Here is a 140,021-nt window from a genome sequence, read left to right on the forward strand (position 1 = left end):
AAGCAGTTGTACCTCCACTTGACAGATGAAAATGTGGGCTCAAAGCACTGCAGTGACCTGCTGCAGGTCCCATGGAGGGCACATGAATTTGACCCCATGACTCCTACAACTCAGGGTAGGACCCCTGGCCTCCTCCAGACCCATCAATGGTCCCAGTCCAGGGCTCTGAGAAGGAGAAAGGGAACTGACATTCGGGGACCCCTAGCCACTTGCTTGGCTGTTCCCGTGTTGTCATTTCATTCACTCCAGTCTTGCTCAGAGAGGTGAGGCAGCTTGCCTAGGTCACAGTCAGGGGGTAGCTGAGCCAGGATTTGAACCCAGGTCTCTCAAGCTCTGGAGCTCATACCTTTAGGGACAGTGTTGAGGGGTGAGGGGTCAGTCCGGGGCTGACTGGCCATTAGTCCCCAAGAGAAAGGCACAAAGGTGATGAGACATGAGTAGAAATGAGGAAGGTGGCTTGAGATGGTTCCCATGTGGCATCACACCCAAAGCCGAGATGACACAGTCTCATATGAGCCCTGGGGGCTGAGCCGGACTTCCTGTTCTCACCCGAGTCTGGCTCCCTGTCTCGGGGCCCCCTCCCCTGGACGGAGCCACTGCGTTGAGGGAAAACATGACTAAGTGGGCCCGCTTGAGCAACCTCCCTGCTGGCTGGTCACAAGTGTTTGAAATTCCACTGTTCCTCTGACCTCTGTCCCCTGGAGTCTCCCCTTCTAGACCAGAAGCCCCGGCTCCAGGGGAGGTATCTGGAGCCACCTCGCAGACTGAGGGAGTCTGACTGGAGTGAGGGTCTCAGACTGATGGAAGTCCTGTATGCCCATCTGGAACAGGGATGGGAGCAGTGAGAAAGGACAGGGGCCCAGAGGGAGTGTGGAGGGTGGACCCCTGGGAAGGCTGCAATGGGCTCTTCACCACAGCCTCATTTCACTCTCCCCAACAGCCCCTGGGGTAGGCTTTACTCCCATATTTCTAAGGAGAAAACTGAGACTCTGAGAGGCAGATACCTGGTAAAACAGGACTCAAATCTCATCTTTGGAATTCAAGTCCAGGGCTCTTGTTACCATTTGTGGCTCCCTCTGGATCAGCTGGGAGGAGCCAGAGAGGCAGGGATGGAGAGGCCATGTCCCTTTGGTTCCTCTGGATGAGAAGGACCAGGGAAATGCTCACCCTGTGCTTCAGGAGACGGGGCTGAAGGAAGACCGGGGAGGGGCGGGGAGGTGCCCCTCACCTGGGGCCTCACGTGTCTCCACAGGTGTTCAGGAAGCAAACAGCTCCCCTGACCTGGAGTCTCGTCTTGGCCACAGCTGCAGGCTCCCAAGTCTGGCCCTTAGAGTCACAGAGGCTCGGTCCTTCTGGGCCTTCACTGCTGTCTTTCCTGCATGTCTTGCCTGCCGAGACTCCTTGCTGGGCTTGGTTCCTGGGGCCTCAAGATACTGTGCGTGGCTCTCTCTGGGTCGCTCGCTTACTCCCTGAGAGAGGATCTGCTTCGTTCAGTGAATCTGACTCCTGGAGAGCAGTTTCCAGCCAGACCACTTCATGGGCCCCTGGCCAGCTGATTGAGGGCCAGGCCCACCTCTGGTCCAGTTAGGGGCAGGGCAGTTGGGCCACTCGTTTCAGAGTATAGTGACCTAAGGAACCCTTAGAAAGGACTGTGGGTGAGCCAGGCGTCTAGAGCATGAACTAATCCCTTGAGTCCAGACCCTGATTTCAACCGCTTCTATGAAGTTGGGGACAGTGCCTTGTCATCTGTTTGCTCTTAGTGCCCCACGCAGGGCTGGCAGGGCTGAGTTGTGACGACTGTACTGAGGCACAAGTGAGTGAAGTCAACTAAGGAGCCTTGGGGCTCTGGCCAAGGCTGTGGCTGTGCAGTGGGGCCTGCAATTCCTGTGCCCTTGTCCAGGGCACTCAGGATCACCATCACCTCCAACCTCCCTGGACTTGGGTCTCCCTCCCATGGGTCTGCTTCTCTGTGTTCTGGAGATGCCTGGAACACCCGGTGGCCACCCCTGCCGCTCCAGACTCAGGGCTGTAAGCCACAGCCTCTCTGCCTGTAGGTCTGACTCTGTGTCCCTGACCCTGGAGCTCACAGCCTTTCTCCCTTGCCCCCTCGCTGCCTGGGTGTCCTTCTGTTTCCGACCTCCATGTGTGGCCCTGCCCGACCCTGGCCTGGCCTGAGGGGAGGGGTGGAGGGGCTGGGAGGGTGTGCACAGTGCAGCTTTGTTCAGGGGATCGGGTTGGGACCGATGCCTGCTCTTCTGTTCCAGCGCCTGGCCTGAGTCTTGGCAAGCCAGAGGGGGAGCTGCCTCTCTGCAGCAGCAGCGTCTCAACATCCGTGCCACTGGCAGAACGGGCCCAGAGCCACCATGGAAGCTGATCAAGAAGGCCCTTAGCTGGGCTCTCCTTCCAGGCTATTATTGATCCCTTTGCCTCTGGCTCCTCCATCTCACGACCTGGGCCCTGGGCCAGGACAAAGCCAAGGATGTGGCTGAAATGGGTATACCAGAGACTGGGTAGACGCAACAGTGGTCTCAGGGCTGCAGTTTGCAGTGTCTCATCCAGGAAACGAAGGTTTACCAACAAGTCTCCATTAGGGAGATAAAGAATCAGTGAGTGGTTGGGGCTCAGTGAAGGGATGGGGCTCAGTGGTGGGGATGGGGGGTCTCAGTGAAGGGATGAGGGTCTCAGTGAGGGGGATGGGGCTCAGTGTGGGGGATGGGGGATGGGGCTCAGTGAGGGGGATGGGGCTCAGTGCGGGGGATGGGGGTCTCAGTGAAGGGCCTGGGGGCTCAGTGAGGGGATGGGGGCTCAGTGAGGGGGATGAGGCTCAGTGGGGAGGACAGGGCTCAGTGAGTGAGATGGGGGCTCAGGCAGGCAACACCAAACAGTCCTCAGCAAAAAACTGGGAGGCCTTAGGGGCTAGGGAGCCAGGGCTGAGAGCAAGGCCCTGGAAACCAGTGAGAGGGAGATCTGGCCTTGGACCATGGGGGACAAGAGAGCCTTCCCAGGTTTTCTCATTTCCTGGGAGCTTCCTCCCACCTCTGGGGTCCTTAGGCTGGAGGCAGCTTCCAGAAAGACATTTGGAACCCTGGGATGGCCCTATTCAGGGATCTCAGGGAGACCACCCCACTGGCCCCTCAGGTTATAGCCCTTGGCAAGCCTTCAGGACTGGGAGGGGGAGAAAGAGATGGGCAATGGGACCACACCTCAGATTCTTGAGATTTATCCACCTCAGTGAACTCCCACCCTCCGTCCCCCTCCTCAGCACCCTCCTCATCACTGAGTCCTTTCTCTTTTACAGAGGACCTCCCCCTTGTTGGAGCCCATCCCCATCCCTAGAGAGTCCCTAGCTTTCTCTGAGTCTCTGTCCCCTTACTGAGCTCAGGTCCGCCTCACAGAGCCCTCATGCCATGCTGGAATGGGAGCTGGTAAATCTTTCAGTTGAGTCCTTCAGGCACTGTCCTTTCTCACCTGCAGAGAGGGCTATCTGGACCCTGAACCCATCCACTCAGGTTGGGTTGAAGCCCTATTGCCCAAAGAACTGCAGGGCTGCTAAGGAGAGAGGATGTGCTCATTTGCATGGGATCATTTAATATTCAAATGTCCAAGCTTGGACTGGTGAGGAATGACTGCTAGAAGGCATGCTATTTGCATATTTCCTTTTTAGTGAGGAAAACACCCAAACCCTCCTCCCTCCCCAGCTCCCCTGTTTGGAACCTGACTGGGGGAGAGCCTTAATTGGACTCTGCAGAGAAGGTACAACTATAGAGAATGTTAAGTAGGAGCTAGTTAGGGTACTAGACCCCAGAAGTATCCTGAGGACAGGCCTTGGGTGGGAGAAGAAGCAAGGATTCCCTCCCCATTCCCCAGAGGAAGCCAGGATCTAGAACAGAGAGTAGAATGAAAAGGAGGAAAGGTTCTTAGAATGTTAAAAACTGAAGTGGTTCTTAGGGATTTCTTAGACTCTACACAGTGGCTACACAGGGTACATATACTACCACTGCTCCATTCTGCGTCCCCTGCATCCACGGCAGACATGATTAATTGATCACGGCACTGTGAACCCAGAGCCATTTGAGGCAGCAGTGAGCGTATGAAATTAAATCTATTTGTCTTCCCTGATTACTTCAACCCTTTTCTTTCCAGATAGGGAAGCTGAGGCCCAGAGAGGATGCAGAAAATGCAGATTTATCCACCCATCCTCCCTGGAAGCACATGGGTCATTCTCTTGGAGGGCGAGGGAGGGCAACTCCACTCTGTGTAAGAAAATCACAAAAAGGTGTTTCTGGGTGGAATTACAGGTGATTTTGATTTACAACTTTGTACTTTTCTGCATTTCCCAGATTCTCTTTGAGCATGAATTCAGTTTGTAATCAGATATCTCCCAATAATACTAAGTATCTCTCTTTTTTTTTCTTTTAAACACTATGTGGTACCTGCTTTAGGCATTATCTAAATCAACCCTGAAAACCACTCTGGTAGGGAGGTGTTACTATTGCTATTCCTGTTTTAAAGAGGAAGAAACCGAGACTCAGGGAAGTCTAGAAATTTGCCCAAGGTCACACAGCAAGTGGCACATCTGTGACTCTAGCCACATTAAATGCAATTGAATCAATCAAAAGTTAATGTCAGGGATGGTCCAGGTCTATGGGAGAATGCTGATTGGCTTGCTTTTCTGTATAATCTACACGGGCTGCCCCATTCAGGAGGAGGGAAGTGACTTGCCCAATGTCACTCTCAAACTCAGTGTTTGTCCACTGTTGTGTGGACAAACAGCCTGGGCCCCAGAGAAGGCGGCTGAGCAGCCTGAGGAGAGAGTAGAGGCCTGGCATGATCCCCCGCTCCTCCCCAGGACTTGGACATCTCTCGCTGCTCAAGACAATGGGAACACTGTGCCCTGGCAGAGTGCAGGATGGTAGGACACCGCCTGCCAAGGTCCCTGCTATTCCTCTCAGCATGGCACGGTGAGGAGAGGATGGAAGATGCTGAGGAATGAGATAGGGGTGCCTCAGAGCTGAGCCAACAACAGCAAGGGCAGAGCAGGGAGTGGGGAGGAAGGAGGGTCTGCCTTCCACTGGGGCTTGGGGAAGGGGCCATTTTGGCAGGACCATGGGCCTAGTGCCTCCCCTGACCCAGCTTTTGCAGGTGTCACCCACTGGTATGCCTGAGCCCCTCAGTCCCCTTGTCCACTGTCTCCAAACACCATCCCTTCCTGTGTGCCCAGAGCATGGGATGACACCAACGGACCAGCCCTCCGATCCGTGTGACCTTGTCCAAGTCACTTCGTCTCTCTGAGTTTCCTCACCTGTGAAATGGGGGTGACAGGTCCTACTTTTCAGGTCAGACCCTACTTTTTAAAGGCAAGTATAGAAGCAAAGGACCCCAGCTGGAGTGGGTGAAGCAGCTCAGCAAATGCTGGCTGTTAATGTGACAAGGGCTCTCCTCTCCCAGCCTGCCCCACTCAGCTGGCCAAGTGAGGACTGGCCAGGAGAGCTTGTCGGGGAGGAGCCCTCTTCCTTCCTGCCCCTTTCAGCTGGGTATCAAGATCTGAGACCAGATGTGTGGCCGAGTGACTCAGCCCTTTCCTGCCTGGAAGCTCCTCCCTGCCTGCCTCACCAGGCTGGGCCAGGGAGGGTGAGACAGCAGATTGGAGGTGGGGATGGCTGGTCCCGAACAACCTCAGGGGAGCGGTGAGGACAGGGTGGGGGAGGGAGAGGAAAGGATGAATGAGGCTAGTGTAGCTTGGCCTGCAAGATGGGGATGGGATGGAGGAGAGGGTTTGATTGCGGGGCTGTCAAGGAAGAGCCTGAGGGTGTCCTTGAGGCTAGTTGCTGACTCAACCTACAGTGCTCATATGCTCACCGCCCCCACCTGCTTGCATCCCTTCCCCAATATTTCCAGGCCAGCCCCAACCTGTTTGCCCCGCCCTCCTAGGCCTGCATACCGACGGGATGCTCCCTTCCTTCCCTGTTCTCTCCTTCTGTTTCTAGCCAACCGCCTCCACTTTCTCACCTCCCACTCAGGCAGGTCCTATTACGGACTCCCGGAAGCACGTGGAAGCAGCTCTCTGGAAGGTTGCCTCTTAGTTGCTAAATCCCTTGCCCAACCTTGATCTCTCAGGGACAGTAGGCACTGTTGACCTGGCCCTTCTTGGAACTCTTTTCTTGGCCTCAAACACCACCCTGCTGGTTTCCCTTCTATCTCTTGAATGGTTCCCTCTCTGATCTCAGCTTCCTACTCTCTCCCTTAAAGGTATGTGTTCTATATACTGAATCCTCCATAGTCTCCATATGGAGGCAGGATTAAGTGCGTGGACTTTGGCATCGTGTGGATCTGGGCTCAAATCCTGCCTCTGCCTTTTATTAGCAATGTAACTCCAGAAAATTACTTCTCTGAGCCTCAACTTCCTCCTCCATCAAATGAGTTGATATTACCTATCTCCTGGGGATCAAATGGGATAAGGCACATAAAGCTTTCAGCACTAAGGGACTTCCCTGGTGGTCCAGTGGTTAGGACTCCAAGCTTCCACTGCAGGGGGCATGGGCTCCTCCCTGGTCTGGGAGCTAAGATCCCAATGCTGCAGGGCGTGGCCAAAAAAAACCCCCACCTTTCAGCACTGGGTCTGGCACTAGTCAGTATTCAGTTACTGCCAGTTACTGTTAATATCTTTTCTTCCTGGTCAATTTTCCTCCCCACCCCACCCCAACTCCTACCTAGTACATATGTCCAGCTGAATGTCCTAGCAGCACTTCAGACTCCAAATGGCCAAAAGCAAAATCCCATCCCTTCTTTTTCCTCCCTAAATGCTAGCTTCTCTTCTTTTTTTTTTTTTTTTTTGGATAAAAATAATAACAAATGTTTATTAATAGCTTCTCTTCTTGATGCCCCTATTTTTTTTTCTTTTTAAGTAATTAATTTATTTGGTTGCGCCGGGTCTTATTTGCGGCACGTAGGATCTTCTTTACTACATGTGGGATCTTTCATTGCGGCATGTGGGCTCTTAGTTGCAGCATGTGGGATCTAGTTCCCTGACCAGGGGTCGAACCGGGCCCTCTGCTTTGGGAGTGTGGAGTCTTAACCACTAGACCACCAGGGAAGTCCCAATGTCCCTATTTCTGTTAGAGTCCCACCATCCTCCACTGGGCCAAGCCCTTGGGATGTCATTCATTCATTCAATGAAAAGCTATGTGTAGGGAAGACAGACTTGAAAAATCATTGTCTTTGCCTTTAAGGAGCTCATAGTCTGAGGAGGGAGACAAGCAATTTAATCCAATAAGATCTATTAGAGGTTTGTATGGAGAAATCCATACAAACAAACCCTTACAATCCAGGAAGCCTTCCTAGAGGAGGGAGCATTTGAGTTGGCACTCGCAGGCTGAGTAGGAGCTTGAAAGGTGAATGAGTCAGGGAGAGCTGAGGAACCAGCCACGGGCAAAGGTGCAGCAGTGTGAGGTACGAGAGAGCAGAGAACGGCCAGGCCCTTAGAGCTGGAGGCTCGTGGTTGGGTTTATTTATTTAAATTAAATTAATTAATTAAGTTAAAAATTTTTTTAAATTTATTTATTTTTGGCTGTGTTGGGTCTTTGTTGCTGTGCGTGGGCTTTCTCTAGTTACAGCGAGCAGGGGCTACTCTTTGTTGGGGTGCGTGGGCTTCTCATTGCATGGCTTCTCTTGTTGCAGGCATGGGCTCTAGGCGTGTGGGCTTCAGGAGCTGTGGCATGTGGGCTCAGTGGTTGTGGCTCGCGGGCTCTAGAGCGCAGGCTCGGTAGTTGTGGCACATGGGCTTAGTTGCTCCGTGGCATGTGGGATCTTCCTGGATCAGGGCTCGAACCCATGTCCCCTGCATTGGCAGGTAGATGCTTAACCACCTGAGCCACCAGGGAAGTCCCTAAATTAATTATTTTATTTTGGGCCGCACCATGTGGCTTGTGGGATTTTAGTTCCCTCACCAGGGATTGAACCCAGGCCCTCAGCAGTGAAAGCGCAGAGTCCTAACCACTGGACCACCAGGGAATTGCCCACGGTTCAGTTTAGAGAGCTCACTTGGGGCAGCAGGGAGGACTGCTGGGAGGAGGCAGAAGCGGAGGCAGCAAGGAGACACAGGAGGAGGGTTAGGGTCTGAAAGTTTACCCCTGCTTTGCTCTGCATGCTCTGTGCAAACTTGGGAAAGTCACTCGACCTCACGGAGCCTCCATCCCTCATCTGTCAAATGGAGATAATAATAGGCACCCGAGGATGTTGGGGAGGGCTGGATGAGCTAATGGAAGGGAAAGTGCTGGACAAATGCAAGCTGTTGGTGTAAAATATCCGCCAGGGCAGGCTGTGTTCCAGCCACGCCCCACCTCAAAAATGGCCTCCTTCAGTCTTTTCTGAGTCAGCCCACATCCTCCCTGGCTCTGAGGTGGAGGATAGGATTCAGGGGAACAGATGCGCACACAGCTGACTCTGGATCTTGGCTCACTGGCTGTGTGACCTCAAACCAGTGTCTTTCCTACTCTGAGCCTCATTTCTCCAGCTGCAAAAATAGGGTTGAGAACCTAACTGCAGGGCTGTTGGGAGGATTCCATGGCACCTGGTAGGTGATCATTAACTGTATAGTTTCCTGTCCCCTGTTCTCTGGTCCCCTTGTCCAGGGCCTGGCACCAAGCTGAGCAAAGTGGGAAACAGTAAATATTTAATAACAGATTGGCTGAGAGCTCCTGATGGGAGGGACATGTGGAGGAGCCAGAGGACACCTGCTCCCCTAGCAGGGTCTGCACAGATGTCCCTGAGACCTAGGGGCAGACACATCCCAATCTTGAGGGAACTCTTGCCTTCAGTGACTTCCTGGGGAATCCCATCTAGCAGGGGTCCTCCCAGGGTACCCCAGTGTCTCCTCTCCTATCCTCTCTTATTCTGTCGCAGCAAAATGGATGGGGACCTCATTCAACAACCGTTCACTGAGCCCCTCCCCACTGTCCAAGCCTGTGCCAGCACCAGAGGTTCAGAGACAAAGGAGGCCAGGAAGAGTCAAGGAAACCTGCTCTCCAGGGCTTCTAGCTGGGAGGGCAATGGAAACATGTTTGCTATAATGTGGTTGTATGTGATGTGGCCAAGGACTGACTTTGGAGAAAATCAGACCTTAAAGAAGGGACTCAACCTCTCTGGGCCTCCATTTAACCATCTGTAGAATGTGGACAATACTTCTTATCTCTTTAGGGCTGTTGTAAAGATTAAGGGAGGCAATTATATAATACACTTAGGGCAAGCCCTGGAAGCTGGTCAGTCCAGCAGCAGAGATGCTTTGACAGTGATGATTGTAAGTCATGGTGGGTGTCTGCTGAGCACACTGTGGGGCAGGGGGGAATCTGCACGGGGGAGTCAGGGAAGGCTCAACAAGAGGAGCATTTGGGCTGGTCCTGAAGGACAAGTACTTTGCCAAATGCAAAAATGGGGAGAGGGGGCTTCCCTGGTGGCGCAGTGGTTGAGAGTCCGCCTGCCGATGCAGGGGACACGGGTTCGTGCCCTGGTCCGGGAAGATCCCACATGCCGCGGAGTGGCTAGGCCCGTGAGCCATGGCCGCCGGGCCTGTGCGTCCGGAGCCTGTGCTCCGCAATAGGAGAAGCCACAACAGTGAGAGGCCCGCGTACTGCAAAAAAAAAATTTAAAAAATGGGGAGAGGGAGGTCAGGCTGGAGAGTGAAGGGCCCTAGGTGTCCAAGAGGCTGGGATTTACACTGGAGTCAACAGGAAGGGATTTAAGCTGCCAGAGGGACAAGATCCAGATATAGCATCAGGAAAGGTCCCTCTGGGGTGTGTGGAGAAGGGACTGAGAGGTTAGGAGACTGGGGGAAGCTGGGCTTGGAGCTGTGCCTGCATCACTTAGTCACCTGCCTGGTGCTCACCTGGGGTCAATGATTCAAAGGTTCCTATCCCAGGAAGACATCTGCCCCTTAACAGGAATTTATAAGGGCGATGCCTTTAGCTAGAGGAACCACTCGCGGGACCCAGAGCAATCAGACAGAAAGCCTGTTGGGCCAGCCCTGAGGTGCAGCCCCTCCCCCTGCCCTGGGCCTCCCCTTTGTGAATTTGTGTCTCTGTGGTTGTCTGTGGGCTGAGGCAGCAGAAAGAGTACTTTGGAGGGAGCCAGAGCTAAATCCAAATCCTGATTCTGCTAACTGGCTCTATGACCTTGGTCACATTTCTTCACCGCTCTGAGTTGGTTTTGTGGGAAATGTTCAGACTTGTAGTACTTTTAAATGCTTGTATGTAAATGCGTAGAAAAAATATATGCATACTGCCCGCTAACAGTGGTGAGGTGGAGGTGGGGAACATGTGTGAAGAGGCACTTTCACATTTTACCCTATTTATTTCTGCATTGTTTGGGCCTTTTTTTTTTTTTTTTTTTTTTTTGCGGTGCGCGGGCCTCTCACTGTTGTGGCCCCTCCCATTGCGTAGCACAGGCTCCGGACGCGCAGGCTCAGCGGCCATGGCTCACGGGCCCAGCCGCTCCGTGGCATGTGGGATCTTCCCGGACCGGGGCACGAACCCGAGTCCCCTGAATCGGCAGGCGGACTCTCAACAACTGCGCCACCAAGGAAGCCCGTTTGGGCCTTTTATAGACACATATATTCTACGTTATTGCATTTGTAAAAAGAGGGGATAACAATGTCAACTTCACAGATTGTTGGAAGGATTTTAAGAAGATCCTACAGATATAACTCCTTTCACGCTGCCTATGCAGAATTGACCCTCACCAAGTATTAGTTCCCTTCGCTTCCGCTTGCCTGAATCTGTGTTGGGTTTTGTGCATCAGTGCTGCTATTTGTAACTTTGTTTATATTTATGTGACAAGGCCTTCTGTATATCTCTCTCTGATTTATGGGCCAGTGGGTATCTGTGTGTGTTGTTTTTGTATCAGTGGATGACAGTATGAGTGTCTGTGCATCTGGGAATGTGAGCATTTGTGGATGTATGTGTGTGTGTCAGCATGTCTGTGTATCATTGGGTATGTTTCTGTACCTGTGTGTGTTTACATGTGTTTAGATATCAGGCTGTCTCAGTGTACCTGGGCGTTTATGGGTACTCAGAGGTGTCAGTGTGTATCTGGGTTTGTGTCTTGGTGTGTGTCCATGTATCTGAGTATGCCAGGGTAAACTGGTGTGCATGTGGGTCTGTCAACCTGTGTTTGTGTCCCGGCATGTTTGTGTAGGCCCTGTGTGGATGGTGGGCGTGGAGGGTCTTGCTGAGAATCCACACCCAGCTGTTTCCTTCCGATCATGGGCCCCACACATCTTGACCCATCTCCCAGCTTCCAGAAGGCCCTGAGTGTGGGCACTTCCCTCCTGGCCCTGCCCTTGGGCACAGGGCCAGCCTTGCTGCCCAGGACTGGTGGAGTGGGTGTCTGCAAACACCTGGAGGCCCCACCCAGCAGCTCCCTACAGGAAACCTTATCAGCTGGCAGACCAGGCTGGTCATGCCCCTGTTTCGGGGGTGAGAACTGAGAACTGACCGCCCTCCTTGGAGAGCAGTGAGCCCTGTGGATCTGGGGGTCAGGAAATCCTGGCTCTCTCAGCCTAGGTCAGTGTCCATCTGGCCAGCTTTTGTGCTTGTCAGATGCAGCCAGACAGTTGGGAAACAAAGCACATCTCCATGGCAACTCGCCTCTGCCTTTGAACTTGGGCAGTTCAGTGGTTTTGTGGCTCCTTCTTCAGGTCTGGCACTGGGATGGGGGTGGGCGGTGAGGATGAGTAATGAAGTTTCCATATTTGCTCGATGCATCACCCCACATACCCCAACCCACTCCAGTACCTCCACTCACACTCTCCTTTTCTAGGTGAAATCAGATATTCAGATGGGGTAACTGGTGCCCAGAGAGGGCAAGTGTCTTACCCAAGGACACCAAGTTAGTGGCAGGACCGAGATGAGAAACTTGTTAGGCTAACTTTTAACAAGCCATTAGGCTGGGCTGGCTGGATAACTCATTTCTGTGCAGACCTCAGATAAAGCTTCTCCTGACATTTCTACCAAGATGTTAAAACTCTTACCATTTGCCCTTGCTTGTCTATGAAGTGTAGTATTTTCTAATTACTGACTAAAAGAAACTGCTGCAGAAATAAACGGAACGCTGGCTCTCTGTTAAAACAATAACCACACCTGTAACTCAGGATTTCAAATTTTTAGTCCATCAAAATGTTGGCATTGTTCCTGCTGATTTATTTTGTGTTAAGTAAAGGTTATACATTTTGATTTATAAAAATAAATTCATATGTATATTGGGCTTCCCTGGTGGCGCAGTGGTTAAGAGTCCGCCTGCCGATGCAGGGGACACGGGTTCGTGCCCCGGTCCGGAAAGATCCCACATGTCGCGGAGCGGCTGGGCCCGTGAGCCATGGCCGCTGAGCCTGCGCGTCCGGAGCCTGTGCTCCGCAACGGGAGAGGCCACAACAGTGAGAGGCCCGCGTACCGTAAAAATAAATAAATAAATAAATAAATAAATTCATATGTATAAAGCATTGCTTTTATATGTTTTATCTGTCAGATAAAATTCAGGGGGCTTTTGTTTGCCGGGAAAAATAAAAGTTCCACTGCTAAAAGAAAAAGGTTGAAACCCACTTTTCTACACTGTGTACAGCTCAGAGAGTGACAGTCTGATCACAGAATAGCTGGTCAGCCTGGAAGCCTGGAGCACAGAGCTGGTGCTCAGGAGATAGTGGCTGAAAGAATGCAAGGAATCAGAATTCATTCCACAATGGAGACTGGGCAGTGGCAACAGCAACCTCTCCTTTCTCTCTGTCTCCCCCTCCTCTCTCTCTTTCCTTCCCTCCCTCAGCCTCCTAGGAGCTGGCAGCAACTCAGAGCTGAGAGCCCACAAGACTCCATCTCCATTCCACACACATCACTAACACCTTGGGCATTATTTCACCTCTCAACCCAGCAGGGAAAATGGGTGGAATTAGGCTTGGAGCCTGATTCTAAGAGATGCTGGGAGGATCAAAGAAGACCTCAGCAGGGAGGTTGTTTGAAATGCTGACAGGCTGCCACAGATGCCAGGAGCCACAGTGTCGGGGGCACAGGAGTGTCCACTGTGGGGATGAGACCTGCAGGGTCTCCCCCGTCCCCAGGTTAGGGAGGAAAGAGGTAGAGGGCATCAGACACAAGGAGCCCCTTTCTATCTTCTCCCACTGAAAAGGATCAAAGTGTAGATTCTTAGTTCATTCTGAAACAGGAACCCCTTTGAGAATCTGTTAAAGCTGTGGACCCTTTCCCCAGAAAAGATGCATACAGGTGCATTTGAAGTTAAGCAGAACATTTCTGGAGGTTCCTGGAGGCCCAGCTGTGGCCCCAGGATAAATACTTTGCTTTGTCTTAACTGCCCACCCTTGAAAGCAGCAGGGATGGAGCAGGGGCACAAAGCAAGTGATCAATTAGAAAACACGCCCCCCCCCCCCACACGAACACAAATCAGTTTTAAATTTCACCTCTGCCCAGAGGTAGCTGTGTGCCTGTTGGCAAGTCACTCCACCTCTATTTACGCTTTCTTATCCATGGAATACGAGGACTATTAATCTCTCAACATCCTCGGCTTTTCAGAACTGCTCTGCCCTCCAACTGGTCTAAGAACTGAGGGAAGCCACACGCGCTCCCACCCGCAGCTGCGTGATTTACAGACTCTTTCCCTTCCTGGTGTTCCCTGTAAAATGAGGGAGGCTCAGCCATACCTTGGCCTGGCTGCTTAGTCTGAAGTCTGTAGGTGGAGGCCAGGCCCAGTACAGGACAAAGCTGGAGCCTATGGGAGGCAGGTCTCCCAAGGGTGGGGGGTCAGGAAGTGTAGGATGGATGTGAGGGCAACATGGGGTGGTCCTGGGTTTTCCAAAAACAGAGGGAGCAGGGAATTCCCTGGAGTTCCAGTGGTTAGGACTCTGCACTTCTAAGATCCTGAAAGCTGTGTGGCACAGCCAGAAAAAGGAAAAAAGAAAAACAAAAACAGAGGGAGCAAAGCTGGATGGCCTCAGGGGCTGTAGCCCCAAGCTTGGTTATTGCTGGTTCCTCCCTGGGGACAGGCTGGCAGCTTCCTTCCTGGTCAGGTGACAGCCTGGCTCCAGGATGGACTTTGGGCCCTGCCGACAGGGGCTGCTGGGAAGTCAGTTTCCTTAGCTGCCCAGAGGACCAGCAAAGAAATGTAGCTAAGCTGAGCAGTCATAAATCCAGAGAGCAGTATTGCAGGCTAGCCCTTCCCAGCTAGCCCCGAGGGGCGCAGAAGCAGGCCTGTCCATTAGGCCAGGGAACAAGCAGGAAAGCTGGGCTGCTGGGCTGAGGGGTGGCTGGAGATGGGAGGTGAAAATGTCTGGGTGTTAGAGTTAGGAGCAGTGAGGGGAACACAGACCTGACCTCTCCCCACTCCCCTTTCCTCTCCTCTTCTCCTAATCAGGGGACCCAATCTGTGAGTTGAGTCCTCGGGGTTGTGTTTCTAGGGAAGCTTTCGCTGAGGAATTATATGAGCCACTGGCAGGGCCAACTTCATGGGCATAGTGCACACGGCCCTGCTCTCGGAAAGGCCCCATGTTTGGTTGAATGCTGTGCCGTTGCCTTCTTGAAATTTTTAATAAAGTTTGAATAAAGGCCCTGCATTTTCATTTTGCACTGGGCTCTGAAAACTGTGTAACCAGTCTGGCCACCAGGAAGAAAGGAGGTGCTGAAAGGGTTGGTGGGGGGCAAGACTGCCCAACATTCCTCTCGTGATCGCCACTTCCAAAAGCCAGAGTATGTTTGCTTTCTTCTTTCCTTCCTACCAATGCATCCAGACTATCCAACAGGCCAAGTCCCTGTGCATCGCTCTCTCTCCAAGTCTCAGCCCTGCCTATAACACTCTTCCTCTGATACTCACCAATGGAAGGAGAGGTAGGGTCCTTAGGGATAGTGCTAGGCTGGGCAGAAACCAAATGAATGGTGGTTAGATGGGAAACTGAGGCCCAGCAAGGACAGTGATCTGCCCCAGGTCCCCCAGGTGGTAGGAGGGAGGTGTCAGTGATGGCCCAAGTTTACCACAGCTGAGCCCCTGGGGGCACTCGGGGGCTAAGGCAGGTTAAGAGAGGTCACACTGCACACTAATCCTTCTATAATATAGTGAGTGTTGTCTATACTACAGCAGGGCTGACTAGGCTGGGTGAGGACCAGGAGAAAGCTATTTGACCAGGGTCAGGTTGGGTGATGAAGACAAATTCTAACTGGTGGGGTAATCATGATGCCCTTCTGGGGACCCAGAGAGGGAGTCTAAGAGCCCTGAACCCACAGCTGGACCCTAGGGCAATTTCTAGCTCCTGGGGACCAGGCAGAGACAAGACCTAGATTGTCGATCTTAGCTCCTCTGCTGCTGACCACCTCTGTGCTCTTGGGCAATCACTGTCCTCTTCTGGCCTCAGTTTCCCTTCTGTACTATGGGGGTATCACTCCCTGCCCTGCTTCCCTCAGAGCTTGTTGTGGGATCAGATGATATGAAAGTGCTTGATCAGCTATAATAAACAGCCAGAGGCCTGGAGGAAACAAGCACAGCATTTTCATGATTCTTAAAGGCTTCCTTTCCCTACCAGCTTCCTCAGTCACACTTGTCACCTGCAGAGGATCTCAAAGCACCTTATAAAGCTGTGAGTTTAATCCAAGATCAGCTCTAATCAGTGTTGAGCATCTCAGTGGAAGATTCAGACCCAGGCAGGAGTGCTCTGGGGACTCCCAGCCTGGCCCAAGGGTAAACTGAGGCACGGCTCTCCTCATCCCAGTCACCTAAGGATGAAGCAGGAACCCAGGAGGCATGGGTCCCAGCTCCACACCGAGGACTGATGGAGGCTGGGGGAAGGTGGGGTGAGGAAGGGGAAAGGAGCGAAGGGATGACTCCCAGTCGCCAGATGGGAGAGGAAGACCCACTGTCGGTCACAGGTCTCAGGTGGGTCTGACGTCTGTCTCTAGAGCAAAACCTCCAGTACTGCCAGGGTCCTGGAAAACATTCTCAGAATTCCCTTATTGCAGAAGAAGAATTCCAGAATACCCCCATCTCGTCCCGGACCAAACTCAGGGCACCAGGTTCTCTTGGGGTCCAACCCCAACATCTCTCTCCCCCATTTCCCTGCGCACCCCAACCCCTGGCTCCGTACTTCTCTGTTCGAACCCAGCTCTGCTCAGTGCCCCGGCAGGGACGGAACCTCGGTACCGCCCCCTCCCGGACCCGCCCCGCCCCGCCCCGCGACCCCGCCCTCTCGGCCCCAACCCGCAGGCGCGGCTTGGGGGCGCGGGACCACCCTCCCTCGGCACCGGACCTCTCCCTACCCGAGTCCCCGACCTCCCGGACCCGGGCCGGAGGGCCGGAGGAGGCGGGGAGGGGCCAAAGGCAGCACCGCCCCCGCCCCGCGGCCGCTCCCTCCCGGCTCCGTCCCTCCCGGCCGGCCTCCGCGCCCCGCCCGCCGCCCCGCGGCCCCTCCCGCGCCGCTCCCGCCGCCCGCCCCGCTCCTCGCTCGCTCTGCCTCCGCCGCCCAAACTTTTCTGCGGGTGCGTCTCCGCGCGGCGGCCGCCTGCCCGCCCGCCCCCGGCCCATGGGCGCCCCGCCGCAGGGGGCCTGACCCTCGCGCCGGGTCCCCCGGCCGAGCCATGGCGGCCCGCGCGCCCCCCGCCGCACCTGCGGCCGAAGAGCCGGGGGGCCCGGGCGGCCCCCCGCGCAGGAAGAAGTCTCGCTCCGGCGTGTCCGGCCTCCGCCGCGCCTTCAGCTGGCTGCGGGGCAAGCGGCGCAAGAAGGCGGCAGGGACCGAGGGCGCCGAACCGGCCGCCCCCCGGGCCAAGAAGGCGGACGACAAGGCCAGGAGGGCCAAGGGTAAAGGCCGAGGTAAGGCGGCCGGGCACCTGGGCAGGCGCCGGGCGGCGCCGAGGTTGCGGCCTGGGTGGCTCCTCTGGGGGTCCGCGGCGTGTCGGAGGTGGTGACTCCCTAGGCGCCGTTGCTTGGGGAGCGAAGAGCCCGGGGCTCAGTCCGAGTACCCCTAGTCTGGCCCGCCCCGCTCCCAGAATTTCCCAGACTTAGCCCTGCCCCGCTCGAGATGGAGAGGACCTCCCGAAGGGGGCAGGAATCCCCTGGCTTAAGCAGGAAGTGCTGGCCGCCCGGCTCTTGGGACGGTGAGGCGGTGCCCCCTTCCCCCAGTCTCACTCAGGTTCTGCCCTCTGCTGCTGAGTCAGGGGGTCAGAGTCTTGACTCTGGCCTGGGGCCAATGGGAGAGGCACGTGGCCTTGCATCTCTGGTGGGGGGGGTCCCTCTGGGTCTGGAAAGCCAACTGCACTCAAAAGGTGTTTCAGCCGTCGAGGTGGATCTGGGTTCCCAGCCCCACAGAAGACCCAGCACGGAGCATAACATGCTTTAGGTTCTTAGCAGTGTTAGCTTTTCCTACCTGGCCCCCCTCACCACTCACCTGGGCCAAACCGCAAACATCCACCTCCTGGGGTGGTGAGCTCAGGATCTGAGCCAACTGCCCCACCCACCACTCCTTCCCCCCGCCGTGGTAGAAACGGTCCTGTGTTGGAAGTGTGCTTGCAGATGGGGGAAACAGGCCCAGGTTAATGGAGAGGCTGTACCTGGGGCAGCGGTGGTTACCTGAAGTACTACAGCTAATTCCCTGCCTCTAGGCTCCCTCTGGCCTGATGGATGGGCAGCCTGAGGGGAGGGGTGGCTGATCTGGCCCATCCCTACTGGAATCACTTTTCTTTTGGCCGCTTGCTTTGTTCTTCCCTCATCTTCCTCTCTGTTTCTGTCTCCTGATTGAGGTGGAGGGCATGAGTCTCTGCAAGAGGGTGGGGCTCCCATGGGGCCAGCCGTCCTAGGAAGTCTACCTTTCCTGCGCTCCTGCTGCAGTGCTAGAGGTGAGGAAATGGCGGTGTGTGCAGGCCCATCCCATTCCGCCTGTGTTTACCCGCCCAGTGTCCTTTAACCACCTCCTCTGGAGGATAATTAGATGGAACACTTTAGGGGTCAGGAAGAGGGTGAAAGGCCTCTTGTGTGATTGCATCCGGCCTGATCTTCCTTTTGGATATGGGCCCTACTCCCCTGCAGCCCAGCCACAAACAGAAGTTGGGTGCTGGGGCTGAGATGACTGGGCCAGGCCCCATGGGAAGGTTTGCATGAGGGGTGTTTCCAAGGGCTCTGCAGTCCCCACAATACATGAAGTCTGTCCCAGGGCTGCCCCACTGGGATTCAATCTGAAGTCATCCCTACCACACTCAAGGGGGCATGGGTCAGAATTGCAGCAGGATGGATTGTGGTCAGACTGTCAGGATTAGAGATAGAAGGCTAGTGGCGTACCCCAGGGCAGTGGACACTTTTCCTCTGGGAGATCAGCCTGGGGGCAGGGGCTGGAAAAGCTGACTCTGTAGGTCCCTGCTCTGACAGTCTGGGTTAAGGGTCATTGGGTCAGTGGCAGGCCTCCCCCTGCCTTGTGTTTGGTATTGGGTAGCACTGGGCTTTCTGGGCAGCAGGTCGACCTGATTTGGGACCACGTGCACGGGCAACACCTCCCTGCCCCTGGCTGTTGTTTCCCCAGGTCTGGGGGTGGCCGCAGGTATGTCTGGAGGAAGTCCTGCTTCGTTTTGCTCCAACCTCCTATTATTCCAATTGTTTCCTTGTCACCTGCCTGGCCAAGCTTCTTTTCTGTTTATTAAGAGAAATAAATCCAATCTCTCTAATCTCCACTGGCACCGCTGGTCAGGAAGGGAAAGCCCAAAGAAGGCTTAACTCTTTCTGGGGAAAATGTTTAGAATGAAGATTGGGGGAGATGGGGAGGAGGCACACACAGAAAATTCCTGGGAGGTCAGGGGCCTTTGCTAGGGAGGTTGTTATCTCCCTGTTCCCAGTTGCTGAACCAAAGACCCATAGATGCAGGTCTTGGCTTCTTTTTTTTTTTTTTTGCGGTACGCGGGCCTCTCACTGTTGTGGCCTCTCCCGTTGCGGAGCACAGGTCCCGGACGCGCAGGCTCAGTGGCCTTGGCTCACGGGCCTAGCCGCTCCGCGGCATGTGGGATCTTCCCGGACCGGGGCACGAACCCGTGTCCCCTGCATCGGCAGGCGGACTCTCAACCACTGCGCCACCAGGGAAGCCCCAAAGGTCTTGGCTTCTTTCATCTGAGTCCCCTACTATAAAAGGGAAAAATGAGCTTGGGATAGATTTTGAGCCTCTGTTTTCCAGAACCCCCGTGCTCCCCGCACTGCCCTGCATAGACTTAGAAAGGAAAGAGAGGAAGTCTGACATTTATTTATTATTCTGAATGTGCCAGAACCCGCCCCGCCCCGCATCCATTACCTCTATTATCATTTACAACCATTTGCAGATGGAAAAACTGAGGCTCAGGGACAGTGAGCGATTGATTTGCCCACCTGGGATTTGAATTCAAATCATCTGACTCCAAAACTGGTCCTGCTTTCATGATTCTCCCAAGGACATAGACCAGGGGGTAAGGCTTAAAGATCTTCTCATCCAACCCATTGTACAGATGGGAAGAGGCCCAGAGAAAAGTGAGGGAACTTGATAGAGTAGGAGGAGTATCAGAGTCAGGCAAATGAATGAGAGTTCACATCCTGGCCCAGCAGTTAGCAAGCCCTGTGACACTGGGCAAGCAACCTCTCTGTGGCCTCACTGTTTCCATTACTGTCTCTTGAAGAGAGGGGACCTTCTCACTGGGGTAACCTTCCGGCTGGACATATCCTTGATGGGTCTGTGAGCTTTCCAAGGTTCTTACAAAAGAGGATGTGAAAATTATTTGAAAGTGAAGTCACCATAGAAATGTGAGGGGTCGCTGTTATTGTGTTTGTGAGTTTATTCACCGGAGTTGTAAGGACCCAGTCTGGAAGGAATGGGCTTTGAAGCTGACAGGACAACTCCGTCCTGGGCCCTGGTCTGCCCCTCTCGGGCCATGTGACACCGGCAGGTTATTAACCCCTCCAAGCCTCAGTTCTGCTATCTGTAAAATAGAGAGAACAAATCCTGGCTTGACAGGGGTGTTTCAAGGATCAAATTAGAAAACAGACATGCAAGTGCATTGTGAATTGTGGAGCATGGTCCAGATGTCAGCAGGTTGCTGCTGTTGTGATGCTGAGGACTTGAGCATTAGCTAAGTTTATCCTGATTCATGTTTGGAAAACAACTCATTGGTTACACCTCAGATACTCGTGATGATGATGATTATTGAGGGAGGATCCACAGAAGGTGGAGTCTTACCTTTGTCCAGTGGAGGACTCAGGCACAGAAAAAGTAACAGACAAACAAACAAACAAACAAGCAGGAATCCATATTTTTCAGAAATATCATGTGGACTCTAGACAAGTGTGTGGGGAGGAAGTGTTTCTGGGACGGATGCCAGAACTGGAGCCTGGCAGATAATCGGGGGAGGCTTCCTGGAGGAGGTGAGCAGAGTGTGGAAGGAGGGCAGGGTGCTGGCTAATTTGAAGGGGAACATGAAGGCTGCTATGTGCCAGACCCTGGCCAGGCATGTTCATGAATGTTTTCCCTTGTTGTCCTCAACACCCTGGGAGGTGGTCAGTTACAAACATTTATAGGTGAGAAAATAGGCCCAGAGGGTGAAAGTAAGTTGGTCAAGGTCATTCAGCTTCATTCATTTGAAAAAAACATATTCCTTACTATATAGTGTCAGGTATTGGTCAGTGTAATGCAAATATTTGGGACAAGACAGGCAAGGTTCTTACTTGCATGGACATGATGAACATAGCGTAGCACTGACAGAGCCACTCAGTCTGTCTCCAGAGGCCATACTCTCCAAACAAGATAATATGAGGTTGGATGTGTTTCTGACTCGAGGAGAGTAACTGCTGTAGAGGGCACCCTGTGAGTGCAGCTGACAGATAGCCTTTGGTGAACCGGCCCCCAGGACAGCGGAACACTAGAGCACAGAGTCCTGGGGAGTATAGTCATGGGGGAGGTGGACAACGAGTTCATCCCTCCTGCCCAAGGAAGCTGCTTCCACCCACTTCCTCCCCCAAGTCAGCCACAGGACTGGAGGTGGCCATCCATGGGTTCTCCAGATCAAAGTTAGGATCAACTTTGGGGAAAGGCGTATACAGCCCTCCCGAAGGTTTCTCTCAGGCAGTGGGCAGTGGCTGGGGGGTGGGCGCTGGGGATGGCTCCGATACTGATAGAATTTAGGAGCTACCCTGCCAGGCTCAGCAGATTTAACCCCACGCACGTTGGCCACTCACTCAGGGAGAGCTGTGCTGGGCTTGGGGTTATGGAGAGAATCCTGCGTTTGAGTTCTGCTTTGCCAAGTCCTGCCTCATTCTTGGCAAGACACTGTCTGTCTTAATAAAGATGGGGTTTAATGACCTCTGACCATTAGTGGCCCTTTCTCATTCTAGAATTCTGTGAGTTTGAGAATGGTCTGGAGGAGCAAGCTGGAAGGGGGAACTGGGGGTGGGAGCTATGTTCAGGGAAGGAGAGCCTACCTTTGGCCAGTCAGATGGACACGACATCGGGACCCAGTGGTCTGGATGTCATAGGAAGGTGGGTGAGGAGGCAGGGTGAATAATGCCAACTCTCCCTGCTGAGGAAGGGGGCTGTGTAGCTCTAAAGGAAAGTGAGGACCCAAAGGCACTTTGGTTAGTGGTCACTTTGCCTCTCTGAGGTCCAGGTGGTATCTGTTTGCCTTTCAATAAACACTCCATGTATTTCCACATTCTGTGCCATTGCATGTGCTGTTCCCCACCTAGTATGTGTTTCCCTTCCCTTTTCTATCCAGTACTTCTATTCAGCCTCAAGGCTTAGTCCAGTGTCATCATCTCTGTGATACTCCTGGGGAAATTATTGCCCCCAGACTCTAGAGCAGGGTGCTCAAGAGATTTGGAGTTGAACAACATATGGTTTTCTTTCTTTTTTTAATATTTATTTATTCGTTTATTTATTTGGCTGTGTCGGGTCTTAGCTGTGGCATGCAGTATCTTTTGTTGCAATGTGCGGGCTTCTGTAGTTGGCGCACGGGCTCTAGAGCACACGGGCTCAGTAGTTGCGGTGCGTGGGCTTAGTTGCCCTGCGGCCTGTGGGATTTTAGTTCCACGACCAGGGATTGAATCCTTGTCCCTTGCATTGGAAGGGGGACTCTTTTTTTTTTTTTTTTTTGGCTGCACTGGGTCTTCGTTGCTGTGCTCAGGCTTTCTCTAGTTGCAGCGAGCAGGGGCTACTCTGTTGTGGCGTGCGGGCTTCTCATTGCAGTGGCTTATCTTGTCACAGAGCACGGTCTCTAGGCGTGCGGGCTTCAGTAGTTGTGGCTTGTGGGCTCTAGAGCGCAGGCTCAGTAGTTGTGGCACACAGGCTTAGTTGCTCCGCGGCACGTGGGATCTTCCCGGACCAGGGCTCGAACCCGTGTCTCCTGCATTGGCAGGCAGATTCTTAACCACTGCACCACCAGGGAAGCCCGGAAGGTGGATTCTTAACCACTGGACCACCAGGGAAGTCCCAGGATATGCTTTTCTGGTCACCTTCTTCTTGGGGAGGGGCATCTCAGTGTCCTTAGCCTGGGGCCTTGACTGATGTGATATGGGCAGGGCTACCTCTGCTGTGGGATACATCAGTGGGGGAGTGGTTTCCATAAAGGAGTCTGGGTCCACCTTCTCCAAGCCCCTCTGAAGTGATGAGCATTGTCTGCCTTGGGTCCAGATGGGAGAGGGGGTCTCACTAATTTATTTCACAAATACTTATTAAGTATTTAATATTAGGTAATAAGTACCTACTATGTGCCAGACTCTGTCCTGAGGATGAATGAAAGACAAGGTCCCAGTCCTCGTGAACCTCACAGTTTGAGGCGGGTAGTAGACATTGAACAAGTAATTAAGGGTCAAGAAGTGTGACTAAGGAGGGAACAGAGTGATCCCAGGGGGAGATCAAAGACGGCTTCCCCAAGAGGTGACACGAGCTAAAATGGAAGAATGAGGGGAAGCTGGAGTTGAGGGATTTGCAGAGCTGGAACCAGGCAAGGCTCCTGCTGAGGGTGGGAACCAGCTGGCTGTCAGGTTCTGTGGGCACAGGCATCACCATACCTCACTGTTCTGAACATCCTGAGGGCAGGCCCTGGGCTGACTGTCTTTTCCCTCTGCCCTGCCCAGCACGGGGCCTGGCACTAAGTGGCTTTGGGTGATAGGTGGGTAATCTGATATGGGCCCCCAGAGCATGGGTATCTCCAGATCCTGGGCGCTCAGAGCTGATAGCCTGAGATGTCACAGGGAGCCCTCATGGTACCATACAGATGGGCAACTGAGGCCCAGAGGAGGAAGTGACTTGCTCAAGGTCATACAGCCAACCAGTGTTGGAGGTGGAACAGGAGCCCACACCTGCCAGGCTGACCTCAGCTTCCCCACTCCTTTGTTCTGACTTCAAATGGAAAATCCCATCCCAGAAAGGGGCCTCGACCAGGGGTGGGATGAGAGGAGCAGGAAGCCGAGGCCAAGAAGGCCTCATCCATCCCCTCCCTTACCTCTGACACCTTCAGGGGCCGGGTCCAGCTGCCTTTCCCCCTCCCTCCTCACGGAGGCCCTGGCTCCCCACCGGTGGCACAGGGCCCAGATTCTCCTGGAAATCCCCTTCAGGCTGGGGGGCCCTCCCCCCACCACTCTCCCTTTCCTGCCCCTGAAGCAGGGCTGCCAGCGAGGTCTGCTGCTCTGAGGTGGCTATACCCTGTGGCCAGAAAAATCTCTAATCTGTTGTCTGCAGAGGGCAGGGGGAGTGCCTCCCCTCCCCGACCCGCCCCTCGGAAATTCCCCTCTCCCCAAACCCTGAAAGCTGTCTCAGCTGCTCTTGGCCTGTCACATGCTGAAGAAAACTAATGAGAGGAGGCATTGTATATTGTTTAGGCCGCAGTGAATGTGGCGGGGTGGGGAGAGCAGGTATACGCACCTCTGCCTCCCATCTGGAGAACCCATGGACGGCCACCTCCAGTCCTGTGGCTGACTTGGGGGAGGAAGTGGGTGGAAGCAGCTTCCTTGGGCAGGAGGGATGAACTCGTTGTCCACCTCCCCCATGACTATACTCCCCAGGACTCTGTGCTCTAGTGTTCCACTGTCCTGGGGGCCGGTTCACCAAAGGCTGTCAGCTGCACTCACAGGGTGCTCTGTGCTGGCATGGAGGGGAGATGGAGACAGCTCAGCCTGCCAAGGGTTTAAACCCTGAATCTTCTGGCAAAGTGCATGCTTCCCAGGAGGCTGCTGGTGGGGTCTGTTCCAAGTAGGACCTCCTGCCTGCTTTAGGATACCCCCTCCTCCAAGCCCCTAGCCAGCCGAGGCCTTTAATACTATCCTCCAGGAGGGTCACGAGACACTCAAGCCCTGCCTTGTGGTTCCAGGAGTTCTGGTCCATACACCTACCATACCACCTACTTCTTCCCACCAGTCCTACCCCAGGCTCTCCCAGGCTCTCCCATGCACTTGACTCGTTGGTAATACTCTTCCTCCTGGATCTGGGAGCAAGCATAGCCTTTGTAGTGAAAGAAGGTAAGACTGGGAGAGTGCCTTGGACTCTCCTGCCTGTGCCTCTTCACCTCCATTAGCACTCAAGGTGCCATCATCACCACCTCTGCCAGTTTCTGTTCAACACGTAGGGATACCTACTGTGTGCCAGACACTGTGCTGAACCTGGGGCTACTAGGAGGAGTGAGAGGATCAGTGTCCTTGAGGAACTTGTTTTCTGGTTGGAAAGGGAGATACCAAAGCAAACTGTTGCCTTGAGACAAGTGCTGGGTTGGTGTTACACAGGGTGCCGGGGAGCCCTGAGGTGTGATCAGTATTGTATCAGCGGACAGCATTAATGCCTGCGGGATCCCCAAGAACTGGGCTGGGGGAGGAGGGGGTTCAAGGAAGACATGGAGGAGGACACTGTCTAGCAGGGCCTTGAGGACAGGCAGAGGTGGAAGAGGAAGGAGCATGTGTGAGGCCTGTAGGTGTGCACTGGGGAGCAGCAAGCAGTTGTGTGTGGCTGGAGCTCTGAGAATGAGAGGGGTGTGGTCAGAGATGAGGCTGAACTGGTGAGTGGGGGCAGCTCCTGCAAGGTCTCCTGTGAAGGCCAAGGTACCTGCTACACTCCAGACATCCTTCTAAGCTCTTTGCATGCCTGTCCTCACTGAATGCATGCCAAGGGATTTGGACTTTACCCTTGAGTGTTCTCTCTGTCCCCCCATACCACCTTTCCCCTTTATGGGCCTCAGTTTCCCCACCTGTAAATTAAGGGAATTGGGCCAGCAGACCTCTGGGGTCTCATCCAGCTCTGCCACTAGGACCCTCTTCTCTATGCAAGGCAGGGAGCCTGCTGCACACAGCGTGGCATACAGTGTATGCTCAACAAGTATCTTCTGGGTGGATGAATAAAATACCAGCCCCTCAGGGACTGCACTGTTGTCAACCTCAGTCTCAGCAAGAGATGGGCCTCAGGGAGGGCGTGGTTCAGCTTTAACTCTCCCATTTTGCAGGGAGGGAACAGGGTGTCTTGGAGCCACTGGGCATAAGAGGCAGCATGGTGTAGTGGAGGGGCTTGCCCCGGTGGCAGAAAGGATGAACCTTAAGGGGATTAGAACTGAGGGCCGTGGACTTCCAGCCCCGTGCTCTTTCTCTGTCTATACCATGATGCCCCTGGTTGGAGAGATGGCAGAGTGATCGTAAAGGAGAGTCCTTGCCCAGTATGTGGGGTCCTGGGCAGGTCCCTGGACATAGGGCACTTGTGAGAACTAAAGATGTGGGGGCCTTGGGCAACCTGGAAGTCTTTCAGAAGAGGTGAACCTCGGCCTGGGCTTTGAAAAACAAAGACTTATTTAATGGGAGATGAGAGAGAGTTAGGGTTAGATGTACACAGACATGTGCTTCCATGAATGTTTACCTATATGCTCCATTACTTACACATACCCCGACCCCCAAAGGTAGATAGATATGGGTATATCAGCAGACAATTGCACAGTCATATTTATACAGAAAAGCACATGCAATTACAGTCTTATATACAAACATTTTCACTTACATGCACTTACATGCACTCAAGCAGACTATTACACACTCAAATACACAAAAAGCAGTGATATTCAGCCAGCTTGAGGGAGTCACAATTATATAGGCAAATACACAAAAGTACACATCCAAACCTATGTAAACAGACTCAGTTATATGGATACAGGCATGCAGTCACATACAGGTGATGACACAGAGAGGAACCCACATGTTCAGGGTCACAGATGCACAACTACACAGCCACATTCAAGAACGCAAATACAAATGCCCAATTACATGCCCTCCTTCAAGGTCATGGAGAGGCACAGATAAAGTGGTGGGGTAGGTAGCCTGGAGCAGTGGGTATTGGACTCAGTCTGGGTTTGAGTACTGGCTCTGTAGCTAATCACTTGACTTCATGGAACCTCAATTTTCCCATCTGTAAAATGGAGATGATAAAAGTACCTACCTTACAGAATTGTTTTGTGCATGAAATGAAGTAATGCATGAAAGCAGTTATCACAGTGCCAGGCACATAGGAAGCGCTATATAAAAGGGTTCTATTGTTATTTTGAACACCATTACTACAGAAATAAAGTCAGATAGATGTATTTGTACAAACAAGCAGAGACAGGAGATACACAGACACGTGACACTCACGGGTTGGTGGTTGGTGGGCCCTAGCAGCAGCAAGGCTCCAGACCCAGCCTGTCTGGAGCCTGGGCCCCTAGTTCTCTTGGTTCAACTTCAGTCCTCAGAGGCAACCCCTGGCCTGGGAGAGCGAGCGATCCGTCGGCCCCACCTGGACAGGCCCGGCCTTTCCCAGAGCACTGGGCGGGGCGGCTCAGCAGGTCTCCCAGGTCCTCAGAGGGGTGGAGCCTACGGGAATGTGCGCCCGCCCCCCTGCCGGCCCCTCCCTCACCCCGGCCATTGGCCGCAGAGCCCGGGGGCGTGGCCGAGCTGGGGCTGGGGGCGCCTGCGGTGGCCGCCCGCGCTTCTCTTTGCCTCCCTCCTGTGGCTGCGGGCCCGGCTGCCGGGCTGGTAGGGCTGCGCTAGGGTTCCCGCGCCGGCTCCCGCGCCCACCATGGGCAACTCACACCACAAGAGGAAGGCCCCAAGCGGCCCCCGGGCCCGCAGCTTCTGGCGGTTCGGGCGGGCGGCGAAGCGGCCGGCAGGTAGGGGCTGGGGGTGGGGGCGGGGCAGGCGGGGAGGAGGGTCTTCCTGCCGCAGCCGCCGCCGCCGCTGCTGCCCCCTCCTGGGGCTTGTTGGGTGTGAGTTTGGGGGGCCGGGAATCCCCCGCACAGACCCCACCCCTCACATGCAGACAGAGACACATGTACGCACGAATACCCGCGGGCGGGCACATGTACATGTTCACAATTCACAGTCACATACACAACACCCACTCAGATGTACGGACATGCATACACAAAATCACATACACATTCACACCCACACGATCGCTGTGGGAGGCACAGATCCTAAGATACAGGTACACATATACCTATGTATACGGTTTACCCAGCCACACGAACACCACCACAGTCGCAGATTCAGACACATTCATGTAGGTACAGTTGCCCAACGTCTTAGGCACACGTATGTACACACAGGTACAAAACTGCACAACCAGCCAGACCCTAAAGCACTTATACATACACACACACACACACACACACACACGCACGCACATTTGTTCCCCAGGCTTTAGCCCGCACAGGCTGAAAGTTTGCAGGCGGGAGGGGAGACAAAGGTGGAGGGGAGAAGCAGGAAACCAGGGGCTGGAGACTCGAGCCGCCTCCATCTGGCTTGATCGGGAGTCGGACTGGTTCTCTGGGCTCCCTCCCCACCCCCATCCGCACCGCCGCTGCCTCTCTCTGTCCCCCTTCTCCCCCCACCCGCGGTCCCCATGGTCGCTGCCGCATCTCCCCCTTTCAGTGCAGCCACCGAGCTGGAACGCAGCCCTTCCCGGCGTGCTGCGGGATCTGTCCGCGGGTCACATTCCATCCTCCAAGTCGGGGGGAGGGGGCAGAATTGGGAAGGCCTCCAAACCCAAGGCTGGGAGCCAGGATTCCTGGTTCCCCCAAGTGGGTGTGGCGGTTCAGGGTATCCCTGGGTCCCAAGAGGTGTTGGAGGAGGGGCTGTCTAGAGTGCCTACTTCCTCCGCCTGGTGAATCCAGACATGGGGTAGGGGGCAGGGTGGTGATCCACCCCCCACCCCGCAAGATAAGGGGTCTCCAACAGAGTCGGGTATCTGCTGGTTTTGGGGAATGAGAAAATCCCTGAGAAGGTGGCTTGGGGGGCCTCCCTCCTGTGGTGGGAGAATCCACCCATGACTTCCCAGGATGGCCTACATTCCTAGAGGTTCTGAATTGAGCCTGATGATCTCATCCCTCCATGCAGGGGGCAATAGAAAGGGCCTAGGCTGGGATTTAGGGTGTCTGGGTTCTCAGTGTGGCTCTGTTATGGGCTCTGTGACCTTGAGCAGATTGCTTTCACTTCTCTGGACCTCCCTGGCTCCTAGAGGGGGGCCTGTCTGTGAAATTAGGGCAGCTTAGCTTAGGTGACTTCTTGGGACCCTTACAGTTCTGGCTGGCTATTTCGTCGTGAAAGAGACTGAGAGAGAAGGTGGGCTTGTCCAAGGTCATTGCCGGCAGTGGTTTGAAGAAAAATCATGATTATTAGGAAAAGGATTAATTAAATTCTGGTAGGCTCTCTGAGGTTCCTCAGAAGCTGGGTTGATGAGAGACTCCCGGACCTTCCAGTAGTCTCCCTGTCCCAGTAATCCTGAAATGTAGGCTGTGCCCACCTGTCTCCCCTCTTGGAATCGGCACCAAGGGGGTGGGGCTGGGGCTGGGGAATCTTCATCTGCCCTCGAATGGCCACTCTAATCTGATGGTTTCCTGAGAACCAACTGTGGATCCAGACTTGTGACCATTTGTGGTGGGGGAGAGAGAGATTAAGAGGGCTGTGTTTACAATCTTCTGCCCGCCAGCCCTTATGGAAGAGGCCTGGGGCTTCTAGCATCTCTTGTGCTCTTCCAGTTCCTGCTGCAACTCAAGGGTGAACCAGGCTTTAAAGGTGTTCCTAAAAACCCAGAAAGCAATGTCAAGGCAACATAGAAGAAAGCGTGGGGGAATATTCTAGGCTATATGTTAAAAGGCTTTTGGGTTGCGGTCAGTTTTAGAAAACTGGGGAGCTGGTATTAAAGAAGTAACTGTAGGGTTGGAATTAGTCCTGAATTGTTGATTAGACAAGAGAACCTGGCCAGGGATGCATTTCAGCTCTGGGGTATGGTCGTGAGCAAAGGCATGGGGTTGAGACTGAGTGTGGAGGCTGGAAAGCAAAGTAGTTGAGGTTTCTTCCTTGTGCCTGGGAGGAGAAAAAGTGAATGTAAACTTCAATCTCTTTGTTTTTACTTGTGCTGAGGATTCTAAGGCTTCCCTGGCTTCAGCCTCTGCTGACACAGGTCCAGGTATGGGACTGGGGCTTGAGTACTTACTCCTTTGATTAGTCTGTGAAAGGATGGGGGAAAGAACGCAAGGCAAGCAGAGAGGGCTGGAGTCTACAGGCCAAAGGGAGCCAGTGAAGGTGTTTGAGCAAGTGAGGAGCCTATGAAAGTGGTATGTTAGGAAGATGGCAGGTGCAGGCAGGACAGGTTGGGGGGTGGGGTGGTGAGAGTGGAAGCTCATAGAACAGTCTGGAGGCTGTTGCAGTAATCCAGGGGAGAGGCTGATGAAGTGAGGGCTGGGGACAGGTTGAGGGCTGTGGGAGTGGAGAGGAGTGGCAGCTGCAGAGACACTGCGGAGGAGGTGGCAGAAGTGATAGGAAGGACCTGGGATTAATCAGATGTTGAGAGTATGGGCCAGAGAGTGCTGTGAAGGCTCTATGCGTGAGGCTGCTTGGCTGGGGGTGGCAGCAGAGTTAAATGCTATGCTAAACCCTTTACCTTGATTAATTCATTTGTCCTCCAACGGTCTTACGAGCTGTAAGCTATTCTTCCCATTTTACAGATGAGAAAGCTGGAGCTCAGAGAAGTTAAGTCACTTGTCCAAGGCTACTCAGCAAGGAGGTTGCTGAACAGGGATTCAGACCCAAGCCTGTCAGATTCCAAAGCCTGTGCTCTTAATTATTTTAGGTGTAGATGGATATCCTCTTATGAGGGGCCTGCATGTCCTCCGGGTGGAGAAAGCCTGAGGCCCTGGGGGATTTGGACTCCGTGTGGTGCACAGGTGGAGGAAGCACTGTGGAGGAAGGGCAGGGGTTGAAGACTAAGCATTGAAGCCGCCAAGAGCTCAGAGAGGGAGCTGGTGGGCAGTGGAAGGGGAAACAGTTTCAAGGAAGGGTTGGTCCCATGTTACAAATGCCCTTGGACCACAGAGAAGGGTGAGGGTGAATAGGGAGAGGCCTTCTCACTGCTGCAGAGACATTGTAACCTGCTGGGATTGTTTGGCCTTGGTTCTCAGGAATCCAACTCAACCCTCCCAGCCCCAGGCCATCTGGGCACTTGGTCCTGGGAGGTATGGAGGATTGTTGGAGGATGTGAATTGGGAGCTCAAGGAGCACCCCCAGCACTCTGTCCTCTTCCTGTTCCCTTGCATTATACTGTCAGGCTTACACACATGGCCCTCCCCCTGATAGGGTTTATTGTTCCCACTTTGCAGATGAGATTGAGGGAAGGGACTAAGTCATTGGTGGAGTCAGACTCCGCCCTGCCTCTGGACCTAGAGCACCAGTGGCCGCAGCTGGGAGAAGACCTGCTCCTGTTACCTCCCTTGCCCCCTTTCTTCCTGTTTCCTCTCCTTTATGGGGGTGGGGAGACTTGTGACCAACTGTATGTCTAGACTTGCTTGTGGGAGCCCTGGGCTTCCAGATAAGGGGCTGGCCCAGCCCTCTCTGGTCTGAGGGATCTGAGATAAGCTGAACCCCCTTGCTGCCCCAGGTCCTGACCCAAAGTGAGGGACCACTCCCCTCCTTCTAGCGGCAGAGTCATACATGCCAAGGGCTCCTTAGAGATCATCTCCCCAACCGTCCTACCTCATAGATGAAGAAACTGAGACCCAGAAGAAGGCAGTGCCTGATTCAGGATCATGCTTCAACTGAGGGGCAGTGAGAGCTCGGGCCTAGGACCTCTGACTCCCAGGGTAGTGGGATATCTGGTGTGGGCTCCGAATTCCCTTTCCTCCCAAACGGGGCGGTTAGGGTTGCCAGATAGGGCTAGGTCACTGAGGAGCTGATAGGAAGCTGATGTTAAGCGTCCCTTATCAGACCTTATCTTAATAATGGTTCTCAACTCCACTTGAGATTTGAAGAGAGCTCCAGAAGTGGATGGGAGAGGAGGCCTCTAGGGTCATGGGAAGAACAGCAGCCAGTATGAGCTGGGCTCACATTCTGATTCTGCCATTATTAGCTTTGTGACCTTGGGCAAGTCACTAACCCTAGGGGAGTGCCTCTGTATGGTGAGGGGGATTTAGTGAGACCGTGTGTGTCTCAGTCAGTTGGCACTCAGTAAATGCTGGCTTATCATCGTTGAAAGTGAAAAGGCCCCCACGCCGCCCGGATAGGCAGAGGCTCCCTCTGATGACAACACTGTGTTTACACTTGGTTGCGTGGCTTTAACTTTCCCAGGCACTCTGTGCGGTGGGTATTAGTCCCACTTTACAGATGACACTGCAGCCCTGAGAGGCTGATTCATTTGTCCAAAGCCTGGAATCCAGACCTTCCGACTCCCAGCCTTTTTCTCTCCTGGCTTCATGGTGGCTGCCTCTCCGGCATCTATGAAATGAGGATAATCATGCCTTGAAGGAACAAAGGAAAGGGCTTTAGAACGTCAGGATCGCACCCTGGCCGAAAGAGATTATTATGTTACTGTCGGCAGCAGATACTGACCGGGAAACTCATTACGACATTTACTAATATTATGGTAGCTGATTCCTCCCTGTGTTACTGCCCGTTCCCCCAGGCGCCTGTAGGATGGGATCCTCCCCTTCCTGTCCCAGGCGCTCCCTACTCCCCAGTGTTTACCTTAGAACCGGCCTGTCAGCTCTGCCCTGGCTAGGCTGGGGCTTTGCACTGAGAAGAGGAAGGAGGGAGATTCCCCTCTTGCAGAAGTGGGGTGCAGAGCTCCCCCACTTTGGGCAGTGACTGAGGCTATGGCCCCCTCCCTCCCACGCCGACCCCTTAACTTCCTGAGAATTAGGGTCACTAAGGCGTTTGCAGTGAGACCCAGGTTCTGGGCTTGGCCACTTCCTGGTTGGGTGACCTTGAGCAAGTCACTGTCCCTCCAGCCTTGTGCTCATTTGTAAGAAGGGAACTCACACCTCCCTTTCAGGTTTCTCATTCGCTTTCTTCGCGACAGTAGCAGAGGAAAGTGTTTTGAGAACTGTAAAGCGCCTGCGCCTGAGAGTTATATTCACTTTTGTCTTGCCTCTCAGAGAATAAAATCTACTTATGCTCTGGATTCTGCTCCTATGGGAAGGCCCGGGTCCCCTCTGGGCCTTGGTTTGCCCACCAGTACAAGAGTGAGGGGCTGAGACTTAGGGGCCTCCAAACACCCTGAATCCTGGCTCCAGAGCAAGGCCACCTGGGCAGCTGTGCCCTCCCCCTTCATTCCTCTCCCCTGAGTCAGGCCGGCCTGGCTACGGGGCGCGCCGCAGCCCCCGCCCCTTGCTCTGGAATGGGGCAGGTTGAGGCCTCACCCCGTGGAGGATGTTGCCAAGACAGTGCGTACGCATGCGCACAGGTGCACGTGCCCTTGGGGGGCGGGGGCAGGGGCTCCCTTTCCTATTCCTCTCTGTTTCCAGGCTCAGGGGGGCCCCAGAGCAGTGGGTACATGCATCTGCCCTTGTGTACACGCAGCCACCCAGCAGGGCCCTGCGTGAATCTGCACAGTGGCGCTCGGGTGTGGGGGAGCGTGTGGACTAGGGAGGCGTGGGTGTGCTTTGTGGACATGGTGGTGAGAGCGCCAGCCAGTGGGGGATGGCCCCAGTGAGGCTTTTTGGAGGTGCGGTCTGCACACTTCTGCTGGTGGTCTGTATCTCAGCTCCCTCCGGAACTTGCAGGTGTGCTTCCTGGTGTGCTCTGCGTGGCCTGGAGCAAGGTATCTTCTCAGATCCGGGAAGCCTCCTCCCCTGGGCAGGTAGGGGAGGCAGAGGCTGCGTGGTGAGCCTCAGTCCCAGACTGCACCTCTGGACTGTGCTGGGGCTGAAGGTCCTGGAACACGGACTCCAAGTGTGGCCTTGGGCAAGGAAGGTCCTTCTGCTCTCTGGGCCTCAGTTTCCTTGTGAGGTGCATGCTCTCCATCCGAGACTCGGGTTGCTGAGCCTCTCCCCAAACAAGCTACAGGTGTGTAGACCTGCGCCTGGGGTGGCTCAGAGGGACCTCAGGCTCTGGCCAAGGCGCGGATGGGGGGCGGGGGGACGGGGGGACGGGTGTTGCTGGGGGAACCAGATGCTATCAAGTGTGAGAGCCTTGGATCCTGCTGGGGAATTTGCAGCTGTGACCCTGACTGCAAGCTATGGGCCTGGGACCTTGATGAGCTGATGTTCCCCCCCCCCCCCCACCCCCCCGCCGCCCCGACTTAGCAGAGCTCAGCCTTTAGTTTCCCTGGTTGGGAGAAGCTGAGCATGCCTTTGTCCTGCATGGTTGAAGGCTCCAGTTTTGGAACCAGCCAGAGCTTGGGAAGTCACCTGGCTCTGTGAGCCTCACAGGTCAGTTACCAGGAGAGTATCTCTGAGTACCTGCTTCGAAGGACTGTTGTCAGATCTGTGAGGGTAGAGACTGCCTTCCACCAGCGCCTGGCATGGTGCCTGGCATGAATTAATCACCCTACAAATGTCGGTCTACTGCTCTTTTCTGTTTGAGTGGGACTGATAAGAGGGATGGATGGGTCTGGCCTAAGAGGGAGGGAAGAGGGGATGATGTGGTCAAGAAACCTCAAATTTGGGGGGGTGGTAGGGTCATCCAAACCTTCTTCAGAGGGAGATCAGGTTTGTAGCTGGCACAGTGGGCAGAACGTGGCTTTTGGATTCAAGTGGTCTTGAGTGTGAATGCTGTCCCGCCATTTACCAGCTTTATAATGCTTGCCCTCTCTGGTGTCCATTTCCTCATCTGTAAAATGGAGATAAAAGTGCCTACTTCTTGGGAATTCCCAGGCGGTCCAGTGGTTAGGACTCGGTACTGTCGCTGCGGGGGCGTGGGTTCAACCCCTGGTTGGGGAACTAAGATTCTGCAAGCCGCACAGCACAGCCAAGAAAAAAAATGTGCCTACTTCTTAAGAGTGTTGTCTAGATTTCAATGATCTGAGGATATATACTATCTAGCCCCACAGAATTTTGTTCTCTAGAGAGCGAAGGCTCAGCTATCTGCATGAGTGGTCCCTGAGAAGTGGCACAGCAGATGGGGAAGGACCAGTAGGAGGATCTTGCAGCATGGGAGCCATTGTGAATTCTTAGATCCCTAGGGACTCAGAGAGAGAGAGAGAGAGAGAGAGAGAGAGAGAGAGAGAGAGAGAGAGAGAGAGAGAAAGGTGCTGTGAGAGAGGGGTGTCCTCAGGTGAGTCTGGGGGACAGCACTTTATAGTTCACAGACCTTCTCTTCCACAGTCTCAGCTACTCTTTTTTTTTTTTTTCTGGCTGCAGCGCGTGGCATGGCATGCAGGCTCTTAGTTCCCCGACAAGAGATGGAACCCATGCCCCCTGCAGTGGAAGCACGGAGTCTTAACCACGGGACCACCAGGGAAGTCCCTCAACTACTCTTTTTGGAGTTGCCAGGGGGAATCTCTTTTAACACCGTCAGTACTCAGCTGGACCTTTAGTACTGACCTCTTGGGGTTCTTTGAATAAAATCCTGACTCTGCCAAGGCCTCTGGGGCCCTACCTGACCTGGCTCCTGCCTTTTCTCATCTCCTGCCATTCTCTCCCTTGCTCATCATATTCCAGCCACACTGGCCTCCTGTCTGTTCTGAGAAAACCACCCCACCACTCCTGCCTCAAGACCTTTATGCTTGCTGTTGCCTCTTTCTTTTCTTTCTTTTTCTTTTTTTTTTAATATTTATTTACTTATTTGGCTGTGCCAGGTCTTAGTTGTGGCATGTGAGATCTAGTTCCCTTACCAGGGATCAAACCCGGGCCCCCTGCATTGGGAGTGTGGAGTCTTAGCCACTGGACCACCAGGGAAGTCCCTGCTGTTGCCTTTTTCTAGAAGGTTCTATGCCCAGCACTTGCCCTGGTTGGCTCCTTCTTTAGGTCTCAGTTCCAATAGCCTTTCCTTGATGCCCCCTAAAGTCACCCACTTCCTGTCACGTCTCCTCAGCCCTCACTATCTAAAATTATTTTGCCAGTTTACCTCATTCGTGTATTCATCGAATATTTATTTATAAAATTTATTTTATTTATTTATTTATTGGCTGTGTCAGGTCTTCGTTGCTGCGCGTGGGCTTCGTCGCGGTGCATGGGCTTATTGCGGTGGCTTCTTTTGTTGCGGAGCAGGGGCTCAGTAGCTGTGGCTCGCGGGCTCTAGAGCACAGGCTCAGTAGCTGTGGTGCATGGGCTTAGCTGCTCCGCGGCATGTGGGATCTTCTCGGACCAGGGCTTGAACCCGTGTCCCCTGCATTGGAACCCGTGTCCCCTGCATTGGCAGGCAGATTCTTAACCACTGCGCCACCAGGGAGGCCCCTCATCGAATATTTATTGAACTCATAGTATGTGCCAGACACTAGGGATATACTGGTGAACAAGATAAAAGTTTTCCAATAGCTGTAGCCCCTAGTACTAGTTTAATAAATATTTGCTGATTAAATGAATGGATACAACAATCTTTTAAAGAGGAGTTCTTAGCCTTGTTTCCATGTGAGGTCATGACTTGTATGTGATGCAGCTGGATTTGAACCTGGACCTGACTTCCCTCCAAGTACCTTCCCTCCTGCCCCCCACTCTTACTGCTCTCACCTGTGGCTAATTCTGTTCTCCCTGCCTGGTGATCCAAGAGAGTCACTGAGTCACAGAGTGAGACCAGCGAGAAGAATCCTGGGCTGTGGAGGAGCAAGAGGTCTGTGTTGAAGGCCTGCCTCTGTTGTGTGACCTTGGCGAGTTCACAGTGCTTTTCTGGCTGTTGATGTTACATTACTGAAGTGGGAAGATAATCCTTTGGAAAGTCTGGGGCTGGACATACACGTGAGGGGTTGTTAGCACCAGCCACTGTGATTCTGCTCTGGGCATCTCCCCGGCTTCCCAGCACTGTGTCCTGGGCTGGCTCCTGCTCCTCCAGGGACCTCTGCCAGTGTCCTTGCCATCCGCCCAGGCAGTGCTGGGCTTCTGCCGGGCTGCTCCATGCTGAGAGCCCCTTCCCCAGGGAATCACCCTCACCAGCCAGGAGGACTTGGGGGTGGGCACCATGCCAAGTCTAGTCTAGTGGCTCTTCCACCCACCATCTGGCAGCCGGCACCCTTGCCTTAGCACTGGCTCATGACTGTTTAGAAAAGGACTTGGGGACAGGGGTAGTGGGCTGCCCCTGGAATTGAGTATCTTTGGCCCTCCTAGTCATCCTTTGCACAAGAGCCGAGCACCCAGAGACTCCGGGCCTCAGTTTCCCTGTCAAGAGTCTGGGAAGGTGCCTGCTCCTGCCCTGCACTCGAGGGGCGGGGTCGGTGGATGGGCGGGATCAGTGGTGAAGGTGGGAGGAGGACCTGGAGAGTAGCCCCTCCCCCTCCTCTGCCTGGAGCCGTCGCTCTGCTGCTGGGCAGGCGGACTCATCCCCTCAGCGCTGGGTTATGGTGAAGGCATCGCGCGGCGTTCTGGAGAGGTCACCGTAGGGGACGGTCCGAGTGGCGTCGGCAGTCATGGTGGTGTTCCTGGGACGCCACCTCCCGGCGCTCCTCGGGCTCTTCAAGAAGAAGGGTGAGTGGGTGTGGCTGGGGGGGAGATAAGGGATCCCCGACACCCCCATTTGCCAGACCCTTACGTAGAATGGGGAATCAAGGCCGGGGAAGGCAATGGGGTGGGGATGAGGGCTGGTAATGAGCCCAGACTCCCCTGTCCGCCGCGGTGCCTTTGTCCAGCGCTTTCCTACTGCCTTTGTTTGATTTATTTCTACTTGTGTTTCAGAGGATGGCTCTAGGTGTCTCTGACCTTGAAGCCTGCAGTCCTCGGGCAAGATTGCCTTCCTCCAGGGGTACTCACGCTTTACTGGGTACATCCCAATACCTCAGTTCCAAGAGGTAGTGCACCCCCTCCCGGGTCAACTCAGTGTGTGTGTGGGAGGATGGGATGTGGGGAGCAGGGTAGAAAGGAAAGTAGCACCCCTGGAAGTTGGGGAGCAGATCAGGGGAATCGTGTTTAGAGGCCGGGGGGTGAAGTTTTGAGGGGAGGGGCCTATGCCCTCCTCTTCCTAGGAACTGGGCTTTCAGGCCTGGATTAAGATGTGGGGGCCAGAGGGCCCCCAGTTTGAGTGTGATTCAGGAGTCCCCGCGGGAAACCTGGAGTTTAGTCTTGGCTCTGACTCCGATTTGCTGGGTGACCTTAGGCAAGACCTTTCCTCTTTGAGCCTCTTTGTGGACTTGTAAAATCAGGAGGGTGCGGAGAGGAGGATCACTGAGAGACCTCCTAGCTCTGACCTTGTGGGATTCCTGAGGATTCCCTGGGCAGGAGCTTGGCTGTTGAAGAATGCGCTGAGGAAGGCAGAAGGGGCAGTTCAGGTGTCTGAATTGAAGACCCTGATCTTGGGGCGTGGCCCTTTAAAGGGCTTGTTTTGTTCCTGTCCCTCCACAAGGTGCTGCCAAGGTCACGTGACCCTGCCAGAGCTTTTGCTTATGTTGTGGGTTCCGTGTAAAGGGGGGCTGGGGCTGCAAAGTGCTGACACAGCCCCTATTCCCAGGATTAGATGCCCAGCTCCTCCATGGGCGGGGCCTGTAACAATGTCCTTTGTAATGGACCCCTCTGCACCAGGGCCCTGGGCCTCCAGGAGAGGGGGATGCCTGGGACTGTTCCCCAAGAGAGGCTGGAGCTGCCTCAGGGGGAGTGGAGTGGCTGGGGTCCCTCTTCTCCCCTCCCCAGCCTACCCTTCCACTAAGGGACAGCTGCATGGGTGATTAGGGGACCCAAGTGGCCATATCCTTGGCTTAGCCCACACCCCAGGACTTCCTGGGAATCTGGTTATGACCTTTGCTGGTGCCCACCCCTTCCTAGTGTCCCATGTGTCTTTTTCTTGGACCTGGGCCAATGGGGTGTACAAAGAGGTGGTTTGTTTTCCTGTAAAGTGGAGCTCAGGATCTGGAGACAAGAGAAATGTATTTGCTATGGGCTATGTGTACACTGGAGTGTCTTGCATGGGGCCCTGAGTGACAGTTGTGTGTATATTTGGGTACTGTTTGTGTATATACAGAATGGGGACTGTGGGTGTCATGTGTATATGTGGCGGCTGGGTGTGCTCTTGGTGTGGGTACACAGATGTGGTTTTACTTGGATGCTATGTGTTTGTATACATACTGAATGAAGCCTGTGGGTGTTGTGTGCATATATGGTGGGCATGTGTGCCCTGGGTATGGTGCCCTGTATGGGGCCCTTTGTGTGGTGTGGGTGCTCAGGTATATGTACACTTGGATTATAGCTTGTGTATGTACTTGGGGGCTGTGTATATTGAGTGTATACCCCAGGACTGTGGGTTGTGAGTACAGACTGGGGGAAGTAGGCACTGCATGTATGTGCAGGTGCCCTGTGCACTCTGGGGACTGTGGGCGCCCTTGTTGCAGTGCCTGTGCCTTCCCAGGGCCCAGATACCTTTGGGCCTCACTTTCCTTCCTCCTCCATTCCCAGCAGGCTCTGCCAAGGCTGAGGGTGACAAACGACTAAGTGTGGGGCCAGGCCCGGGGCTAGGGTCTGCAGTGGATGAGCACCAGGACAATGTCTTCTTCCCCAGTGGGCGACCGCCTCACCTGGAAGAGCTGCACACTCAGGCCCAGGAGGGGCTCCGTTCCCTCCAGCACCAAGGTAACCTCCTCCTCCTCTCTCCAGCGCTACTTTCAGCTCCCAAAGTCAGGGGCCTAGCTCAACATACCTTTCTGATGCCTTTCAGAAAAACAGAAACTGAACAAGGGTGCCTGGGACCATGGAGACACACAGAGCATCCAGGTGAGCCCTTCCCCGAGCTCAGTCTTGATGTATTCCTCTCTCCCTGCTTGACCTCTGACAAGTATGTCTTTGAACCCTTCTGGATCTGTTTCCTTTCTGTATCATGAAAGGCTAGACGAGATGCCCCTGAGGGCTGGTCCAGGGTAGCTCTAGCTGATGCCTGCTCAGTGCTCGGTGATGCTGGGGCAGGTCGGTGGGGGGTGAATCTGAGTCAGAAGTTACAAAGGGGAGCCTGAGGAGACAAAGGTAAGCCCCACTCACGCCTCTGGGCTGATCCTTCTTCCCTCAATAGTCCTCCCGGACCGGGCCGGATGATGATAGCATCTCCTTCTGCAGCCAGACCACGTCCTACACAGCTGAGAGCTCCACGGCAGAGGATGCTCTCTCCGTCCGCTCTGAGATGATCCAGCGCAAAGGTATCCACTCACCAGCCAGGACTGTTGGGCAGGAGAGGAGGTGGTGGGCACCCAGCACCTGCAGCTTTCCCTTTTCCTCCTAATCTAGTGTTTCCCAAGACTGTGATTCAGTGGATTCAGGAAACATAGTACCCTGTGTCCTCTTGGAGGTTCATAATGAGCATTAACCAAAAAGCAGGACAGTGAAGAGTTGAGAAACCTGGTTTTGAGCCTAGTGTTGCTATTTACAGCTGTGTGATCTTGGGCCAACACTTTACCTCTCTGTGCTTCTGTTTGATGTTCTAGAAAAATGAGGATAAGAATACGTACCTTATTGGAATGAATGCCAAGTGTTTAGCATGCTAACACATTTAATAAGTGTTCTCTAAATGGAAATCATCATTATTGACCTAGTAAAGGCTTCCAGAAGGCTTGCAGAAAAGTGTCTAGCTTTGTTTAACCCAGCTTTGCCCATGCCTACTTGACTGTGGAAACCTTTTCTCACAGAGTTCTTATTAATATTCTGTAAAAGTTGTGCTCTGCAGAATGTGCCCCGAGACCTGCTCTAACAGTTTCTCTCCCTGGACTCGCCCGCAGGCTCCACCTTCCGACCACATGACTCATTTCCCAAATCATCTGGAAAGTCAGGGCGCCGGCGACGAGAGCGGCGGAGCACGGTGCTGGGACTGCCACAGCACGTGCAGAAGGAACTCGGTGAGCGCCTGATGAGGAGGCTGTGGGCGGGCAGCCCTGGCCGCCCCGGCCGCCCCCTCTGCTGACTCCCACGCCCTCCTTGTCCATTCCAGGCCTGTGGAATGAACGTGAGGCACCAGGTACTCCTCGGCCTCCCGGTCCACGGGACGCTGTACGCATCCCCACGGTGGACGGCCATCTGGCGGGCCCGGCCTCAGGGCCAGGGGCCAGGGTGTCCCTGCAGGCGCTGGAAGCGGAGGCCGAAGCCGGTGCCCAGGCAGAGGCCATGCTGCAGCGCCACATCGACCGCATCTACCGGGATGACACGCTCGTTGGCCGATTCACGGGGCCCCGGCCCTTGCCACTGACCCGGCCCATGTCCCTAGCAGTGCCCGGACTGACCGGAGGGGCAGGGCCTCCAGAACCCCTGAGCCCGGCCATGTCCATCTCGCCCCAGGCCACCTACTTGTCGAAGCTGATCCCGCACGCCGTGCTGCCGCCCACAGTGGACGTGGTGGCCTTGGGCCGCTGCAGCCTGCGCACGCTGAGCCGCTGCAGCCTGCTCTCAGCCAGCCCGGCCTCCATCCGCTCGCTGGGCCACTTCTCCTCGGTCTCCAGCCCGCGGCCCCGCAGCCGCCACCCTTCCTCCTCCAGTGACACCTGGAGCCACTCTCAGTCCTCTGAGACCATTGTATCTGACGGCTCCACCCTCTCCTCTAAGGGTGGCTCAGAGGGCCGGCCAGAGGGCTCTGTGGCCAACAGTAACGTGGCGTCCCCTCCCCTGGGGGGCAGCGGGAGGGGCTCTCCCAGCGGGGGCAGCACTGCCGAGGCCTCGGACACTGTCAGCATTCGGAGCGGTGGCCAGTTGTCCGGCCGGAGTGTGTCCCTACGGAAGCTGAAGCGGCCCCCGCCACCTCCCCGCCGGACCCACTCGCTCCATCAGCGCAGCTCAGCAGCACATGATGGGCCCCTGGGGCTGCCTCCCAAGCCCGAGCGGAAGCAGCAGCAACAGCTGCCCCGGCCGCCCACCACTGGCGGCGGGTCAGAAGGGATGGGGGCAGCACCCTGTCCATCCAGCTCAGCAGGGAGCTGGGTGCCTGGCTTGTCTCCAGGTGGCTCCCGGCCTCCCCCACGCTCCCCAGAACGGACACTCTCACCCTCCAGTGGATACTCGAGCCAAAGTGGTACCCCTACCCTCCCTCCCAAGGGTCTAACAGGGGCCCCTGCTTCCCCAGGCAAGGCCCAACCCCCTAAACCAGAGCGTGTCACTTCCCTTCGATCTCCCGGGGCCTCGGTCTCCTCCTCCCTCACGTCTCTGTGTTCCTCCTCCTCTGATCCGGCGCCCTCAGACCGCTCTGGTCCGCACGTGTCGACTGCCCCGGGTGACAGGTTTGTCATACCTCCTCACCCCAAGGTGCCTGCCCCCTTATCCCCCCCTCCCTCTAAGCCCAAGGGCCCAAACCAAGCTGCCCCTGCTCCAGTTGCCCCTGCTGTGGTCCCTGGGCCCATCTCTACCACTGCTGCCAGCCCTGAGTGCCCACCTACTCCCCAGACATCCCTAACCCCACCTCAGGCATCTCCCGGTGCCTCCAAAGACCAGTCACCCCCACCATCCCCACCCCCATCTTATCACCCCCCACCGCCACCCACTAAGAAGCCAGAGGTGGTTGAGGAGGCCCTGTCTGCCCCGGAGACTGCTGAGGAGGCCCTCCAAGATCCCACCTGGCCCCCACCCCCGCCTCCTGCACCGGAGGAGCAGGACCTGTCCATGGCTGACTTCCCTCCACCCGAGGAGGCCTTTTTCTCTGTGGCCGGCCCTGAGCCTGCAGACCCTTCCCAGCCCCCGGAGCCCTCCTTAGCTACTGTCTCTTTCCAGAGCCAGCCCTGTGGTACCCCAGATCTTCCTCCAGCTCTGCCAGCCCCATCTGCTGCTGGTTCTGTCCCAGGGCTTCAGGCCAAGGTCCCTCGGAGGGAACCGGGGGGCTGCAGCAAGGGTGGTGGCCTTCCCAGGGAGGATGCTGGTGCACCCCTGGTCACACCCTCACTCCTGCAGATGGTTCGGCTGCGCTCTGTAGGCACTCCCACAGCGGCTCCAACTCCAGCGTCAGGGCCGTTGGCCCCCCAGAAGCCACTGCGAAGGGCCCTGTCAGGGCGGGCCAGCCCAGCGCCTGCCTCTTCAGGGCTCCACACTGCTGTTCGGCTCAAGGCCTCCAATCTGGCTGCCAGTGTGGGCCCTGTGAGTGCCCAGCCCAATGGACCCCCTGAGGCAGAGCCGCGGTCCCCTGCCTCTACGGCCAGCTTCATCTTCTCCAAGGGCACCAAGAAGCTGCAGCTGGAGCGGCCCGTGTCCCCTGAGACCCAGGCTGACCTCCAGCGGAACCTGATAGCTGAACTTCGGAGTGTCTCAGAGCAACGGCCACCCCAGGCCCCAAAGAAGCCACCTAAGGCGCCCCCGCCTGTGGCCCGCAAGCCTTCTGGGGGAGTCGCCCCCCCCACCTCCCCCAGCTTTCCTCGGGCTGAGCCCCTTCCTGCTCCTCCCACGAACGGGCTCCCCCATGCCGAGGACAGGACTAAGGAGGAGCTGGCAGAGAATGGAGGTGTCCTGCAGCGGGTGGGTCCAGAGGAGAAGCTGGGCCTGCCTGGCACAGGTACGGTGGGCAGGGAGGGGTGGGGTGTGGGTCCCATCACTGGTCATGGGAAACAGGTATCAGAAGTCCTGCCATTAGGGATTTGCTCTTGGATTCTGGTCTCGGGGTGCCTGGGAAGGGTGACCTGTCACCTCTGATGAGCTGCACTGAAGGAACATGGATTGTGGGGCTTCGGAGTCAGACCTACTGAAATTTGAAGTTTGAATTCCAACTTTGCCATTTTATCTACCCATCCTAGCCTCGGGTTCCTCACTGTAAAGTGTGAGGCAGCGACACATTATAGTGGCAGAGGGCACGTTTGTAAAATGTCCAGCCCAGAGCTGCTGTCGTGATCAGTAAAGTGAGGGGGTGAGGATGTGCCCTGGGCTCTTAGTGGTCAGAACCAAGCTAGAGGGTCCCTTGCTGAGTGTCCCTTCTTTTCTCTCCACAGACCCACAGAAAGAGCTGGTCTGACCACCAGGCACCTTGCTGGCACTGCTGACCCATCCCAGGAATACAATCTCAGGGACCTGAGCGGCTCCGAGGATGAGAGGATACGGCAGACACTTAACCTAATAGGGAGGACGCCTGCAGCCTTAACCTCCACGGCCTTCAATATTTACGCAAGCCTGGTGTGGCTCCTGTCCTCCAAGTCATCCGGCTCATGCCTTTTCCTGAATGGATTCACCTCTGGCAGCTGCCGCCTCAGTCTTGGCCTTAGCCTCATCTTGAAGGAGGTAGCTGGTGAGAGTGGGTGTCTGTGCCCCCTGCTGGCCTCAAGGCCACAGAATTGGGAACAGAACACCTCACTTGAGGTTTTTTTTTTTTTTCCTTTTTTAAAAAATGTCCAAATCATGCACATGCTGTAGTCCAGAATCAAAGCACTTTTGAAAAGTGGCTGCATGTCCATCCTCCAGGGCCCGCGAAGCCACATTCCAGGGGCCTGTTTACATGGCAGCGGCATCAGTCCCCAGCAGCCAGCCCACGGCTGGGACTAATCTGTCCCCCTCCTCCGATCCCGTTTGCAACTTTTCTTAGTTCTTGGAGGTAGGCAAGTCGTTGTATTCCCACAGGCTTCTCCAGGCTGGAGGCAGGAGTGGGGCTGTGGAATTCCAAAGCACAAAAGGTGCAGCGGGGGTTAGCCCTCCTGTGCCTCAACTTAGCACCAACCAGCCTCCTGCCTTCTGGTTCTGCCAGGTGCTCCATGCAGGGGACAGGAAGTGGGAGACTGCCAGGGCCCAAATGGGTGGGGGAGAAAGAACCAGAGGGGAGGTCCACAGGCTCTCTCTGTCCTCAGAGAGTGGGAGAACAGAGTAGAGAGTCACGTCATGGGGCACTTGGCCCTGTTTTACTTGATCAGGTTGGGGTGGGCGGGCACGACTCTTCAGAGGCCGGAGCCACAGGCCATGGCAAAGCTGGGTTCCTGTCACCTCAACAGGAAGTACTGAGGACATGGATGGAGGGGTGGGTCTGGCAGGGAAGAGCCTATTTGGGCAGCGGGCCCAGACCCGGCCCTATGGATTTCATCCTCTGACCTTTACTCTGCTCCAAGCACGTCCTTTCTGCAGCTGCCTTGCAGCACAGGTGGTTCCACTGGGGGGAGCTGACGTTGAGTGACAGGATGGGAAGCCAAAGGAGCATTCTATGACAGACTCTTCCCTAGTCAGTGAGGGGGAACTCAGCGCTCCTAGGGGTGGGCTGGGTGGTTCCCCCCTAGACATCAGCCTCTGCTACTGATCTCTCCTCCAGGAATTTTGCTGACCTTTCCACTTTCAACCTGTGCCACCTATCTTGGTAAGCTGGTTTCCTCACTGGGCCCGGTGGCTCCACGGGGGTGGCCCTAGTACCTCCTTCCACTGCAGCATGGCTGTCACCAGGTCACCCCTTCTGTCTTGATCCTCTTCCCTCAACAGTGACTCAGGCTTGAGCCAGGCAAGGGACCTTGCTTTTAGCTGCTTCTCCTCCACCCAGGAGAGAGGTTGACCCCCTCCCAGAAAAAGAGCTGGGAACACAGGGGATGTGGTCTGAGATCCCAGGTTCCTATGGCCCTCTCTCACTATTCTCTTCTCTCTGTAGCTATAAACCAATGTTCTTCCCTGCCCTTTGGGTAATGGAGAGCTGCTGCTGGGTATGTGTTGTGCCTGCCCAGTGAGTTGGGGAAAGAGGACAGTCAGTAGGCAGTCCTGCTCAGAGCTCCTGATTCAACCCCCTGGGAACCAGGAACCAGGAACCAGGACCAGGCCAAAGCTTCCATGACACCAGGCCCTGGCAGCAGCCTCGGAGCTGCTGGAGGTTGGAGGGAGCCCACCTTCTGTGTTTCTTTCCCTCCCCTCCCTATGTTACTGGAGCCCCTTGTCTTCAGTTAGATTCTTCTGAGCTTGTTTCCCCACTGGGTGGGACAGAGTAGAAAGGAGAAGGGAGGATCTCCAAGAGGCAATCCTTTTGTCCTCTTGGGTAAATGAGCTTGACCTAGTGCACATGGAGAGACCAAAAGCCTCTGATTTTTAATTTCCATAAAAATGTTCGAGAGAGGTGTGTGTGTGTGTGTGTGTGTATATACACACACACATATATATTTCTTTAAGTTTCTGAGTCTTTGATATGTCTATACAAACAATCTATTCCCTCTGCTCTGAAGCTGGAGTGATACACATGGAAAAAGCTCTGTGTGGGTTTCATTCGAAGATGTTAATTAAATGATTAAAACTTGGCTGTGGCTGCTGCTTCTTAATGGGGTGGGTCAAGGTCGTGGTCTGGGCCCACATTTAGAAGGGACAGTGTTCTGGACCCTAAAGTGAGCCTCTTCTTTTTAACACTGCTAAAGGGGAAGTCAAGGTGTCTGCCATCCAGCCTAGTCCACCCCCGCTCCCATTACAGGGTCAAAAGTCCAAGATACAAACAGCCCGAGGCTGGGTGAGGGGCCCAGAAGCTGCTACACACTGTGTTCTCCTTTCCTGAGATGGTGCAGCTCACAGACAGGTCCCGTCCAGACACCCTTGTTCAGACATTTTATTTGAAATTATGACAATGATACTTAGTGGTCCTGATTGAGATGCCTTATGGAGAAGTACCACACCCTCCCTGAAGAAAGAACCAGGCTGTGCCATCCAATAACACGCAGCTGGTTTAGGGAGTGTCCCCCCAGCAGGATCAAAGGGCAATCCAGGAGTCCCGGGGCAGGCTCTGCCCCCAGCGACAAGCCTCAGGGTTGGCAGGCATTGGGGAAAGGTGCCAACCACTTGGTAGACCACTAGGTTCTCTGTTTTCCCTTCCCTTCCCTTTTCAAATCCCACAGTTTCCTGTTGGGGAGAGGCTGTAATTAGCCCAGTTCAGGCACCAGATCCCAGCCAGAGGCACAGCTGCTGGGATAACGCTAGGAAAACTGGAAACCAATATTTTTCCAGTTACAAGGATTATGGCATAAACTTTTTCTGAGTTACATCATATTGAAACCAGATTTGTCAGGTCAGCTGCCAAGGGAAGAAGGTAGGGCTGCACTCCCTGCATTGCCTCGCTCTCATCACTACCTGGGAGGTCAGCCTCTCCCTGCAGCCAGACAGGGTGATCCTGGATCCTGGGGAGGCTGAGCTGCCCCTCACCAAGTCTTGCACCTCACAGAGTTCCAAACTTCCTGCTTCAGTGTCCTGGGAGATGGGTAAGCAGATGATGGATGGAGCAAATTAAGGAGACAGCAGGTGACTCAGGATGATGAGAGAAGGGAGGAAGACGCCAGGTTGGCTAGCTGATGTTCCCCCCTTTCAGTGATCTACAGGAGATGTACCCTAGCTTGGTCATGAAGTTGGTTTGCTTCCACTGTGCGATGCACTCCTCAGAAATTTTGAAGTCAGCCTGGATAAGAAAAACAACAACAAAAGTGATTATAGTGATGGTGGCAGGACTACAAGAAAACAAAGACTCTTACACTACTAGTAGTGTAAATTGACTCAACTTCTCTAAGGGCAGTTTGCGAAAAGCTTTCATTTCAAGGTATTTCTATCTTTTGCCTAAGGTGAGTTCATTTTAGGGGCTTAGTTTAAGAAAATAATCATGAATAAATACGAAGAGCTAGGTACCAGGACATCGATCGTAACATTCTAAGAGTGAAAAACTGAGAACCACCTCAATGTCTAATAAGGTTTGGGGTAAATTATGATCATTATGATATAATACTATATATATGTATGTATATGTGTGTGTGTGTGTGTGTGTGTATGGTTCTTCCCCCTACCTCAGTATTTAAGAAGATGGGGAAATCTTTGAGGCCTAAAGTTAAATTAAAAAAAAAAAAAAAAGAAGAAGAGGGACTTCCCTGGTGGTCCAGTAGTAAAGAATCTGCCTTCCAATGCAGGGGATGCAGGTTCGATCTCTGGTCAGGGAACTAAAATCCCACATGCTGCGGGGCAACTAAGCCTGCGCGCCACAACTACTGAGCTCACGCACCTCAACTAGAGCCCATGTACCGCAAACCATAGAGCCCATGCGCTCTGGAGCCCGTGTCACAACTAGAGAAGAGAAAACCCGCAGGCCACAACTAGAGAGAAGCCCGCGCCGCAGCGAAGAGCCTGCGCGCTGCAATGAGCAGATCCCACATGCCGCAAGGAAGATCCGACACAGCCAAATAAATAAATATTAAAAAAAAGAACAACAAACATGGTATGACTCAAACTATAAATATATTATCACTATGCATAGAGAAAGCCCAGAAAGGAATAATCACTAATGACATTTTTCTGCATCTCTAGGTAGCAGGACTATGGATGTTTTATTTTCTTCACTTTCCACTACATTTTAGCCATTTCTACAATGAAAATCTATTTTATAGCTAGAAAAAAATAGTGGATTCAAAAAACTGGCCTGGAAAACTAGGAAAGGGGGAGGGGACAAAGCCATTTGCCACTTGCAGGAGGATGGAGAGGTAGAAACCACTCTAAACGCCCTCCAAAAATACTGTCTAGTTGAGGAAACAAGGTACTAACTAGGAAGAGTCACACGTGTAGCGTTAGTTCCACGAGGAGAGTGAATCTCTGCTGCTTTATTCAATGATGTAGCCCAAGCACCTAGAACAGTGTCGGACACATATATTAGGGTGCTGAATGAATGAATGAATTCGGGGCAGGCCATGTGAGTCAATGCCCCTGAAGCAAAGAGAATGAGTGCTCTCAGATCAAGGTGGGCAGGAGGGACCCTGGGAGGGCTCTCATCCTGGCTCCATCATTTCCGGTGACCCTGTGTGGCCTTGGCAGGTATCCTGCCAGATAAATTGGGGATAATCTATCACAGACGGAAGGTCAAATGAGGAAATGTCTCAAGTCCCTGACACAGTGCCTCAAACAGTCTGTCAGTGCTCAGTACCTGTGAGGGCCCACAGGCTCCTCAGGCACCTCATTTGACAGGTCTGGAATGAAGAAGGAAGAGAGGGGCTTAGACACAGGAAGGCCCAGCTGGGAAAAGGGCAGGTGTGGATTCAGTAACAGAGCAATCTGGAGACAGTCCAGGCAGCCCTGGTATGAGGGAAAAAGTGCAGATTGTTACCTGCAATTTCTCAAAGACTTTCTTCTTGGGCTTAAGCTCTTCATCTGGTTGGCCTTTCTCATAGCCCTTCACAAACACTCGCTCACCAGGAGCAGAGCCAGCAGGAGGGTCCAGAGGCTCAACCTTGCGGCTTGCCCCTTCTCTGGGAAGACACACAGAACAAGACAAGAGTGAGGCTATGGACTGTCTCCAGCTGCCATGGAGGCCAAAGCACTGGGGCCTTTTCCTAGGGGCCTAATGGGATTTAGGGAACCCTCAGTGCCAGGGCCCTAGGAGTTCCTCACTGCTGTACTACGTCTCTGGATATCAACCGCATTGGGTTAACCAGGGCTGAACTAAAATTCTATGTCAGGAGAGACTCCAAAATCTGGGCTTTTAGGGGAGGAAGTATATGACATAACAGTCAGTGAACTGGGTCTGAATCCTGGTTTCACCTCTTACTAGTAGAGAGACCTGAGCATGCACACAGCTTAGAATCTTCAATTTCTGTTTTAATAAAGTTAACTTTAGGTAAAGTGCTTCATCCACGGCTCTTGTGCAATAAATAATCCCTCCATGCATCATCTTTTGGGTAGTGTTCTCAGGGCCTCCACCTGGCACGTGGAAGGGCAGCATGTGGGCTAATCCCCCCTCTTCCGGGCCTCCCCAGGCCCTGCGCTCCCCACCCCCCAAGTCCTCACTCACATAGAAGCACACAGAAGCATGCCTTGGGACTCGATTCCTCTCATCTTCTGGGGTTTCAGATTGCACAGCACCACCACCAGCCTGTCCTGCAGTTCCTCCCTGGGCGCAAACTGCACCAGGCCGCTCACCACAGTCCGTGGTTCAGCTTCCCCCACATCAATCTTCTCCACATACAGGCTGTCTGCATCTGGGTGCTGCCAGCAAGAGATGTCAGGCCCAGAGAACATCATAATGGAATGGATCATGGGGCCTGGTGAACCCTCTGACTCCAGAAAGGGGCATCCACTCCTTACTGAGGCCCTGGAGGAACCCTCTTAGCGCTAACTCTCCAGGTCCCAGGCAGCAGACATGAGAAGGGGCCCCAAAGAGGCAGATTTGAGTAACATGAGCCTAATTACTTGTGTTAGAAGTGGAAGGAACCTCTAACAGAGATTAAAATGGCCTGGACTGCCTGGGTGGCCACCATTATGGCCATGTGTGCACCAGATCAATCCCAGTCCTAGGGGGACTGGAAGACGGGAGGCAGCTGCTGGCTTCACCATCCGGAACAAGAGCATCAGCAGCTATTTCAAGGTAGTTTTGGTGGTTAGTCTAATATGGTGAAAAGCAAATCAATACTGGGAGAAAAAAATACCCAGACCACTGGTCCCAGGCCACTGGTTGCATAGCCATCTGCCTCTGGGAAAAAGAAAGTCCTCCCTTCACCATTTTCTGGGGTGGGGAGAGGGAAGGACAAAGTACCTGATCCAAGATAAGGCCTGTGGCTAGTCCAGACAAGCTGGGAGAGACCAGGTGAGTCAATCAGACTGGATTTGACGGATAAACAAGCTCCTTCTGACTAACATCCCTCCGTATTCTGAGTTCCTGGCTGTGTTTGTTTGAATAAGGTCCAGAGATAGCAAAGGGAAAAGCCTGATGCCTGGAATTAGATGCCTGGGTTCTGACTCGCAATATGACCTCAGGGATGTTACTTCCCATCCCAGGCCAGGTTTCCTCCAGATGGAAGCAGACAAACCTGACCCCTGTCTGCCTCTCCGGGACATGGTGGAAAATGAGTACCTTGTCCACACTTATGACTCTCCCCACACGTATATCCAGGCGGGATGGGATGACCTCCTCCGGTTCTGAATTCTTGGCTGGGCCTTTGGCAACTGGCTCTGGAGATAAGAAGAACCCAAGGCTCAGAACTCTCCTCCTTCCCATGACAGGTCAGCTGCTGATTCCCCCAAATGACACTAGCAGGACTTAGTGCAGAATCCCCAGAATCTACCCACTGAATTATACCTTCTTTAAAACAGGGCCGGCAGCCTTTGAGAAGTGACATGCCAGATTTCATCTCTCTCTCCTTCAGGTACTGGGCTGGAGGGGAGGGGAGGGGCCAAGTGTAGCTTTGCCACCATTCGGGCATTCCACATATATTCAGCCATTCCTCCTTTTCTGGCAGGGCCACACAAGACTCTTAATGTTATCTCAGCATCGTGGATGCGTGGCTGGCCAACTAAGAACCAGTCAGGAGCACGTGGAAGGGAACTGGGCAAATCTAGAGATGAGCTTCCCTGAGATGCTGCACAGACCCTGCCCAAGCAGCTGTGTTACCCTCATGGTCTAACCCAGTTGGTCTCCTTAACTGAAGAGGCAGATCTTGTGAAAGGATCAAAGTACATGTCTCAAACCAGCACTCACAGCAGTGTTGGTACAGCAGGATGTAATCACTTCATAGTACCGACCAAACCAAATTCAAGATGACTGGAGTTCCATTCCACCAGTCAACGGGGCATGACATTCCTGCACTTCAGACCACGCCCCCGCCCCCCGCCCCCCCCCCCCACCGGCTTCTCGGGCCTGAATTGAAGACAGACCCTTTTCTGAGGCCCACTGACAGGCTCTCTACCTGATGATGTCACCCCTCCCCCAAGCCCGACCCCTCCCCAGCTGGCCTTACTCTGCTTCGAGGGATCTGGGTAGGCAGCGCTGGACAGTTTCTTTAGTGCAGGGGTATTAAACTTTTCCCGGATGGGATCCAGCAACTTGTTGAGGGCGACTTCAACAGAATTCTTTAGGTCTCCAGGGTGCACAACCTGCAAGTGTACAAGGCCAGGTGAGAAGGGGCACTGGAACAGGTGAACTGGGCATAGGACACCTGAATCTACTAAGAATAATATGCATATAGGATGCAGGGTGTTTCCTGAGCAGGGTCTTATTTGAACCTCAGAACAAGCTTGTGAAGCTGGTAGAGCAGAGAAGGGGAAATAGGTTCAAAAGGTTATCTAATATGTCCAAGACCCAGGTCTTTTGACATTGAATTCCACACTAACTTGAGGGTTTTTAGAGGCTGAATGTTTTTTTTTTTGTTTGTTTTTTGTTTTTTTTGCGATACGTGGGCCTCTCACTGTTGTGGCCTCTCCCATTGCGGAGCACAGGCTCCGGACGTGCAGGTTCAGCGGTCATGGCTCACGGGCCCAGCTGCTCCGTGGCATGTGGGATCTTCCTAGACCGGGGTACGAACCCGTGTCCCCTGCATCGGCAGGTGGACTCTTAACCACTGCGCCACCAGGGAAGCCCTGAATGTTTTTAATTGACTTCTTCTAGTCCCTCCATTTATGCTCAGAGTAGTGGCGTAAAGCACGTGTTATTTACAGGTAGGGAAACGTTCACATAGGGAACCCCGGAGCTAGAGACAGTCTGAGGGGGGAGCTGAGTGAGCAAGAAGGAAGAACAGGCCTTTGGAGTTAGAGCCTGGGGTGAGAGTCCCAGCTAGCTGGGTGACCCCCAACCAGGCACTTAACCCCTCTGAGCTTTGGATTCTTTGCTTAAAAAATGAAAATAACAATACCTTTACCTCCTAGAGTCAGAATAAGGATTAAATCACTTAACATGGGTAAAAATGGTGAGTAGTGCTAGTACATGGTAGGAGCTCAGTAATTCCATTTTTTCTTCTCGTGTCCTGTGACTACCACTTTTACATCCCAAATCTGGCCCCAAAGGATCTTCTAAGATATTCTGAGGGGACGTCCCCTAGGTATGAATACATGTAATAAAAAAATGCCTATGTTTTTGTTTCTGATGTTATTCCTTCGTTTCCTCGGGAATGTTTCATTTTTTTAAAAAATAAATTTATTTATTTTAGGCTGCGTTGGGTCTTCATTACTGCACGTGGGCTTTCTCTAGTTATGGCGAGCGGGGGCTACTCTTCGTTGCAGTAGGCATGCTTCTCATTGTGGTGGCTTCTCTTGTTGTGGAGCCTGGGCTCTAGGTGTGAGGGCTTCAATAGTTGTGGCACGTGGGGTCAGTAGCTGTGGTGCACGGGCTTAGTTGCTCCGCAGCATGTGGGATCTTCCAGGACCAGGGCTTGAACCTGTGTCCCCTGCACTGGCAGGACGATTCTTAACCACTGTGCCACCCAGAGAAGTCCCGAATGTTTCTTTTTTTTTTTGCGGTACGCAGGCCTGTCACTGTTGTGGCCTCTCCTGTTGCGGAGCACAGGCTCCGGACATGCAGGCTCCGGACGCACAGGCTCAGTGGCCATGGCTCACGGGCCCAGCCGCTCCGCAGCATGTGGGATCTTCCCGGACTGGGGCACGAACCCATGTCCCCTGCATCGGCAGGCGGACTCCCAACCACTGCACCACCAGGGAAGCCCCCGAATGTTTCATTTTTAATAGAAAAGATTTAGACCTGCACTGTCCAATATGGTAGACACAAGCCTCATGTGCATATTTAAATGTAAGTTAAAATTCAGTTCCTCAGTTTACTGGTCACATTGTGAGGTTCAACAGACACATGTGGCCAGTGGTGGCTGTGTTAGTACAGACAGAACATGTCCACCATCACAGAAAGTGCTGCTGGTTACGCTGTCAGGCTCTTTCTTCAGAAGCGTTTCTTCTATTCCATCTCATCAGTCCCATAAAGGACTGTTCACAGGGTTGAGGAGTGGGGTGTGGGTTCTGTGGCCTCTGCCTCAGATGGGTTTCAGAGCAGTAGCTGCCAAATGTCCAAAAAATGGGCCTTAAGGGCCCTCAGACCTCAGGGGTCATTGAGTCTTTTCTTCCACTTGGTGCTCAAACCCTCATACAACCTTGCCTCCAGTGGTCCTCTGGCCTCTGCCTGAACACCTCAGTGATGGGGAATGCAAGGTCAGGCCAGGCAGCCCTGCCCATCACCACACCATTGAGGCCACTAGAAAGTTCTTCAAGCCTAAACAAGCCTCCCTGTGGTTTCCACCCGCAGCCCTAGTTCAGCCGTCTGGTGCCACAAGAAGGAACCTCACCCCTCGCCCAGGAGAGCCCTCCCTGTGTTCAAGGATGGGTGAACACATGTTTGCTTCCCAGCTCAACACGCCCAGTTCTTTCAGCTGTGCTTTGTGACACAGTTTGCAGTCTGTTCCCTATCATGGCATCCTTCCTCTCCCCACCAACACACCCCAGATTGTCAAATAAACCTCACACAATTGAAGTCCAGGGCTGAATGCACAACCCCAAAGGTACTCAGAACAATGCAGAACTGAACGGATGATCAACTCCCTGGTTCCAGACTCTACATTTCTGATGACTGAGGCCTAGACCTCATGAACATTTCTGACAGCCCCGTCACATTGCCGCTTCAGCCCAAATTCAGTCAGTCAAGACCCCTCCTTTCATTCCCCATACACACTGTTATCACTCCTTCCCTTCATGATCTGGCCTACCTCCCTCTCCCACAGTGCCCCCCATCACCTTGTAGACTCTAGTCAGACGAAAGCACTTGTGATTCCTTAGACACCATGCTGTTTTCATCTTACCACATCTGTGCACAATGCATTCCCTCACAGGTTTCCTCATGAACTCCTAATCCTCAAGTGAAACGGTGTTTGGATGTTGTCCCCTCCACGAAGCTTTCCCAGACAGCCAGGTAATCACTTCCTCCTGTTCTATTTCTGGACCATGTATACTTGGTACAGTAACCAGTAAATGATTATATATTTACATGTCTGCCTCTCCTATGGACTATGAGCTTCATGAGGATTTAATCCTCTTTGTAATGCCAGCCCCTAGCATGGTGCCAAACACATGCGAACCTAGTGAGTCTTTTGTTAAATTGTTTGTCGAAATGAATAGTATTCTCTTTTCTGTGCTTTTATAGCTGTGTCTCTTTTCTGAACCTTGATTTTGTACCTGTCCCTGAAATGCTTCATCTTGTTGAGTTTGTCGGTCCTTCATTCCAGCTTAAGTCCTTTGGAGTGTGATTAGGACACCAATATATTAGTTTTGTGCCATTTGCTACTCTAATCCATGAACCACGTGGATCTAAGCCATTAATACAAAATATATGGACCCAAGAGCATGATGACAGAGCCCTGTGGCATGTAACAAGAAACCTGGCAAGGCCACATGGAGAGATTTGTCAGAATGAGTTCAGTGGGGATTACTCCTCCTCTGGTATTACCTCATCAGCAAAGTCCTTTTCCAGGTCCAAGTAAGCTGTGTAGGTTTTGTTTCCACCCCATTTTTCATCTCGAAGGATCACGAACTCTATAAGAAAAAGGATCCATGCCAACAAACTCACTGATAATGGCAAGTCAGCATTCCTGGCCCAAATGTATGGGTATCTGTAGTTTCTGCCATATATTTTGAACTTCATCATATGGCATTTTATTGTTTTTAAATTGGATGAGTGGCAATGTTGTATACCCAGCTAGCATCCAAGCTTGGGGGAACGATCGTGTCTTTCATCTCTTTTGTATTCCTCTAGTCCACTTGCCTGACCCCTTCATTTCTAGCACCCCTGCTCACCCTGACACCCCACTTAGAACCTACCCTGTTAACAAACACACAGACAACTCAACGATATCCCCACTTCAATCACACATTAATATATGAGAAATCAGAGCAGAGAATCGGGGAAGCCAGCCCCTGGAGGAAGACTCTGTGACAAACCACAAGTATGATCACAGCACTGGTTTTGCTATTTCAGCCTGGCCTCCGAGAAGAAATCAGGCAGTATCTTACCAGACTTGAGGGGAAAGAGGACGTGCTTGATGAAGGACAGAACGCCGTTGTTCTCCACGTTCCCTGGCTCACAGAAGGCCTTCTTCAGTTTTTTCTTCACATCCTCTTTCCGATCCAGGAGATCTATCTTGGACTCCTAGAAGCCAGGGAGGAGAGGAGGACCTCTTGTGGTTGAAAATGAGAATATGCTCAACTAATCTGTATTTTAATTTTTTTGGACAAAGATTTAAACATTAAATGACTTTAACAAAAGCAGAATTAATCGGAGTGAAGGACCACTCACAATACTAAATAAAAATATTTTAATATTTCTCTCTTCTTCCCAGGCCTTATTTGCAGCATATGGAATCGTTATAAATTTGCAGCTGGAGAATAAACCTCCTGTGTTTTTTCACTTGAGACTGCATCGTAAGTACTTTTGAGTGGCTACCTAGTCTTCGCTTGTAATTTTTATGCTGTATTATATTCCCAATTATTAGTGACAACATAATTTATTTGGCAATTTCTAAACTGTTAGATTATGTTCTCATTTTTACAAACTATATACAATGCTACGATGAACATCTTTGCAGAGGTCCTTTTGCCTTCTCTAGGATTACAGCTACCAAAAACTGCTAGGCCCCAAGCTGTTTTCTGACAGGCATATATCAAGTGACATTGCCATCAGCAGCGTGTCAGAATACTTGTTTCACAGCCATCACCAACACCAGGTATTAGGTATTATCTAGAGCCATTTGTCCTTTTTAGGGTAACAGGCTTTGTTTCTTATTTTGGAGTGAGTGAACTCAACGCCCATTTGTGTCCAGTGGTTACCAAGCTCTGGTTAACATATGACTGTATGTGAATCACCTGGGGTGCTTAAAAAACACAAATTACCGGCTCCACCCAAACCTAATAAATCAAAATTTCTTGGGGTTGGCCCAGGCATTTGTATTTTAGAAAGCTCTGAACGTGATTCTGCTGCAGTCACATTTAGGAACTGCTGCTGGCACTGATTTCCAGGATGAAGATATGGTGAATGTTACTAAATAGGGTGAGTGATAGACTTTGTCAGAGAAACAACTGACACATAGGACATTTTAATGAGAGAAAAAGGAACGAGTCTATTCCTTAAAAAATAACAATAATGGTTTCTATGCCTATATTTACCAATCCATGATCAGACAAAGATCTAGAAATCAGACTTAAAGCACTAGATGAGTGTCCAAAAATGACTCCAATCAGAATCAACTAGTAAGCTTTGAAAGAAAATACAGATTCCTGAGTTGTTCCCCAGAACCACTTTATCAGAATCTCTAAGGACAGAGCCTTAATCAACTCTCTCTCTCTCTCTCTTAAAAGTCCACTAATTCTTCTATTCTGTACCTTAGTGATCAGAACAAAACTGCACTTTCCCCAACCAGGACTTTTAAATGTTAAAAAACATATTTATCAAAATCATTATATTAAACATCACCCTAAGAATCCAGATGCTAACTGGTGTCAACAAGGACATACTGTATAGCACAGGGAACTCTACCCAATATTCTGTAATAATCTATATGGGAAAAGAATTTGAAAAAGAATGGATATATGTGTATGTATAATTGAATCACTTTGCTGTACACCTAAAACTAACACAACATTGTAAATCAACTATACTCTAATATAAAATAAAAATTAAATTAAAAATAAAAAGATGCTCAGGACTTTCCTGATGGCACAGTGGTTAAGATTCTGAGCTCCCAATGCAGGGGGCCTGGGTTTGATCCCTGGTCAGGGAACAATATCCCACATGCATGCCGCAACTAAGAGTTCGCATGCCACAACTAAGGAGCCGGTGAGCCACAACTAAGGAGCCTGCCGGCTGCAACTAAGACCCAGCGCAACCAACCAACCAAATAAATAAATAAATAAAATATTTTTTAAAAAAGATGCTAATTGGTGAAATGCAACCACAGCTTTCTCATTAATAAGGCTGACTTTTATCACAGTTCTATGGGTGAAGAAACTACTTTTGCTTGTACATTTTTTTTTTTTAATTTATTTTTGGCTGTGTTGGGTCTTTGTTGTTGCACGGGGGCTTTCTCTAGCTGTGGCGAGCGGGGGGCTACGCTTCATTGCGGTGCGTGGGCTTCTCATTGCAGTGGCTTCTCTTGTTGCAGAGCATAGGCTCTAGGAGTGTGGGCTTCAGTAGTTGGGGCTCACAGGCTCTAGAGCACAGGCTCAGTAGTTGTGGTGCACGGGCTTAGTTGCTCTGCGGCATGTAGGATCTTCCCGGACCAGGGCTTGAACCCGTGTGCCCTGCATTGGCAGGCAGACTCTTGACCACTGCACCACCAGGGAAGTCCCTTTGCTTGTACTTTTCATCAGCAGCGGTAAAACTTAAAATTATGACTGGATCTCATCAGGACTGCTCCCTGGGTCCTTCAATACTCAAGAACCACTGGAATTAACTGGATAACTTAAGACTTCTTATAGCTCAGATATTTGAGAATTTTAGTTAGCCAGGTTACTGTTCTTTCTAATCCTCAATTTCTTCATCTCTTGCTGAAGATTTCTCAACTCAAGTCAGAGCTGGCAACCTACCTCTTCTGAAGAGCTCATTTTGCTGCCAGTTAACCCTGGAACCATAGGATTCATCAGGTGGACCCGTTTTGAGTAGCCAAGTGCAGGGAGGTACTAGGGGGTTAGAAAGAAACACACGAAAGCAGATATTAGTATGAATTCCTCCTCGGTGCCCCGATCTCATCTAACCTGGCCTGCCATGTAACAGTTTGATATATTCGTGCCAATCTTTTTTTTCTACTGAATATATAACTTTTCAGTGGTGATCATAATATTAACAAGGGTTTTTTTTCCTACTGTTTTTCTATTAGTATTACATTGTGAGGCTATTGGACTTACCCTACTGCCATAAACAACTCTAAAAGCTGGAAATATAGAAATATTCCATTTCTATAAGCTGCAAATAACCATTTGCAGACATTAGACAGCAACAAGCGTAGGGCTACAAATCTTGAGAGAAGGGAGCTAGGTGACCCTACATCCACCCTGGCTTTCTCCTTGAGGGCATTTTTTTCAAACTGAGTGCTGAGAAAAAAGAGACCAAGCAGAGAGCAGCAGTCTGACTAAGCAGAGGAAATAAGAGATTGGAATTCAGGGCTACCAGGAGGCTAGGATCTGGGGAGGGTTCCAGAGAGAAGGGAGCCCCCTCCAAAAATCTAGGTCAAAGTTCTCCATTGCCTTCTTGATTGACTCATATCTGTGCGTTCATTCGGAGAGACAGCAGGAAGCCCAGCAGAGAACAGGCTCTGGGAGGCTGGAGACCTGAACAAATTTTAGGGGCTCCACAGTGCTGGGGAGACAGAAGTTGAAGTTTAGGTCCAATCAACGCAGAGAGGGCTTTGTGAACACCCTGAGATTTCAGGTTGAGGCCCCAGAAAGGCCACATACTAAGATAAGGTCCATATTATGGGAGTAAGAGCAAACTGAAATAGACCTATTCTAACAAAGCCTAAAACCCACCCTTGACAGAATCAAGGTGACAAGTCAGTAATTAAACAGAAAACATGCACTCTAGAAATATAATTCAGAGCCTCTACAGCATATCTATGGTGTCTCTGATATACTGAAAAGTACTAGAAATGGGAAGCAGAAAAAAAATGACTAATAGTCAAGAGGAAACAGTCAATAAAAGCAGACGCAGAAATAATCCAGATACTGGAATAAGGAGATCAGGATGTCAAAATAACTACGATTGGTGTGTTAAAGGAAACAGAGGAAAAGATGGACAAAATGGATAAAAGATGGAGAACTATAAAAGAGAATTGGAATCTATAAAAAAGAATCAAATGGAAGTTCTAAAATGGCAGTGTACAATACTGGATGGATTTAACAGAAGACAGGATTAATGAACATGAAGAAAAATCAATACACAATAACCAAACTAAAGCACAGAGGGAAACAACAGAACAGGCTATGAGACATGTGGGACATGATCAACAGGTCTCATCTGTGTAAAATTAGGGTCTCAAGAGGAGAGACAGTGGATTCCCTGGTGGTGCAGTGGTTGAGAATCTGCCTGCCAGTGCAGGGGACACGGGTTCGAGCCCTGGTCCGGGAAGATCCCACATGCCACGGAGCAACTGGGCCCGTGAGCCACAACTACTGAGCCTGCGCATCTGGAGCCTGTGCTCCGCAACAGGAGAGGCCACAACAGTGAGAGGCCCGCGCACTGCGATGAAGAGTGGCCCCTGCTCACCGCAACCAGAGAAAGCCCTCGCACAGAAACGAAGACCCAACGCAGCCAAATAAATAAATAAAATGAATTTATTAAAAAAAAAAAAAGAGGAGAGACAGAAGAGGACAGAAACAATATTTAAAGGAAATAGTAGGGGACAATTTTCCAAATGTGATGAAAATATCAACCCATAGACTCAAGAAGCACAGCAAAATCCAAGCAGGATAAATACAAAGAAAACTAAAGCTAAAAACACCATTGTCAAATTGCTAAAAATCAGAGGAAGAGAAAACATTAAAAGCAACCAGAGAAAAGATATACTATCTGCAAAGGAGAAACAATGATACTTACAGGTGACTTTTCAATGGAAACTATAAAAGCCAGAGGCAACAGGACAACTCCTTAAAATGCTAAAAGAAAATAACTGCAAACCTAGAATTTTATACCCATTGAGAGCCAAGGGAAAAAAACCAAAAACCAAAAAGAAAGCAAAGGAAAGATGTCCTCAGACAAAAGAAAGCGGAAAGAACTCATTACCAAGAGACCTGCATTGCAAACACAAAACACAAAGGAGTCTTTAGGCCAAAGGAAAATGATCCCAGAGGGAAGCACAGAGGCACAGAACCGCAGGAAGAAATCAAGAGTATCAGAAAGGGTAAGTGGGGGTAAATATACATGAAAATGGACTGTTTAAAAAACAATTATAATCAAGTCTTTGGGATTTAAAATATATGTAAAAATGAAATATATAACAACAGCACAAAGGGCAGGAGGGCGTTAAATGGGGTAAAACTGTTGTAGGTTCTTGCATTGTTGCGAAGTGGTAAAAATATCTAACAAACTGTAATAAATTATAAAGACAGATGTTGCAATCTCTAGGGCAGGGCTGGGTAAAACTTTTCTGTAATAGGTCCAAAAGATAATAAATATTATAGGCTCTGTGGGCCACATGTGGTCTCCACTGCATATTCGTTTTCATTTTTTTTTAATAGCCATTAAAAAACATAAAAACCATTCTTAGAGCTTCTGAGTCATACAAAAACAGGCCATAGGCCATATCTTTGCTAGAATAATAAAAGGTTCAACTAAAAAGTTAATAGAGGAGATAAAATGGAATGAGAAATACTTGAATAATAATAAAAATACATGGACTGTAAACATTTCCCCATTTATTAAATATATCCAAAATCCATTTTGAAATATTATATGATATCCCACTGTTTGGGGACTTCCCTGGTGGCGCAGTGGTTAAGAATCCTCCTGCCAATGCAGGGGACACGGGTTCAAGCCCTGGTCCAGGAAGATCCCACATGCCATGGAGCAACTAAGCGCATGCGCCACAACTACTGAGCCTGCACTCTAGAGCCCATGAGCCACAACTACTGAAGTCCACGTGCCTAGAGCCCGTGCTCCGCAACGAGAAGGCACTGCAATGAGAAGCCCGCGCACTGCAACAAAGAGTAGCCCCTACTCGCCACTAGAGAAAGCCAGCGCGTAGCAACAAAGACTCAACTCAGCCAAAAATAAATAAATAAATAAATAAATAAATTAAAAAATCCCACTGTGAGGACTTATCATAACGTATTTAACCAATCCCTTGCCATTGAATGTAAGTTTATTTCCTAGATTTTGATTTAATTTGATAACATAACAAATACTTTTATACGTAAGTCAAGCTGCACTTTAATTTTTTTTTAAATTTTGGCTGCGCCACATGGCTTGCAGGATCTCAGTTTCCCCACCAGGGATTGAACCTGGGCCATGGCAGTGGAAGTGCCGAATACTAACCACTAGACCACCAGGGAACTCCCAAGTTGCACTTTTAAAATTATATCTTGAGGACATATTTGTATAATTATTAGGACAAAGGGTAGAAACATTATAGAGTCATCAAGTCACCCATCAGGAATTTACATTTTTACTAGCAGTGTTTTCTCTACTCCCTTTACCAATACGAGGTTTTGAGAAGCTTTCAAAAATACCAACCACTTCTCAATAGCCCCTTTCAACTTACTCAATTCTTTCCCAGAAAAGAAGTATTATGGGTTTGTGCTAATTTCCTCTTTTAAACCCTGTTAAATCTCATCTCAGAGATGAGTCCTTTATTTAAGATCCAGAGCAATATGGACCAAATGGTCTGGGAAAGAACAGTAGTTCTGACTGGTGTTGCCTTTCCCTGGAAACTGAGCTATTAGGAAAGAAGCAAAAAAGAAGAAAAAAAAAAAAAAGAAGAAGAAGCAAATGCAGCAGCTTTGGGGGCAGCTTCCTGGTGGCGGCAGCAAGAGCACACAGGCTTTTGAGTCAGACAGATCTGAATGCTAATTCCTGCTCAGTCACTAACTGTGTGATACTGGACAACTTTCTCATCTGCAAAACAAGGAGAATAATACCTACCATACCATATGATTGCTGGCACTGGCACATTCAAGAAACTTTAATGCACACCTCTGCGGGTCAAAAGAAAAAATGATAGGAAAAAGAGGACACTAACCTTCTCCGCAAAGGTGAAAATCTTTCTCTGGTCAACTCCTCCAAACTGGGCATCTACTTTCAAATACTCTTCATCCAAGGCCTGTGCAAAGAAACACATGAGCATAAACTCCTACTGTATTTCCTCTGTATGGGTCTAAGAAATCAGAAACTTTAGAAAACCACTAAAATTTTCCGAAGGTAGAACCATGAAGCAAATAAGCAGCACTCAGCCTTCCTGTTGGCTTCAAGAGCTAGATACACATTTGCTGAGTGCCTGCAGTGAACAATATTCGATGTGGAGGTCACGGGGTAAAAAAATAAGAAGAGCCTCTGCTCTCAGGAAGCTCACAATCCAGTGAGGAAGGGAGAGAAGACATATCATAGTCATGTCAAAGGTACCTAATGAATAAGGCAGCCTGTGACAAGTGTCAAATAACTGGCATAAGAAGGAAGTCCTGTGAGAGCTCAGAAAAAAGGGGCAAGACTGAACTAGTATAAACAAACAGTTACTATCACTTATTAGATGTCAGGCCTAGTGCCAGTCCTGTGGATGCAGAGATGAATCAGACCCAGATTCTACCTTCAAGAAGCCAATTAACTAGCTGGGGAGAGAGACACGTGAATACGTAATTTCTATACAGCATGCCAAGGGCTAACTTACATGTTCATTTAAGGAACATGCTAACACGAAGAAAGAAATTATTATCTCTGTTCAGACTGGTGGTGGTGAAGGCTTCCTAGAATCAGATTGTGGGCTGAGCTTGGTTTTGAAGAATATATAGATGTTTTTCACCATGCAGAGGAAACAGAATGTGAGAGGGCACAGAGGTGTGAAGTGTTTAGGCAAATTATGAGTGATTCAGTCTGCAAAAGCACAAACTCCAAGGGATGTGGGAAGTGGTGAGTGATGAGGTTAGAAAAGTTGGTAAAGGGCTTCCCTGGTGGCGCAGTGGTTAAAAATCCGCCTGCCAATGCAGGGGACATGGGTTCGAGCCCTGGTCTGGGAAGATCCCACATGCCGCGGAGCAACTAAGCCCGTGCTCCACAACTACTGAGCCTGCACTCTAGAACCCGTGAGCCAAAACTACTGAGCTCGAGTGTCACAACTACTGAAGCCTGCGCGCCTAGAGCCTGTGCTCCGCAACAAGAGAAGCCACCGCAATGAAAAGTCCGCGCACCGCAATGAAGAGTAGCCCCCGCTCACCGCAACTAGAGAAAGCCCGCGCAATGAAGACCCAACGCAGCCAAAAAATTAATTAATTAATTAATTTAAAAAAAAAAAAAAAAAGAAAAGTTGGTAAGGACCCTGAATGTCATGTGAGGGTGCCTAGCAACATCCTGGACAGTGAATGATTTTAAGGAGGGAAGAAACATGATTCACGCACTGCAGAAAAATCACACCAGTAAGGCGGCAGAGTGTGGAGTGGTGGCCTGAGGACTAGAGATAAAGAAAACGGCCGGAAGGGTGCTGTGAGAGGCCAGGTGAGAAATAACAATGAACCAAGTCGGTGAGGATGTAGAGCAAGAATGAATTTAAGAGATTTTTAAGAAATAGAATTGATAGGGCTTCCCTGGTGGTGCAGTGGTTGAGCGTCTGCCTGCCGATGCAGGGGACACGGTTTGTGCCCCGGTCCCGGAAGATCCCACATGCCGCGGAGCAGCTGGGCCTGTGAGCCATGGCCGCTGAGCCTGCGCTCCGCAACGGGAGAGGCCATAACAGTGAGAGGCCCGCGTACCGCAAAAAAAAAAAAAAAAAAAAAAAAAGAAATAGAATTGATAACATTTAGTGTCCGATTGGATTCAGGGGGAGAGGAAGAGAAGGTAAGCAAGCAGTTAGAATGTGAGAACAGCATTGTTCAACAGAACTTTCTGTGAGGATGAATACATTCCATATCTGTGCTGTCCAACAGGTTAGCCTCTAGCCACACGTGGCTTGTAAGCAAACTGAAATAACAGCCAGTGTTACTTCAATAGCCACATATGACTATGACAAGAGGCTACCATAGTGGACACTGTAGATCTAGAGTGCCTGACCAAGGGAAGACTTGATTTTCTTTTCTTTCTTTCAACTTTTTAAAAAAAATTTATTTTTTAAATTAAAGAAATTTTTTATTAAAGTTTAGTTGATTTAAATGTGTGCTAGTTTCTGGTGTACAGCAAAGTGATTCAGTTTTTTATATATGTATATAAAATATATATATATTCTACATATGTATATAATATATATATGTACATATATTCTATTACAGATCCTTTTCCGTTATAATTTATTTTAAGATACTGAATCTGGTTCTCTGTGCTATACAGTAGGACCTTGTTTATTTTATATACAGTAGTTTGTATGACTTGATTTTCTTATATCAAACATTAGAGAAATATACAAAGGAAAAGTTAAGTCTATCGACATTTTCATCCTACCTTCCTGAGCTAATAACCAGTATCAATAGCTTGGTTTGAATTTTTCCATGCTTTCTCCATGCTCATACAAATATGCACACACAGGAAATATGATGTGTTTGTTTTGTTTAATGGGAAATAAGATCATGCTTAAAATTTATTTTCACTTTTCACTCTGAAATTAATGTTCTTCAGTTAAGGGATCATGATTACCCGTAAAGAAGACATGTGAGATGAGCAGTGTTTTAAAGGACAGACAGGTAGGGGAAGAAGTCAAAGAGTGGTCCAGGGGCTTCCCTGGTGGCACAGTGGTTAAGAATCTGCCTGCCAGTGCAGGGGACATGGGTTCGAGCCCTGGTCCGGGAAGATCCCACATGCTGCAGAGAAAGTAAGCCCGCAAGTTGTGGCTCTAGAGCCCACGGGCCACAACTACTGAGCCCGCGTGCCACGACTACTGAAGCCTGCACGCCTAGAGCCCATGCTCTGCAACAAGAGAAGCCACCGCAATGAGAAGTCCGCACACTGCAATGAAGAGTAGCCCCTGCTCGCCGCAACTAAAGAAAGCCCGCGTGCAGCAATGAAGACCTAATGCAGCCAAAAATAACTAAATAAAATAAATAAATTAAAAAAAAGAGTGGTCCAGGAAGCCTGGAGGAGGGGCAGTGGGAGAAAGGAAGACAGGAAGGAAGGCCTACGGCAAGGTTAAGGGACAGCCAGTATATGGGTCTGACTGGGGCTGAGAAAGAGGTTTGTGACCAGTAGTTAGAGCAGAAAAGGTCATCAGGCAACTCCATCCCTCCCAGGTACCTGCAGCCCTGGGTACAGCAGGCCACTCAGCAGAGGGTGCTCCACCTGCTTCACCACCTCAGCTCCTGCTTTCTTGGCATCGTGCTGTGTGACCACGGAGGAGAGGCGATACACATCTAGCGTGTACTCTCTGAGAAGAGACAAGAGGGGACAGCTGTAAGACGGGGCCCAGGCCTCAGTTTAATCCTAAAGTGTGGTGTTAATTTACTCTCCCAATCTTAAGACATTCAGAGAGCATACTGCCTGGTAATTTCTAAAACGTGAGCAGTCCATCCTCTCCTTTAAAATATGACTTTATCGGGACCTTGCTGGCGGTCCAGTGGTTAAGACTCCGAGCTTCCACTGCAGGGGGCCCGGGTTTGATCCCTGGTTGGGGAACTAAGATCCCGCATGCCATGTGGCACAGCCAGAAAAAAGGATATTCTTTTAAAAAATAAATACTACTTTAGGGCTTCCCAGGTGGTGCAGTGGTTGAGAGTCCACCTGCCGATGCAGGGGACAGGGGTTTGTGCCCCGGTCCGGGAAGATCCCACATGCGGCGGAGCGGCTGGGCCCGTGAGCCATGGCTGCTGAGCCTGTGCGTCCGGAGAGGCCACGGCAGTGAGAGGCCCGCATACCGCAAAAAAAATTTAAAAAAATACTACTTTATATTTTTGTTTTTCCTTTTTGAAGATGGCTTTAATTAATCTTTTTCTTTGCTTATCTCTTGAAATAGGGCTTCTCTGCCATTCCCCTCTACTCTCTTCTTCTGGAATGCCTATTAAATAAACATCAGAATTTCTTCAGTCTATCTTCCTTGTCTTTTTAAATTTCTTTTAACTTAAACACATGTAAGGAATACTGAACAATATTAAGAATAGAATACCCATCACTCAGTTTAAGAAAAGGGACCTATCACTTGTAAAGCTCCTGTGCACCCCTCCACGATCCCACTTCTTCCTTCTCCAGAGTAACCAACCACGAGCCTGAACTTTTGTATTTCTTTCCTGTTTTATACTATGTTTGTATTTCTAAACAATATGCTATAAATATTCTCATATGTGTATCCTGGTGTACATGTGCAAGTTCCTTTATATATGCTTAGGAGTAGAATTTCTGGATCATAGGGAATTTGCATCTTGAACTTCAGTTCAAGATAATGTCAAACTATTTTAGAGTGGCTTTTAATCAATTTTATTACTTAATACTCTATTTTAAATTTTGCCAATTTGGTAAGCAGGAATGGTTTCTCACTGTAATTTTAACCTATATTTCTTTGAATAATAACCAAGGGGGTTAAGCATTTTTCCAAAAATGTACTCGTTGGTTTCTTCTGTGAAATGCCTATTTAAGTTTTTCCTACTGGATTGATTCATTTTTGACAACTGATTTTGCAGTTTTTGACATATAATACTGGACATTACTCCTTTGTCAGTTATATATGTTATAAATATCTTCTCCCAGTTGGTGGCTTGTCTTTTTACTTTATCTTACTTTTGATGTACTGAAGGTCTTAACTGTAATGAAGGTAAATTCATCTATCTTTTCCTGTGATTTGTGCTTTTGGTGTGTCTGGTTTAATTTTCCCTGACCTGTGATCATGGGACAGCTTTATACATTGTCTTTTTTTTTTTTTTCCAGTACGTGGGCCTCTCACTGTTGTGCACCCCCGGCCCCGCGCCGCGGAGCACAGGCTCCGGACGCGCAGATCCAGCGGCCACGGCCCACGGGCCCAGCCGCTCTGCGGCATGCGGGATCCTCCTGGACCGGGGCACAAACCCGCGTCCCCTGCATCGGCAGGCGGACACCCAACCACTGCGCCACCAGAGAAGCCCTATACATTGTCTATGTTTTTTAGTTTGGCCTTTATAATTAAATTTTTAATCTACTTGGAATGAAGGGATCATATTTTTCCCTATGTGGCTAACCAATTGTCTCTGCACCATTTTTTCTTAAAAAGTTTATTCTTGCTCTGCTGACCTGCAATGCCAGCTCTGGCATATATCAGGCTTCCATATTTGTGAGGATCTATATCTGAACTCTTTATTCTGTTCCAGTAGTTAATTCTCTATCCTCATGCTACATAAATGAAAAAGGACTTGGTATCTAGAACACACAAGGAACTCTTAAAAAAAAAAAGTTAAAAAACTGGCCAAAACACTTGCATAGATACTTGATTAACAGAAAAGGAAACACAAATAGCCAACAAAAACATGAAAAGATTTTTTTTTTCAATAAATATTTTCAGATATTTTACCACTACACTTGAAAGGTAGTTTGGGTGGGTACAGATTTTTAGGTTGGAAATTCCTCTCCTTTCGAATTTTAAAGGTTTTGCTTCATCCCCTTTTAGCTTTCACTGTTCCTTTGGAGAAACGCAAAACTATTTTGATTCCTGACATTTTGTATGTGACTTCTTTTCTTAAACTGGAAGTTTGTATAATACTTTTTTTTGTCCCCAGTGCTTTAAAATGTCAAGATAATTCACTTTATTTATTTATTTATTTTTCATGTGGGATCTTAGTTCGCAGACCAGGGATTGAACCTGTGTCCCCTGCAGTGGAAGGGCACAGTCTTAACTACCGGACCGCCAGGGAAGTCCCAAGACAGTGTACTTTAGTGTGGGTTTATTTTCATTCATTTTATTAGGCACTCAACAGGCCCTTTCAATCTGGAAACTCATGTTCTTTAATTGTCCTTAAATTAGTACTTCATTTCCTTCCCTCTGACTCTTTGTTCTCTTTTCTGGAACACTTATTACTCAAATATTGGACCTTTTGGCCTAGTACTCTAGTTTTATATTTCCCTTTTTTTTCCCCCATTGTGGTCTGTGAGGCCACAAAAATCAAAATTCAAGCACATACAATTCAACGAGCTCCCTCAAGGTACATGTAGTCTTCAGTGTTCTTCTTGTATTTTACAGATTCTAAGACACATTTTTTTAAACATTTAGCATCTCTGAAATCTAGGTGACTTTTTTTTTTTTTTTTTTTTTTTTTTTTTTTTGTGGTACGCGGGCCTCTCATTGCTGTGGCCTCTCCCGTTGCGGAGAACAGGCTCCGGATGCACAGGCTCAGCGGCCATGGCTCACGGGCCCAGCCGCTCTGCGGCATGTGGGATCTTCCTGGACCGGGGCACGAACCCATGTCCCCTGCATCGGCAGGCGGACTCTCAACCACTGCGCCTAGGTGACTTTTTAAAATAAAGGCATGTCATAGATTAATTAGCAATATTTTTTGTTGTTGTTGTTGTTTTTATTTTACTTTTTTGGCTATGCCACATGGCATGTGGAATCTTAGTTCCCTGACAGGGATTAAACTCGTGCCCCCTGCAGTGGAAGTGCAGTCTTAACTGCTAGACTGCCAGAGAAGTCCCTAATTAGCAGAATTTTTTTAAAGCATCTTAGATTAACTGAAATACAAATCTCTTTGTATTTCCACTTTCACTTGGTTTCTGGCCACTGAGTATTCTTTTTTTTTTTTTTGCGGTACGCGGGCCTCTCACTGTTGTGGCCTCTCCCGTTGTGGAGCACAGGCTCCGGACGCGCAGGCCCAGCGGCCATGGCTCACGGGCCCAGCCGCTCCGCGGCATGTGGGATCTTCCTGGACCAGGGCACGAACCCGTGTCCCCTGCATCGGCAGGCGGACTCTCAACCACTGCACCACCAGGGAAGCCCCTGAGTATTCTTTAAAAATAAATAAATAAATAAATAAACAAACAAATTTATTTATTTTTGGCTGAGTTGGGTCTTTGTTGCTGTGCACGGGCTTTCTCTAGTTGCAGCCAGTGGGGGCTACTCTTCATTGCGGTAAGCAGGCTTCTCGCTGTGGTGTCTTCCTTGATGTGGAGCACGGGCTCTAGGCACGTGGCCTTCAGTAGTTGTGGCTTGCTGGCTCTAGAGCACAGGCTCAGTAGTTGTGGCACACGGGCTTTGTTACTCCACGGCATGTGGGATCTTCCCAGACCAGGGCTCAAACCCGTGTCCCCTGCACTGGCAGGAGGATTTTTAACCACTGCACCACCGGGGAGCCCGCCACTGAGTATTCTTGACTAATTTGCCAATTCATTTATTTGAAGCATCTAGGAAGCTTTAAAAATATTTTATCCAGCATTTTTTTTTAATTTATTTGGCTGCATCAGGTCTTAGCTGCAGCACGCCAGCTTCTCTTTAGTTGTGGAGCACGTGTGGGCTCCATAGGGAGTGGGCTCAATAGTTGGAGCATACAGGCTCTAAAGTGCCAGCAGGCTTAGTTGCCCTGCAGCATGTGGGATCTTAGTTCCCCAGGCAGGGATTGAACCCTCGTCCCCTGCATTGGAAGATGGATTCTTAACTACTGGACCACCAGGGAAGTCCCTTATCCAGCATTTTAAAAATGTTTTTCAGGGTTTCCCTCGTGGCGCAGTGGTTAAGAATCCACCTGCCAATGCAGGAGACACAGGTTCGAGCCCTGGTCTGGGAAGGTCCCACATGCCACAGAGCAACTAAACCTGTGCGCCACAACTACTGAGCCTGCACTCTAGAGCCCACGAGCCACAACTACTGAGCCTGAGAGCCACAATTACTGAAGCCCGTGCGCCTAGAGCCCATGCTCTGCAATAAGAGAAGCCACCGCAATGAGAAGCTTGTGAACCGCAACAAAAGAGTAGCCCCCACTCGCTGCAACTAGAGAAAGCCTGCGCACAGCAACAAAGACCCAACAAAGCCAAAAATAAATAAATAAATAAATTTTTAAAAAAATGCTTTTCAGCAGGAAGGTTGATCAGAGTACCTACTCTGCCAGGTTGCTGGAAACAAAAGTTCTTATCCACATCTCAACCACGCTTACAGTTTTCTTATCCATCTCTCTGGGCTGTATTCTGGGTGAATTTCTTAGTAGAGGCAGACCTCATTTTACTGCACTTCACTTTATTGTGCCTTGCAAATACTGTGTTTGTTAAAAATTGAAGGTTTGTGGCAAACTCCTTTCATCAAGCAAGTCTATCGGCGCCACTTTTCCAACAGTGTTTGCTCACTTCATGTCTCTGTGTTGCATTTTGGTAACTCTTAAATATTTCAAACTTTTTCATTATTATTATATTTGTTACGGTGATCTGTGATCAGTGATCTTTCATACTGCAGGCATACCTTGGGGATATTGTGGGTTCAGTTCCAGACTGCAAGGAACTAAATATTGTAATAAAGTGAGTCATACAAATTTTTGGTTTCCCAGTACATATGCAAGTTATGTTTACACTATACTGTAGTCTATTAAGTTTGCAATAATAGCATTATGCCTAAAAAAATGTACATACCTTGGGCTTCCCTGGTGGCACAGTGGTTGAGCGTCCGCCTGCCGATGCAGGGGACGCGGGTTCGTGCCCCGGTCTGGGAGGATCCCACATGATGCAGAGTGGCTGGGCCCGTGAGCCATGGCCACTGAGCCTGCGCGTCCGGAGCCTGTGCTCCGCAACGGGAGAGGCCACAACAGTGAGAGGCCCGCATACCGCAAAAAAAAAAAAAAAGTACATACCTTAATTAATAAATGTTAAAAAACGGTAACCATCATCTGAGCCTTCAACAAGCTGAAACTTTTTGCCATAGTGAAATCAATAGGGGTTTTGCGAGCTTCAGACTTCATGAGGTTTAAGGAAAGAAGCCATCTCCGTAACATAAAAGTGCAAGGTGAAGAAGCAGGTACTGATGTAGAAGCTGTAGCAAGTCACCTGGAAGATCTAGGTAAAATAATTAATGAAGGTGGCTCCACTAAACAACAGATTTTCAATGAAGACGAAACCACGTTATATTGGAAGAAAATGCCATCTAGTACTTTCATAGCAAGAGAGAAGTCAGTGCCTGGCTTCAAAGCTTCAAGGACAGGCTGTTAGGGGCAAATATAGCTGGTAACTTTAACTTGAAGCCAATTCATCATTCCAAAAATCCTAGGGCCCTTAAGAATTATGCTAAATCTACTCTGCCTGTGATGTATACATGGAACAACAAAGCCTAGGTGACAGCACATTTGTTTATAACATGGCTTACTGAATATTTTAAGCCCACTGTTGAGACTTACTACTCAGAAAAAGTTTCTTTTCAAAACATTGCTGCTCATTGACAATGCATCTGGTCACCAAGAGCTCTGATAGAGATGCACAATGAGATTAATGTTGTTTTCATGCCTGTTAACACAACATCCATCCTGCAGCCTGTGGACCAAAGAGTAATTTCAACTTTCAAGTGTCATTATTTTAGAAATACATTTCGTAAGGCTATAGCTGCCATAGACAGTTATTCCTCTGATGGATCTGGGAAAAGTAAATTGAAAACCTTCTGGAAAGGATTCACCATTCTAGATGTCATTAAAAACACTTGTGATTCATGGGAAGGAGTAAAAATATCAACACGAACAGGATTTGGAAGAAGTTGATTCCAACCTTCAGAGGTGAAACTGAGGGGTTCAAAACTTCAGTGCAGGAAGTAACTGCAGATGTGGTGGAAACAGCAAGAGAACTAGAACTACAAGTGGAGCCTGAATTGCTGCAATTTCATGATAAAACTTAAACGGATGAGGAGTTGCTTCTTACGGATGAGAGGAGAAAGTGGTTTCTTGATATGGAAACTACTCCTGGTCAAGTTGCTATGAAGTGTAGAGAACAAACATATGGACACCAAGCGGGGAAAGTGGTGAGGGGTGGTGGTGGTGGGATGCATTGGGAGATTGGGATTGACATGTATACACTAATATGTATGAAATGGATAACTAATAAGAACATGCTATATAAAAAATAAATAAAATTCAAAAAAAAAGATACTATGAAGACTGTTGAAATGACAACAAAAGACTTAGAAGATTACATAAACTTAGTTGATAAAGCAGTGGCATGGTTTGAGAGGATTGACTCCAATTTTCAAAGAAGTTCTACTGAGGGTAAAATGCTATGAAAATGTATTGCAAGTTATAGAGAAATTGTTTGTGAAAGAGTCAATCGATGTGACAAACTCCACTGTTGTCTTATTTTAAGAAACTGCCACGGCCACCCCAACCTTCAATAACCATCACCCTGATCAATCAGCAGTTATCAACACCAAGGCAAGACCCTCCACCAGCAAAAAGATTATGATTTGCTGAAGGCTCAGATGATGGTCAGGATTTTTTTAACAACAAAGTGTTTTTATTTTTTAATTAATCTATTTTTTAAATTTATTTTATTTTTGGCTGCGTTAAGGTCTTTGTTGTTGCGTGCGGGCTTTTCTCTAATTGCGGTAAGCGGGGCCACTCTTCATTGCGGTGCATGGGCTTCTCATTGCAGTGGCTTCTCTTGTTGCAGAGCACAGGCTCTTCGTGCGCGGGCTCAGTAGTTGTGGCTCGTGGGCTCTAGAGCACAGGCTCAGTAGTTGTGGTGCATGGGCTTAGTTGCTCCACGGCAGGTGGGATCTTCCCGGACCAGAGCTCAAACCCATGTCCCCTGCATTGGCAGGTGGATTCCCCACCACTATGCCAAAAGGGAAGCCCATGACAAAGTATTTTTAAATTAAGGCACACACATTTTTTTTTTAGACACAATGCTACTGTACACTTAACAGACTACGGTATAGTGTAAACATAACTTTTATATGCACTGGGAAATCAAAATATTCATGTGACCCCCTTTATTGTGATATGTACTTTATCGAGGTGGTTTAGAACCAAACCTGCAATATCTCTGAGGTATATGCTTTATTTAAAACTCTAAATGTCCAACAGTGGGGAATGTAAAGAAAATTAAGTTAGATGAAGTAAAAAGAGAAATCAACTTGTAAGCAAGATCTGGGTTCACATCATGGTCCTTTTACTTATTAGCTGCATGAACTTGGGAAAGTTAAATCTGAGTCTATTTCCTTATCTGTGAAATAGGATAGAACAATGCTTACCTTAAAAAGTTGTTCTAAGGGTTTAAATGCAAAAGTGACCATTAGAGTGATACATGGCTTATTTGAGAGGTTAAAAAAATTAAAGAATGTGGAAACTACGAGGCAGCAGGCAGGGGATAGGGGGAGTGGGCGGCAGTTACTTAGGAAACTGTAGATTAAAAATTTAGGGCATCCAATTATATGTATGTTAATGTTACAAATATAAATGTTTCTTTCACATTTCTTTTATCATTATTTGCTGAGGCTGGAAGGAGAAAGTGAGGCTGAGTTTTTCATTACTCTCCCATATGCTGTGAGGTCTGCAAGGCCAAGGACTTTGTTGTGGTTACACTTACATTTCCAGCAAACAGTATGGTACCGAGGCATTTACTAGTCAGTAGATTTTTGATGGATGAATTAAAAGGACAAAGTGTATACAATTTTTAATGGTTAACAGGTAGAGCCCAACAGCTTCTAATCCTTGACTCCCCAGGCCTGTAACTAGCTAGGAGCACCAGAGCCACAAGGAGGGGGGATGACTGAGCACTTACTTGCTGAGCTGGTAATCGGTGCCTTTGATGAACTTGAGCTTCTCCAAGGGTACCCCAATGCTCTCCAGCATTGCCTTGATCACATTCTCATAATAGCTGGTTCGGAGTTCTAGAAGTTCCCATGGGGCCTTCATGTTATCCAGGTACGCGTGAAGATCCGCAAACAGAATCGTTACCTGGGCATAAGAGATAAGGGGCCATCAAAATGTGAATTTGTCCAAGTACCTCCAAACAAGTGAGGTAAGTCTTGTTAAGTCTCTCTTTCGGCCGTTGCCCAAGGGCAACTGCTTGCTTTATAACACTAGTTCTTACCTCACATCCTGCTTTCAGGAAGTCCGCGATCTTAGACATAGGCACAAAGTAAGCCACATGTGGCTTGCCTGTGGTTGCTGTCCCCCAGTAAACTTTAAGTTCCCGGTCCTTCAGTATCTCCTTCACTTTCTCTTCCCCGAGAACCTCCTGTTGTGGAAGCAGAAGAGCTGGTTTAATGCCAGTGCCCCACCTTGCTCATCCTTTACCCTGTGACAAGGAAAACAAAGGTATGTTTCACTGAGGGTCCAGGCTCAGAGCCAGCAGGGAGGTCTAGCCAGGCTCTCAGTGCTGAGTGAGAGCCAAATGAAGCCGGTGCTGTTGCCAGTACCACTCCACTGCAGAGACACTGACGTTAGGGGAAGGGAGCATGTCTCTAACCATATCTTCCCCTCCGTCTATTTTTAGCTCATGCTCCTTCCTTTCACAGCCAATTTCTTGAAAGGTGTCTCTTCTTCTGCTCTCCATTCCTTATCTCCCCTTCTAGTCTGAATTCCATACAGCATCACACCACTGAAAATGCTCTTGCTAAGATCACAGATGGCCTCCGTGTTGCTAAATTCAGTGAATACTTTTTAGTCCTCACTCCCCCTGAAACAATCTCCTCTTTTGGTTTTCTCTATTTTACTGTCTTAGTTTTCCTCCTACTTTTCTGGCTGCTGGGACTCAGATTTCTTTGCAGCTGTTCTTCTTCCTAATCATTTAAATAATAGCAATCCTTGGGGCCCTATCTCTCTTCTTACTCTACATTCTCCCTAACTGATCCTCTTCAGTTGCTTCAATTACTACTTATGAGCTAGTAACTACCAAATCTCCTGCTCACACCTATATACATGTACTTGTTATTAACCCAGTTAATTCAAACACAACATGTTCAAAATTAAACTTACGCTTTCACCTTCTTACCTCACTCCCCAGCCATCTTTTTCACTTAGTTTCACCCCAGTGCAATAAATGGTACTATCAGTCACTGAGTTGCGTAAGTTACTCTGAAACAGCTCTTAAGTCCTCCAACTTCTTTCCGCCTCTACACCACCAACCTAGTCTTGGCCATCCACACCAAGATAACCGTAATAGCCTCTTAACAGGTCTCCCATATCTACTCTTGTTCTCTCCAATCCATGTCCCAAAAGGAAGCCAGAGAGGCCTTTAAAAACCAAAATTTGATTAACTCATTCACCTATTTAAATACTTTAATAATAATTTCCTTTTGCCCTAAGACAATATTGGAAAAATCCTAATAGGCTAGTATGCTGCTGATAAGAGATTTTAGTGTTTCTTCAGGTGACGGTTTGTGGGGGGCTGTTGGAAGCCATGAAAGACAAAAATTGTTTTGCTGGTTTGAATCACCTATTAGTAGGATTTGTTAAAATCTTGTGTTCCAAGCCAGCTGGAGGCTGATCCTCTGAGCCCCTGACTATTTGGATACTTGAAGAGTTTTCACTACTCAAGGAAAGGTCATATCACTTACCCTTTAAGACCCGAGTAAGTCAATGCCACTAGCTTTGTGTGTCATTTCTTCCCAACCTCTCTTTATTTTATTGGAGAGAGGTTAGGAAACAAAGGATCTGGCTAAGGGGAAGCATGCAAGAGTCTCTGGTTAAGATCAAATTATGAGTGAAAATAACCCAAATGTCCATCAACTGACAAATGCAGAAACAAAATGTAGTATATTCATATAATGGAATGTTATTCAGCCATCATAAGGAATAGAGTTTTGATAAGTGCAACAACATGGATGAAACTTGAAAACATTATGCTAAGTGAAATAAGCCAGACACAAAAGGCCACATATTATGATTCCATTTATATGAAATGTTTAGAACAGGCAAACTAGAGACAGAAAGCAGATTCATGTTTCCCTAGGGCTGGGGAGATGGGAGGAATGGGCAGTGACTGCTAATGGGTACAGGTTATTTTTGATGATGAAAATGTTCTGGAATTAAATAATGGTGATAATTGAACAACCTTGTTACTACATCAAAACCCACTGAATTGCACACTTTAAAAGGGTGGATTTTATGATATGTTAATTGTATCTCATAAAAAGAGAAAAACAAGCTGTGGCCCAACCAATGTAACCACTGCCCTTTCTAAAACCCCAATGTTAAACATAGCTTACAAGGCCCTCATGACCTGGTCCCTGCCTATGCCTCCTAAACAACAAGTAAAATGTATAGGATGTCAGATGGTGGTAAGTTCTATGGAGAAACAACAACAAAAAAAGGCAGAGCAAGGGATGTGGCAGTTCTGGTGGCAGGGGGTTGTTATTTAAGTAACGTGGCCAAGAAAGGCCTTCCAGACAGCGTGACAGCAGAGGCCTGAAAGAGTCAAGGGAATGAGCAATATAAATATTTCCTAAGTGCCTGATCTGCATTTGCTTCCTCTACTCCAGCCAAGTTAGCCTTCTCTCTGAACCACAGGGTTCTTTCTCCCCTCTGGATCTTGACCTGGGTTCCTTCTACCTGACACGTTTTTAGCCCCCAGTATTCTGGTTAACTTCTACTCCTGCAGTGCCTGGAACCAGCAGGAACATATGTGGAGTGAAGAAGTGATCCGCATCCTTCAGGGCGCAGTTTAGAGGTCACTTCCTCAGCTTTCCCTGACACTCCTCCCGGCCCTCCCCCGTAACTTCCTTTCAAGAAAGATCTCCGCGTAAAGTACCTTCCAGTACTTGTTTCGACTGTAATTAAATGTTTGGATTATGGGTCATTTTAAACGTCTGATTTCCTCCAGACATGCTCTGGGAGGGCAGGGTCCTGACGTATCCCCCAGCGCCTAGCACCGCACCTGGCACATAATAGGGTGGGTGGGGTGGGAGCCCTGGATTCGAAGCCTGGCTCAACACAAGTAACTGCACACAGGAGGTGAGCCTACTGTGATTTCTGTGGGACTGACCGACGGGCAGTGAGGACTGCAATCTCTCTCAGAGCGGCCTCGGCGCGGAGTCCCCGGCCTCACACACTTATGACCCCGTAGCGGGGCTCAGGATCCCAGGACCTCCGGCCTCCAGTCCCCAACGGCGCACTTCCAACCCCGAGGCCCAACCTGCAGGTTCCGGGTGATAAGGTGCAGCTTCTCTTCAGGGCTCAGAGCGTCCCCCATGCTCTGTCCCCTCCGTCTCCCGCGCTCAGCCCAGCACTCGCGCCCCTTTCTCGGTCGCCGCCGCCGCCGCGTGCCGGGAACTGTCACGCAGGTCCAGTTAGGTTGCATCAGCTGAACTCGTCGCTCGGCTTGCTCGGCCTGGACCCTTGTCCTCCTACCAGCAGCCAGGAAAGTGTCAGGAGCAGCGAAAAGTCGAGCGGGTCGATGAGACGAAAAGGGGTGGAGCCAGTAGGTGGGGTAAGCGGTGCGGAGGGCGGGGTTGCGGCGCCTGCGCGGGGCGCAACCTTCTGAGAGGCGGGGCTGTTTCCTGCCAATCACTGCCTGCTTGCCCTCCCCCTGGCGCTGGCCCGGCAGCCTCGGGGTGGGGGAGGTCGGTGAGGGGGCGATAAAATGGCGCAGGGGGCGGAGTGAGGTGCAGTCGTTCACCTAGGCTTGGGCCCGGCTTGTGGAGGTGAACAGCTGAGGGACGAGGGGGTCGGCGTTCCTCGGCTGGGAGGGGGATGGGGGCGCCTGTTGCTTCGCCAGAGGGCCGCGCAAGCCGTCCGCCCCTTTGAGGGGTTGAGAGGCCCTCACCCTGGCGGGAGAAGGGCTCGTTCTCGTTTCTGAGGTGATGGCGGTGGCGGGGGGAGTGTCTCTGCCCCCCACCTCCACTTCGGCGGGCGATAGATGCCCCTCACCCTGCCGAGGCAAAGGGAGGCCGTCTGGTTACCCGAGAGGGGGAGTGAGGTCCGTTCTCCCTACCCAGTGGGGGTGGGGGGGCTGGAGGTGGAGGTGGAGGGAGTGCCTCTGCCCTCTACCCCACGGGGCCGGGAGGGTGTCGGTAGGCAGAAGATCGCAGTCTTTCCGGCCGCGCCTTGCGAGCGGGGGGCTGGGGGGTGGAGAGGCTGAGCCGCCCCAGGGGGGAGCGGAGGCCCGGGTCCAGCTGAGGTGTGGGGTGGGCAGCCATCCGCAGGGTGAGGGTGCACTGTGCTGCCCTGCTGGCGGGCCGCTTTTGCTCCTGCTGGGGGAGGGGTGGGCAGCAAGCCCCGCGCTTCTCCCGCCTTTCGCGGGAGGCGGGAACTCTTGGTCTTTTGGGAGGAGGGGAGCAGGAGGAGGGAAGTGCGAAGGCCCTGCCCCGAGGGCGATGCCGTGTCGCAGCGCTTCTGAGGGAGAGCTGGGGGCGGCCAAGCCGTATCCTACGAAGGGTGAACTGCGGTCCCCCTTCCTCCTGGCGCTCGAGGACTGGAGGCGGCACCGGTTACTTCCTGGGCTGGAGGGCGGGCAGTTGGCACTGCAGGTTGGGCCCCGGAGAGGAAGTGATTGAGTTGCGTTCCTGCTGCCCCAACCTGACCTCCAGTTTCCTGTGGATTTGTTAGAAGCTTCAAGCTTTAGCAAACCCGTCTAAATCATTTCAAAGGCATTTTCTTTTAAAAAAAGAAACCTGTTGCTGCAGCTGGGAAGTGTTTTGTCTCTATGCCCATGTGGGAGGAAAGTCCTGGCACCCTTATCTAAGCGAAACGTTACCTCAAGCAGAGATTTCCAGCCCTGCGTCGTTTTTCTGTCCTGTAGTGTTTACGGCAAAGGGCGTTGCAGAATTCTCACAGATAATTTCAGTTCAGTTTGATTTTGACTAAACTTTATGGCCGTTTTCTGGAGTGATGAAGCCTACTGAGTGCCTTTAGTCCTGTATGTCTCACATGTATTGCATGTAGGAAAGGTTGGAAATCAAATGTCATTGGGGAAGTCCGGTCTCTTGGAAATAATCCTTTCCCTTGGCCATACCTGTCAGATCCAGCTTGATAATGGTCTTGGCTTTAGAGCCTTGAAAGAGGGATGTGGGGTTGTGTCTGATGTTGCAGTTTTCGTGGCCTTAATAAAATAAGGCTTTGTGCTTTAAGGCAGTAGGTTTTCTTAGGTACGGTAAAAATAGAAAGGGAGCCAATTTCTGAAGTTGCAACCAGGAGGTTAGAGAACAGAGGGAGGGGGTGGTAAACTGAAGTGTGAAGAAGGGGGTGGACAGGTGAGAGAGACATGGAAGGACAGAATAGGGTCACAGAAGGGATGGGGAGCAGAGAATTAAGAGATAGACTTGGGAGATGGGGAAAATATTTTTCCTTTAAAAATAAGGAGATCCTCATATTTCAGATCACTACAAAGCAAGTGCCAAGAAAGGCAGGTGATGATGGAATCGCAGACAGGGAAGTACTAAGGCTGTCTTGTGGAACTTCACTTTAGAACTTCAGTTTTATCCGAGATTTTTTTTCCTCCCTTTCAGATTTATTAAATATCAACTTTCATTAGTATAAGGCTTTTAGGTTTAGAATGCTTCCATAAACATCCCCTCATTTGATCCTCATGATAATCTGTTTGAAGTTAACAGTGACTAATCCCCCATTTTTCAGAATGGTGTTCTCATCTGTATTGAGGTTCAGAGACTTCAAGTGAAATACCGAGGTCTCTGAATTTTAGTCCAGTGTCTCACTTCAGTGACCGTTAATTTGCAGAATTTGCCTGATATTTCAAATATCCATATGGCCTCATCTTTGACCAATTTATTGTGACAGTGTGTTTGACAAGATGCTGGGTTAAATTAGAAGGGATTAGAGCATACTGAATAATTTCTTGACAAGCAGGGACCAGGGGAAGTTTCCTATCGGTTTAACAATCTTTTCCTACCATTACTGTGCTTCTCTTAAGACTGACTGACTCTTCAGGGGTCAGGGAGATGATGATGGTGGGGTAAAATAATAACCAACCACTACTTATTTAGCTTTTACGTTGTGCCTGTAGTAGTCTTAAGTACTTTGATGTTCATGATCTCATTAATTCTTGCAACAGCCTTATGAGGTAGGTACTGTGATGGTCCCTATTTTACAAGGGAGGACATTTGAAACTTCAGAATGTAATCATTGTATCTTTCCCCACTGACTTCTTAATTTTAAAATGTTTTTATTACTAAGTATTTCAAGCATATAAAAATTATACCATGTAACAATAACGAATACTGTTATACCCACCACCTAGCTTTATTGTTTTAGGTCTTTTCTTATTAATGTTTTTTAAAGAAATAAAACATTACAGATAGAATTGAAGCTACTCACACCCCCTTGCCATTCCTCTTCCCTCCCCACCACCAGAGGTAGTCACTATCCTGAACTTGGTGTTCCTTCCTATTTAATGATATATATACGTATCCATACACAATTTATGTTATTGTTTCTTTAACAAATAAATTGTAAGGAAAAAAAAGATGGGAATCTGTAGATTAAAAAACTCACAAGACCTATCAGCCGATTGCAATATATGGCCCTTATTTGGACACTGATTTTTTTTTTTTGCGGTACACGGGGCTTTCACTGCTGTGGCCTCTCCGGTTGCGGAGCACAGGCTCCGGACGTGCAGGCCCAGCGGCCATGGCTCACGGGCCCAGCCGCTCCGCGGCACGTGGGATCTTCCCAGACCGGGGCACGAACCCGTGTCCCCTGCATCGGCAGGCGGACTCCCAACCACTGTGCCACCAGGGAAGCCCCTGATTTTTTTTTTTTAATCTTAAAAAATATGACATTTATAAAATAGCTGTAAGTATGAACTGGATATTTTACGATAAGGAATTCTTGTTATTTACAGATGAAATGATGTGATTCCTGGGACTTGCTTCAAAATAATCTGGTAAAGGGGGAAGTGGATGGGGCAAGGTTAGCTATGGGTCGATAGTTGGAGCTGTGTGATGGGTATGTGGGAATTCATTATACTATTACGCTGTTTTTGTATATGTTTTAAATTATAATAAAAAGTATATTTAAAAATGAGGAAATAAAATTGTGAACAGAATGATTTGTGCAAGTTAAATTTTATATGGTTATGGTATTGTTCTGCATGCTTTTGCTCCTAGACCTATTGGAACATTCTATGAGAGAAGCTCAGAAGAGCCAGCTCTGTGCCTGTGGATGTCATGTGGCATAGGAATTGATACTTTCAGTGGTTACGAAGAATAGTGGTCCTTTGTGTGCACAGTAAAGTTTGCAAGTAATGATGTTTTTCTTCCAGTGAGGTTTGGCCACATTCACGGTTATTTCTCATGTTATTCCATTCCACTTGGGAAATCAAGGGAAGCCTGTGCAAAATAAGGTGGCTTAAATTATTTTTGCCAAGGGACCAAAAGCCCTCTTTGATGTCTGCATCCTTCGTAGTATATTAGAGAGTGTACTGAATGTAGAAGGCTCTGCCACTTGCTTACTGATCCAGGGCAAGTCTATCACAAGGGTGGTAGAAAAAAACAAGAAAAAACATTGTCTTTGGAATTAGACTTGGGTTTGGATCCTTGTTCTAGCATATTAGCTCTGTATACTTGGTATACTAAATGCCTGTGAACTTTAGTTTCCCAAAAGTGAAAATGTATTGAACTCTTCATTTGATTAAGCAAGTGCTTGGACTAGACCTTTTGTTTGTTGGTTTCGTTTTTCTTTTTGGCGGCACCATGCAGCATTTGGGATCCCGTGCCCCCTGCAGTGGAAGTGCAGAATCATAACCACTGGACTGCCTGGGAACTCCCAGGACTAGACCTTTTGGAAGGAGTTGGAGAGTGGGGGTGGTGGCTCAGAAAGAGCTTCTCTTTCAGAAATGTGGCTGCTTAACCCCTGTGCCTGTGATACTTGTGCTTGACACCCACAAACTTCGTTAAGTAAAAGAAAAATTTTTCCAAAAGTAAACTTTTCTCTTACTGCTGCCTGAAGAATTAACTTCACTCTATAATATAACCCAGTCACTGGGCAGAGAAATTACTTTTCATAGAGACACATGCTTCAGTGCCTAGAACTGTCCCCCAATTGCTGAAATATTGGTAAAATAAGATTAAAAGCCATGGCAACTCTTAAGTTTAAATATAACAGCTTAGCTTCTTTGATAAGATCTGTGTTATAGAGTTATATTGAGGGGTTAGAGTTGTAAAATATGTCTCACAGTGCGTAGTTTATAACAGGTGCTTAATATTTCTTCCCTTTTTGTCCCATCTCATCTCTAAGATGGACAAGCCTTTTTTTTTTAACTTGTTTTCCCCCCAGTTTTTTTGAGATATAATTGCCATATAACATTGTATTAGTTTGTCATACAACGTGATTTGATATATGTACATAATGCAAGATGGTTGCCACAATAAGTTTAGTTAACTTACATTACCTCACACAGGAATTTTTTTTCTAATGATGAGAACTTTTAAGATCTCTCTTAGCAACTTTAAAATAAAAAAATACACTATTGTTAACTATAGTCACCATGCTATACATTACATAGGTCCCTTCTAATTCTAAAATTCTATAATCCTTCCCATTTCCTTCTAGCTCTTTCTCTAGTACTACCCCCCCCCCCCGCCCCCCGCCCCACCCTGCCCCGCTGCGCTACACTGCGCTGCTTGTTGTATCTTAGTTTCCCGACCAGGGATTGAACCTGGGCCTTCGGCAGTGAGAGTATGGAGTCCTAAGCACTGGACCACCAGGGAATTCCCTCTTTCTCTAGTACTTTATTGTCCATAGCATTTTGTATTTTCTCATATTGGTACGTAACTTTCAGTGTTGTCTCTGTAGGAAGATTATACATTCCTTGAGGGTGGAAATCATATCTTTATTTCTTAGAAATCTTATAGAGACAAATTATCTAGCTCAGTGCTGTGTGAGGATAGTAGCTCAGAAAATGTTTCCTGAAAGAGTGCATGAACCAAAACTAAAATTCAGGGAGGGAAGTGGGGTGGGGGAGAATTCACAGTTCAAAGGCTACAAGAAGTTTCCAAATTATTGAGTTCGGTGATTAAGTGTTTCTTATAGCTTAGCTGTTGACATGTGATATGTGAATATCAGTTTTCTATCACCTTTGCCATCTAGAAAATAATTAGAGATTAGGTCCGTCATTAGCTATTTAAGAACTAGGTTTTAATTATACAAGTAATATATAAATATTCAAGTAAAAAAGTGAAATACTAAAGTCTCCCCTTGTCCTCTCAGGATTCCCCTGCAGGTTATGACAGTCATCAATTTTGTGTTGTATTTTTCCAGACCTGTTCTTTGCGTTTATATATGTATTGAAAATGTATGGTCATAATTATATATGTATATATATATGGTCATAATACATATATTGTATGTATTATGTATGGTCATAATTATAACTTTTATATGTATGGTCATAATAATAACTTTTAGATCTTGGGGGAATCTTAGACATCACCTAATCCCTGTTCTCCATCCCTTCCCTATTTTGTAAATGAGGAAACAAGTCCCTGGTTAAGTGGCTTGCCCAAATTATCACAGCTGGTTATTGACAGAACCAGGACAACAACCCAGGTCTTTGGACTCTCACGACAGTACTCATCCTACTAGAGCAAATGATATTCTTAAGAAAGTATAAATTGTTGGGGGGAGGAAAATTAGTTCCTTAGTTGCATAATTTTTCCTCTAAAGATTTTTCTTTGGTGTTCTTGACTCGAAATCCAACTTTGTGGTATTTAAAAAAAATCAAGATCAAAATTAATAGATGGAGCACCTTAAAAGCATAATGCAGTTGACTTTGTAATTAGCAGAGTTGAAAGTGATGAGAAGATCCTCTAATTTTCTTTGTGTCTGCAGGAAGGTGGGAGTCAATCATTTTGACAAGTCTCCTGAAACGAACAGCTAGCAGGAGCTGAACCCTTTTTCCATTTGGTCTCGTGGCAAAGGCAGAGATCACACCAGCAGCTCCACACAGTATGAAAGACAATTCTTTATCTTATTGTATGCTTAAAGATTTTTTGTTTTTTGTTTTTCATTTTCAGAAGTAATACATGTTTGCTTTCTAAAAAGTGTAAACTGTGAAAATCCAAACATTTTACATACATATTTATTTTGTTTGTATGTTATAGATATTATTCCATGATAGTATATACAGATCCACTTCTTTGTGTTTTTAAATAATAGTAAAGTATTCTATAACATGCATGTACCATGATTTTACTGAACAGTTCTGGTGATGGACATTTAGGTTTCCAATATTTGGATGTTTTGAATAATGCTGCTTTGAACATCTTTGTAAATGTATCTATGTGCCTTTGTACAGGTACTTCTGCAAGATAAATTTCCAGAAGTGAAATTGCTGGGTCAAATGCTGTTGCCAAATTTCTCTCCACAAAATATTGTACTCACTTATACTCTCACTGATAGTGTGTGAGGATCCTTGTTTCTCACATTCTCACCAAACAAGATTACTGTGTCATCTTAATTTTTGCCACTTTGATAGGAAAAAAAGTATCTCATTGTTCTGATATATATTTCCATGATTCTGGTAAGCTTAAATATCTTAAAACTGTCTCATGTTACAAGTCATAGTGCAAAGAATTTGAAATACTAAGACACCACCACTCTCTAGAGAAGATTGGAATTGATATAAGGGTATTTCCTGTTCCTCAGCAAAACTGCCTTTTATTTCTCCAGATATGCTGTGCTCACTAGTGCCCTCTGAACAGTCTTCTGGTACCTCTCTTTTGCCTAAAGACAATGCCCCATTTTCTTGGGATTCCTTGGATGAGGACGGATTGGATGACTCCTTGCTGGAGCTGTCTGATGGGGAAGATGATGGCCATTTTAGTTTCACGGAGGAAGAGATTCAGGAACTCTTGAAGGATGATGACCTATCAAATGAGCACTTTTCTTGGGGAGGAGGCTTGCCTAATGATGACAGCAGGAATGTTGAGAAGGGGGGGAAAGGGAGTCAAATTCCACTTGATACTCCCCAAGAGAAAAGTTCATTGTACAGCTCGGGACCAGAAGCTGAGACCCCTAGCCTCTTCAAACTACCTCAACTAAATACATCAGTTGGTCATGGACCAACTCCTACTAAACCATTGAACAGACGCTTTGCACTAGAAAAGAATCTTATAAAAGTTACAGTTGCACCATTTGATCCAACAGTTTGTGATGTTGTACTTGATAAGGACAAGACTGATACATCCAAAGTTACTGAAAAACCCTCCTCCCTTGGAGAAGAGATGAGAGAAGATGGTCTTAGCCTAAATGAGAGCACAATTTGCACAGAATCTGAAGGGATCAGCCTCAGTAACTCTGCCTATGATGGGCCCCCACTCCCTTCTTCAAACAGTAACTTTGAACAAACTGTCTCTGATAAAAATATGTCTGACAGTAAGAAACCTACACCTGTATTCTCTCAGATCTTGGACCATTCAGAGACTTCTAATACGGGGTCAGCCTGGAGAAATGGATCACATAAATCAAGTTTTGAAATGAGGTTTCCGGTTGTTTCCAGTTCATCAAACAAAGTAAGTATATATTTCAAGGTGAAGAGAGGAATGAAATTATTTTCATTCAGAAGCTGTATAGCAGAGCTTTGTATTCAAATAAATTAGGGTTTAAATCCTGACTAGCACTGTGACCCTGGGCAAATTATTTAGCTTCTCTGTTTCCTCACAATTTCTTATCTATAAATTGGAGTAAATGATACTTTACAGTATAGTAAAGATTAATTAAATAATGTATTGACAGTAACTGGTACATAGTACTAAATTAACCATTTACTGAATAGACTAAGATGATGATGATTTTATTATTATTTCTCCTTTCTTTGGGTTTCAGCCTAAGTCTCAATTTTTGGTTGCCACGCTGTATAAATTAGATAAAATAGCTCTGAGTCAGCCACTGAAGAGCTGAAAAATCTTGGACAATTTACTTAACATCTTTGAGCCTGATTCCCTATCTGTCAAATGGGTCTAACAGTCCATACCGCTTAGGGTTTCTTTTTTTTTCTTGAGATTACTGTCCTTATCTCATTTAAAGCACCTCCCTTAGTGCCCAGTACACACTAGGGTTCACGAGTATGCCTATGTAGCTGTTAGTTCAAGAATATTTCCATAAATGATGTTTTGTTATAACTAAGGGCCATCTTTGCTTCTTCTTTCTGCTCTGAAAAAATGCAGGATGTTCTTGACAAGGATTCTGGGAAGCTGAACGTCCATGAAAAAAGACTAGGCAAAGTCATTCCTGTTCTGCAAACCAAAACAAGGTAATGGTATAGTGAAGTATTCTGGTTTCTGTTGGTTCTCTTCAGTTGCTTTCTTCCTCTCCTGAGTTTCTCTTTAGTGTGGGGAAAAAGCCCTGCACCAGAAGTAAGCATACTTGAAGTTCTGGGACTACCAATAACTGTGTGACCTTGAACAAGTCAAATATTCTCTGACCTTGGTTTCTTTGTCAATAAAATGAGGCTAATGATGCCTTCCCTGCTGCCTCACAGGGTTATTTTGAAGCGAAAAAAAGACATATTAGTGAAAGCACTGTATAAATGTAAGATTTCTTTCCCTGCGTGTGGGGAAGCTTGGTCACAGATATAGGAAGTTAGAATAATTCTTACAAAATGTTAAGATATAACTATGTAGAAAATCATTTAGTCATCTCTCCCAACTTGCATATAACTGTCCTTGGGGAGAAAATTTTATAGAGTTTGCAGATTTGGGTCACCTTTTCAATCTGTTCTCTTGTTGCCAGGAGATGGCAGTATCCCTACATGGGCCTTTTCAATTAGCAAAGCTGTTTTTTAGGTTGAGTCAGATTGGCTTCCTTACAACGAGATTCTTCTAAAAATTTTGATTACAGAGATACTAAATTTATTCCTACCACCCCTAATCCCAGTTTTCTGGTTTTTTTTTTCCTTGTTTTGCTTTGGTTACTTGAAGGAACTTTGTGAATTGCATACAGTGGAAATTAAGGCTACTTGGAGCAGTAATAAACTCACTGTCTCATCCACAGACTCCTTAGTACAGTGTAATCAGCATGAGCGAGGGTCAGAAATTGTTCTTGCCAAGGTCACCAATGTTTTAATTGCCAGATCCAGCTGGTTCTTTTTGGTCTTTATCTTACTCAGTTTTTCTGTGCCTCTATGAAGTTAGCTATTTCCTGACTAACCTTGAATTACTCAACAAATGCTTTCTGTCTCTATGGAGTAGGCAGTCTTCGCTTTGCTATGCCTTGTTTGTTTTGTTTTTTAAAATTATTTATTTATTTTTGGCTGCGTTGGGTCTTCGTTGCTGTGCGCGGGATTTCTCTAGTTGCAGCGAGTGGGGGCTGTTCTTTGTTGCGGTGCACGGGCTTCTCATTGGGATGGCTTCTCTTGTTGCGGAGCATGGGCTCTAGGCGCGTGGACTTCAGTAGTTGTAGCACGCGGGCTCAGTAGTTGTGGCGCACGGTCTTAGTTGCACTGCGGCATGTGGGATCTTCCCAGACCAGGGCTCAAACCCCTGTCCCCTGCACTGGCAGGCAGATTCTTAACCACTGCACCACCAGGGAAGTCCCTATGCCTTGTTAACAGCAGGTTATATCTATTTCTTTTTTCTCTCAACTCCATACTTGGTTGCAGCTTCATATTACGTGACTAACACTGTCTTCTGTCATTGGATCTTAGAGAGTGTTTTGAGAGTTAGTTGTTCTAATCCATCAGCTGTATGTGTCTTCTCTGTACAAAGCACTATATTCATGGTTCTAACTGATTGTTTTTCCTCCTGGTTTGCTTGGTTCAAGGACTAACATTCCGACGTTTTCACCGTCAGATCTAGAAAAGCAGAAGCAAAGTTACCTCAGGAATGTCTTTGCTCATATAGAAGACCCAGTGGACTCTAACCAAGGTAACACAGTAATCAAAGAATGGCATATAAAAAATGTGATGAGACTTTTTTTTTCCAGTGTAATATAGCTTAAACTGAGAGATTGTCTTGAATTTTTGTAAATTGGTGAGAAAGATAACTTCTTATCCAAAGATTTTTACTTCAAGGGATTGCCTAACCAGATAATCCTCAAAGTGGTTTGGCTAACCAGTATTAGAGAGGGGTCCAAGGAGACTCATACCAGTACATGAAAAGTGTCTCCCCCATGGCTGAGGGCTGTAACCAGACCTTTTTTGCTAGGGATTTTTTTGCTTCGGATTTTTTTGTCTAAAAATTAGTAGAAGTGGACGACCAGGCACTGCTTGGTAATCATTGGTTTTTTATTTGGATTTATTTTCCCTGTTGCCTTCATCATTTAAATGTAAAAAGCAGGCATTTCAAATACCATCTTGCATCTTGGCATCTGAATAAAAGCTCTTGAAAGGCTTTGACTGTCTTCCAGATCCTTCAGTCTGAGTTCTCCCTAGTTCATTAAAAGCTATTGCAAACCAAAATGGCTGAATTCTTTCTCCAGCCCTCAAGAGACTATAGTCCATTTTTTCATTCATTCATCCTAAACTATTGGCTGATGGGAAAATTCCTAAAGGGAAGCTTGTGAACTGTACTGAAGGTGTAGAGATTAGAAAATACTGGTAAAACAATTCCTTCTTATAAAGATCACTCCATATTCTATCATCTTTAGCTTTTTTCTCTATTCATTCAGCACACCTTTCTTGAGTACTTTCAGTGGTGCTCAGTTTGAAGATTAGGAATTGGAAATGTAAAGAGTAAGGTAGGGTCTTGGACCTCTGGGAATTGATAATCCAGAGAGGAAAAGATAATTACACTGCAGTATTGATTAGTGCTCTAGTAGAATTACGTGTAAAATGCAGTAGGAGCAGAGAAGGAGCCCTTCTGCTTGTGCTTGGGCAGAGCGGAAGATGGGGAAGGAGGGTGCCCTTGGTAGGCTCCACAGAGAAGATGATGTAGTTCAGTTACTGTAAGATCTATTGTAAATCAGTAGGGAGGGTTTTAGAAGAATTTTTGGCTGAAGATCAAAGGAGAACTCCCCTTTCTTTGACAAATCTTGAATTACTTAGTAGTTTCTTTTTTTCTTTTTATAAGTCTGTGAGTGAAAGGTTTAGAACTCTGAGACATCAGCCAGAAGAATTTTATATTCCGGGGTCCTTTTATTTTTTACCCAGAGATTTCATTAAGCAATCAAATACTACTCATACTGATTGCTCGGCCTCTACGTGTGAGATCACTTTGCTTGAACTAAAGGTCTTGTGGAACTAGAGACATCCCCACCCCCACCCCCGCTGTCATTAGGGGGGCAAATTAAAAGAAGTTCGTCTGTATTCAACCTCTGTGGAAGAGACTTGATCATTGCTTTCCCACCGTGTGGTGACTTACTTTCTTTTGTATCCTAGGCAGTTGCCAATGATGATATCCAATCACATTTTTCTTTCTCATTTGGGGCATTTAGAAAAGAAAATTTCACAAGAAGAGCAGTGAACAGCTGCTCATATTATTGCATCTTTTCCAGTCTCTTCCTCATTCAGCAGTCCCTCTTCCACTTTATCACAACAATCTATATGCCATAAGGAACGGCTAGAATAACTAGAGAAAAGTCAGCCTGCTTTAGTGGTCGGGAAAACAAAGTCTGGGCTAGAGTTAACTTCTGGGTTCATATCCTAGCACCACTGCTTACTGGCTTTGTGACCTTGAGCCAGTAAAAACTCAGTTTTCTCATTTATAAAATGGAGATAACAATGAGGCTTAGTTTATGTGAAAATTATATGTGTAAGTAGTAGTATAATGCATAGAACATTACCTAGCCATAGCAACTAACATTTATTAAATAATTAGTATTATTAGCAAGGAAGTGTGTCTTCTCATACTGAAGTTTTTATAGGTAAAAATAGTGTGATGTCAGGTGTTTGCTTTTAAATCTAAAAACAAAACAAAACGAAAAAACTCAACCCGAAGTTTAGAGAAAACAGCCTTACAAAAACGTTGATAAATGAAGCTGAGTGATTGGGGGGGAGGGGGAGGCTTATTATACTATTCTCTACTTTTGTGTATATTTGAAAATTTCCATAATAAAAGGTTGGTTTTTGTTTGTTTGGTTGGTTGGTTTTTTAAGTGCATCTTTTAAGGGATTTCTTTTTTACATCTAAGAATTTTCAACATTACGAGTTACTCTAAAACCTTCATGGGCCTCCAGTGCTTGCTTCTGCCTTCCAGGAACCGAGTGTGATAGTAAATGCTGTGTCACTTTCCACTGCGTAATAGTCATACATCCAGCATTTAAAGATTTTATAAACCATATTGCAGGGGGTGTGTGGGCATATTCTTTCTCTCCTCTCTTTATATATGAATTACTGGGCAGCTAGAAGCAAAAAGAAGGAGCAGAGCGTCTCCCGCCCTTCTTTTTGAGATGTTTAGTGCTGTTTCACCTTGGAAAAGTATAACTCTTCAGGTTCCTTATTAGACACAGAGAAATTAATAGGGGGCAGTTTCAAAATTAGTTCCTATCCATTCAGTTTGAATCCTCTCCATTAGGTTAATCAATCATCTTCTTTTACTTTATCAATAATGTATATATTATTGATAACAGAATACAATAATGTAAATCATTCTTCAACTCTATTATTGTAATATAGGTATAATCTCTTTTTAGTTTAGTGCCACATGGGTCTTTACTAGCATTTACAAAGAAATACCAACCACTTCCTTTCTGACATCCCAGCTAATGGTTAACTTTATATGGGATTATAAATCCTTAGAGTAAGAAAGGACCATTAAGATCTCCTTAATCTCCTAGCATATAAATCTGTTCTGTATATCTTTGCCAAGTGACCCTTCAGCCTTTGCTTAGAGTCTAATAGTGCAGAGCTCATCACCTCATGAAGCAGACCATTCATTGCTTAGAAAATTCTTTTTTTTTTTTAATTAGAGTATAGTTGATTTACAATGTTGTATTAGTTTCAGGTGTACAGCAAAGTGATTCAGTTATACATACACATATGTTCATTCTTTTTTAGATTCTTTTCAGAAAATTCTAATTGTTAGAAAATTAGTCCTTACATTGAGCCAAAGTGTGCTTCCTTATAATTTCCAATGGTAGCTCCTAGTTCTGCCCTCTAGGATCACAAAAAATAACTACTCTCTTCCATTTACTTAATGTATTAGGGACCTTTCCATGTTAAATATCTCAAATTAAGATTTTTAATGATTATGAAGTATCATTTATTATTCCATCGTGATAATTAGCTTATGTCCAGTTTCATTAGTAATGCTGCAGTGAACATTCTGGTTCATAAATGTTTATGTACAACTCTTATTTCTATAGGATGAATGCCTAGAAGTGGAATTGCTGGGTAAAGTATATAAACATTTTTAAAACTTTCGTTACACGTTACCAGATTGTCCTGCCCCAAAAAATTGTATTAATTTTTGTCACCAATTTGACAGGTAAATTTTAATTTTGTTTTTAATAATTAATGAGGTTAAACATTTTTCACATGTTTCTTGGCAATTTATATTTAATCATAATTTCTTAAAATTATCTAATATCTAGTCCATATTCCAGTTTCCCGTTTTCCCAAAAATGTCTTCTTGTAAATTGTTCAAACAGGATCTAATCAAGGTTCATGTGTTTAGTTATTGTCTCTTTAGTCTCTCTTAAACTAGGTCACTTGGTTTGTAGTTTGTCCCACCTTCTGAATTGTGTCTGATTGTTTCCTTGTGGCGTTGTTTAACTTGTTCCCCCATCCCCTGTATTTCCTGTAAACTGGAAGTTGGGTCTAGAGGAGGGATTAGATTCAGACTAAGCGTTTAAGATAAACTGGAATAATTCATAATTCACCATTGTGTGTTCATCCCATATCAAATAAGGAGGCACCACCTAATGACAGATTGTTCTACTAATAGTGATGCTAAGTTTGATCACTTTGTTAAAGTGTTAACTGCCATATCTTTCCATTCTTAGGTACATTTTCCCCTTTGTAATTAGTAAGTCATCTGTGGGGTGATTCCTTGGTACCATTTGAATACTCTGTTCCACAACAATTGTTCACCTAATGGTTTGAGCATTCATTGGTGATCTCTGCCTGAATCAGCTACTACACAGAGAGTTGCATAGAAAATGTTTGTTTTCTAAATATATCATTTCTTCTACAATTACTAGCTAGCATACTTATATGACGATTTCAATTTTTTTTTAGTATCACTATTACCTCATGAATTAAAAAAATCAGTGTCTTCTAATCAATTATAGTCAGTATTCTTTTTGATGCTCAATTTGTCCCAGTTTTGACCAATGAGAAATCCTTCAAACGGGCTCCTATGTTTTCTGACATGACCCCATTAGTCTTTTTTTTTTTAATTGTGGTAAAAAAAAGTAACAAAATTTACCATCTTAACCATTTTTAAGTGTATAGTTCAGTAGTGTTAAGTTTATTCACATTGTTGTGAAACAGATCTCTAGAACTTTTTTATCTTGCGAATCCCAAACTCTATACCCGTTAAAAAATAACTAGCCTTCCCCTGCCACTCCCCCAAAGCCCCTGGTAATCACCATTCTACTTTTTTTTAAAAATAAATTTATTTATTTTATTTATTTTATTTTATTTTTTTTTTTTTGCAGTATGCGGGCCTCTCACTGTTGTGGCCTCCCCCGTTGCGGAGCACAGGCTCCGGACGCGCAGGCTCCGGACGCGCAGGCTCAGCGGCCATGGCTCACGGGCCCAGCCGCTCCGCGGCATATGGGATCCTCCCAGACCGGGGCACGAACCCGTATCCCCTGCATCGGCAGGCGGACTCTCAACCACTTGCGCCACCAGGGAGGCCCTATTTTATTTATTTTTGGCTGCATTGGGTCTTCATTGCTGCGTGCAGGCTTTCTCTAGTTGTGGCGAGTGGGGGCTACTCTTCGTTGTGGTGCGCGGGCTTCTCACTGCGGTGGCTTGGCTTGTTGCGGAGCACGGGCTCTAGGCTTGCGGGCTTCAGTAGTTGTGGCACACAGGCTCTAGAGTGTAGGCTCAGTAGTTGTGGTGCACGGGCTTAGTTGCTCTGCAGCATGTGGGATCTTCCCAGACCAGGGCTCGAACCCGTGTCCCCTGCATTGGCAGATGGATTCTTAACCACTGCACCACCAGGAAGTCCTCAGTGGGCCTTTTTAATTTGGATATATATGTCTCAGTTCTGAGAATTTCTTATATTTCTTTGATAATTGTTTCTTCTCTGTATAATCTACTCTCTAAGAAATTCCTAATAGTTAGATATGGAACTTCCAAGGATTGATCTTCTACGTCTCTTAACCTTTTCTTTCCCTTTTCTGTCTCTGTCTCTTTATTCTATTTTCTGGGATATTTTCTATTCTTATTAACTTCTTTATTTTTACATTCACATTTATGACTTCTAAGAATTCTTTCCGGGCTTCCCTGGTGGTGCAGTGGTTGAGAGTCCGCCTGCCAATGCAGGGGACACGGGTTCGTGCCCTGGTCTGGGAAGATCCCACATGCCGTGGAGCGGCTGGGCCCGTGAGCCATGGCCGCTGAGCCTGCACGTCCGGAGCCTGTGCTCCGCAATGGGAGAGACCACAACAGTGAGAGGCCCGCGTACCACAAAAAAGAAAAAAAAAAAAAAAAAAAGAATTCTTTCCTGTTTTGTTCTCTTTTTTTATGTTCTTATTTTATGAATTAATTTCTTACCTCTCTCAAGATATTTTTTCTCTCTTAAGTTTTAATTGAAATACAATAAACTGCACAAACTTAAAGTATACAGTTTGTTGAATTTTGACATATGTAAACACCCATGAAACTATCACTGCAATCAAGATAAACATACTGTAACACCCCAAAATTTCTTCATGCCCTTTTGTGATTCCTCCCTCCTGCCTTTCCTTGCTCCCTCCACTCCCCAGGCAACTGCTGAGCTGCTGTCACTGTATGCTCTTTTTTGAGCCTGGCTTCTTTCTTAAAACATAATTATTTTGCAGTTAATCATTTTCTTGGTAGTTTATTCCTTTTTATTGCTGAGTAGTATTCCATTATATAGATATACCACAATTTGTTTATCCATTCATCTAATGATGGGCATTTGGATTGTTTCCAATTTTTGGCTATTTAAATAAAGCTGTTATAAACATTCATGTACAAATCTTTGTATAGATATGCTTTCAAATGACTGGGTCATACGGTAGGTATGTTTAACTTTTTGAGAACCTACCAAACTGTTTTCCAAAGTGGTACCATTTTATATACCCACCAGCAGTGTATGAATTCCAGTTACTCCCATCTTTGCCAAGATTGTTTGTTGCTAGTATATGGAAATTCAATTGATATTTGTACATTTTTATTAGAAACGGATATTGGGTTTTATTAAATACTTTCTCTGCATCTACTAAGATAATCATATAATGTTAGAGAATTGTATTATTTGATTTTCCAGTATTAAACCAATCTTGCATTCCTGGTCTTATGCATTCTGCACTTGGTCTTAAAGTATTATCCTTGTAATAATAGTGTTGGGTTGATTTACTAAAATTTTGTCATGAATTTTGTTATGAATCTATCTTCATAAGGGATATGGTCTGTACTTTTCTTGTAATTTCTTTGTGTGGTCTTGGTAGCAGAGTAATGGTGGCCTCACAGAGTGAATTGGGAAGTATTCCCACCTCTTCAGTTTTTTGGAAGAATTTGTATAGATAAACTGGTATCTCTTTTTGGGTGAGCTTTGGTAGTCTTTCAAGGAATTTGTTTATTTCATCTAAGTTGTTAAATTTATTGGCGTTAAGGTTAATAATACTCTGTTATTAACCTTTTATATAGCATCTAGTGATACCATCTTTCCCATTTTTAGTATTGGTCATTTGTGTTTTCTCTCTTCTAATCAGTCTGGCTTAAACTTTATCAACATTATTATTTTTCTTTTTAAAAAAACAGCTTTTTCATTGATTTTTCTCTGTTTTTCTGTTTCATTAATTTCCATTCTGATATTCATTACTTCCTTTTTTCTGCTTACTCAGTTTCATTTGCTCTTCTTTTTCTAGTTTCTTTAGACGGTTGCTAAGATCATTCATTTGAGACCTTTCTTTTCTAATTTAGTGAGGGATGTTAGGAGCAAGAAGAGATAAACTCATGCAGTCAACCTGCTATATTTATCTGGAAGTATGCATTAGCTTTTTTTCTTTTTTTAAATCAGCTTTAATGTGGTATGTTTTACATGCAGTAAAATGCACCCATTTTAAGTGTACTTGGTGAGTTTTGACAGAACTATGCACTTGTGAGATCATCACAACAATCAAGCTTGATAGAACATTCCCACCACCCTAAAAATTTCCCTTGTGTTCCATCCCAGTCAATCTGTCCCTGCCTCCACTTTAGCTCTAGGAAAGCACTGATTTCTTTTTGGTCATTATAGATTAGAGTTGTCTTTTCTAGAGTTACATATAAATGGAGTCATGCAGTATGTGCTCTTTTGTGTTTGGTTTCTTTTACTTGGAGTAGTTTTTTAAAACAACAAGAAACAACTCCATGTTGTTGCATGTATGTTCTACACATCCACTGCTGAATTTTTCCTTGTATGAATATACCGCAGTTTAGTCATTTGTTGATGGACATTTCTGTTTCTAGCTTTTGGTTATTATGAATAAAGCATCTATGAACATTCATATATGGGTTTTTTTGTGTGAACATGTGTTCATTTCTCTAGGGAAAATAATTAGGAGTGAAATTGCTGAGTCATTTAGTATGTGTTTTTTTAACTGTATAGGAAACTTCCAAACTGTTTTCCAAAGTGATTATACTATTTTATGGCTTTTGTAAGGCAAAGCTTAGGTTCTTTTTTTTTAAAATACGAATATCTAGGTGTTTTAACACCATTTATTGAAAAAATTATTCTTTCTATGGGTTTATTTCTGACTTCTCTATTCTGTTCTATTAATATATGTGTGTTTTCTTTTTTTTTTTTTTTTTTTTTTGCTGTACGCGGGCCTCTCACTGCTGTGGCCTCTCCCGTTGCGGAGCACAGGCTCCGGACACACAGGCTCCGCGGCCATGGCTCGCGGGCCCAGCCGCTCCGCGGCATGTGGGATCTTCCGGGATCGGGGCACGAACCCGTGTCCCCTGCATCGGCAGGCGGACTCTCAACCACTGCGCCACCAGGGAAGCCCTATATGTGTGTTTTCTTATGTCAATATTACACTGTCTTGATTACTATAACTTTATAGTAAGTCTTAAAATGTTTGGTCCTTTGGATTTCCATAGTTGTTTAAAATCAATTTCATCTTGTCAATTTGTTAAAAAACCTGTTGGGTATTTCACTGGGATTGTGTTGAATCTGTAGAACAATTTGGGGAAAGTTGATATCATAACAATATTGAGTCTTCCAATCCATGAACAGGATATAGTTCTCAATTTATTTATGTCTGTAATTTCTCAGCAGTTTTTTGTACAGATCTTGTACATATTTTGTTAAATTAATTCATAAGTATCTTATGCTTTTTTATGGTATTTTAAGTGATAATTTTTAATTTTCAATTTCTAGCTGGTCATTGCTAGCATATAGATATACAGTTGACTTTTTATGTTGACCATGTGTCCTACAACCATGCTAAGTTTTTCTATTACTTTTGGTAACTTTTTAATAGACCCCTTAGAAGTTCCTATGTTAACGTGACTATCTGCAAATAAGGACAGTGTATTTCTTCCTTTTCAATCTATAAGCCTTTTATTTCTTGCCTTACAGCACTGACTAGGGTCTCTAGTAAATTAAGTATGATATTAGATGTAGATTCATCATAGATGCTCTTTATCAGGTAGGGAAGTTCCCCTTCTATTTGTAGTTTGGTGGGAGTTTTTATCATGAATGAATGATGAACTTTGTCAAATGAATTTTCTGCATTTATTCGGATCATATTGTGTTTCTCCTTTATTTTGTAACACGGTGTACTACATTTATTGATTTTTTTTTACTGTTAGGCCAACTTGCATTCCTGGGGTAAAGTCACTGGGTCTTGATGAATTATCCTTTAGTCAATTTGCTAGTATTTTTAAGGATTTTTATGTCTTGTTTATGAGGAATATTGGTCTTCAATTTTTCTTGTATGTACTGTCCTCCTCTGGTTTAAGTACCATGGTGATGCTGGCTTCATAAATTTAGTTGGGGATTGTTTTCTCCTCAGTTTCTCAGTTTGTGCAGGATTGGTATTGTTTCTTCCTTTAAATGTTTGGTAGAATTTACCAATAAAGCCTGGAGTTTTCTTTTTGGCAAGGTTTGTAACTACAGATGTAATAGATACAGGGCTTTTCAGAATTTCTTTATCTTCTTTATCTTGGTAATTTGTGTCTTACAAGGAATTTGTCCATTTTATCTAAGTTGATGAATTTATTGGCATAAAATTATGCATTAAAAATTTCCTTATTATTCCTTTAATTACTGTAGGATCTGTAGTGATGTTCACTGTTTCATTTCTAATATTGGTAATTTGTCTTTTTTTTCTTAAACAAATCTAGTTAAAGGTTTATCAATTTTATTAATTTTTTCCCCAAAGTAAGTTTTTAGTTTCATATTTCTATGTTGTTGGCTGTTTTCTTTTCTTCACTTTATTATTTCTTTTCCATTTACTTCGGGTTTAATTTGTTCTTGTTCTCTAGATTTTTAATGTGGAAACTTATGTCATTGATTTGAGACCTTTCTAAGTCTCAAGTTTCCCTTTAAGTGCTACTTAGGTGCATCTCACAAATTTGATGTGTTTTCATTTTCATTTGGTTCCCTTTTGATTTCTTCTTTGACCTATGGGTTATTTAGAAGTGTGTTGCTTAATTTCCCAACATTTAGGAGTTTTCAGCTATCTTCCTATTATTAATTTCTAGTTTAATTCTGTTGTAGTTAGAGAATATACTTGGTGTGATTTCAATCCTTTTAAATATACTGGGGCTTACTTTATAGGCCAGCATATGGTCTATCTTGGTGAATGTTCCATGTGTACTTGAAAATATATATTCTGATGTTGGTAGAGTGTTCTATAAATTTCAATAAGGTTTTGTTGGTTGATGGTAGTGATCAATTCTATATCCTTACAGATTTTCTCATTAAAAGAAAAGTTCATATCTTCAACCCTAGTTGTGGATGTTTTTGTTCCTCCTTTCAGTTTTGTCATTTTTGCCTCATGTATTTTGAAACGCTGCCATTAGATGCATATACATTTAGGAATATTATGTTCTCGTGAAGAATTGACCCCTTTATCATTATGAACTGTCTCTTTTTACTCTTAGTAATATTCCTTGTTTTAGAGTTTAATTTGTCTGATTTAAATAGCCATTTGAGCTTTCTTTTGACTAGTGTTTGCATGATATTTTTTTTCATCCTTTTACTTTTAAACTATCTATATGTTTAAAGTGGATGTCTTGTAGACAGCATATAGTTGAGTCTTGTTTCCTCCTGGTCTCACAATCTGTCTTTTAATTCAAGTGTTAGTCCAGTCACATTTAATGTAATTATCAGTATGGTTGGATTTAAATCTACCATCTTACTACTTGTTTTCTATTTGTCTATATGTTCATTGTTTCTTCTTTCATCTTTTCCTGCCTTTTTTTTTTTTTGAGTATTTTTTAGTATTCCATTTTATCTCCATGCTTGACTTATTACCTATACCTCTTTGTTTTATTTTCAGTGGTTGTTCTAGGGTAGTAGTTCTCACAGTTTCTAGTCTCAGGACTTGTTTATACTCTTACAGATTATTCATACTCTTAAAAATTGAGGACCCCAGAATGTTTCTGTTTGTTTGCATTGTATCTATCTATACACAACCATATTAAAAGTTATAACTGGTAAATTGTTAAAATATTTATTAATATATTTTAAGATAATTCATTGCATGTTAACATAATGTTTTTATTTAAAATAACTATAATTTTCAAAACAAAACCAAAATTTTAGGGAGAAGAATGCATTGATTTACATTTTTGCAAATTTCTTTTAATATCTGGCTTAATAGAAAACTACCAGATTCTCATATGTGGTTCTGCGTTCCATATCATGTTGTGTAGCCTCTTGAAAACTCCCCAGTACGCTTTTGAGAGACTGCAAGTAGTAAAAACAAATAACATCTTAGTGCTGTTATGAAAATAATTTTGATCTTGTGAAGCCTCAGAAGGGTGTTGAGGACTCCCACGGATCCTGGGACATACTCTGAGAACTGTTGCTCTATAGTTTACAATACAGATCTTTAACTTTAATCAGTCTACCTTCAAATAATATACCACTTAACATATACTGTAAGGCCCTAACAATAGTACCCTTCCAAATCTCCATTTTTTTGTTACTGTTTTTATACATATATTATAAACTCTTCAATACATTATTGCTTTTACTTTATTTTTTTGTTTTTTAAAAATATTAATTAATTTATTTATTTATTTTGGCTGCTCCAGGTCTTAGTTGTGGCACGTGGGATCTTCACTATGGCATGCAGACTCTTAGTTGCAGCATGCAGACTCTTAGTTGTGGCATGCACGTGGGATCTAGTTCCTTGACCAGGGATCAAACCTGGGCCCCTTGCATTGGGGGCACCGAGCCTTATCCACTGGAACACCAGGGCAGTCCCTGATGATTGCTTTTACTTTAAACAGTTATCTTTTAAAGACACTTTTTAAATGAGAAAAGGGCTTTTGTATTTATTCACATATTTACCATTTCCAGTGCTCTTGATTCCTTTCCATCTCATATTTTCTTTTTTCCTGATGAACTCCTTTTAGTGTCTTACAGTGCAGGTCTGCTGTTGTGAAGTCTCTCTGCTTTTGTTTACTTATTTTATATTTGTTTTGCCTTCATTAAAAAAAACCTTTTTATTCTGAAAAATTATAAACTCATAGACTCATAAGAAGTTTTGAGTCTCACCTCAGTTGTTTCCCTTCCCTTAGGGATTACAGTTCTGAGCAGTCTGAATACAGTTGTTTCATACATTTTGCCCAGTCTCTAGTCGCTTACAGTGGAGGTATGCGCATTCATTATGATTAGAAGTGGAAGTCTGCTTTGACTTTTACTGAAGACCATAAGCAGCAGTGGTTATGTAAATTCTGTTTCTACATTTGCCATTACTGTTGTGAACATTCATACATTGTTCAATATCCCCTATACAATACAACACTGCAGAAATGAGTTATATAATAATTCCTGTTTCTTTCTTTTGTTTTTTGCCTTATATGCATGGAAAAAATAAGTCAAGATTTGTACTAGATCATCACACTTTTGTTGGCCTGGATGTTTGCATTCTGGCTTTCTACTTAATCTTTTTTTCCTTTTTTCCTTTTTTTTTTTGGCCACACTGTGCGACTTGTGGGATGTGGGATCTTAGTTCCCCGACCAGGCATTGAACCTGGCCCATCAGCAGTGAGAGCATGGAGACCTAACCACTGGGCCGCCAGGGAATTCCCTATTCCTATTCTATTAATCTTTCTGTAAAAGCAATAGCCTATACCCCTGTAGCACATTTTTTTTTCTTTCCTTCTCTTTTCATTCCCTCCCCTGTATTAGGTAGTTTTTTGATTGCATTGAATAAAGACATTGTGATTGCCTTTAAGTAACTGAGTTTAAGGATTTACAGGAAAAGATGAAGATTAGAGGCTCAACAACATAGCTCGGCCTCATAATAAAAAGAATCAACCATAGAGCCAGGCCTCCTCAGAAATGGATGCCTTTGTTTCCTTTTCAATAGGTTTTCCCTGCTGAGTTAGTGATTCTGGTACTTGTAATCTTATCTATCTCTATGACTAGTGCTTCTGCTGCTCTCTATTAGCTATCTCAAGTGTCTGTCCTCTCCTAGAGCCCTGCCTCTGTGTGCTGTTCTCTCTCTTGTTCTCATTATTAAAGCTCACATTCACATTCCAAGGGAGAGTATCTGATTGATTCACTTAATGACCTGTTGGTGCCAGGCCAGATCTTAGGTCATTAGCCAGCAGAGAGAGTCTCTGTTCTTGGTCATGCGGTACAAAGTATGGTGATGTATAAGACCTGTCAGAAGGGCCATTGGCATAGCAAGCATTCAGCGTTATCATTACTCCTCCTTTATAAAAATTGATTAACTTTTAACCTATTAAGGATAGTTACTAGGCTGGATTTTTCCCCAAATCAGTCAGCTGCATATTTATAGATTGTTTCGGTGAACTGCTGATCTCATCTCTGAAATGTTAAGGTTTTTTTCTCCTAATTTCATTCTTAGATGAATTCCATTCTTAACCACAAAACAAAGGACAGTCTTCACCACCTTTTAGCCACAACTTAAAATAAACCCGTGGTACTGATTGTTGGTCCAAGAAAGCCCATCTGTTGGAAACTATGAAAAGAGAAAATTTAAATGTTTCTATTCTTGTTAGCATCTCTAAATTTGGAGGAAGAAGAGATTGAAGCTATGAGCTGAAATAAGGTTTTTGGATTAATAGCCCCACTGGGTTTGAATCCTGGCTTTCCCATTTACTAGATGATAGATGAGTATCTTTTCTAAGCTTCAGTTTATTCATGAATAAAATGGAGATAATGGTATTTGCCTCATGTGGTTGTTAGGATTAAGTGATAGGATACATGCAAAGCAGTTAGCAAAGTGCCTGGCACATAATAAATGCTTGATAAATATTAGCTCCCATTATCTCTAGATCGTTAACTCTTATTAATAATAAAGGTTACCCTGGTACATCAGTAAGTTCTTAGTGCTAATGAAGACTAACATTTCTTGGTACATAAGCCAAGACAATAGTTATTGAGCCTTTGTTTACTCAGCGCTGTGCACTGGGTATACAAGACATATTGCAATATGATTCTTGCTTTCTAGTCCCCACAGTGAAATGTCATTCCTCGTACGTTTTTCAGGAAACTCAGCCTTGTGATGGTATTCTGTTATTGGAATTTGGGCTCTGTCACTAGCTGTGTGACCTTGGACCAATTACTTCTCTGTGCCTCTTCATCTGTAAATTGGAGGAAATACCTCGTAGGATTATTGTAAGGAATAAATATGTTAATATATGTAAAGCACATAGGATACTGCCTGATAGATACATGGTAAATGCTATATGTAAGTTGCTGCTGCTAGATTATGACGCCAGCAGTTGAATACTTGAAGCCTCATTGGGCCTAATCGATCAGTCTTTTTCTTCTTTTAGTTTAAAGTGAATAGGTTTCTTTGTAGGAGGTTTATAGGTATATCTTTAGTCTCCATCGTCAGGACAGTTTTATAGAGTCTACGTGGTAAGAGATGAGTGAGCTGAAGGACATGGTCTGCAGATAATCTTGTCCCATTTGAGACTGGACACCAGACTTTCCATATCTTGCCAGCCCTCCTTTGGTGATGCTTTGGCAGGAAAAATGTATCTTGAAATTCTTGGAAAGCTGATTTCTTCACCATTGAAATGTCCTTTTTGTGGGGGCTAGAGGGAGGGGGATGCTAGTGATATGAAAGTATGGTAAAGGAAAAGCAATTTGAGTAGAGACCTTTGATTTTAGCTTAACAAATCAAACAGGCAAGGGATTTTCTAATCAAAAGCTACTTCTCTCTTAGAGGGAAAACTCATTTCTTTTTTTTTTTTTTTGCGGTACGCGGGTCTCTCACTGTTGTGGCCTCTCCCGCTGCGGAGCACAGGCTCCAGACGCGCAGGCTCAGCGGCCACGGCTCACGGGCCCAGCCTCTCCGCGGCATGTGGGATCTTCCCGCACCGGGGCACGAACCCATGTCCCCTGCATCAGCAGGCGGACGCTCAACCACTGCGCCACCAGGGAAGACCGGGAAAACTCATTTCTGATTTGTATTTCCTTCTCAAGAAGTGAGATTAATATGTTTTATTTCCATATTAGTGAGATTGAGCATCTTTTCATTACATTTATTGATTACTTGTATTAGTTTTGAGAATTGCCTATTCATGTCCTTGACCTCTTTTGTTCTGTTTGTTTGATGAGGAGACTTATCTTTGCAGAGTAAGGACAGTAAACCCTTGCAAATATGTTTCAGGTACATTTTTCATTTTGTCAGTTGTCTTCTTTTACCCTTGGTTGTGCTTTTTTATTTTAACTGCATAGAAACATTTAATGTAGTGAATCTATAAATTTTTGCTGAAAAGTATCATCTCATTATGGTTAGAGAATTTCTGCTGAGTGTTATAAAGCATGTCATAGTTTATATGTAGACTGATCCATTTAATAAGCATTTTTTCCTTATAAATAGGTGATTGATTGTCACAGGCTTTGAAGAGTCTTTAAAAGCTAACATAGTCCCGAGGCTGTAACACCATAATAATAATAGCTACCACTTACTGCACACTGCCTGAGTGCCAGAAGATATGCTAGGTCTTTTATGTACTATATTCCTAATATTTAAGTTCAAGCAAAATACTATTATTGTCCAGATAAGAGGAATGATTTACCCAGGGCTACAGAGCTAGTTAGTGGCTGGATTGGAATTTTAACTCAAGTCTGCCTAAACTCCAAAGTATATACTTTTTCTACAGAGTTGGGCTTCTTGAGGCTTCAAATAAATTATACTGGTCCTAAAAGTTAAGTAAATATCTTTTACCAGAACATGAAAAGATGGTCTGTCGCCTAGTTTGACAGCTCTTGGTTCCTGAGAGCAGAGTAGATACGATAATGAGAAGTATGTAAACCAGCTGAAAGAAAGGTCTCCACTGTCTAGGGCAGTGGTTTTCAAAATGTGGTTCCCAGACCAGCAGCAGTAGTAGCATCACTTGGGCGTTTGTTACAAAAGCAAATTCCCATGTCCCACTCCAGACGTACAGAATCAGAAACTGGGGTTGGGGCCCAGCAACCTGTTTTATACTTGCAGCTGATTATGATGCATGTTAAAATTTGAGAGCCACTGGTCTAGGGGAATTATTCTCTCTAACCATAATTTTTGGTTTTGTGAGCTTCAGCCGAAGTCTCAGCCCTTAAGTGCAAAATAAGCATTATCAAATAGTGGCAAAAGCATGGAATCTAACAAGAGCCAGTTTTGAGTCCAGTTTAATAATCATTTAAGGCAAGTTCACCTCCCTGAGCCATAGTTTCCCATCTCTAAAATGATGTTAATAAAAATCTATCTCCCTACAAGATACTTTTTCAGAATTAGTAAGATAACATGTAAAGTGCCTAGCACCTTGCCTGGCTCCCAGGTGTTTGAGAAATTGCCTCCAGTTATTTTTCTTGTTAAGCAAAAAGCCCCTACCCGCCTTCTATTCTCAACTTCTCTTGTTTCTTGAATGTATTTTGCTGTCTTGTGTCTCTGGGCCTTTATATTAGCTATTTCTACTGGATACCCCTACCTCCCACCCCTCCTACTAACGTCTATACATCCTTTGGATCCCTGCTTATAATTTACTTCCCCTGGAGGGGACTTTCTCTAACCCCCACTCCCCAGTCTCTGTACTCATAGCAGCATGTATTTCTCCTGTCACTACTTATCAAAGTTTTTGGAATTGCCCGTCTTCTGTATAAACTTCATTGGGCAGGTCCAGTGTCTTGTCTGTACCATACTCTAGGACCCAGTAAAGTTTCTCACACATTATAGGAGCTAATAAATTAATGTTGAATGAATGAATGGTGGCTGTCATTATTGCTGCTGGCTTCATATCATCATATGATATCATCATATCATCCAAGAGCAAGCTCCCTTCTCTGGCTTATAGTTTTTGTGCTGACTGCTTGTGATAATCATAAATAGATAGGATTAGGACCAGTGCCTGTTTTCTCTTTCCCTGAAAGAGAAAAGCACACGTTTTGACCTAGGCTGACATGGTAGTTCACTGAGCTGCTTCCTAACCACTGATCTCTCTGTATCACAGGTACCTTGGGGGAGCTGTGTGCCTTGATGGGTCAAGTTCATCACATGCAGAACCCAAAATGGCAGCATCCTTCGGACCTCACCAGGCGGTGAGTGGGTGTTTAGAAGAAGGAAGAAAAGGGTAGAATTTTGCTACAGGAGAAATGTGGTAGGGCTTTGGTAGGGCTGTAATTGTTGTTTAATTCCAGAGGTAGAAAAAGAAGTGATATAGTATAATAGAATAAGAATTGGACTGAAATTCAGGAAACCTGGGTTCTAATACTGGCTTTGCACTTTTTAACTAGCTATGTGATTTTGATCAAATCACTTCACTTCTGTGGTCCTCACAACAGTAAAATTAAGATATTGGACTAATTGATGTCAAAGAGCCTTTCTAGTCCTGAAATCTTCTGGTTTCTTGATGCAGTATGGTTTTACAGATTTATTCAGTTACTTGATCCAATTATTCAGAAACCTTGGAGTCATCTGTGATTCCTTTCTCTCTTACTCCATAGTCAGTGCATTAGCAAATTCTATAAGCTCTACGTATAATATATCCAAAACCTGATCCTTTCTCAATCATTTTCACTTGGATTGTTGCAAGTCTCCTAAATGGTCTCCCTACTTCTGCCCTTGCCTGTCTACTGTTCTCAACTCAAGCAGCCAGAGAAATTCTTTTAAAGCATAAGTCAGATTCTCTCTTCTTTGCACAGAGTTTTCCAGTGGCTTCCCATCTCCATGATCACAAGTGCCTATATGTTTTGGTGTAGGCTGACTTGGTTAGCTCACCACCCTCATGTCCTCTACTATTCACCTTGCTCACTCTGCTCTAGTCACACTGGATTCCTTGCTATTTCTGTTTTTCATACTATTTAGTTTATTTATTTATTTATTTTTGGCTGCATTGGGTCTTCATTGCTATGCGTGGGCTTTCTCTAGTTGTGGCGAGCGGGGGCTACTCTTCACTGCGGTGCTTGGGCTTCTCATTGCGGTGGCTTCTCTTGTCATGGTGCATGGGCTCTAGGTGCACGGGCTTCAGTAGTTGTGGCTCACGGGCTCTAGAGCGCAGGCTCAATAGTTGTGGTGCACGGGCTTAGTTGCTCCACAGCATGTGGGATCTTCCCGGACCAGGGATCGAACCGGTGTCCCCTGCATTGGCAGGTGAATTCTTAACCACTGCGCCACTAGGGAAGTCTCTCCTTGCTATTTTTCAAGTATGTCAAACGTGCTCCCACATCAGGGCCTTTAAACTTAGTGTTTTCTCTATAGTTGCCAAACTGACAGCAGTACTCGGAAAGGCAGTGTTGTGTAATAGTTATTAAATTCTGCAGTTAGATGTGAATTCAAATCCAGGCTTTTCTACTTACTCCATTCTGTGACCTTGGGGAAGTTATTTTACCTGAGACTTAGTTTCCTATCCTGTATAAGGAGTTAATGAGAGTACTTCTGGTAGGATTGTCATTAGGATTAAATGGTGTGAGATGTTTAAAGAATTCAGCAAGTATTTGCATATAGGGCTAGATAAACACCAGGTACTGTTAAAATTATTTTCGACCTGGGCTATTCCCCATAATCACCTATGGAGATGTCTAAAAATACAGATGTCCAGGGCTTGACTCAAGGGATTCTAAGTTATTAAGTCTAAGGGTGGAGAGAGGGGCCAAGAATCTATATCTTTACATTAAAGCTTCCCAGGTGGTTATTAAGACCAGCTGGAGTTGAGAATGGGATGAAATTATCTCAGAGGGTCCTGCTCAGAACCCCAGCCCAGTACACGACTAAAGGAGGCTCTCAAGAAACTTTGAGTCTGTTCAGTTTCTAAACTTGCAGTGTGATTCTCACGTGATGCTTACCTTCTCTGGGAATTTTATTCTAATTTTAACTGCTGTGTCCTGAGCAACCTTGAGCTGTGTCAGACAGTGAAGTCCTGTTGGAGGTACAGGTCTGATGCAAGCAATAAAATATAGATCCTGTTCTAAATGTTTCCAGAGGGAGAAAATGGGTTTTTCCTGCTTAAACATTATTATACATTATACATTGGGTTTTCTTAGAACATTCGTGTATATGGACCATATCACCATAATACCTGTGTGGGAATTAGGTGGCTTTGGAAAGTGGAAGGAAATAGAACTTATAGTGTAACTTTCATATAAGGAAAATAATATAAAATTTCTAAAATTATGAGAATCGAAATATAAAATGAATATCCAATTTCCAAAAGTAACAATATTCTTTAAATAGTTTTCTTGGCCTTTTTTGTATGCAAATAACCATTCCAGCTGAAACCCTCATCTATCCTCTTTTTATTTTCCCTCTCTGCTGATAGAAACTACGCCCGGTTCCGACAGAAGTCTCTGCAAAGATACAGTCTGACTCAGTGGGTTGACCAGAACATGCGAAGCCACCATCGGTTCCAGCGTCTACCAGATATCCCGTACAGTCCATTTGTCTCCTCCCATCAGCAGTGAAGGTCCCTATCCAGGGTCCTGTCCAGAGCAGTGTCTCATCTTCTGCTGTTTTGTGCTTTGTAGATTTTGAAATTTATTTTTCACAACACTTTAATTTAAAGAACTTGTCACCTTTGGGAAAAGACCATTGCTGACTTGAAATTTTTTGTATAAGGTCCTTCCTGTTTATGTGTGTGTATGCATTTAAGCAGTGTTGAGTTGATAATAGTTTTAATTTAAATTGAAGGTGGCTGCCGCCTGAAAGCCCGCATTACGTCAAAACACCCAGGCTCAAGCAAAACACCCACCTCTGTGCAGAGGTGAAGTCTACTTCTGGTGCCCAAAAGAAATCATCTTTTCATCTCCTATGAGGAAGAGATTCTTTATCAGGCTGCAAGCCAGTGTTAATTATTGCTGATGACTTATAAATGGATACAAGTCACTTTTAACAACCCCTCTTACCTTTTTTATTTGAATCTCTGAATACCTGTCAGTATTTTAAAGTTGGTAATCCAGGACATCTGAAGTAGTTGAAAGGACAAATCAGAAGTGTAAATCTTTTCTTCTTTTTGTACCTACTAGCTGCCTTTATTTTTTGGCTTTTTTTTTTTCATTCTTCATTAAATTTATTTTGCACAGTAGTGTTTACAAATCTTGTACATCTTAACTCTAACAGAAGACTGGTGACTAACAACCCCTGTTGATTTGTGATCTTGTGACTGCCTTCTCTGCCTTTCTTCAAGGATATTCCTTCTTTTTTCCCCAGTGACCTTAGGGCTCTACCGGCATATTTCTGTATCCTGTTAGACATAGATATGCCTCTTAAGAACAGCCTTACTGCGCTCTTTATTGAAGAGCCGCCCACCCAGAGTCTTGACTCTAGGACAGGCCAGAAAGCAGTGCTATTGAGAGGTGTCAGTTGGTCTTCAGTTTCATCTGCTGAACTCCAGTTCAAGTATGAGTTGACGTGTTAGTGAGCTTCCATTCTATGGGAGAGACTTTGGAGAAGCTGTCTTTTGTCTCCATTATTAGTTAATAAGAGGTGCCTTTTGATCCAGGATCTCCTTACTTGGTCAAACCTCTGATGTACAGTTTTACAAAACTACTAAAGTGAATCTAAAATAGTTTTGATTAAGCCTGTGCACAAAGCGTTACCTGATCTTAAGGGTAATGCTATGTGCAGCTATCTTAATGGATGTCTTAGGTGTTTGTTATTCTCTTTACAGACAGCTCTAGACATCTCTTGGGAGATTTTGCAGTCTGGCATTTGTGCTGCTGTTGTTCACTCTGTGTGAAGGTTGTACCTAGTTGCTATAGCACAGCCTGTGATACTGGGCTCGCTGCCTCTGTCTGGTTTTGTTGTTCCATCAGCCCCATCTTTGTATGCAGGTAACCCATCTTAAACATCCTACCCTGCTTTAGAAACTGACTTGGGAGAAACTTGGTCATAGTTACCAGTGAACTTAGATGGATGTCCCTAAGTGTTAACTATTTCTATCCAGTCAAGGATTCTCTTTTCCTTCGACATTTGATTTAGAGTCTGGGACCAAAATGCAAAGGAGAAGTTCTGTTCAAAGGCAAGAGTCAAAATCTGTTATTTCAATTGGCATTTCCTGTATCAGTCACTTCTCCAGGTTTCCGTAAATTAGCCTGATGGAGTGGGACAAACATCCACCTTTGGAACTATAGCATAGTTCGAATTAATTGTTGCTGGAACAATTAGCATTGCAGTTGTCTTGTTCCCCACAGATAACCAAGGAGTAAAGGGACAGCCTTTTGCTTAGGCAAAAGTCTAAGACTAATGCTCCTGCCTCCCTGGTACAGGAGGGTTTAAGACTGATGTGTAATGGGAGCTTCGCCTTTGCCAAATCAAATGAGTGACAGGTTAACAAGAAAATGTGACAATCACATTTCCTCTTTGCTCAAATAATTCTGTTTTTCAAGCTTTAGCAGCTTAATTAAATCTGTTGGACTGGGGGAGGAGAGAACTGTTCCCTAGTGGTTAACGTGGTATTCTTTAAGAAGAAAAACAAAGCCAAAGAAAACTCATTATCAGGCATGTTCGCCTTAAAGATGGTAGTGGGTAGAATCTGGAGTTTTAATCTGTTTTTAAAAGCTACATATCTCACATTTAGTGTTGGCCTGTAAGTCTAATTTTCATGTAGAATTCTTGCCCTGTTGTTTTATTTACATAAGGGTTGTGTGCATTTAACCGCCTACCTAGCTTTCTTTATCTGTGATGACATTCTCGACACAGGGGTCTTGACAATGCAGAGTAGGAATGTGCTGTTTACATAGTTTACTTGTAAGTAAAGAGCCTGAAATAACCGTAGTTTTGCATCTAATGCAGACCCCAATTTACTTTGGTTGTTGTCAGGATCAATTATGAAACTGAAGTTTGGTGCCTCCTCTTTATCATGTTTTTCCCCTTGTAGCAGTTGTGTTTAATGTCATTACAAAGAAATAAAAGTTCTTGTCGGTGGCTTCTGCACCGTGGCCGTCTACTGCGGGCTCTGAAGGAGGGCTCCTTCCTTCTTTGTGCAGGTAGGTTAGTGGGGTGTGGGAGGGGCGGCAGTTAGTGGAATGTGGTACCGGGGAGGCGAGGGTGTGTGTTCCCTGTTCTTTTGAGGGTAAATTACAGTGTTAAGAAAGGTGTTCCAGCAGTTAAGAAATGTTGAAATTGATTGGGATTTGCAGCTACATATAGTGCACATCAGGAGCGTGACATAGGGAGAGCCTTAAATATCACTGTGCTGCTGTTTTTGTAGAGGGGGAGAATGGCTCAGCCCCATCACACAGGCATTGCCTCGCATTCCTTCCTGTGGCTGATGGCTGACCCTTGTGTCTTTCTGCCTCTCCAGAGCCAGCACTGATGAGGAAGAAACTGAGCTACCTGGGGCATTCTCCCTTTGAAAGGGATGTGAGAAACGAGAATTGATAATTGTTCTTAACCCAACTTCTCCAGAAATTGTTCCTAGAACCTGGGGTGAAGGTTGGATAAGTGTGGGTAGATGTGGGAGACAGCGTTCCTTAGATCCCTTTTGTGAACCTAAGCTTCTTAGACTCACCCCAGGAGCAAAGATGAAAAGGAAGGAAGTAAGAGCTTGTCACCTGTATTAGCCAATGCTTTACAGTCTCAGCTCATGCTGAGACATTGAGTAGCAACATATTTGGATAGGCTTCTCTGTCCTGCTGTCCTGTAAGTTTTTAACACGTAGCCTACAGTCCAGGTGAAAGCCTCAATATAAATTTTCTAAATACTCAGCTGTTTAATATCCTTGTCTGAATCCGAGGGTCTCTTGACCTATACATACACATATCCATTTTGTCCTCTCGGGTGTAGGTGTTCCTTTGTCCAGTAATTGCTTATTTCCTTTTTAGCAATGTGTTATTGTAGGCCTCAAAGGTTTCAGAGACCAGGCTGGATTCTCTGAGCTGGTGGTGGTGTCCTTTACCCTCAGTTCGTTTTATGTTGTGGAGAAGTAAGGAGGAGGAGAAATGGACCTTCTCTAACAACTCATTCTCTAACCAGCCTGTTGTGAACTTTTACGGGAAGAAAAAGTCTCAACCACCTAAAACTAGAAAGCAGAGTTTCCTGCTTTTCTAAGAGAAAACAGTTATTCCTAAGCCGATTCTAGGGTGTGCTTGTTTTGTAGGTCAGAGCACCTGTCAGGAAAAAAATGTCCACTTGTCACAGGAAGTATCAGCTGGCCAACAGTGGAATTCCTTAACTAAAAGCTCCCGCCCTGTCACTCCTCCCCACCTGTCCTCCCCCTATGACAACTGGAACATGCCACAGACAGAAAAATCTGACCCTCCCAGCACCCATTGGGAAGCGGTGGAATGTAATCTTTTGGACAACCTTTAAAGCCATCTAGTCCTGAAATGCTATATCACTAAGGAATTATTTGTATACAAAGATCTTCTTCAGTTCAGTTTCAAATAACATTTGAAGGTTTGGGAGTATTGTACCGATGGAGCTTGGGGGGTGGGGTGTCCCATTTACAAAAGCATTTTGTTCTTGGAGGCTACTTTTTAAAAGGAAAATCCAAAATCTGTCAAATAGGTTTAAAGAGGGTGAGAAAGTAGAAGTCTGAAACATTACGTGACTGGGGTGGTGAGATGTTAAATATTTCTGTAAAGCGTTGAACTAGAGATCATAAAAGTGGGTTCGAAAGGAGGCCCACGCTGAAAAGCTGGGGTTGAGAGGACTGGAGTGGAGAGAGGAAAGACTCCTGCCTCATAGAAACACCAGTCCTCCTTTCTGTAGACCCCGGGGTCTCCCTCCTGGCCCATAAGGAAGCCCTTTGGCTCCTATTCTAGGTGGTGGTGGGGGGGGGTCTGGGAATCCTCTGTTCTTACCCCTTGGTTTTTGACAGATAAGGAGTCCAGGGCCCCATCAGAGAAGTAACTGGCCTGAGGGTCTCCTGCCTCAGTCCACCGTTCCTCCCACAGACCTGCTGTTGTCTTGCAGGGCGGATCTCTCAGTCTCAGACAACTTGCCTGGGCCCTTCCCAAGCTGTGGGGAATCTGCAGATCTAAGTGAGGGGTGAAGAAAAGACCACAGCCCAAGTCACAGCCGTAGGCTTCCACTGTGTCACTACAGTTGATTCGGGAAGAGCTCAGTTGTTGTAGAACTTGGGGGTTTAGGGAGGTGATTAAAGGGAATGGAGTTTAGTGAGGCGTGTTGTTCACTCCACTCCCCTCATACCCTAAGATGATGTACTACAGGCACAGATAAGGTAAAGACAGCAAACTCCCATTAGCGGCACTCCCTGGACCCCACTGACAGCTGTCTATACCTGATGCTGACTTGGAGTTTCTCCATCATCTGGCACTAAACAGGCACAGAGGACCTGGGAAGTACCTCTCTGAGGTCTGGCTGGCAGTTCTGCGTGCTAATCGATTACCCACTCTCCCACCCAGCCTGTAAGACCTGCTCCCCTCTGCTCTCAGAACCTTCCAGAACAGCCTACACTAAGCCCCACTCACCTGACATTTCCTAAGCTCCTCCCGGCTCTGGACAGAAATGTTCAAGGTGCCCCATTTACTGGTTTGCTCACTGGGTAATGGCATCATTCCTCTACCTTTCAGCCTGCTGCGGGATCAGAGTGATGTTCCTTTAACATCCCCCCCACCCCGAACAGCTTGCTGTGAATCCTGAGCTGCAGGAAGCAGCTTCTGCAGTCCCTCTTTACTTCCCCCTCACGCTGGGAGAAGCAGGACTGCATTCCCTTTGGCCAGGAAAAGCACCAACCCCATCCAGAGGGGAAAACCCTTTGTTTTAAAAACTGAGCTCCAGCCTGCATACCTATGCAGCGAGGCAGCCCAAGCTCAGTTGGGGGGGGGGGCGGGGCTCAGTAATGGGATGATAGAGCAACTATTTTCTCCTCCTACACGTGCACCCCCATCTGTTTGAGATTTCCCTTCCAACTCCAGCTTGGCTGGCAGGCTTGTCCCTAAGAAGCTGCAGGCCAAAATGGAGAGAACTGACTCCCTCCTCCACACGTCCTGATTTGCTGCCAACTGCCAGAAAAAGAGGGCAACACTTGGGCATTTACCAGAAGACAAGGATGTGCCTTTTCATATGTCTTTTTATTTTACATTTAAAAAGTGGTTATTGCTCTAACTGGATCAGAGGTAAGGACCTCTCTCCCCTAAGGAGCCTTGGCCTTGCAGCCCCATTCAGCAGGGATGGAAGTCACAAGACAATGAGTGGAGCCTCATGCCCTCCCATGAGGAAGCCCTTAGTGTTGCTGACATCTGCCTTTCACCCTGTCTCTCCTCCCTCTCTGTGCTCCACACTCGGGCAAAGCAGAGTGGCAGCTGCCCCAGCCCCGAGAGCTCTTGTAGACCGCGGTCACTGGGGAATGGCTTTCAGCTCTCTGGCTTGGGGGTCACCGTGCTTCTCATTCAGTTCAGCAGGTACTCACTGGGCGCCGACTGCGTGCCAGGCTTGTGCCAAGCGCAGTTGCCCACACTGTCGTCCTTAGCCACGAATGGAAGACGCAGAGGTCCGTCTCTTCCCAGGCAGGCATTCAGCAGCCGCGCCGTGTCAGTCCTAGGGAAGGGTCTGCCTTCCTTAGCAAGCACCATTTGTTTTTTAAACCAGAAGAGGCAGTGGAGGGAGAGACCTGTCACCTCACACCACTCAGGCTCTAGGGAAGGACATGAGGACCCTGGGTAGCTTTCACAAACCCTGGATGAGATGGCAAGATATGGAGACCCCAGAGGTCAGGACTGCTCTGACTGTCCATGGTGAATGGCTCGGGCCCGCCTTCCAGCAGCGTCCACCCCAGAGGGGGTGATTTAGCAGCCCCCAGGGTGTCCCATGTGGATGTACCTTTTCAGTTGTGCAAGCCAGCACTGTTGCAACTCCAAGAGACTTTTCCTAAAGAAATGGGGCCAGTACCTTCCAGGTCTCTTTCCCACTTTGTCTCCTTCAGACCCCAGACTGACGATCTTACAGTCAAAATAAGGGCCAAAGAAGACAGAGGACACAGGCAACCAGCTCGGGGAATCCCTCTGCCCTCTGGAGTGAAGCCCTTCGGTTGTGTTTTCCAAAAGAGACAGAACAGATAACATCTTACACACTCGCAAAGTTGTGCATCGCGCCACAAACAAGTCCCTGATGGCTGGATCCAGCAAAGGCTTGATGGCAGCCAGGCCCCTGCCCGGCAGGCAGCCCCACGGCGTCCCTGAAAGACACAGCTTCTGTCAATCTAGGTGCTTGTCACCTCCCAGGAGCTTTGTGCATTTTCTCAAAGAGGAAGCCAGTCCAGGAGAGGCGAGGAGGCAGAAAGAAGGCTGTGTCTCATGCAGCTTTGCCTTTTCCAGAACAGGGCCAGGCCTTTTCGTTTTGTGGCTTATTTTTTGCAGAATTTGGGTTTGCAGTTCAGCCTTCTTCACCAGACTAGGATGAGGGGCAGAGGGAGAACTGTGCAGCTAGCTGTGCCTCCCCGCCATGGCAGTCCGCTTCCTCCCTGTGCCCATGGACCTGGGGACCATCAGAGAAGAAAAATGAAATCCTTCTCCCTGCAGACAGGCAGTCATGCTTCGATGATGTTCACCGAGGGCTTGTTTGGAAACTGGGAGGAGGAAAAAATGAGAGAAGCGGCCAGGGCTAAATTGAACAGACTTCTTGCAAGGATGGAAACAGGGAGAAGACACCAGAAGGAAGGGAGCAGCAGGGCTGCAGCCTAAAAGCCAGGCTCTTGTCTCAGGTGGAAGGAAAGGAGGAGCCCTGCCTGGATGTCTTATCTCTCTGCCTCTCAAACCCAGCCTTCGGCTTCACTCAGCTGAATGGCCAGGACTGGGTCCTGGGCCCTAGCCGAGCATCCCGCTGGCTGGTTCTCTCACATCCTGCAGATCTGCCTCTGAGCGTAGCCTCAGCCACTGACATTGCTGAGGTGCTTCTGGAGATGGTGGATTAATAAGAGGCTTCAGGAGAGCGCCAGAGAGAAGCCAAGAGAGAGGACAGTAAGCCAGAGGGTGGAGATGGAGGAAGGAGGAGATGTAGAGAGAGCCAGATGTTTGTTTGTTGGATAATCATCGTCAGAACCATGAGATTCTCTTCCATTCTCTATGTCTCTCTTCTGAGCTGCTCAAAGCAAGCACTGAAAAGGTATTCATATCTGTTTTACAGAAGAGGAAATGAAGGTACAAAGAGGTGAAGCACCTTCCCAAGGTCATACAGCACAGCAGGAGCATGAATGAGCCCAGAACCCCTACTCTTGCTGTCCCGCACCTACCGGGAGCTCTGCCCGCCCCACTCACTGCCCTCTTTTTAAAGCCCTACTGGCTCCTGGCACCCTGCAAAAGGAGAGGATCCAAAATCAATTTGCAGTGTCCCCGGTGTCACACGGGCAGTGGCCAAGCTTGGCTCTGTCCAGCTGCAGCCATGCCAGGCCCCAAGCTGACCCCTTCTGCAGCCCGGGGACTACCAGGGTGCCAGCCACGGGGCCCCCGCCCGGGCCCAGGTCTTGCCCTCACCTTGCTGCGGAGAAGGCCCCCGCTTTGGTGCTCTGGTGTGCTGGTTTCTGATGCACTCTTGGTTTTTTCCTTGTTGTTATTGGGTTCATTGTCCTTGATGATGTCATACTGGCGGCAGAAGAGGGCGATGACGCCTGCAGGGGACGAGGGAAACCAGTCAGAGGCCAGAGCCCCAGTCCTTGCCTCTCCACTTCATGCCCACTAGACCAGGCTGAGCTCCTGTGGGTACCAGGCTCCAGATGGCCTCTCACCGGCACTACTGCAAGAGGCTGCCTCTGGCCTCTGGCTCCTGTGTCCACCTGTCCCCTTCCCCACCAGCCCCTTCACTGCTGCTGGGCTGATCTTCCTACAACATGCTTCTGATCGTGTCTCCTCCCTTTCCTTCTTTTAAACCTCAGAGGGCTCCCCTTTCCTTTAGGGCAAAGAGCAACAATAGCATTTGTCTAGCAGGTGCCAGGCCCTGTGCTGGGCCCTGACATTCCATCTCACTGAGCCCTCATAGCTCTCTGAGAGCACTGGTTATTCCCATCCCCAGGTTACGAGGGAGGACAGTGATGAAGAGCTTAGATAACTCACTCAAGGTCACACGGTGGAGTGGGGGTGTGCACTCCAGGGCCTGCACTCTCCTAAATGTTTATCGTTATCAAACTAATATTTTTTGAAAGTCCAATAGTATTAAGGCAACCACCTCCAACTCTCGTAGGTGTTTTCCCCATTTTTTTTTTTTTTTTTTTTTGCGGTATGCGGGCCTCTCACTGTTGTGGCCTCCCCCGTTGCGGAGCACAGGCTCCGGACGCGCAGGCTCCGGACGCGCAGGCTCAGCGGCCATGGCTCACAGGCCCAGCCGCTCCGCGGCATATGGGATCCTCCCAGACCGGGACCCCTGCATCGGCAGGCGGACTCTCAACCACTTGCGCCACCAGGGAGGCCCTGTTTTCCCCATTTTTACCTCTATACTTGATTTACAGTGCTATTTCTTTTTTGTCCGCGCCACACGGCTTGCAGGATCTTAGTTCCCTGACCAGGGATTGAACCCGGGCCACAGCAGTGAAAGCCCAGAATCCTAACCACTAGGCCACAGGGAACTCTATAGTGCTATTTCCTGATCTGTTTTAGAGATTATCTGTTGACGTCCCACCATGGCATATAGAGCCTAACCACTCCCTCTACTTCCTTCCTCATCATCCTAGCAGAATTACATCACAATTTCGAGTTAATTCACTATTTTATATTGTTACAATGATGTGAATACTGTCTGTGTCAAGGCTAATAATGCACCAGAAGCAAACCTCCCCTTTTGTACAATCCTTTGTTTTTCCAGCTTTTTTTTTTTTTTCAAGTGTCTGCTTTTCTTTGTGTCTACGGAACATATTCTTCCATATGCTTCTACAACAGAGCCTGTCCTCTCAACCACGATGCTCATATAACTTCGACATGGTGTTTAATTCCCTCAAGAAGGACTCCAGTCCACTTGACAGCCTCAACAGCCTTTACCCCTCACTTTCTATCTTCTCTCTTGGGTCACAGCTGCACTGAGTCAGACTGAGCTTAATTTCCTTCTTGAACACACCATGCCCAGAATACCCTTCCTTTTTTTGGCTGCCTGGTGAACTCCTACTCATCCTTCAAAGCTCAATCCCCATTTACCTCCTCTCTGTGTTTTTCTTGATTTCTACTCCTAGCCCCAGAATTCATTCATTCCCCATCCTCTGCTCCCATACATGGTGCTATTATAGCACTCATCACGTTGAATTATTGTTAAGTACAGGCCTGGCATCTCCCAGACTGAGTTCCTTACAAGCACATGGCTCTTCTGAGTCACGACTGTAGCCCTACTCTCTGGAACGGAGTGGCTGTTCAGTAAATTCTGGTTGAGCTGAGTACAAAGGTGATGGTCTTTATCCCCAGGGAGCTCACAGACAAGTGGGAAAAGAGAAAGACAGGAACCCAAGTAACTTAGCTAAGAAGGGCTAAATTTAGAGAGGAGCACACAGGGTGCCGCAGGAGCATCGAGGCAGGAGGAACATTCTAATGGATGGGTTGGGGAGGTTTCACGCAGCCGGTCTCCGAGCTGTGTCAAGACGGATGAGTGGGTCAAGAGGGTGTCCCAAGCCTGAGCTGCCCAGGCCTGAAGCACCTGGAGGCACAGCAACCCGGAAGAATACGGAGAGGCTGCTGCAGCCAGGGCTGGAAGGCCAGGGGCTTTGGCCACTCATTAGAGAGGGCAATCACTCATAATCCTACGAGGCAGCTACCGAACTGCTCGTTTTTTGGTGAGAGGTCAGTTAGAGAAGGGATCAGATCTGGCCCCCAGAGCAGAACTTAGGCTCCTAAGTCCTCTCACTGCCTCCAAGCCCCCTACCCTTCGTTTCTGTGAGTAAAGGGTCTGGTGAGGGTCCTCCACTTCCCCGAGGTGAAGTGAAGAAGGGCTTGGGGCCAGACTCACCGGCCCACATGAACAGGACCACGACGATGATCAGCACCTCGCCCGTCCGCAGCTGTTGGTTCCTCCCCATCTCCTTCATGGTCACCTCATCTGTGTGGAGAGAGACACTAGCTCCAGGGCTCCCTGGGCCCCTGCCAGCCACATTTCTAGGGCCAAGTGCAAAATATTAAGGGCTTATTTCTACAGGTGCCCACACACCTAACAAAAAGAGATTCTAGAACATGCTGATGGCTACTTGGGTGGCAGCAACTAGACTTAATCCAGAGCTGAAGGTTTGTATCCCATAGCTTGGGGGACCAGAGTGGACCTCCCTCTCTCAGGGGCTGCTTGGCTAGGCAGCAGGGGCTGGGGGAGGATGGGGAGCTCACGCTCTCCTCCAGCCGCCTGCCGCGCTAGCCCTGACTGCCCCTCCCCACACCCCGTCCCTTGCTAAAGGTGGCCCAGGCCTGCCTTTGTTCTTCGAGGCCATCTTCTCAGCCTCCCGTGGTGTCTTAAAGAGCACGGGCTCGCTCGCCGGACTCTGGCCCTGAATGGAGATGGCCTGCACGTGCACGATGTACTCGGTGTCCTCCTCCAAGTCCCAGAGCGCGCACGAGCGGGTGGTGGTGTTCACCTCCTGGATGAAGCGCAGCATCCGCACATCCTTCTTCTGTGGAGCAAAAGCCGGACCCCAGGTTTCAGTGCCCAGGCCCCCACCCCACGTCTGCCCACCTCTCCAGCGGTGATAAGGCCTCACCTGGCTACCATGTTAAACCCCGGACATCCACAATCTGACTCAAGCATCCCATCATCCCTGCAGGTAGGTATTGATATCTTCATTTTACAGGTAAGGAGACAGATTCACAGAAGTTAGGGAAATTGCCCAAGGCCATTCAACTAGCAAGAACTGGAGCGAGGTCCTAAATTCAGATCTGTTTAAGATCAAAATCATGCCCTTAATTCCCAGATTCCAACCAAAGGATTCCCTTCTGGGGCCTCCCTTCCCAGCCACGTGTGCAGCTTTCTGCCCAACTCTCTTGCTCCTCGTTCCTTTTTCCTTTCTCTTTCAGCACCCCTTCTTCCCCCATCCACCACTTCTATCTTGATGTGTTCCTCCCTCCCAGGGACCCTCAAGGGTTACCTGCTGAGAGATGGCAAATCCAATGACGACCTCATCCTCCAGGACGTCCCAGCTCACCACTGCAGAGTTGGCCTTGAGGTGCCTGACAGTGACATTCACTGGGGCCGAGGGGCTATCTGGGGGTGGGGAGGCACCTGAGCCTGAGCACCCCCTGTTGTGTGGTCCAGGCCCATGGTCTCGTCAGTATGACAAGATAACCTGCGGATGGCCATGAGGTGGGAAAGAAGAAACCCAGGCCTTCCAGTGGGATTGGCACCTGGGTCTCAGTTCCTTAGTGGTTGAAGAGCCAGGCCTGAGAGGCCCCAGGCTCCTTGTAAACAGGGTGGGAACCCCTGCTGGCCACAACTGGCCCCACTAGGTTTCGAGCTAAAACTGATGAGCCCAAGCCAGGGCCAGGTCTAAAGGAGGAGGAATGAGAGGTGGGGAGACAGGCATGGGGGAGACATAGGTGGCCGGGCTGCAGGAGCTCAAGGTTAGTCTGGTGCAAAGCAATCAGAAGGCTCCCCAGTCCAGTGCTCTTTCTACAGAACTGCACTGTCAAGTGAGTGACCTTGAGGGAAGGAGAAAGACCCAGAGGTCGAGAAGAGCCTAGCTGGGTGAGCCCTGGGATGGGAGTGAGGACCAAGAAAAGAAGCCCCAGTACTGTGGAGACCCAGGCAGGATGAAGCCTGGGGAAAGGCCTCTTCTCCACACCCCACCAGCCCCAAGAGGCAGGTGGGAAGGCGGCAGAAGAAGATGGGGTCACTCAGAGCACGGCCCCTCAGTGGAGTCAAGAGAACAGGGTAGGGCCTCTTGGATGGGAGGAGAGGACAAAGGGGACCAGATGAGAGGAGAGTGATGAGGATGGTGGGGGTCAGGGAAGGAAGAACTTTCTAGGAGAGGGGCAGCGGACTCACACAGCTTCTGTATCCCGAAGAGGCAGGCGCTTAAAGGGGAAGAAGACCTAAGCCTAAGACCTCACCCCTCACCTCATAGGTCTGGGGCCTGGGGAGACAAAGCCAGATGTGGAGGCAGAGAGAGACAGAGGGACACAGACAGGGGCAGCAGACGCAAAACCGGAGGACAGACAAGTCGGGTATCAGAGACAGACACAGGACGGAAGCAGGGAGATAGCACTGAGCAGCCAAGGAGAGCTGGGTCGGAGGAGAGATGAGCAAGGTGGCAGCAGCCAGAAGGGACGGGGACAGGGCGTCAGGAGGGGCAGGGTGAGGAGGAGGCCAGGCCCCCGGGGGCAGGCCAGACTCCAGGCTCGGGTCCACCCCACCTGTCCCCGTGCCCTCGGGTGCCGGTCCCCATCCCCCTCACACAGTGGGACCCCATCCAGCTCGACCTGCAGAGTTGTCCTGCAGGGCTTTGGGTCAAGGAGGGAGGCCCAAGGTGAGGGGACCGGTGTCCTCAGCTGCTCCCTGGGCCAGAGAAAGGAGCTAGGGCTCCTGAAGGAAAGGCCTGGGGTCAGGGCAATGGGATGCGGGGGCTGGGGAATCCCAAGACCGTGGATCCCAGAGCAGGGGTGGTGGGAAGGGGTTTGAGAGCTGGAGGTCGGGTCTTGGGGTCAAGCAAGCAGGAGAGGGGCTGGGGCGTGGGGCGAGGGGAGCAGTGAGCGGGCTTGAGACGGGGTCCCCAGGGGGCAGGCAAGGGACCCGAGGATGCCCGCCCGCGCCCCGCGCCCGGACCCCCTTACCCGCCTGCACCAGCCCGAGGCAGACGCAGCCCAGCCACAGGCGGAGCGCGGCGCGGGGCGGCCCGGGGTGCATGGCGGCGGCTTCGGCGTGCGGCAGCCGCTCGCGCTGGCGCTCCGGCCCGCGGCCCGCCCGGCCCGGCCGCCCCGTGCCGCCCCGCGCCGCCTGCATGTCGGCTCCGCGGACAGCGACTCCCGCGCGGCGGCGGCGGCGGCGGCGGCGACCGCGTCCACGTCGGGCGCCCGAGGGGCGGGGCGCCCCCGCTGCGGGGAGAGGCGCGGGGGCGGGGTGAGGGGCGGAGGGCACCCCCTCGCCTCCCCGACCCCCGATGACCCGGCCCGCGGGGCTTCGCCGACCCGCGCTGCCACCCTCTCGCCTGTGCCGGAGCCCGAGCGGGGTTCTCCGTGCCCCACTGTGCTCAGCCCCAGCCTCGCACGCAGCCTCTCTCCCCGCCGCGCAGCCCTGACCGGGCCGCCACCGCTGCCCTTTCCCGAGGGAAAGGGAGGACAAGTGCCACGGAGACGCTCCTCTGGGCTCCCATCTCACCCGCCCCAAAGCTGACCTGCCCTCCCGCTCCTGGGGGTCCCCACCCCTCGCTCCGCCCCAGCCCCAGACCCGAGGCCTTTCAGGCTGGGGCAGGAGTGAGCAAAGGGGAGCAATCCTAGTAGGGATGGGGGTGACTATAGCGTGCTCCGTAGGTGCTGGGGTGCAGACAGTAGGTGCTCAGCGTTTGCCATGGGGCTGAGAAGAGGGTGCTCTGACTCACTGGAGGGCCTAACTGTGACCCCAGGCCCGTCCTTCCCTTCTTGGCCTCCATTTTTCCCTCCATAATGAGAGCAACAGCATCTCCTAGGTGCTAGCCAGCTGCACGCTGGGGGCTTTACTTGCATCATGTCGACTGCTTCTCACTGCAACCCTGTAAGGGCCCGCTCTGTTGTCCGCATTTTGCACAGGAGGAGACTGCAGCTTGGAGAGGTTACTTGACTCCCCCAAGGACCCACAGCAGAGCCAGGATTTGAACACAGGCTGATTTGACTCCCCATCGTGTGCTGGACTGGACTGTCTCCCACCTTGGGATCCCTGAGATCCTAGCAAGCTGGCACTTGCCCGTGCCAGCTTCTCCCCAGCCAGAGAACAAACTGGAACAATCTCTTCCCAAGAGCAGGGTGAGGGAGGAATGGCTCCAGCCCCCCTGCCCCCACCCTTCTGGACTGGTTGAAGGATATGAGCAGTGAATGAGCTAATGACTCTGAAGTGCAGGGGACTTTGGAGACGTGGCCAGCAGCCACAGTTCAAAAGGGCTCGGGTGACCCCTCCCTCATTACCCTGGGGACATCCATATGCCTACCACTGTCCCTACCTTGGTGCCACACACCCTGCTGCCTAATCCACTCTTTTTCTGATCTTGGAGTGGCAGAGAAATACCCTCACCCTGCGCCCAACACCCTCTCCCTAATGAGAGGACCTCTGGAGCACCAGACACCTGGGGAAGCTCCCACCCGCCACCCTGTGTCACTCTCCACCCTGAGTCCCAGTCAGGGAAACTAGGTTGAGGAGAGAGGCACAGACCAGGGCCTCAGGGCCCCTGACATGGAGGGACCACCCATCTTTCTAAATGACCCCCTCCCCGCACTGCCTGAAATTCCACCACTAGGAGGGCATCCCTTTGGGTCTTAAAAGGCTTCTGGTCTTCAGAAGCCCCTGAAAGAATGAATTCTTTTTGAAAAAGGGACACCTTGCAAGGTTATCCCACAAAACATCTTCAAGAGCCCCTGGCCTCTGCCTCCATTTTAGATTAAGAAACTGAGGTTCAGAGACGGGAAGAGCTTGGTGCAAATTCACGTATCGAGTCCAGAGCAGCAATAGAGCCTTCGTCTCCTAATGCCCACCCCTCGACTCCTTGTACTGCCCCCAAGTCTCTATTTGGTCACCTTGGGAGGGGTGAGATGGGAGGGGGCTCAGGGGTCCTTGCTGAGCAGCAGAACCTAACCCGCTAGCCCCTCAGTACCCCTAGGGCTGCTCCGCTTGGCAGGCTGACACCCCTGGCCCCTTCTGCTTCCTCAGCCACATACCTTATCCTGGGGCGAGCCTCAGCTGGGACCTCCACCTGTTTGGGATAGGAGCCAGGGAACCAGAGCACCTCTCCCTCCCTCTCCTTCTTCTCTCTCTTTTTTTCTCTCTCTCTCCTTTCTCTCTCTCCCGGCAGCTGCTTTCAGCCTCACCCCGCCCAGCCCCGCCCCACCAGCTGCAGCTTGGCCCCTGGGGACCCCCCCTCACCCACCAGGCAGGAAAAGACAACCCGGGGCCTGCAGGAGCAACTGGAGTCTCCTCAGGCCTCATCGCAGGAGCCAGCAGGAAAGAGAGGGGTCAGTTAGAGGTCACAGAGTCCGCTCCTGTCCGTGCGGGGGAGAAAATGAGGGAGGGACAGGGTCCTGGTGGGGTGTGGAGTCCAGTCCAGCGAGGGGGAAAGGGGAGTCTCAGCGCCACCCGCTGGCCACGTTGGGTATAACCCCAGGTAGATGTAGGGCACTGGGTGGGCGGAGATGGCTGTGTCTGAGGCTTTGAGAGGGATGGGGAAGCGTGGCTGGAGGACGGGTCATGAAAGACAGGATTTGGACAGTTGTGGCTGCAGGCGTGCAGCCTTCCCAGGCCCCATGATGCATGGGGTGCTTGGGCGTTACCTCGATTCTGGGAAAAGTCCTGATGCCTGGAGCTTGGCAACCAGTGGAAGCTGGGTCTGGGGTGGGAAGAGCTGGGAGGATTTAGAGGCCCCCTGGGTGATCTTGGGAGAGAGCTGTCAGGACCAGTTCCTTTGTGTGCACCATCTGTACGCCATCTCTTAGCACAGGGCTAAGAGCAGTAGACAATAAGTGTGTGTTGAACATAAAAACTTGTTCTTCCAACATATATTTATTGAGACCTATTATGTACCAGGCTCTGTGCAACCTTCTGGAAATACAGCAGTGGAAGAATGATTAAATGCATGAACGGGGATCTGGGTGGGGGGCGTGAGGGGTGGGCCTCTGTCATCCAAAGATGATCTGCATTTGGAGGACTCCACAGACACCTCTTAGGGGGCTGACTGGTCACTTACACATTGGCACCTGGTGAGGTCACCAGCTTTTGGATCCTCCTGAGTGTCCAGAGCTGTCCAGAGTCCCAGCCCCTAACCCAGGCTGCAGGTAAGCATTTAGAATGGGAAGGCTCCTCTTTGCCACCTAGAATGGTCATGGCCCTGTCTAGGGGGTCCCCTAGATACACAAACCCCAAATCACAGGAAGAATTAGGAGAAGGGAAGGAGATTGCTTTGAGGATCCAGTAATCAAGCACCTACCCAGACTTGGCTTTTTGTCCATGTTATTTTGAGTCTTTGGCTGATAAGTTATTACCTCCTGTTCCAGATCAGGAAGCTGAGGCTCAGAGAGGTGTGAGGACTCACACTGGTTAACACAGCCAGTGAGTTATGGAGCCATGTCTTAGATTCAGTGATGCGGCTTCAAGTTCAGGGCTTGATCCAGTCTGCCTATATCTTCCCTTCAGCTCTGAGGGCTCCTCAGAGGTCCTGGGCCCAGGGCTCACTAGAGGATATACATTTTCCTCCCCTAAAGGGCTTGAGGGGGCTGGCTGCTCACAGAGGCAGTTGCTAAGCCCAGGCCCAAGTCCATACTGGAAAAGGGACCCACCACTCACCCAACAGTTTCCACGTGCCAGAGCATTACATACACTAGAGAAGCTTCCCTTGAATCCTCACAACCCTAAGAAGTTGGGAATGTTATACTCATTTTACAGATGAGGAAACTGAGTCTTAAAGAGAGGAAGTAGCTTGCCATGGGTCATACAGCTGGGAGACACTGGTCTGGTCTAATCCCCCAAAGTCCTCATCACAGCAATGATGAGGCCAGCCCAGCTCAATGTTTCTTGAATGCTTGTGCCAGGCAGCCTGGGCTGGGTGCCAAAGACATCGTGATGAACCAGATTGGTCCAAGTTCTTGAGGAGCTCCTTAAGGAGAGAGAGATTCTTTTTTTTTTTTTTTTTTTTTTAATAGAGCTTTTCTTTTTTAAATGAATTTATTTATTTATTTTTGGCTGTGTTGGGTCTTCGTTTCTGTGCGAGGGTTTTCTCTAGTTGCGGTGAGTGGGGGCCACTATCCATCGCGGTGCGCGGGCCTCTCACCGTCGCAGCCTTCTCTTGTTGCAGAGCACAGGCTCCAGACGCACAGGCTCAGTAGCTGCGGTGCACGGGCTTAGTTGCTCCACAGCATGTGGGATCTTCCCAGACCAGGGCCCGAACCCACGTCCCCTGCATTGGCAGGCGGACTCTCAAACACTGCGCCACCAGGGAAGCCCCTGAGACATATTCTTAATATACAAGAAGAGGACTACCTTATGGACCAGGAGGGACCAAGGATCTACAGGGGCCAGGAGAGAGTATTAACTTAAAAGGAAAGCAGGGAAGGCTTCTGGGAGGAGGTGACGCCTCAGTTAATTAGTATTGACAGTCAGGTGGGAATTAGTCAAATGAGGCAAAAAGGGCAGAGGGAAAAAAGAACCATTAGCCTGAGGCCTGGGAGAGCATAGTGTCTATGTGGAGGGGAAGGAAGGGAGGTAGAGTAGGGTGGCAGGGAGGGATGGGAGGGGTTGCTACAAGCTCTGGGCTGTGACAGTGGGAGCAGGAAAAATAGGATTGGATTTGAAAGACTGCTCTGAGCTTGCAAAAGAAGTCAGGGCTGGGGAGGGCTTTCTGCATTCAACTAACACATATTGAGCACCTACTAACTGCCAGGTCCTATGCTAGGTCCTGGGGACACAGCTGTGGACAGGATGACAAGGTCCCTGCCCCTATGGATCTCATGTTCCAGTGGGAGAGACAGGCAAGAAACAAGGGAGCTAATGACAGTAAAATATCTTCAGAGACTCACACGGCACAAATGGGGGAATATGGTTGAGAATGGCTGAGTGGGAAAATGTTAGGTAGTGTGGTCTGAGGGGGCGACATCTGAGCTAAGAAGGAAAGGGGGGCAGGCACAACACACACCACAGGAAGGGTGCTCCAGCCACAGGAGCAGCAAGTGCAAAGGCCCTGGCGCAGGAGCAGGCTTGGCATGGTCAGAAAACTTAAAGAAGCCAGTGAGACTGGGGCTTCATGGGGAGAAGGAGGAAATAAAGGTGGCTAGGATCAATAGCACAGGGCCTGGGGGAGTGGAATAGAGCTTATATTTATTCCACTTGCAGTGGAAACTTTCAAAAAGAGATGTGATATGATCTGATTTACATTGTTAAAGGGTCACTTCACCTGCTGCAGTGTGTAAGCCAGACTGCAGTCACCAGGCCAGAAAAGATGGGTCTTGGCCTGGGACAAGGAGAGAAGTTGATGGAGGATTTGGGGAAAGTTTTGTAGGAGGAGCTGCTGGATGAGATGCGATGAGTGAGGAGAGAGGAGGTGAAGAGGGAGCAGGGGAGGGGTCAGCTCGCCGAAGTCTGGATTCTAAGCCAAAACACCTGGCTGGGTGTCGCTGGGCCAGTTACTCCACCTCTCTGAGCCTCAAATGCCTCCTCTTGAAAAGAAAGATAATATACACACCACAGAGTGGTGGAAGAGATAGTGGGGAGTGGAGGAGAGGAGGAAGAGAGAAAGAAGGGGGGAGGGAGGAGGAGGGGGGAAGGGAGGGGAGGAGGGAAGAGGTAGAGGAGGGGTCTGAGCAAAGGCCTTCCAAATGGGTAAAAGAGACCTCCTCCAATTTCTTCAGTTCTTCAGAGTCTACAGAGGAACTGACTCCCATCTGACAGTGCTCAGAGAGGTTGAGAATCTTGCCCAATGTCACACAGCTAGTCAGTAGCATCTCCATGCCTCAAATTGCCTCAAATCGTGGACCCCAGATTTGCCTCTGGAGACAGATTCTCAGCTACAAACCACAGTCACTAAGATCCCTCAGGAGAAGTGGGGCTAGAGGCTCTGTTTTAGGGGGTCCAGATGCGGGGAGGGGGTGGCAGGATGCACAGGCTGCTGGAGTAAAACTCCTTCCCCACCAGGGAGGGGTGGAAGGACGGGAGGCTGAGAATCAGACAGCGCTTAGGTTCAAGCCTTAGCTCAGCCCCTGACTGGCTGGGTGACCTCAGGTACCACCATGTAAAGTGAGGGTCTAGGTTCAAGAGCCCACCCATCTCCCACATCCCAGGGTCTCCCTCAGCCTGAAAACAACATGGCTCTGCAGAACCAGAGCATGGCCAGCAGAGGGCGCCCACCTGGGCCATAGTGCTGCCCAGAACAGGAAAGGCTCCGGGGTTGGGGGGACCCAGAGCCCTAGCTGGGGAGGCCGCCCTGCCTCCCGCTTTGCTCCCTCTGCCTGGGTGCCAGGAGGCCAACTCCCAGGTGAGCAGACCACAGACTCAGCAGCCGCGCAGAGGCTGAATCTTGCTGCCGTGCCTCTCTGAGCCCCAGTTTCCTCATCCATAAATGGGCCTAACGATAGCGCCTGCCTCACAGGGTTCTGTGAGGAGTCAATGATGATCAAGCACAAAAGGGCTGACTACACAGGAGCTGCTATTTTTATTAGCAGTGGTGGCAGTTGTATCTTAAAGTGCCTGACACAAAGGGTGTCTAATCAGTGGTGCTATGACGGCAGTGATGAGGAGAACGACGCAGCACTCAGTTGCTGGTTATATTGTATTTCCTAAATGGGGAGCATCCAGTGCCTACCATCTTGGGATGCCTCCAGTGACAGGGAGCTCACTCCCTCCCCAGCAGCCCATTTTCACTGTCACATCATCTTTTTGCTGAAAGCTGCCTCCTGCAAGACGGCCCACCTCCCAGCTTCCTATTCAGGATGATTCAGTTGGCCCAGCCTCCAGCCTCAGGCCCCCTCATTTCCCCAAGTTCTGCCTGAGAGACCCGAGAGGTCGAGAAGCCAGGTCCCTGGCAGCTGGATCCCTGTCTCCGGAGGAAGGGCAGGGAGCTCACAAGTGAACCCAGGTGGCTTTACCAGCAGGAGATTCCCAGTGGGTCTTTCTCTGGCTGTTCAAAGTTCCTTTTCTGCTGACTGGGAGAAATCAGTGGAAGGAAAGCCCTCGCGGCCCTCTGGGCTTCCCTTCTCTCCTCAGTCTCAAGAATGGCTGGAGGCCAGAGAGGGAACCTAGTGCCCAGAGCCACAAGGCCAGGAACCCTGGCATCCTAGCTGGGAGGCCTCAGCTCTGGTTCCACCTGCTGCCAGGCAACCCCATCTGTATTTGTGGGTCCCAGGGTGAGTGCTCTTGGGTCTGGCACCAAGGGGTCTGTTGGGGAGGGCAGGAGCCAAACAGTCCTCGGCTCAAATCTTGGCTACTCTGTGACCTCAGGCAAATCACTCTACCTCTCTGAGCCTGTTTCCTCACCAGGCACCTCTCTCAGAGTGGTGTGGGGAGTACAGGAGATGTTATATGTGAAAAGGAAAATGCAGTACAGGGCACATAGTAAGTATCTATAAATGTATTATCATAAAGTGGAAGTCATTCATTTCCCCCAAACCCTCCCCCTGCCTGAGTGGGCCAGGGTGGCTGTGAGAGTGGATCGTGTCAGGCAGGGTGATGTCCTGACCCACTTCTCGGCTAGTGGGCACATTGTACATGTGCCTTCATGTGTAAGGGGGAGTGGGTGTGCACACACATGCACTGGGTGTGCATACGTGTGCAAGGGTGTGCGTGGGTATGTGTGCGTGTACCTCAGGCTGTCCACCCCAGGGATTCCCAGGACACATGCATACCTGCCAGTACCTGTGCAGTATCCCTGCACTGATTCGGGAGGCCCCCCTGTTCGCTGTTACTATGGAAACAAAGAGGCAATCCCCAGCTTCGGGAAGAGCTTAAGGTGCCAGAAACGAGAGCTGACCCAGTCTTCCCAGCAAGAAAGACAGATCCAGAGCATGAGGGCCTTGGGATTTGGCAACCTCAGCCTCTGGGGGTTGGGTTCTGGGATTCTGCGTCCCTCTGAATCCTCTAGGAAGTTCTCACTTCTCTAAGGCATCCCAGCCCACTGGAAAGAGCTCAGGAAACAGAGCTGGGTCCCATCTTGAATCTGGCTCTAACCCCATGCACAGGCTCAGGCAGGGAATTCAATCTCTTTGTGCCTGTTTCCTCTTCTATAAAATGGGGATAATTGCAGGTGCCAGCAGAATCCTTGAGCTGGAATGTTACCTTTCCTCTCGCTGGGGGCCCCTGCCCTCAAGGCTGTATGAGTGTCCACCCCAGAGCCCTGGAGTGTCACAGAGTAGCCTCCTTCATGTGCACGACCCTCCCAGTGTCTCGTGGGCTGCTCACAGCAACTCTGGGAAGGAGGCTTTTCCCAGTAGTAGAACCGGGGCTCTAGGAGGACACAGCTGGCCAGTGGTGGGGTCAGGTCTGCTGGGAGGAGAGTCACACTGGCCACAGGTGCTGCATGCAGCCTTCAGCCTGGGCAACCCCCTAGGGCAGAGCTGGGCTGCTGGAAGACCTCTGGGAAGCAGATCCCAGTGGAGGAAGAACCATCTTTTAAAACTCTTGACTCTTGGGACTTCCCTGGTGGTCCAGTGGTTAGGATTCCTCATTTCCAAAGCAGGGTTCCCGGGTTCAATCCCTGGCTGGGGAACTGAGATCCCACATGCCATGCGGCACAGCCAAAACTTTTTTTAAAAATTAATTAATTAATTAAAAAAAGAAATCTTGACTCTTTAGATTTTGACTCGTCTCAAATGTCCTGCATGCAGGTTGTAATACGTCCAGGCAGAATTGCTTATGAAGTCACAAGTGAACACCCAGCCTCTTGCCCTTTATTCTACTTCCAAGAGTAACCATTCTATTTGCTGTGAACCCAGCAACAAATTTCAGACAGTCAGAGATGGACCAGGAGAAGCAAACCAGCAATGGAAATGAGTGAGAAAGATCTGAATGCTTATCTGTCAGGAAAGCTGCCACAGAAGGGGTCACTTATGACTTGGGGAGTGGACAAAAGGGTGCCCTGGCAGGGTGACCTCAAGCAAGTGACTGTTTCTCCCTGGCTGAGCCGGAGGCCCTTCCAGCTAGGAGTTGCTTTAACCAGCAGAGGGATTATTGTGCAGACAAGGGTTGGCTGGTACGTGATCCCAGCTGCCTGCTTCACTTCACCCCACCCCCAACTAGGTTAAAACCCGTGTGCAGCGTTATGGGGGTCGGGGAGCGGGGAGCCCCCTTTCCCCAGCGTTGACTCTAGATCTCTTCTCTTGGTGTAGGAGATCCCAACAGTCTGGTAGAGGATTGCTGGCTGGTGGTGAGTTGTTGAAGGAAGGTGGACGGGAAGAGCTGAGATGGGAAGCTAGGGTTGGGGTCTGTCATGGAGAGCCTGGAATGTCCACTTACTTTGGTAGGCAGTGGGGAGCCGTGGAAGGTTATTAAGCAGGGAGGAAGGGGATTAGATTTAGAGAAACTGAAGGCAGGAGCTGTAAAAGGGCCAGAGCCATCATACAGGGCCAATCCGATGAGGACGTGGGGAAGGGGAGGCGGCAAGGGGAGAGGAGGTCAGGCCTGAGAGATGTACCTAGTAGACACGCTGACTTGGAAAGGAAGCAGGTGTGGGGGTGAGGAGAAGGGAGGGGTCCTGGATGGTGGATCTCGGGCCTGTTTGGTGATGGAGGGGGACCCAGGCACAGGGCAGGCTGTGGTGGAAGGTGATGAATTGGATACTGACTGGCTTGAGTCTGAGGTGTCTGTGGGTTTGTGGGAGCAAGTCCAGAAAGCAGCTGAAAATGCAGGTTTTGCAGAGAAGGAGCCAGAGGGTCAGAGGGGTTGTTTTTGCCAACTTTCCCAAGTCTGGGAAGCGGCCACATCAAGACCTGAGCCTGGGTCTATTACCCTCTGAAGTCCGTTCCTTCATAGTGAGGGACCGGCAAAGACGCAGCCCCTTTCTCTCTCCCTGGGGGTCCTGGATTCTGGGCTGGGCAGAGTCATCAGCTGCCTTTACTCAGGAGGGAGTTGGTGCTCTTCAGCTGCTTTTACCCAGGAGGATCCCCCTGCTGCAGAGCCCGGCAGCCTCAGGGGCTCTTGCAGCGGGATCTCCAAGCCCTGACTGCTGCTCTGGAGAGGGACTGTCCAACCAGCCCCGGCCTTCCTGATCCTCCTACAGCAGGGAGGCCCTATTAGCAGCCTGGAGTGCTGCTTGTGTGCAGGCCCAGTGCCCTGAACTTTACAGGCTCCATCTCACTTAACCCTCACAAGCCCCTTCCAGGGAGGTGCTGATATTATAGTTTCCATTTTACAGATGGAGAAACTGACCAGACCTTCTGCAAGTGAAGGGTCTTGCCCCCCTCCACCATGGGGGTGTGTGGTGGGACCGGGTTCGGCCCTGCTCAGTGGGAGCTGAGCCCCATCTGTAAAGTGTGGCTTGCTTGAGGGACGCCAGCCCCACCGCAACACGCCCATGCCCGCCACTGACTTCAGGTCTGCGTTCCCAGCTCCCATGACTTTCCCACCCTCCCCACCCTCCCCCCTTTCTGTTCCTCTCAGCCCAGCTCCCTCGGGAACAGCCAGGCCCACCCCCTCCCCCTTCCGGCTGTGCTCCTGGCAGCTCTGCCGCCCTGGGCTCTGGTCCGGGGGTGGTCCCCGGCAGTGAGGGAGGTGAGCAGAAGCTGGGATCAGTTGGGCTAAGATGCCGGGCATTCAGAGACCCCCAGGTCTCCACCTCTGGGTCCATTGTGCTCCAGGCTGGGGTGGGCAGGGCCCTTTGGAAAGGGGTGGCTTGAGGTTTTAATCACTTTATCAATGTTTGTTTGTGTAATTCAGCCCTGAGATGCTTTTCCCTCCATCTGTCCCCACCATCTGCTCCCATCAGGATTTTCCAAACCATTTGGGACCTAAGAGGGAGGCTGGGGGCTGTGCCTCTGAGGGGGATGGGGAGGGGTTACATCCACCTACCTCACTGAGAGGTTCCAGAGAGGGACCTGGGCTCCTGAGTCACATGGAAAGGGGCTCAAATTCTGGCTTTGTCACTTTCTTGCTGTATTACCTCAGACAGGTGACTTCACTTCTCTGGGCCTCAGTCTTTTTTTTTTTTTTTTTGCGGTACGTGGACCTCTCACTGTTCTGGCCTCTCCCATTGCGGAGCACAGGCTCCATACGCGCAGGCTCAGCAGCCATGGCTCACGGGCCCAGCTGCTCCGCGGCATGTAGGATCTTCCCAGACCAGGGCACGAACCTGTGTCCCCTGCATCGGCAGGCGGACTCTCAACCACTGCGCCACCAGGGAAGCCCTGGGCCTCAGTCTTCACATCCGTAAAACGGCAGTCACATTGCTGCCTCCTCAGGATTAGTTTGGATCAAAGGAGGTGACATAGGCAAAGCGCTCTGCATACAGTAGGTGCTCAAGAGATATGCAGTCCCCTCTCCACTCATCCCTCGCCTGATTCTCTCAATAATTCATTTCTGCATTTCCTTCCCTCCTAGACGCCTCAGTCTGGGTTGGGGGCTGGGGCGCTGAGTATCATCAGCAAAGGCACCCCTCACCTCCACCCCTGCAAAAGGCCTTCACAGAATCCTTCAAATCTGCAGGGTTCGGGGGCCACTGGGATCTCATCTATGTAAAACTCATGTCCCCACACTCCCCCAGGGGCCAGTGAGGCCTGTCTTGTCTGTGCTCTGGTTAGGGTTTTTCATAAGGGATGTCAGAGCACCCAGGTCACCTGTCTAACCTTTCTCCTCACAAAGGGGAAGAGACTTGCTCCAGGTCGTTCAAAGTGAGGGACCCAGGCCTTCTGACAACTGCCCTCTGCCCCCCTTTTCTGGGCTATACCTCATGGGCCAGTGGCCTTGGGGTACAGTATGGGGAGACCTAAGCCTTCCCCTTTGGCTCAGGGGGGGCTCCCAGTACTTCTTAGGCCCCCAGGAGAGGAGAGGTGGCTGATGGGAAGTAATCAGCAGAGCTCCCAGAGCCAAAACTCTGCCCTGTCCCCGCCATCCACCCTACTCATTTGAGGTATGAGGGAAAGCTGAGACCCCACAAGGATGGAGAGGAGGATCCTGGCTGGGAAGATTCTCAGGCTGCTGGCAGGGGATAGAGGAAAGAGGAGGAGAGTGAGGAGGACCCAAGGGCAGGGCCCTCTCCCAGCCCCAAGCTGAGCTGGTCTTCCAGACCTGGGGGGAAGAGGGGAGGGAGCTTGTCACTCAAGGGGCCTGAGTGGTAAGTCTCTCCCCACCCCCAGGTCCTCTCACAGGAGGCAGCTGGGAACCACCCACACACGTCTGGCGCCTCCCTGGGGGTCCCAACACCAGAGCCAAGGTACAGAGAGGAACTAATGTTCTGGAGGGTCCAGCTGCCCTCACCCACAATGGCCTGGCTCCCCAATTCCTCCAGTTGAGACTCTCCGCTTGTCCTCTAGCAGGAGAGACTAAGGCTAGATTTGGACCACCTGAGAGGCTTGGTCTGAGAACCTGGAGGTCTGAGCCCTAGGGAGTCAGGAGGGTCCTAGCTGCTGCCAAGGAAGTGGGAGGAGCTGTCCAGTCAAATGACAAGTGCCGTCAGCTCACCTTCAAAGTAGGTCCAGAAACCAGACCCATCTCTGCCACCCTGGTCATCTCTCACCCTGAGAGGGCCCCCTGATCCCATCCTGGACCCCACTCCTCTGAGGACAGAATATCTGAGTAAGCTTCCAGTCTGCTCAAAGCCCCAAGAGCTTCCCATCTCACCTGGAATAAAATTTAAAGTCCTTGGCATGGTCCTAAGCACTGCCACTATCCCAACCTCTGCACACTGATCTCAACTTTTCCCCAAACACTTATCTAATACACTACAGAACTGACTTGTATATTATATTCATGCCTTACTGTCCACTCCTGTAACCCCACTGCCTAGAACAGTGCTGGGCACAGAACTAATGCTTGATAAACGTTTGTGCAATGAATGGATGAGGACACATGGGTTCAAGTCCAAGCCCACTCGCTTGCTGTCAGACATTGGAAAAATCATTTAACCCCTCTGAACCTCAGTTTTCTCATCTGTGAAGTGGGAACAATAAGGATCCACCCCCACCCCCCCGGAAATACAGAAAGAGCAAAATTCAAGCCCAGGAGGTCAGGATTGTTGCTGAGGCTGTGGGAAGGAGGATGCATCCCCCATCCTGGCAGGAGAAGCTTTGATAGAGTTCAGCGACTCTGGAAAGGGGCTGACCTGTCTGCAGGCAGGGGGCTTACACACCTCAGAACCCCCCAGGCTGGAGATGCTCCCCAGCCCTCACTTATCGCAATCCAGTACAGGCACTGGGGAGACTGGGGAGGGAGGGAGAGGGCTTCTTGATTGGAGTGGGGGGGAATGGGAGGAGCAGTTTAGATCCACGTTAAGAGGTGGAATTCATTCTGAGAGGGGTCCTGGGCAAGAGACCCGGTGTGGCGGGCGGGAAAAGGGGGTGGGGCTCTCTAAGGCAGAGGCGGGGTAGGGGGCGTGTCTGCCCCCCAAGACCTCAGGGACTGGAAGAGTGGGCGCTGCCCCCTCTCTGAAGAGCTCAGTTAGTTCTGGAGTTGAGGCGCAGGTTCAGGGAGGGTACCTATCGAGCCGCCCAGGATCCGATTTCCGCCCTCGTTGTGACTTGCGGCTCCAAGCCCAGGTAGGGATGGGGGAGGCAGGAGGGTGGAGCTGTCGGGGGTTGTCCCCGGCTTAGGAAAGAGGTGTCTGGGCACTGACTACCCCCGCCGTCCACCGTATTCGGGCTACCTGAGTCAGAGGCTGAGGAGATGGGGACCTCTGCCTTCCTCCCCCGGCGGGGTGCTCCCTCGGGAGGGGGGCCGGAGAGGTGAGGGCGTCCCCTTCCCTTTCCCGGGCAGGGGCGGGGGCGGAGCCTAACCCTTTGCTCCAAGCACTATCAGGGCTCGAGGGCAGAGGGCGGAACGGGACACCCCCCCCCCAGGGGAGGGGCACCGGGCTAGCGCTGCGGGGCGTCTCCCTCGCAGTCCCGCCCCCCGCCCCCCGCCCGCCCCTCCGGCCGCCTCTGCCGCCGCGCGCTGCAGCAGCGCCACCTTCCCTGCGCAGTCGGTGTCTCCGCGTCGCTGGGTGAGTGGGGGCTGCTCGGCCGGGGCCAGGGGGTGCGAGGAAGGGGCATCCCGGAGGTAGGGGGCCACGTCTAGGGCTCCCCAAACCCGCCGCTCCCGTGCCTCCCAGGAATTTTCCCTCCGGGGACTCAGGGAGTGGGGCTCCCGCCGGGAAACGCCTGGCGCTCTCCAGGGTCCTGACCGCCGAGTGGCCAGCCTGGGGAGTCGCGTTCCGGCCGCCTCCGGACGCCCCCTCCAGGAAGGGCCACGCGCCTGGCTCTCCCCGAGTGCTGTAAGGGTTGAGGCGGGGGCCAGGGCGAGAGCTGGGGAGAGGACTGGAGAGGGTCCCCGAGGCGGGTTTCTCAGACCGAGCTTAGGTCCTTCCCATTTTGGGGACGGGGTCTTTGCGGAGACAGCAGAATCTTCTTCCGCCCTCGTTTCCCATTCTTCTAACTGGGGGCAGGGGGACGGACTCAGAGGGTGGCAGGGAGGAGGGGGCACTAGAAGATCTCTCCTGCCCAGCGCGTCTCTCTGCCTCCGCCCAGATGACCCAGTTCCTTGGACCTTGAGGAGGGGACTAAGGGACACATTCGGCCACCCCGGCCCCAGGCATTTCCTCAGTGCCCTCCCACACAGTTGTTCAGTGGATCCTCAGCCTGGGGCAAAAAAGGTTGATTTAGAAAGGAGGGGAACCAACTTACAGAAACATGCATGTGACACACTGCTGAGGACACACACAGGTCCCCCAAATGGCCACAAAGGTACATGCCCCTCACACTGTAATGGGTGCATACCTAGTCACACGCACATATATGCACATGCACAGATATAAATTGAAATACACGGGGAGACAAATGCAAGGCAGAAGCCAGGGACACACACGCATACATGAGCACATGCACTTACACACGCTCACCCACATGTGCACATGCACACACAAGGAATAACCCCCTCACTCTGTCTCACAGCTGGGGGGAGATTCACCTACACACATCCCTTCATCCCTGTCCAGAACCGCCTGGCTGTCTCCTTTCCAATACCTTCCCCTCAGCCCTCCACAGTCTAACCTCCTGCACTGAGGGGACCTTTCTGAACTAGATGAAAGGTAAGTGTTGGGGGAGGGTTGACTGGCTAGGGGTCTCCCTGGAAGAGGGGGCTGTCATAAGCCTGAGAAGGGCTGCAGCTCCCTCTCCTGGCACCTGGCAGCACCCCTGGGTAAAGAAAGAAAGATGGCAAGGGTGTCTGAGGGTCCCACGTGCAGCTGGCCATGTGAGAGGTGTAGGCATGGGAGCTGGCTTGTGATGGCATGTGTGAGACATGTGGGGTTGTGGGCTGGTGTGTCTCGATGCACAGGGTATGGGAGTTGTGCGTGCATGGTGCTGTGTCAGTACATGTGAGTTGTGGAACAGAGAGAATGTTGTTGTGTGTGGAGGCACGGAGACCCTGGGTGTGTGTGTGCTGGTATGTGAGTGGCATGGGATCCATGTGTGGATTTGGTGCACTGTGTAGCATAATATGTGTCAGTATGTATTCATTTGTTTACTGTTGGCATCTGGACACATGTAAATCTTTTAAATTTATTTAACACTTAGGTAGCACTTATATGTGCAGGCATCTTTCTAAGTGCTTCATATGTATTAACTAATTTAATCCTCACAACAATAATGAGGTAGGTACTATTACCCCCACTTTACAGATGAGGCAGAGAGAGTTTAAGGAACTTGCCCAAGGTCACACAGCTGGTAAGAAGCAGAGCTGGGATTCAAACCCATGTGATCTGGCTCTGGAGCCCAGGCTAACACCTACCTTATTCTGCCTCTTGTCAAGCACACATGGTGGGAGGGAGAACAGGTCAGTGTTTGGGTTGCAGGTGTATTTTGTGTGAGCAGGTGTATGTGAGGCAGTAAGGGGGCAGGGGGTAGGAGGGAGGAAGACCAGAGGGCCTTTCTGCACTTCCCTTGGCAACTCTGGGAGTTAGCCCTGTCACTTCATGGCTATGTGACCTGAAGCAGGTCACCTCACTTCCTTGAGCCTACCTTTTCATCTGTAAAATGGGCTAGTTCCCAGGCTTCACTGTGTGAGGGTGAAATGGTATACCCTGGGAAGGCTCAGTGGCTGGCACTGGGAAGGGCCTCAGTAAAGGTGAGCCCCCTTCTCTTCCTCTGTCTCCAGGTCTGTTCCCTGGGGAAGTAGAAGGTCTGGAGAAATGGTGTGGAGCTGACACGGTGGCGGGGTGCCTGGGTATATGTAAGCTGTGTGATCTTGGGTCAGCTCCTCTCTCTCACTGGGCCAAAAGAGAGGCTGGGGTGGCTGGTGTCTGGGGGCCCTCCTGGAGTGTTGTCAAGGGGCCAGAAGGGCCTGACCACTCCTCTTTGTCCCTTGACGCCCTCGGGGACCCAGGTGGGACTTGGCTCGGTGGCCATGGGCAAGCAGAACAGCAAGCTGCGGCCCGAGATGCTGCAGGACCTGCGGGAGAATACAGAGTTCTCAGAGCTGGAGCTGCAGGAGTGGTACAAGGGCTTCCTCAAGGACTGCCCCACGGGCATCCTCAACGTGGATGAGTTCAAGAAGATCTACGCCAACTTCTTCCCCTATGGTGACGCCTCCAAGTTCGCGGAGCATGTCTTCCGCACCTTTGACACCAACAGCGATGGCACCATCGACTTCCGGGAGTTCATCATCGCGCTGAGTGTGACCTCACGTGGCCGCCTGGAGCAGAAGCTCATGTGGGCCTTCAGCATGTATGACCTGGACGGCAACGGCTATATCAGCCGGGAGGAGATGCTGGAGATCGTGCAGGTGGGCCCCTGGGCCCCTCAGAATGGCAGGCACAGGGCCCAGCAGCTTGTACCTGCCAGCCCTCTTTACCCTCTCAACAGCCCTTGTGGGTAGGCAGTGACAGGTGCTATTCTTACGACCCATTTAAAGAAATCTTTAATAGGAAGTAATTTCCAATTCAAAGTTGAGAAAACTTCCACATATCCTTTACCCATCTTCACCAATGAACATTTTACCACATTTTCTTTATCATCATGTGTGTGTGTGTGTGTGTGTGTGTGTGTGTGTAATGTTTTGTTGTTCTGAACATGACCCTCTACCCCTGAATACATCAGGACAGACTTCCTAAGAACAAGGACATTCTCTTACATAACCCATAATATGATTATCAAAGTCAGGACATTTAACATGGAAACAATGCTATTATCTAACTTACAGACCATATTGAATTCTGCCAACTGTCTCAATAGTGTTCTTTATAGCATTTTTTGCTCTGGTCTAGGATCACACATTGTATTTAGTCATCTTATCTTTTTAGGCCACTTTAATCTGTAACAGTTCCTCAGCCTTTCTTTGTCTTTCAAGACTTGACATTTCTGCAGAGTACAGGCCAGTTCTGTTTCACTGATCCTCATTTACTCATGAGGAAACGGATGCTCAGAGAGGTAAAGACACTTGCCCGAGATCACACAGCCTGTGAATGGGCCACCTGGCTCTGTCGCCCACATTCCAGCTGGGTACCCAGCCACCTTCCAACTAATTGATTGAGAGCCCACTAAGAGCCTAGTACTGTGAGATGCTTATACCCATGAGCTCAGTGCATCCTTACAACAACCCCATAAGGCTCAGAGAGGTGAAGTGGCTTGCCCAAGGTCATGCAGCATCTAAGTGGAGTCAGGTTCAACTTGGTCAACACTCAGAGCTGTCTCTTAAAAGGGGTCTGACTTCTACTTCTGGAGTTGGCTTCAACTCTTCAGTTGCTCATCTGTAAAACGGGGATGGTGAGGCTGATCTCACAGGGAGACTTAAGGACCTGATAGGAATGTCCTTTCTTAGAACAAATTTAAGCATTGTACGTTAGCTTTATCTCAAAAACCTTCCAGAGTGCCCATCCCCTCAGAAGCATTGAGGTCCATCAGGGATCTGGTCCTATTTTGCCTACCAGTTCCTTGTTCACTTTTTCCCTAAGCCTTTGTTTCTTCACCTATAAAGTGAGGGTGTTAACCCCTTCTTCCAAGGCTATTGTGGGTATAAAGCAGGATAAAGGCTCTAGTAGATGGCCTGGCATGTAACTGGCACTCAGTAAACATCAGCGATTGTCAGTTATTATTTTCTCCTCTGCACATTCTCTGCTCCAGCCAGAATGGCCTTTTCAGCATCCTCGGAATGTGCCACTTTGTACAGGCTCTCGCTCCCTTTCCTTCTGCCTTTCTGAATTCTTTCCCTTCTGGTCCCTCAGCTCTGCTGTCTGCTCCCCCTCCCAACTCATCCAACCATTAGTGGACTCTTGACTTTGGCTTCTGAGTCTGCTCTCTCCAGCTAGAGTGGACTGGGCTGCCTTAGGATGTGGTGCTCTCCCTATGTCTATCACTAGGGAAAAGACTTAATGATTATCAGTGACTCCCATGGGCCAGGGCTTAACTCTCTAGTTGATGGATAGTGGGGGGTTCTGGGGGTCCTGGTGGAAGGGTTGGGGTAGCCAGGGTGGTGGAAGATCACTCAGGGATTGGGCAGCAGCTGGATACCAACTAATCTGTATGGATGTTCATGTTTTACCACTTAGTGTGGTTGCCTGGTGTATACTGGTAAATGTCAGCCTTGCTGGAAGCTCCAAACCCAGGCCATTGGTCAAGCCAGTACCATTCTTTGGGCATCCTTGGGACCCCTTCCTGGCTGGCCTCTGCTATCGAAGCCCTGGGTTCCTTTACAGCAACCCAGCGGCTCCAGACGACCGGTGCAGACAGAACTCTGCAAACCCTAGTGACCGATTAATTACAAGTCGTCTCCACTGAAACAATGAGTGAGCAGTAATTCCAGACAATTAATTAGGAGGCCCAGGAGAAGGGCTGTCACAGGGGAGCAGTCACTCCCTAAGTCACTTGCTCAGTCCTTCTCAGGACGGAGCCCTGTGCCAGGCGGTGGGCACACTGGAAGGGAAGAGACCTCACCTCAGCCTCTTGGAGCTCCCACTCTGCTGGGAGAGACAAGTGTGCAGGCCACACTGACCAGCTCGGTGACGGGTGTAAAGGTGACATCTGGGAGTCCAGGGGACTGAAGGGCAGGGAAGACCTGAGGCTTTGGTGGTTGAGTAATGGTTATACTATGATCATGTTTACTGACCACTTACTCTAGCCAGCTATACACAGTATCTCATTTAATACTCTAGACAATCCAAATGAGGGAGGTATGATTACCCCCATTTTACAGATGAGGAAACTGAGGTTAAGTACTTATCCAAGGCTACAGAACAAGTGATTAATGGAACCAGGCCACCTTACTTCATATAGCCTGCTTTGAGGGGTCATTAGCACTCCACAAGCATCTATCCAGTGGCTAAGAGGGAGCAATTTCTAATCTGGTGTCTGCCCTCAATTTCCTTTCTGAGCTTCAATTTATTATCTGGAAAATGGGGATCTCAGTACCTGCTTTTCAGGGCTATTGCAAGGGTGAGAATAATGTATGTAAAGGACCTTGCACATAGTGGGTGTCGGTAAATGGTAGTTAGTATTATTGTTCCAGGCAGAGACTGTAAACCCTGGGAGACCTGAAAGGCGCAGGGGTATTTGGTTATGGCAGAATCAACTACTAGGGGAGGCCTGATGGTGGAGAGGTCAGCAGGGACCAGAGTGTGAAATGCCTTGAATGCCAAGGGCCAAATGTTTGGACTTGATAACAGAGGGCAGTGGGAGGTGCCAGTGGCTTTTAAACAGGGGAGTCCCTGTCAGATGCCAGGCACTGTGCTAAATTCTGTGGATCTGGGCACTAGCTAGATGTCCATGGTCCTTATCTGTATGCTGGGGCCGAGGAGCAATCCTACAAAGGCATAATTACTTCCGGAGAGTTGTCCCCAAAGGAGGCTCTGGGGCAGCATATGGGCCCTGACCCAGCCTGGATCAGAGAAGGCCTCCCTAAGAATGCGCCATGTAAGCTGAGCACCAAGGAGGAGTGGGAGGCAGCAGAAGGAGCGTGGGGCAGCATCCAGAAGGAGCTGGGTGCACGGCAGGCCCGGAGGGAGGCCTGTGGATGTTGGGAACAAGGGGGCGGCCCCTGGGCTGGGGACGTGGCGGTGGAGATCTGTGTTTGTAAAGAGGTCTCAGAGGCAGCGTTGGGGACAGACCCTAGAGAGGCCGGAAGAGACCACTGCGGAGGCCAAAGCCGGATCTGAGGCTAGGGAAGTTT

At 48.8% G+C, this 140,021-nt stretch overlaps 5 protein-coding genes across 11 annotated transcripts in view; 3 read left to right on the plus strand and 2 right to left on the minus strand.

The window, feature by feature from the left end:
- The first annotated feature begins 16,486 nt into the window (after positions 1-16,486).
- Positions 16,487-45,514, plus strand: NHSL3 (NHS like 3). Of its 2 annotated transcripts, none has more exons than XM_060089400.1 (7): positions 16,487-16,845; positions 38,778-38,948; positions 39,034-39,089; positions 39,382-39,505; positions 40,082-40,198; positions 40,291-42,825; positions 43,256-45,514. In XM_060089400.1, exons 1-7 carry the CDS (start codon positions 16,614-16,616, stop codon positions 43,276-43,278), a joined length of 3,258 nt encoding a protein of 1,085 aa, XP_059945383.1. In that variant the 5' UTR covers positions 16,487-16,613; the 3' UTR covers positions 43,279-45,514. The 2 variants fall into 2 exon arrangements, with proteins under 2 accessions (XP_059945383.1, XP_059945382.1); XM_060089399.1 differs by having other exon boundaries at positions 16,488-16,845; positions 38,775-38,948.
- Positions 45,515-45,795: 281 nt separating this feature from the next.
- YARS1 (tyrosyl-tRNA synthetase 1) lies at positions 45,796-76,876 on the minus strand. The gene is made up of 13 exons (XM_060089409.1): positions 76,657-76,876; positions 73,612-73,758; positions 73,300-73,475; positions 64,903-65,032; positions 61,718-61,798; positions 57,573-57,665; positions 55,005-55,140; positions 54,442-54,527; positions 50,963-51,098; positions 50,080-50,177; positions 49,021-49,214; positions 48,337-48,478; positions 45,796-46,653 (listed from the first exon to the last, which is right to left on the minus strand). The coding sequence occupies exons 1-13, from the start codon at positions 76,819-76,821 to the stop codon at positions 46,543-46,545; spliced, it is 1,695 nt and encodes a 564-aa protein (XP_059945392.1). The 5' UTR covers positions 76,822-76,876; the 3' UTR covers positions 45,796-46,542.
- Positions 76,877-77,061: 185 nt separating this feature from the next.
- On the plus strand, positions 77,062-106,757 carry S100PBP (S100P binding protein). 6 transcript variants are annotated; one of them, XM_060089411.1, is made up of 8 exons: positions 77,091-77,164; positions 80,585-80,718; positions 83,307-83,423; positions 84,147-84,988; positions 85,643-85,728; positions 87,237-87,340; positions 104,188-104,275; positions 106,492-106,757. In XM_060089411.1, the coding sequence occupies exons 4-8, from the start codon at positions 84,149-84,151 to the stop codon at positions 106,631-106,633; spliced, it is 1,260 nt and encodes a 419-aa protein (XP_059945394.1). In that variant the 5' UTR covers positions 77,091-77,164; positions 80,585-80,718; positions 83,307-83,423; positions 84,147-84,148; the 3' UTR covers positions 106,634-106,757. The 6 variants fall into 6 exon arrangements, with proteins under 6 accessions (XP_059945396.1, XP_059945394.1, XP_059945393.1 ...); XM_060089413.1 differs by lacking the exons at positions 77,091-77,164; positions 80,585-80,718 and adding an exon at positions 77,062-77,083; XM_060089410.1 differs by lacking the exon at positions 80,585-80,718 and having other exon boundaries at positions 77,093-77,164.
- Positions 106,758-114,398: 7,641 nt separating this feature from the next.
- FNDC5 (fibronectin type III domain containing 5) lies at positions 114,399-119,924 on the minus strand. Its single transcript, XM_060081871.1, is given in 6 exon segments — positions 114,399-114,526; positions 114,529-114,738; positions 117,051-117,140; positions 117,501-117,699; positions 118,171-118,286; positions 119,852-119,924. Coding segments are annotated over 6 exon segments (816 nt in total).
- A 16,332-nt stretch (positions 119,925-136,256) lies between these two features.
- The window catches only part of HPCA (hippocalcin), a 4,957-nt gene continuing 1,192 nt past the window's right edge, over positions 136,257-140,021 (plus strand). Inside the window, exon 1 of the mRNA XM_060081882.1 lies at positions 136,257-136,643. Within this exon, the coding sequence (XP_059937865.1) occupies positions 136,266-136,643 (378 nt within the window). The 5' untranslated portion in view covers positions 136,257-136,265. The remainder of the gene's footprint in view (positions 136,644-140,021) is intronic.

Source organism: Mesoplodon densirostris, chromosome 2, assembly GCF_025265405.1.
Source record: "Mesoplodon densirostris isolate mMesDen1 chromosome 2, mMesDen1 primary haplotype, whole genome shotgun sequence".
NCBI lineage: Eukaryota > Metazoa > Chordata > Mammalia > Artiodactyla > Ziphiidae > Mesoplodon > Mesoplodon densirostris.

Bases quoted from the DNA above. Each gene is read 5' to 3' on its own strand.
- S100PBP (XM_060089413.1), top strand. From the start codon at position 84,149: ATGCTGTGCTCACTAGTGCCCTCTGAACAGTCTTCTGGTACCTCTCTT. The intron at 84,989-85,642 runs GTAAGTATATAT...GAAAAAATGCAG, and splicing joins TTTCCAGTTCATCAAACAAA to GATGTTCTTGACAAGGATTC. The intron at 104,276-106,491 runs GTGAGTGGGTGT...CTCTGCTGATAG, and splicing joins CCTTCGGACCTCACCAGGCG to AAACTACGCCCGGTTCCGAC.
- NHSL3 (XM_060089399.1), top strand. From the start codon at position 16,614: ATGGCGGCCCGCGCGCCCCCCGCCGCACCTGCGGCCGAAGAGCCGGGG. The intron at 38,949-39,033 runs GTAACCTCCTCC...GATGCCTTTCAG, and splicing joins CCGTTCCCTCCAGCACCAAG to AAAAACAGAAACTGAACAAG. The intron at 40,199-40,290 runs GTGAGCGCCTGA...TGTCCATTCCAG, and splicing joins GCACGTGCAGAAGGAACTCG to GCCTGTGGAATGAACGTGAG.
- YARS1 (XM_060089409.1), bottom strand. From the start codon at position 76,821: ATGCAACCTAACTGGACCTGCGTGACAGTTCCCGGCACGCGGCGGCGG. The intron at 73,759-76,656 runs GTTGGGCCTCGG...CTTCCACAACAG, and splicing joins TTATCACCCGGAACCTGCAG to GAGGTTCTCGGGGAAGAGAA. The intron at 55,141-57,572 runs GTAGGTTGCCAG...CCTGGCTTCTAG, and splicing joins AAATGAGCTCTTCAGAAGAG to GAGTCCAAGATAGATCTCCT.